The following is a 128843-nucleotide window of genomic DNA, read 5'->3' as shown; positions in this document are numbered from 1 at the left end:
GGTCTCCCAACAGTGTGAATGGCATCATTCTTATGCGAGATGGCACACCTCCACACGTTGCAAATCCAGTTAAGCAGCTGCTGAAGTGCCATTTTGGAAATGCTAGAATATCAGCTGCCATTTCCCTCCAGCCTGGCTGTCCTGATCACCTGATCTTAATCTCTATGACTTCTGGCGATGGAGCTATCTGAAAAATGTTGTGTTCTGAGTTCTGATTGCAAACTTAGCTGCATTGAAGGCACACATTGCGCAACACGTTCTGAACATGATCCCGGAAACATTTCAATCAGTTGTGAAACATGCTGTTTCTCGATTTCAACTTGTAGCAGAACATGGTGGACAGCATATTGAACATGTTTTGGGCCAGTCACACGGATTTGATTGTGACTGATGCTTTTTATGCAGTTTTTGGCCTCAGGACAGTTAAAAACAGATGTGGTTGATGCTTTTTATGTGGTTTTTGGCATCAGCACAATTAAAAACCGATTTTTCCCATCCGATGTGATATGACCTTGCCTTGGTTGATGGGCTTACGTAACTAACAGTATCACACCTGTACACCCATGCACACTGAGTAGTACAGCTTGTTTACTGTCAAACATACCCCTTAGACATTGTTGTATGATTCAGTCGACCACTATTAAATTGTGATGCTTACAGCGCCATCTATTGCTACATTTTGTAACTATTTATTTTCCTTCTGGCATATGTTTTCCCCCTTCTCTGTTAATATTCCATATATATATATATATGTCTGTATATGTGTGGATGGATGTGTGTGTGTGTGTGTGTGTGCGTGCGTGCGTGCGTGCGCGCGCGCGCGCGTGTGTATACCCGTCCTTTTTTCCCCCTAAGGTAAGTCTTTCCGCTCCCAGGATTGGAATGACTCCTTACCCTCTCCCTTAAAACCCACATCCTTTCGTCTTTCCCTCTCCTTCCCTCTTTCCTGATGAGGCAACAGTTTGCTGCGAAAGCTTGAATTTTGTGTGTATGTTTGTGTTTGTTTGTGTGTCTGTCGACCTGCCAGCACTTTCATTTGGTAAGTCACATCATCTTTGTTTTTAGATATATTTTTCCTACGTGGAATGATTCCCTCTATTATAACCATATATACATATATGATGTGACTTACCAAATGAAAGTGCTGGCAGGTCGACACACACACAAACATACACACAAAATTCAAGCTTTCGCAACAAACTGTTGCCTCATCAGGAAAGAGGGAAGAGAGGGAAGGAGAGGGAAAGACGAAAGGATGTGGGTTTTAAGGGAGAGGGTAAGGAGTCATTCCAATCCCGGGAGCGGAAAGACTTACCTTAGGGGGAAAAAAGGGACGGGTATACACTCGCGCGCACACACACATATCCATCCACACATATACAGACACAAGCAGACATATTTAAGGAAACATTTCACGTGGGAAAAAATTAGACTTACCAAACGAAAGCGCTGGCATTTTGACAAATGTCTGCTTGTGTCTGTGTATGTGTGGATGGATATGTGTGTGTGTGCGAGTGTATACCTGTCCTTTTTTCCCCCTAAGGTAAGTCTTTCCGCTCCCGGGATTGGAATGACTCCTTACCCTCTCCCTTAAAACCCATATCCTTTTGTCTTTCCTTCTCCTTCCCTCTTTCCTGACGAGGCAACCATTGGTTGCGAAAGCTAGAATTTTGTGTGTATGTTTGTGTTTGTTTGTGTGTCTATCGACCTGCCAGCGCTTTTGTTTGGTAAGTTTCATCATCTTTCTTTTTAGATATATTTTTCCCACGTGGAATGTTTCCCTCTATTATATTCATATATATATATATATATATATATATATATATCTCCAGATGCAAATTGAAAAATGTTTCAAGTAAATGTTCTTTAGCTTGAGGAGGACATGATTGCATTCACTGTAGCTTTGTTTTTTACAAAGATATGAACAGTGGTATGACTTTTTTAAATTATTCAGTAATTCATTTCCTCTTCTAAAGACCTATTCAGAAATGTATCACAGTGTACCATTCACTGAAACACAACGTTATTAATTACATAACACAACATTGACTCTGAGCCCGCGAGCACAAACTCGTCCACTTGCTGGAGTTTTCAGAAAACAGATGAAAACCAAGTAAAAACATAACACAAAATTGACTTTGACTCGCCTGTACCATTGCCCAGGAGTAGAACATTCAAAGGTGCTCAAAGTGGTGACCCTGGATACCAATATACTGGTGCACTCATTGAATGAAAGACTGATTTACAGCTTCCAGTGTTGCTTGCTGAAGAGGATTACAAGCAAGCACCGATACATTCCTGCATGCCCTCTGGAATTGTTGGAATATGGTGATAGACAATGTCTTTAATGCATCCTCAAAGAAAAAAATCCAGAGGATTTATATCAGGAGACCTAGCAGACCAAGTAACTGTTCCTTCTCAACCAATACATCTGGCAGGATACCTTCGGTTCAGAACATGACGTGCACGCAAGGCATTATGTGCTGGACATCCATCGTGTTACCACATAAGCATTCTGGTTCTTAGCGACACTTCATCCAGAAGAGGAGGAAGAATACGTCTCAGGAAGTTGGCATATGCTGTGCCATTTAGACTGCCATTGATGAAATAAGGGCCAATAATTGTAGTACCAAGCATCCCACACCAGACGTTAACTCTCCATTTATGCTGATGTTCCACCTGTCTAAGCCATCGTGGGTTGTCACTGGACCAATAATGCATGTTCCTTGTATTTACCTGTCCTTTGTTTGAGAAGGAACATTCATCAGTAAATAGAAATTGGAGAAGTAATTCGGGTTAGTGAGAATTTGCTGCTGTGCCCACTGACAGAACTGTACACAATTCGGGAAATCATTCCCATGTAACTCTTGAGGTAGTTGCACATGGTAAGGATGGAACCAGTGATGTGTAAGAATACAATGTACACTGGTTTTAGGAATGCCAATCTCATGTTCAAGCTGTTGTGTGCTCATATGTGGATTCATAGCAACGGAAGTGAGAACAACAACTTCATCAGCTTCGTCTGTGCGAGTGCTATGACGATTGCACTCTCGTGGGTTGAAACTTCCCGTTTCCTGAAGCGTCGCAACAAGACGAGGAAACATCCGTCGGGAAGGTGGGTTCTTGTCAGGATATTGCTCTGTGTACAGTTCCGAGTATTTTGCCTACTTTCAACAACAACAATAAAAGAAATGTTATATCAATGCAGTTTGTAGGAAGGACAGCCTTTACTGTATGACTACTCTACACAGCAGTATTTAAAAGGACTAAACTACTGTGCTAAATGTACCTGTACATAAGAAAACAGTATTGCAATTACTGTTCTGCTAACTTACATTCCCCATAATTGAGTAGCATGTCTTACCTTCTCTTCGTTGGTATACATTCTACTCACATAACTCTTCAACTGACGATGGTTAACAGAATGAGGGGTGTGCATTTTACCTGCGTTTCAGTGAATTGTACACTGTGATACATTTTTGAATAGGTCTTTAGGAGAGGAAATGAATTACCGAATAAAAAAATACAGGGTGCCATTTAAAAAGTCATACCGCTGTTCATATCTTTGTAAAAAACAAAGCTACAATGATGGCAATCATGCTGATTGATGTCCCCATGACGGCTAAAGAACATTTGCTTGAAACATTTTGTAATTTGCATCTGGACAAACAGTTATTTGGGGATGGTCAAGATCAATGGGACACACTGTGTGTGTGTGTGTGTGTGTGTGTGTAAAGAAAAAATAACAAAAGTAAATAAACACAATTAATTGCTGAGGTAGATAAACATATTTCCAATAGCATATGTAGAAAATCACCAACTCTTTCCCCAGAGTAGCATCTTTCTGTTCAGATACACAGGGTGTTACAAAAAGGTACGGCCAAACTTTTAGGAAACATTCCTCACACACAAAGAAAGAAAATATGTTATGTGGACATGTGACCGGAAATGCTTAATTTCCATGTTAGAGCTCATTTTAGTTTCGTTCTTCCACCTACACTCAATGGAGCACATTATCATGATTTCATACGGGATACTCCACCTGTGCTGCTAGAACATGTGCCTTTACAAGTACGACACAACATGTGGTTCATGCACGATGGAGCTCCTGAACATTTCAGTCGAAGTGTTCGTACGCTTCTCAACAACAGATTCGGTGACCGCTGGATTGGTAGAGGCGGACCAATTCCATGGTCTCCATGCTCCCCTGACCTCAACCCTCTTGACTTCCATTTATGGGGGCATTTGAAAGCTCTAGTCTACGCAACCCTGGTACCAAATGTAGAGACTCTTCGTGCTCGTATTGTGGACGGCTGTGATACAATACGCCATTCTCCAGGGCTGCATCAGGTATTCCATGTGATGGAGGGTTGGATGCACATATCCTTGCTAACGGAGGACATTTTGAACATTTCCTGTAACAAAGTATTTGAAGGCACGCTGGTATGTTCTGTTGCTGTGTGTTTCCATTCCATGATTAATGTGATTTGAAGAGAAGTAATAAAATGAGCTCTAATATGGAAAGTAAGCGTTTCCGGACACATGTCCACATAACATATTTTCTTTCTTTGTGTGTGAGGAATGTTTTCTGAAAGTTTGGCCGTACCTTTTTGTAACACCCTGTATATTTACAGTAGTACAAAAACGAAAACAACTAATGCCTCTGTCTTTGTTAATGCTGGAGGTGATAGGGATAAATTACAGGGAGCAATATTTTATCTACAACTTGTACAGAAACCAGATTGCAGTTATATGAGCTAAAGGACATGAAATGGGAACATTTGTTGAGAAATGGGTGAGTCAGATTTGCAGTCTATCCTTGATGTTATTCAGTCTGTACATTGAGTGAGCATTAAAGGAAACCAAGGAGAAATTTGGAAAAGGCATTAAAGTTCGGTGAGAAGAGTTAAAACTCTGTCATAATTTAAGAATTAAAAGCTTTGACATTTGCCAATGATATCGCAATTTTGTCAGAGATGGTAAAGGAGCAGCAGTTCAACAGAATGGATGGTATCTTGAAAAGAGATTATGTAAGTGTAGTCAAATGTTGAAAAAAAGAAAGCAAATTGTTCATTGTCTCAAAAGTAATCACCATAACTATTATTCCACTGTGAGACAAGATGGTCAATGGCTTCATGGAAAATATGTGCAGTTGCCTACATGATTGTACCCAGCTGTGTACCTCTTCATCTGAAGCTAATCAGCGGTTATGTGTGTATTTCTTTGGGGGCTCCATATACATGAAAATCACATGGGGAGAGATTGTGGCTGTTTGGAGGATGTGTAAGGGCTTTCCAGTGAAATTTATGCAGCATTATTGAAACAACCTTTGGCCTGCCCACATGTTGCCAAGGTTGTTTCCGGTACACTGCAGGAGTTTCGCTGGGAAGCCCTTACACATTCTTGATACAGTCCCAATCTCTCCCTGTGTGATTTCCATATTTTTGGAGCTCTGAAGAAAGATATTTGTAGGTGTTGAGTGCTTTAGACGAAGATGTGCATGCTTGGGTACAATCATGGTTCAATAGGCAAATAGCAAACATTTTTCCATGAAGGCACCGACTGTCTTGTCTCGTCTCACAGTTGAATAAATCTATTAACAGTTATGACAATTATTTTTGAAATAATAAACAATTTACTTACTGTTTTCTGTCTGTCCCGTTTTCATTTGACTGCCGCTCACAAGATGAATATCAGTTAAAGTAAAACAAGGCCAGTGGAATGTAGATGCTGAGAGAATTAGGTGAAGAAATGAGACATGAGAAGTAATAGATGAGTTTTGCTATAAGAGCAGAAAAATAACTTCATGTGGCCAAAATATAGATGAAACAAAGTGCAGAAAAGCTTTTCTGAAAAAGATGAATTAGCAATGAAATCAATTTTCTGAAATTATTTATCTGGGGTGTAACCTAGCAGGGAAATGAAACAAGGACAATAATCCGTTCAGATAAAAAGAAGATATAAGCTTTTAAAATGAGCTGCTACAGAAGAATTATAGGAAGGATGGATTGGATAACTGATGAGGTGGTACTGAATTGAGTTAGGGAGATAAAGAGGTATGTGTACAACTTGACTAAGAGAAGGGATCTGTCGATATGATAAATTCTGAGGCATGAAAAAATTTTCTATCTGGTAACTGATGAGAAGTGTGAAGGGTAAAAGTTGCTGGAAGAGACCAAGGCTTGACCACATTAAGCAGGTTCAAATGAATGAAGTTTGCAGTAGTTGTGCAGAGATGAAAAGGTTTGCACAAGATAGACTAACAGGGAGATCTGCATGAAACCAGTCTTTGGATTGATGACAACAACAATAGTGAATAAGATGTTGCAAACTTGAGTAAAATTTTGTGTTTGTCTCACCCAAATTATTTTCAAAGAACTCTATTAGTTATGTATTGCAGGAATGTCTCAGTGGTTTGTGTTCATTAATCTTAATTTTTAAAATCATTTTATTTAATGCGTTATTCACATTTATTGAGTGCAAAAGCTTCAGCCTGGAACCAAGATATTTTCTGAACTGACAATTATTAAATCAAAGTACTTACGTTCAGTATTACTTAAATGACATTACTTAAAACTTCATGCAGCATCACGACATGTTCGGTCATCCAATACTGCAGGCACATGTATCAACTGTCCACTCTTCTAAGACATGTACACTGTGCGATATTGACTGTTGTCCTTTAATACAACGGATATTGACAGTTCTTTGTTGAATTTGAAGGGATTGACCTAGATGACTAATTAATGAAACATGGGTGCAAAGAGAAGACCATCGCGGATGGAATAGTCTAACAGCAGCCTTAATCCAATAGTGGATCTCAGATGGCTGGTGGTTACAATGATGAGGAATCTTTAACATCACATAGATGTCTGATTATGGACACACTGTATGCATAACCCATCCACTGTATACCTACAGTCTGCTCTTTCATTTCATTTTCAAGGTTCTGTGCATTGAAATATTTGCTACAAAGCACTGCTCAACTGCGTGAATGATGCCACAGTATTTCACTTTTTTTTTTAATACATTTTCTTCTTGAGATGACAGTGTAATTAGAAAAGTGATCATGGTAGGTGGCAATCACAGCCATAGTATTGCTTCCTGGCTAAATGTGAAATAGGATCTGAGAGGATGTGGTTTTGTGAAACCTGGTGCTGTTTGTCTGAAGTAATGAATATGTTGAGTCCACTAAGGTGGAATTGTTAAATAACTGACATTTTCATAGTAACAGCTGGCGCAAATGATGTCTACAAAAGTGAGACAGAAAACGCTCTGTAGACCAGAAACTGTGTGTTAGTAAACTTACATGTACAAATGTTATATACACTAACATAGCTCATTGTTATTTATGACTTAGTGAATGAGTCTTGTGCAAGGCAACAGGTAAAAAGTGAAAATAATTAATTCTCAGAAATCTGCAAATTTTTCAGAAATGATTGTATTGTTGATTCAAATAACATTTGAGGAAGATTTCACTTCAGCTCAATGGCCTTGGCAATAATTACATGTGCAATGTTATTACGGCTCACGTACAAGGAAAATTAAGCAAGCTTAGAAAAGGTAATTTAATGCTAAGTTGGCCTTCACAATATACAGACATTGTTCATTATAAATAATACAGGAAAGTCCATCAAAATGCAGAGCAGTTCTCGTACGAAAAATGTTGTTTACATTGTTTTTCAAATTCATTTTTTTCTGCTCATAATACGCAATTTTAGGCACATTGATAATGTTGATAAAGTTCAAATTACAGCATTATTTCTTACAATATGCTACTATTAAATAACGCAAACAGTAGGACAATCATCGATTCCATAGTATATAATTGGTCTGATTGTTACTTAAATCATTATTCAGTCCAAGTTATAAGGGCATCTATGAATAACCCATCCTTAAGCAGATTTTTAAAGCTATCTCCTGTCAACATCTTATGATCATTTGGTAGCAAATTATGAAAAATTGCTTCTTTGACATCTGGGTTTTGTGCTGGCAAAGATGTGGCACGAAGATCAATAATAGGCACTCGACCAAGCGCACCTGTCATGAGACAGGCCAGAGAGAGACTTACAAGCTACGCACTGCCAACACCCTCTCCACAGCAAGTACTTAGGCCGCCGTCGCTGACCGGACTCGCTCACCAATTCACATTCCAGTTTGGCGTCTGTCAGTTAGTTGCAGTGCGAGCTCACTCACTGACTCGCTCAGGCTACGACCATGCATAATGACCAGATCAAGACTAGCAGTGAGGCTAAATTTTGTAATAGATCACCAATATTGTTTTATTGTTTGCAAGAGGGCTATTACTGATTATCTTGTACCACAGAACGTGGACTCTATTCCACTTAAGTAAAACTTACAGTTCATGTAAATAAAAAACAATACACATGTGCATTTGTGTTGTGGAAAGAGGATACCGGCCACCCATTATAACATCCTCTCACTTGCCTCCTATGGTACAAGACTCTACAGTTTTTTTTTTTTTTTTTATTATTAAATTTAACCTTATGTTGACCAATTAAGTTTGTTTTATGTATTGTATCATGGTTGCCAATTTTCATATTCCTATTTGTGACCTTAGTGTCTTCTTTCACTCACATAATGGTATCTAGCATATACATGGCATAAACTGCGAGAATGCTGAAGCCTGAATTGGCTTTTACTGAAGTGTTCCTTGTTTCAGTTTTACCGTGATCCTTAAGGCTGTCTTCTCATGTAATTATCACAAGTCACACCCCACAGTACTATTCCATTAGACAAGAAAGGATTATTTACACAAAATATGCAGTATTTAGGGTTTCAGATGTAAGGTGTGATGATAATCTCCTTAACTTGCTGCTTCCACGGAAGTCTATTATCTATCTATAAATCCAAAAATTTAATTCTGAACATGTTTTTGATGGAATCTCATCATTCATAATATTTTGTCTATTTGGATCACTCGGTTTGAAGTGAATAATATTTTGTTTTTTGTATGTTAACTTCTATACTGACTCTTTCAAAGTGACTTTTGCCTTTTCAATAAAATTTTGAAGCTCTCCAGTAAGGCTGGCTTCATTGTCTGCACAACAAACATTAGATGTGTCGTTGCCATACGTAGTGATCAGATGCGCATTATGTAGAGAACTTGGGGAAATCATTTACGTAACACGAATAGGAATAACCTAAAATGGAGCCCCGAGGAACATCAAAATGTATAATTTTTCTTTTTTTTTTATTCTTGACTATCACCTCTCCAGTACTTCTACATTATCATATATAAATTCTGTACATTGTTGTCTGCCTTTTAAATACGCTTCTTGCAATTGCATGAGTTTTCCAGTGATGCAACTCATTGCAATTTTTGATAAGAACACATCCTGATGTACTCTACTGAAAGCTTTTGAGAGGTCCAGAAATACTCTTCTGCTTGTGACTCTTCATTTATTTTTTCAAGTACATAGAGGCAAATTGTACTTTAACCTCACCTGAAACCATGCTCCACCTACCATATAAGTACTGTTATAATATTAGAAGATTCCTTTTAACATTCTTTTGTCAATCTATTCGCTTATTCTTGAGATTACAGCAATAAGTTTGTATTTCTGAGCTTATTTCCCCTTTTTGTGCAAGGGTTTAACTCAGTCAGTTTCTAATACACATTGTATTAGACAGTTTTTCATTTCTGAGGCTATCTATGTTATCAGTGCATACTGCTTATCTGTGTCATCAGTGCATACTGCAGGTAGTGTACTGCAGTTCTTCTCATTAATGAGTCAGGTGTATGAGGGGAGATGAAAAAAAAAGTCAAGAGTCAGTCACCCAGTTAACACATTAAGAACATCTCCCTCAATTTTTGGAAACAAGCTGGACAGATCACAAAACCTTAAAACTCTAACTGTAAAGACTTATTATCCTACATGGAGACTCGAGATATTCATTTCCAGTGCACTGACTCTAAATTGCACAGTCAACACACATTCATTCTACTTTTCAATTTTATGCCTATAATTTGTACATACTTTCTTCTTAACAGGAAAATTACCCTTTTTTTCACAGAGAAACATACAAAAACTTTCATATTGGCTGCCGTCTTATTAAAAACGTAACTACTCCAAAATTTACGTGCGTGACAAATGTCACAGCTCTCTGTGTTATCAGTCAGAAAGTACAATGCATGAGGAATAAGCTCTTGGAAATCTGATGTACTATTTAAATGAACTCAATAATCTAGATTTAATATATGGTAACTCACGGGACACTGGCTCAAGGGTGATAACAAACAGTAACCAATATTACAAATTATAATACTGTCTCATAGTATTGCAGAACTTCCAAAAGAGATGGTGGCTGTATGATGTTACGTAAAGAAGATACCCAATTCTGTGCACTGAAAACAAACAGCCTAAATGTTGAGAAACATTGTGAGCTTCTTGTTCTTGAGATTATACCACAAAAACAGGTGGTAACATTCAAGTATTTCAAAATAAATTGGGTCAAGTTATGGACCTTTACCTGACCAAATGCAATATAATTATATTGTGTGGTGACTTTAATATAAACTTTGCCATTGAATCACATGGATGAACTGATGTGAGTAATCTACTGAGCACATTCTTTGTCTCTGTCTCAACATAGGCAACATGCCTACAAGAGTAACACTCAAATCCTGCAGTTCAGTCAGTGCTATATTTATAAACACTGTTTCTACACTGGTACTCATTTTACAAAAGTTGCCCAATAGGGTTTTCCAGTACAAGGGTCTCTTACTTACAGAACTGTGTGTAAACAAATCCAAACTCATGTACAGAAGACATACCAACAGTTTAATGTTAAATAAGTACCTGCTGAATTATGAGATTTAGGAAAATGTTCATTGTGAGAATGACTGTGAGAAGTAAACAAAATTATTTGTTGATGTTTTGTCCCATTACTTTAAAATTGCTTTTCCTCTCAAAAGACATATGGAAAAGCTATTGAGGAGTAACAGCTACAACATATGGATCACATAGGGAGTAGTCGCATCCTGTGCAGCCAAAGTAATAGTTATCTAAATTTCCAAAGATGCTGTAAAAAGTATAAAAATATCCTCAAAAAGATAGTAGCCAATACAAAGCAGATCTCAAACCACTTGGCTCAAGGTTTTAACACTTGAGCTGCAAAATTTTAACTCCTTTTCCTATATCAATTCTTTAATGGTTTCTGGGCTCAAGGCTGAAAATCTCCTTAGTTACACACACTCATCTTGGCTTTCTGACTCGTTTAATTCATCTTCCCAATTCAGTGATGACTCACCATCACATAGGTCACTTGCATTCATGGCTTCGGAATCCAAAGAGTCATCTCATAGCTGTAGTTTTCTCCATTTTGAGGGCAGTAGGCCTATGAATGGGTTTCTCTTGTTTCTGTCTAGCAACTTTTTCTTTTATTTTCTCAAACTCTTCCATTTCAGAGGTGTCAGTTACTATTCTAGATTTTCCTCTCCTCCAGTCTTTGCTGTTCTCTTTTCTTGGGTCAGCTCCTAGGAAATGACAAATCATTTCTGGAGTGACAGGCTGGTTCTTGTAGTCCATGGATGATTGTGCTTCAATAAGTGGTTCTTTTGAGTTTTCATGAGTTGGACAGCTCAAGCTTGCATTATCAGTTGACCTCTCAGTGACGCCTGAGGCAGCAAAGTCATCATCCCCAAAAATATTTTCATTCGGGGGAACTGGTCCTGAAACACAAATCCATTCACTTCAAATGGAGAACTGATAGCCAGAGTTGACAACGATTTTGTAGGCATGGAGGAAACACATTTTCAAGATGAGTTCAAGGCAATGGTACATTGTTGGACCAAGTGCATTAATGCATTAATCTACAAGGAGGCAACATTGAAAAATAAAAAAAAGTTCCAATGATGTAAGTGCTTTTTTTTCTATTCTGTTTCGAGAAGTTTTCGAACTGCTCTCATATATTCAGGTATGCTTGGTTGTACAAGGTGATTATAATTAAAGTTAAACTGCTGTAGAAATAACGCCACTTGTCAGAATGACATCAAATTGCAACGGAATATTATTGGACAAGGGAGAAAACGTATGGCAGAAGAAAAATAAATAGTTAAAAAATGTAGCAATAGATGGCACTGTAAACATCATAATTTAATAGTGGTCGACTACAAATGACAAATGAACCATATAACAATGCCTAAGGTGTACGTTTGATGTCAAACAAACTGTACTACTCAAGTGTGCACGGGTGTACAAGTGTGATTTTTTAATTGTCCTGGGGCCAAAAACTGCATAAAAAGCATCACTCACATCAGTTTTTAATTGTCCTGATGCCAAAAACCACATAAAAAGCATCAACCACATCAGTTTTTAACTGTCCTGAGGCCAAAAACTGCATAAAAATCATCAATCAAAAGCAAATCGGATTATTAATTTCTGTGTGACTGGCACAAAACATGTTCAATATGCTGTCCCCCATGTTCTGCAATAAATTGAAATCAAGAAACAGCATGTTCCACAACTGATCGAAGTGTTTCCAGGGCCATGTTCAGACTGTGTTGTGCAATACGTGCCTTCAATGCAGCTAAGTTTGCAATTGGAACACTGAACACAACATCTCTCAGATAGCCCCACAGTCAGAAGTCACAGGGATTAAGATCAGGTGATCGGGACAGTCAGGCTGTAGGGAAATGGCGGCTGATATTCAAGCATTTCCGAAGTGGCACTTCAGCAGCTGCTTAACGGGATTTGCAATGTGCAGAGGTTTGTCATCTTGCATAAAAATGATCCCATCCACACAGTTGGAGAGCTGGAATAACATGGTTGCGCAAAAGACAGTCATAGGATTTACTAGTGATGGTACAGGCAACAGGATTGGAAGCACTTGTCTCTTCGAAAAAATGATGACATAAACCCGCATCACACTGTGACCTTTTCAGGATGAAGTGGTACTGGTTGATTTGCATGTGGATTTTCCATTGCCCATATTTGACAATTCTGTGTATTGACATATCCTGTCAGATGGACGTGGGCTTCGTCTGTCCACAAAATCTTCCACAGTCAATAGTTGTCCACTTCCATGCGAGCAAGAAATTCTAAAGCTAAGTTCTCTCATGCTGGTGGGTGAACAGGAAGTAACTCATGCACATGGGTAATTTTGAATGGATAGGAAAGAAGGATGTTCTGTAGAATTTTACGAACCGCACTCACGGGTATGCCGAATGGTCGGGCAATACTCCGTGCACTAGACGTTTGCACATTACCACTCACCTCCTCCTGCATTGCTGTGGCCACTGATTCCACTGCTGTTGAATCAATTCGTTTCCTCCCTCTACCAGGTTGCACACAAAAGAATGTGTTTTCTCGAATTTCCAAATCTTTTTCTCCAAACCCACAGCAGTCATCAGGCCAACGCTTTTTTTCAAACCCTTCAGTGTCCAGAACTTCTGCAGAGTGGCATGTGCACAGTCATCATTCTTGTACTACAGCTTTACAAGCAGAGCGCGATCCTGCATTGAGACAATCATGGCGAAGGTAGCAGATATGGAAGAAGGAAAAGCCGTATATCCTTCGTGTTTATACCAACTTCAATGGGTCGTGCGCATGACAGGTGTTTTCAGTTACATATTCTGACACATACAGGGCCATCTATTGATCAATTTTCACACTATTTTTTTCTGCCATACATTTTCCCCTTTCTCCAATAATATTCGTTTGCAATTTGACATCACTATGACCAGTGGTGTTATTTCTATAGTGTTTTGAAAATTTAACTTTAATTATAATTACTCTGTACATAGAAGTTACTTTGATTTGTAATTTAGTTTCCAGCACATGATTTTAGCACTATGGCTGAGCTACCATGATAGTCAAAAGAGTTACTACTTTTTAGTTCAAAAATGGTTCAAATGGGTCTGAGCACTATGGGACTTAACATCTACGGTCATCAGTCCCCTAGAACTTAGAACTACTTAAACCTAACTAACCTAAGGACATCACACAACACCCAGTCATGACTGCTGCCCAGTGGTGGAATTAGCATTGCCTGTCTAAGTAAGTTTCATTGGATATGCTTCCAAAGGACCATTTTTTGTTCCTCATGTTTTCAGCCACATTTAGAAATCATTTATTGAATTTAGTAGCCAGTAGTCAATGATTTGAATTTCATATCATCTGTCTCACTGCCACTATTCATCTGGAAATTCAGTACCATTTTTGTTGCTGAATTTGTTTATTTCTTGCTTAATAGTGCCCCAAACTGCCCTTGGAATTTTGAATCTTTTGTCCATAGCACATGCCTTTTTGGTGATAGAATTTTACAATATCGCTTGTAGTACATCTGAAAGTCTTGATAAGAGCTAGTTCTTTTTATTAAATTAAGTTCTCTCTTCCTAGCCCATGAGATTATGATCCCTAACGTTAGCCATCCATTTTCTCAGTTTCCACCCCTGGCCCCTTGTAAAGGAAAACTGGATTTGTAATGCTGTAAGAATATTTTTAGGAAAGAGTTTATCATCTAATGGGTCTTCTAGGTAAACTTCACCCAGTTTTCATCCAGTATATTCTCTCTTAATAATGTAACTGATTCAGCATTTACAATTCTGTGGAAATTTTCCTTTCTGAGCGAAACCTGACTGATGGAGATGCTTCATTGATGCTATTTGATCATCTCAGTCAGATAAACTATATATTATGGGGCTCACTTTTTTTTAAATTAGGGATAAAAACGTGAATAAGAACAAATTGCTATTCACCGCATAGAGTGTCTGTTAATCAGCAGACAAACAATTTAAAAGTAGACTAATCAATTGGACATAGTCATTCATCACATTTACACAAGCACAATGTGCACATATACATCACCACTGCCATCTCTGGGCACTGAAGCCCAACTGCAATGAGTGGCAATCTCAGCTAATGTGGGTAGTGGTGGGGCAGAAAAGGCATACGGGCAGCAGTGTGGGTGTGGGGTAAAACACTGTAGTGGTGCCTATGGGTGTGTACAAGGTTAGTGAGGCAGGATGGTGGGCTGCTAGGTGCAGCATTGGGAGGCTGTGCTGAGGGGGAGGGGGGGGGGGGGGAGGAGAGAGATAGAGAAGGGAAAAGAAAAGATCTATGCAGGTGTGCTGGGGGAAGGAGGGGAGGGGGGGGGGAGACAGAAGACATGATGAGGGAGGTTGGAGTGGGAACAGAGAAGAGTACAGAGGGCAGTTCAAAACATCCCAACTAAATGAGTCTAAGAGTGCCTTTGTAGCTAAGGCGTGTGAGGATTGGTGCTGTTATCCTACAAGAACACTCCTCTGGTCGGCATTCTTCTCCCTTTGTTTTAAATGCTCCTTTGAGTTTTTGGGTCTCTTGATATTGTCATGCATTGATAGTCTCCTCCTGAGGCAGAAATTTGACCAAAATGATGCCTCTTCTGTCCCAAAGCATTGAGACCATGATGTTTTTGCCCACAGTTGTGGCTTTGGATTTTTCGATACATGGGGAATTGGTGTGACATCACTGTGTTACCTGTCTTTTTGTCTCAGGTGTGTAATGAGCCACCCGTGTTTCATCTCCACCCACAATAGAGCTCTGAAAGTCCTCACTTTCCAATTCAAGTCACTCTAGAAAGTGACTTGGTTTGTCTTATGCTGCTCTGTCAGCTGTTTTGGGACCCATCTTGCACACAGTTTCCAGTATCCCAGAATTTCCATGAGTGTTTTGTATATGAGCATTCTGGAGAGTTGTGGAAACATTGCAGAAATTTCATCCACTGTCAACTGGCAGTCTTCACCAACAGTTTCCTAGATTTTTTTGCACCAACTCATCAGTTAAAATGGAAGGCCATTGGCTCCCCTGTTCATATGAACATTTGTTCTGTCTCCACTAAACTTCCTACAACACTTAAACACACTCATTCCATTCATAAAACCTTCATTGTAAATCATTTTGATTCCCGAAAAATTTTGATAGGTCTTATTCCTTCCTTGAGTAGGAGGCAGATCACAGCATGTGGCTCGCACTTGCCAGGATTTCTTACCGACATTTTGCGTGGAACTGGACACTACAAGGTGAGTTAGGTACTACATGTTTCTGCAATGCTCGCTCTGGTCAGGATATCCCCTCTCTACCACTCAGTGTAGCTAATTAACATTATGGTCACAGTATTTTCTGAACATGCCTCATAAAATGCTGCACAGTTGTTGCAGCTAAGTTGGTAGATTACATGGCTGCTTCTAGGGGTAGCCCTGCACTGTATGGGACAGTATGTGTCTGTGACAGGACTGGAGATGGTGATATTGGTAGCATGCATCAGACAGTTCTCATATTCAAGACAAAGATACATGGATACAAGTCATGGGGCAAAGGCTTTGGAGCAGGAGTGGAATAGAGCAGAAGAGGATTTTGTGTAGGTTGGCTGGATGGTGGAATATCCCTGTGGGAAATGTGTGGAGGACATTTCGCATTTCATGGCATGATGAGAGGCAGTTGAAACCCTGGCGAAGAACGTGATCCAGTTGCTCCAATTCTGGCTGTTACAGAGTCACAAGGGGCTGCTCCTTTATAACCATTCAGTTTGACAAGATGTGAAAAGTAATTTCCAGCTGTGAAGACCCCAGCACGACCCTCCGCATTTTTGGAGAGGGACTGCTCATCACAGCTAATGTGCCGACTGCAAGTGGCAATGCTTTATAGAAAGGACTTTTTGGTGTGGGATGGTTAGCAGTTGTCAGAATGGAAGTATTGTTGATGGCTGGTAGGTTTGATGTGAATGGGGTAGCTGATGGAGCCATCTGTGAAGTGGAATTTGACATTGAAGAATGACTTGTTGGGCTGAGGAGGACTCAGTGAAGCATATGGGTGGAAAGGTGGTGAGGTTCTGAAGGGACGTGGATAGTAACTTCGTCCTTAAAGATAGATTTAGAAATTATCAGTCACTGTTTCGTCTTTGCTGGGAATGTTACTTCAAAAGTCAAATGAATGTTGGATATCAGTAACTCTGAATGCCATATATCTGAAATATCCTAGATGAAATCTATATTAAAATCTCCATATACAATCACTTTTCAATTATTTCTAATTAGCACTATTAGTGCCCACTTCTAATTGCTTAATGACTTTTAAAACATTTCCTATTGGGGGCCTATAGACTGTCAGAACTGTTATCGTGTATCAAAGTAAAATTTAATCGAGAACTGAAATAGACCTACTATCTTGTATGTTTCGAAGCTTACTACTGAAATACAGCTCTCAAATAGCTGTTCAATTCAATATTCACAGTGGTCTATGGCTTGGGACTTTATATCGCTTTTTGTGTATGGAGACATTAGCCCTTTCTTCTTGTTACACCTACAGTAATGTGATACTAACTTGCATCCAGGTAGATGTGTGTGTTCAATCCCCGTGACTTCCAAATGATGTTTTATGCATAACATATCTGTGGAAATATGTTTAGATTTCTCCATGTCTGGTATGATATGAGAAGCTCATTTTCTTTCTGAACAAGCTTCCTATGTTTTGATAGAAATGTCAAAATTGTATTATGATAGTTAACATTTGCACTGTCTAAACTGCCATTTTTTTCTCCATTTACTGTTGTGTGTCCACAGTTATTCAGCAGCTCCGTCTTTTGGAGACGTTTATCCTAAAAACACCTCGTGAAAATGTTACATATCACAGGGATTGAACACTGAATGCTTCTGGAAATTAGTCACGCAAGTAACCTCTTACCAGAAACATTCATATGTAGACCATGCTAAGTTTAGTGTGACTATGCAAGAAGTGACAAATTAATCACAACCACATGTGATTGCCTCATTCTGCTGAGAGACTCTTGAAGCTCGCCATTAAACACATTCAGCAGATAGCTTCATCCAGAATTTGTCATATCACTCAAAGAGTGACACCATCTTCACATTTGTGTGAGGAGCATCCCAGCTATGTCCTTGATGTCAGCCTCAATTTTCTGGTTGTGGTTGTGGTTAAGGTTCAAAATGTTCCCAGCACCCTCCAATAACTGCTACGTGACCTTCTTTACCAATATCTTTCACCCAAGAATGTAAACCACAGATGATATCACTAAGACATGCACTTGGTTTGTAAATACTAGTTACTTGCATTTGCTAACCAGTGATGTTTGTACTAGTTCAAACATGCCCCTGCCAGAACTAATCCTTAGCAGAAGAACCTTTGTGGTTTTTTTTTTTTTTTTTAAAAAAAAAAAAATCTATGTGACTACTACCAATCTTTGACTGCACTTTTTCCCCTGTCTTGTCAGTGATCTTAAATTCCTTGGATTGTCTGCCCGCTTCTGTTTATGATTTCCAGAGCAATGTTGCTGTCGGAGACATCTAAACTAAATCTAGTAGACTAGCAGCATCTCTTAAACCTCTTGCCTGATCTGGCCTGCTTGACCACAATTTAGTCATCTTCCTATTCCTAACTTTATTGCTGCACTACAGCTCTCAACTATTTCAGTTCTTCCTGTGCTACTGCCAGATCAATCCCAAAAACTAACCACATCTCTATCCTTGCTGGTTGCTACACAGTACCCAACATGAAAAAAGTGTTGGCAGTCTTCACACTGTTAAAACATTTCTCGCTATTCTGTCACAGTTTCCACACATGTCCAGTGTGATGACATTTTATTTTATTTTATTTACTAGAAAAATTACTCAGCACCAGCTGCTTAATGAGAAATTGTGATTACACTATTTTTTATGGTTTTGTTGAATAAAAAATAAATGACCTACATAATTTATATAAACACCTAAATAAAATAGGATTCCAGTAGAGGACATCACAGCAAAGAGTGAAATGAACTGGAACTCTGCATAAATTTATTGTGCACGAGTACAAATGGAACAAAAATGAATCAGAATCATCTACTATCCTTCAAAATAGTCCCCCAGTACATCCCCACAGCATTGCTATCAATAGGGAGGGCACTAAACACCATTGGCATTGTCATCAATGTGTGTCACCTGTTGTCAAAATTCCATTAGGCTATCCACCCTGTGAGGAAGCCTGGAGATACTGGTAGGTCTCAGATAGATTATATAATCGTAAAACAGAGATTCAGGAACCAGGTTTTGAATTGCAAGACATTTCCAGGGGCAGATGTGGAGTCTGACCACAATGAACTAATGAGGAGGTATTGAATAGAATTGGAGAGAAGAGAAATCTGTAGCACAACTTGACTAGAAGGAGGGATCGGTTGGTAGGGCATATTCTGAGGCATAAAGTGATCACCAATTTAGTATTGGAGGGCAGTGTGGAGGGTAAAAATTGTAGAGGGAGACCAAGACATGAATACACTGAACAGATTCAGAAGTATGTAGGTTGCATTAGGTACTGGGAGATGAAGAAGCTTGCAAAGGATAGAATAGCATGGAGAGCTGCATCAAACCAGTCTCTGGACTGAAGACCACAACAACAGCATCCACCCTGTTTGCAAAGCACCTCCCACACAACAGTTTCTTCAGTTGTGGAATGAGGTCAAAGTCACATGGATTGAGGTCTGGTGAACAGAGTGCACCGCTACAAACAATTCTTGATAACGTCTGCAGAGGGGGCTATAGCATTACCATGGAGATCACTGCATTATCCACGAGTGCCAGATGTTTTCACCAAAGTGTACATCACAGAAGGTACAGCAGAAAGTTGCGGTATATTGTGGCTGACATACAGCAGACTGAGCATGACCTTAATGAGTGATGGATTCTGTTACACCTTGTGGCATTGTGATGAACCTACATAACACTATTCTGGTTTATACACTCGTGCCTACATTTCGTCAATCACAATAATGCGACTGTGCACGTCATTTCCTTTCAGCTCAAATCAATCCAGGTTGATATGGCCGGTCTCAAATTGTGTCAACTTCAACATCTTTGTTAAGCAATGTGGTACCCATTTTGAACACTTCTTGCACACCTTCAGGTCCTGCTATAAAATGTGGAACACTGTTGTCCTCAGCTTTCTCATTCATTTGTTAAGTCTTGCACAGACTAACATTGGTCATCTATTGAACACAGTCCACTAACAGCCACGGACAACTCAGTATGGGCAGACATGGGCTGCCAACTTTGTGGCAAGTCTGTTGATACTGCATGTCCATGTCGGTTAGCCTCCACTCAACATGCAGCTGTTCAATGGGGCAATGCTCTGTCACCCACAGTTGCTTGTAGTTCTGCACGACATGGAGTAGCATTTCTGCCAGCAAGAAAGGCAAATTTTCAGTTGCAGTGTGCTGATTTTTTCTGCTACTGGAGACACTTAACCCTTATCACCTTTATAAATTAGTACAGTAATATCATCTACATCATCTTTAATAAATAACCATATCTAATATTAGTGGATTCACATTGGAAAAAACTGTTCTCAAGCTTTTTGACAGAAATCTCGGCCATGGTTTAGGCCAAACTGTTCCCCATGGATAACCTGTCATGTTGATAAACTATTCTGTCATTAAGTTTGAATTAATCAAAGGATAGACCTAATTTTAAAATTTCTATGAGATTAACACACTCACCACAACTCACCTTTCTATGTGACAAGAGATTCTTCTTTATAATGTCTAGAATTTCACTGACAGCTAAGTTTACATTTTAAGTTTTCAATATTGAATGAAGTAAGTGCCACTCCTTTTGGAATCTTAATATCCTTAGTGAATACAAAACAATTATTCATATTACACAATCTGCTAAAACTATAAGATGCTTCAATTCCTTTATCACATTCTTTATTAATTTCATAATTAGGGTGGGACACGTTATTAAAAATAAGTTTAATCAGATGCTTGGCTTTATGCAGTTCAATTTTTGCACTTATCTCTGAAATGGGCAGATTCATCATGATCATTTTCTTCATTTATTTATTGTCATAAAAAATTTAAAGTTTCTGTTTACTGTCTTCTGAAATTCAGTGATTGGATGCTTTTTAACCTCTTTAATATTCTTGTAATTACAAAACTACATCATTTTTTTGTGCATAGCCATAATCCCGAATGATGACAATCCAGTTGCTCTTAACTGCCTTTGTGATTTTAGCTTTATTCTGTTCCAACTTATTATTTAGACTTTTAATTGTGAGCATATTTGTAAGTTCTTAATCTGGAAATTTTATACAAGCCACCGAGAAGCTACAATTTAAACATACTGGAAGAAATAGAAATCTTTGTTCATGTTAAGAGAAATCCATACTGTTTGCTTAATGAACAAAACTACTTCAGATTAAACTGATATTTTGATGTATCTGAAGACCGGCTGGTGTAGCAATTCAAAAAATGCTGGGTTATGTTGGAGCTGGTGCCTTCCTGTCCTCCCAACAGGTGCATGTTCAGGTGCAAGTTGTGGATTATCTGGTCACAACTCCAGTGTAAATATTCCAGGTACACACAATAGTCAAAGAGGGCAGTTATAGTAATGTCTAACATTTCTTTTTAATTTTAATTAACGACCTTGCTATATGTCTAACAATAAAATCATAATTATGTTATACCGTCACTATTTTATGAAAATTTAGCATTCATATACTTTCTTTATTTGATCTTATGCTTACATTTGTAATTTTGCATCTTCTGTTAAAGTGCTTCCACTGTAACATTAATCCATAGTACATTTAATTATGATTATAGATTTGAATAATTTTATGGAAAATGTATGTATGAATCCCATAAAAATTTTAGATGCTACATTCGATAGTGTGTCTACACTAGTTCCATCTAACACCATAGCTTGTTGTACTGGAGTAAAGTAGCATTAGTCCATGATACTCTTGTGCACTGAATTTTTTGAAGAGAGACTGTGTATTGATGTTGTTTTAGTACAGTATCTTTCGCTTTTACTTGTATGTATGTAATATTTTGTGTTTTAATAATGTACAGAAAGTTCTGGTTGAGAATTGTGTATTATTTAGGAAGAAAGGAGATGACTCACCAAAAGGCGGAAGTGCTGTTTCGTCGACAGGTACCCGAACAACAGGTACAGAGCTTAGCTAGCTTTCGGAGTGCACTTCCTTTTTCAAGCTTGTAGGAAAAACACACACACAAACACACACACTTTCACTCATATGCACATGCCTGTCTCCCTACATTGTGCTCAGTCAACTTCCAGCTCTTTCCTGGCCCACGGTGAGTACTGGGGTGAGGTGGGGGTGTGGGGTGAGGAATGGAGAGAGGCGGGAGGTAGGTAGGAGGGATCGGAACAAGCGTCTAGCGGCTTGTGGAAGAGTGGGCATGCGCGCACGTGCACACACACACACACACACACACACACACACACACACACTATTGGGTGGGGGTCTGAGGGCAGTGAGTTACCTTAGGTTTGGGCCAGAAAGGTTATGGGAGTGAAAGATGTGCTATAAGGATAGTCCCATATATGCATGTCAGAAAAGCTGGTGGTGGTGGGGAGGATCCATATGGCACACACTGTGAAGCAGCCATTGAAATCTCACATGTTGTGCTCTGCTGCATGTTGTGTCACTGGGTGGTCCATTTTATTTTTGGCAACAGTTTGATGGTGGTCATTCATTCTAGTTGACAGGTTGTCATACCAATCTAAAATGCTGTTTAGTGATTGCAGCAGACCTTGTTTGTAATGTGGCACGGCCTCTGATGGGGTACGATAAGCCTGTGACATCACTGGAGTAGGTAGTGTTGGGTGGATGGATTGGGCAGGCCTTGCATTTGGGCCTTCCACAGGCATAAGATTCCTGTGGCAGAGGACGGAGGTGGGAGTGGCATAGGGATGGTCTAGGATGTTGTGGAGGTTGGTTGGGCAGCGGAACACCACTTTGGGAGGGGTCGGAAGTATCTCGGGTAGTGTGTCCCTCATTTCAGAGTATGATGATAGGTAATCAAAGCCATGACGAAGGACATCGTTCAGTTGTTCGAGTCCAGGGTGGTACTGGGTGAAACGGGGGGAGGGGGTGCTTCTTTGTGGCTGGTTTTTCGGATGGCTGTGAGGATCAGGTGAGTGTGAGAATATGGCACAGGAGATCTGTTTGTGAATTATGTCTGGAGGGTAATGGCTGTCTGCAAAAGCCTTTGTGAGTCCTTCAGCATACTGGATGAGGGAGTTCTCATCACTGTACATGCATTTACCATGGGTGTCCAGGCTATATGGGAGGGATCTTTTGGTGTGGAAGGGGTGGCAGCTATCAACATGCAGGAACTGTTGGTGATTAATGGGTTTGATATGGACTGAAGTGTGGATGGAGCCATCTGAGAAGAGGAGATCGACATTTAGGAAGGTGACTTGATGAGGACCAATGAAGTGGATGGGAGAGAAGGTGTTGAGATTGTGGAGGAATGAGGGTAAGGTGCCCTGGCCTTGGGTCCAGGTTATAAAGATGTCATCAATAAACCTGAACCAGACCAGGGGTTTGTGATATTGGGGTGCTAAGAATGTTTCCCCTAGGTGGCTCATGAAGAGGTTGGCATAAGAGGGTGCCATGTGGGTGGCCATAGCTGTGCCATGAATTTGTTTGTATATATGCCCTCCAAAGATGAAAGAGTTATGGGTTAGGATGCAGTTGGTTAGCAGTGCAAGGAATGAAATGGTGGATCTGAAATCTGCTGGGCGGTGGGAGAGGTAGTGTTCAATCGCAGCCAGGTCATGGGCATGAGGGATGTTGGTATGTAAGCAGGTTGCATCAGAAGTGACTAGTAGGAATATGGTAGATAAGGGTATGGGGATGATGGAGAGCCAATGCAGGAAGTGGTTGGTATCTTTAACGTGAGAGGCTAGGTTCTGGACAATTGGTTGTAGATGTTGATCAACAAGAGCCAAGATTCTTTCATTAGGAGAACTGTAACCAGGCACAATGTTGCATCCGGGATTGTTAAGTTTGTGCATTTTTGGAAACATGTAGAAGGTGGGTATGCAGACTGTTGTTGGGGTGAGTAGAGAGATGGATTCAGGGGAGAAGTCGAGAAGGGCCTAAGCCCAAGGATTTCAGCAGGGAGTGGAGGTTATATTGGACTTCTGGGATGGGGTCATTTTGGCAGAGCTTGTAGGTGAAGGTTTCAGACAACTGGCAGAGGCCCTCTGCTAGTTGGTCACACTGGTTCATCACAACAATAAAGGAATCTTTGTCTGCAGGGAGGTGATCAAATCGGGATCTGTTTTTAGTTTGTTTAGGGCAGTCATTTCCTCTGCTGAAAGGTTGTTGTTCTTTATGGGAGGGACCTGGGAAAGGATAGTGAGGCCAGGTTGGAAGTTAGGAATTCTTGGAATGTGAACGGAGGACAGTTAGATGGGAGTGTCCTGGTTGGATGGTGGTATGAACTGGGGCAGACAGGGTTTGATGTTGGGAATGGATTAGCTTTGGTTGGAGGGGCTGGTGGCAAAGAATAATTTAATGGCACATACAATGTGGTAGTTTTTCATGCATCTTGGTGTTCACATCATATATCCTGAACTATATGTGGTAGTATGATATACTTTTCTAGGCGCATTTAGCACACATATGGATACTGCTTGTGAAACTTATTTGAATACGGTTAGTAGCAAAGAATTAACACACTTAAACATCGTGCACCTCATTGTTTATGATGTCATATCCTCTTAACTATGATAGGTAGGTGATTCTTACCCCCCACAGCAACAGTTGCCTGACAGTAAGGGATGTGTGTACTAAGTTTGGTTGAAATTGGACCTGGTGTTTAGGAGGAGATGTGGAAAACACACATACAAATACACACTTCTATAATATGTATGGATTAAGGAACAGTGTGAGTAAACAGCTGTTACTCCAGTCCCATCTTGTTTTCTTTCTTTCCAATCTGCAATATGGACTTTTGCTCTGGAACAATTTCCCAGGAGCTAAATGTATTTTCAGATGGCATAAAAATATAATCAAATGTTCAGTAGGATTATGGCACAGGGAGTCCTGCAGAATCTACTTTAATCTGGAAAATTTCAACATGAGATGTAATGTAGCATGTACACAATGCCATAAACGGTCACTTGGATTTGTGTTCCTCGATATGTGCTGTAGTTCCTAATAATTATAACCACATGAGCATAAAATTTTTCAGTAAGTTACCATACCGAACTCATACAACACCACTAAATAAATATAAGAGCGTATTACAAACATGGCTAAAATAAGTGGATTCAATTGAGGAATTCCCAGAAACTAATAAATATATGTCTTTTAAGTGATACAGAAAATTTTTTAGTTCTTAAATAAGCTAGTTGTTTCCTATGTTTTTGACTGGTTACTGAATAAATCTTGACTCCGCCACAAGTTTGACAAAGCTTGTTGTATGAAAAAATATTAAAAAACGAATAAAATATTGTACTCTTTTCTTCTCTATCATACATACTCCACAAGCCACCAAACGGTGAGTGGTGGACTGTAGGCCTGTTGCCCTCAATTGGTAATTCACAGTAACTCATTTGAGAAAAGGGCAAGCTGAGTTTTGCATGAGCGATGCTTTCTAAAACCTTGCTGATTCGTGGACATAAGCTTTTCAGTCTCTAGGAAATTTGTGATATTCGAATTCAGAATATCTTCAAGAATTTTGCAGGAAACTAATGTTAATGATACTGATCTGTAATTTTGTGGGTCTGTTCTTTCACTTTTCTTATATACAGAAGTTACCTGTCCTTTTCTCCAGTTGCTTATGACTTTGCACTGGGTGAGAGAATTGTGATAACTGGAAACTAAGTAAGGGGCTAGCTCTGATCACTACGGGACTTAACATCTGAGGTCATCAGTCCCCTAGAACTTAGAACTACTTAAACCTAACTAATCTAAGGACATCACACACATCCACGCCTGAGGCAGGATTCGAACCCGCGACCGTAGCAGTCGGGCGCTTCCGGCCTGAAAGGCTTAGAACCGCTTGGCCACCGCGGCTGGCAAGTAAGGGGCCAATGCCGTAGAATACTCTTTGTAAAATAGAATTGGGATTCCATCCAGACCTGGCAACTTATTTGTTTTCAACTCTTTCAGTTGTTTCGCTACACCTGGGATGCTTATTACTATGTTCTCCATATATGACTCTTTGCAATACTCAAATGACAGTATGTTTGTATGATACTTCTGTGTAAACAATTTCTTAAACACAAAATTTAAAATTTTGTGTTCCATTTTGCCATCTTCTACTGCCAACAAACTGGTCAATGAGTGACTGCATGGAATCCTTGGTATATATTATCAGAATTTTCATTGGTTCTTGACCAGATCTTTTTCTAAGGTATGCATAAGTATCTTTTCAAATACACACAAATGTCTTCTAACCTTTGCCTATCGTCATATGTGCATTCTCTTTGAACTGAGAGTGCAACAGCCTTTGGTTTCTCAGCGTTTTCTGAATGTTGTTGTTAAACCATGGTGGGTCTTTTCCACCCTTAATCCACTTACCAGGCATATACTTGTCCAGGGCATGATTTACAGTCTGTTTAAACTTTGTCCATATTTCCTCTATGTCATTATACTGGCACTAAATGATGTCAGTTCACTGGCTCAGTGAGATGCTAACAACTGCTCATCTGCTCTTTCTAGCACAAACACTATCCTGGTCGACTGATTATTAACTTCTGTAACCATAGTCACCCCCCTATAAACCATGGCCCTTGCCGTTGGTGGGGAGGCTTGCGTGCCTCAACGATACAGATAGCCGTACCGTAGGTGCAACCACAATGGAGGGGTATCTGTTGAGAGGCCAGACAAACGTGTGGTTCCTGAAGAGGGGCAGCAGCCTTTTCAGTAGTTGCAGGGGCAACAGTCTGGATGATTGACTGATCTGGTCTTGTAACACTAACCAAAATGGCCTTGCTGTTCTGGTACTGCAAACAGCTGAAAGCAAGGGGAAACTACAGCCGTAATTTTTTCCGAGGGCATGCAGCTTTACTGTATGATTAAATGATTTTGGCGTCCTCTTGGGTAAAATATTCCGGAGGTAAAATAGTCCCCCATTCGGATCTCTGGGCGGGGACTACTCAGGAGGATGTCGTTATCAGGAGAAAGAATACTGGCGTTCTATGGATCAGAGCGTGGAATGTCAGCTCCCTTAATCGAGCAGGTGGGTTAGAAAATTTAAAAAGGGAAATGGATAGGTTAAAGTTAGATATAGTGGGAATTAGTGAAGTTCGATGGCAGGAGGAACAAGACTTTTGGTCAGGTGAATACAGGGTTATAAATACAAAATCAAATACGGGTAATGCAGGAGTAGGTTTAATAATGAATTTAAAAAAATAGGAGTTTGGGTAAGCTACTACAAACAGCATAGTGAACGCATTATTGTGGCCAAGATAGACACGAAGCCCATGTCTACTGCAGTAGTACAAATTTATATGCCAACTAGATCTGCAGATGATGAAGAAATTGATGAAATGTATGATGAGATAAAAGAAATTATTCAGGTAGTGAAGGGAGACGAAAATTTAATAGTCATGGGTGACTGGAATTCGAGAGTAGGAAAAGGCAGAGAAGGAAACATAATGGGTGAATATGGATCGGGGGAGAGAAATGAAAGAGGAAGCCGTCTGGTAGAATTTTGCACAGAGCATAACTTAATCATAGCTAACACTTGGGTCAAGAATCATAAAAGAAGGTTGTATACATGGAAGAATCCTGGAGATACTAGAAGGTATCAGATAGATTATATAATGGTAAGACACAGATTTAGGAACCAGGTTTTAAATTGTAAGACATTTCCAGGGGCAGATGTCGACTCTGACCACAATCTACTGGTTATGAACTGTGGATTAAAACTGAAGACATTGCAAAAAGGTGGGAATTTGAAGAGATTTGACCTGGATAAACTGATAGAACCAGAAGTTGTAGAGAGATTCAGGGAGAGCATTAGGGAACGATTGACAAGAATAGGGGAAAGAAATACTGTAGAAGAAGAAGGGATGAAGTAGTGAAGGCAGCAGAGGATCAAGTAGGTAAAAAGACGAGGGCTAGTAGAAATCCTTGGGTAACTGAAGAAATATTGATTTTAATTGATGAAAGGAGAAAATATAAAAATGCAGTAAATGAAGCAGGCAAAAAGGAATACAAACGACTCAAAAATGAGATCAACAGGAAGTGCAAAATGGCTAAGCAGGGATGGCTAGAGGACAAATGTAAGGATGTAGAGGCTTATCTCACTAGGGGTAAGATAGATACTGCCTACAGGAAAATTAAAGAGACCTTTGGAGAAAAGAGAGCCACTTGAATGAATATCAAGAACTCAGATGGAAACCCAGTTCTAAGCAAAGAAAGGAAAGCAGAAAGGTGGAAGGAGTATGTAGAGGATCTATACAAGGGCGATGTACTTGAGGACAATATTATGGAAATGGAAGAGGATGTAGATGAAGATGAAATGGGATATATGATACTGCGTGAAGAGTTTGACAGGGCACTGAAAGACCTAAGTCGAAATAAGGCCCCGGGAGTAGACAACATTCCATTAGAATTACTGACAGCCTTGGGAGAGCCAGTCCTGACAAAACTCTACCATCTGGTGAGCAAGATGTATGAGACAGGCGAAATTCCCTGACTTCAAGAAGAATATAATAATTCCAATCCCAAAGGTGTTGATAGATGCGAAAATTACCCAACTATCAGTTTAATAAGTCACAGCTGCAGAATACTAACGCGAATTCTTTACAGACGAATGGAAAAACTGGTAGAAGCCGACCTCGGCGAAGATCAGTTTGGATTCCGTAGAAATGTTGGAACACGTGAGCCAATACTGACCCTATGACTTACCTTAGAAAATAGATTAAGGAAAGGCAAACCTACGTTTCTAGCATTTGTAGACTTAGAGAAAGCTTTTGACAATGTTGACTGGAATACTCTCTTTCACATTCTGAAGGTGGCAGGGGTCAAATACAGGGAGCGAAAGGCTATTTACAATTTGTACAGAAAGCAGATGGCAGTTATAAGAGTCGAGGGGTATGAAAGGGAAGCAGTGGTTGGGAAGGGAGTGAGACAGGGTTGTAGCCTATCCCCGATGTTATTCAATCTGTATATTGACCAAGCAATAAAGGAAACAAAAGAAAAGTTCGGAGTAGGTATTAAAATCCATGGAGAAGAAATAAAAACTTTGAAGTTCGCCGATGACATTGTAATTCAGTCAGAGAGAGCAAAGGACTTGGAAGAGCAGCTGAACTGAATGGACAGTGTCTTGAAAGGAGGGTATAAGATGAATATCAACAAAAGCAAAACGAGGATAATGGAATGTAGTCGAATTAAGTCGGGTGATGCTGAGGGAATTAGATTAGGAAATGAGACACTTAAAGTAGTGAAGAAGTTTTGCTATTTGGGGAGCAAAATAACTGATGATGGTTGAAGTAGAGAGGATATAAAATGTAGAATGGCAATGAAAGCGTTTCTGAAGAAGAAAAATTTGTTAACATCGAGTATAGATTTAAATGTCAGGAAGTCGTTTCTGAAAGTATTTGTATGGAGTGTAGCCATGTACGGAAGTGAAACGTGGACGATAAATAGTTTAGACAGGAAGAGAATAGAAGCTTTCAAAATGTGGTGCTACAGAAGAATACTGAAGATTAGATGGGTAGATCACATAACTAATGAGGAGGTATCCAATAGAATTGGGGAGAAGAGGAGCTTGTGGTACAACTTGACTAGAAGAAGGAATCGGTTGGTAGGACATGTTCTGAGACATCGAGGGATCAGTAATTTAGTATTGGAGGGCAGCGTGGAGGGTAAAAATCGTAGCGGGAGACCAAGAGATGAATACACTAAGCAGATTCAGAAGGATGTAGGCTGCAGTAGGTACTGGGAGATGAAGAAGCTTGCACAGGATATAGTAGCATGGAGAGCTGCATCAAACCAGTCTCAGGACTGAAGACCACAACAACAACAACAACCACAGTCGCTACGATAAGATCGTGATCACTAATCTGTCTCCCTATACTGACACCATCATTAAGGTCTGGCCTATTTGTAGCTACAAGGTCTAAGATATTTCCATTGGGTGTGGGCAACTGAACTGCTCAAGACGGTTTTTGGAAAAACATGTTTTCAAAAGTACTTCATAAGACTATGTCTTTACCCCTGCAGTGAGTCTATAGATGTCTCAGTCTATATTTGATAGGTTACAGTCGCCTCCAACTAGAATTGCATGATCTGCATATTTACATGTTACTTACCATAGACTTTCTTTGAATGATTCTAGAACTGTCACAGTGGAATCAGGTGGATGGTAATAATCCAACAATTCACTTTGTTTCAGCTACACCTTTTATACGTGGCCAGATAACTTCACTGTCGCACTCAGCTTTGACCTCAATAGAGACAATATTTTTGTCAGTTGCAATGAACACTCCCCCTCCTATGGCCTCAAACTTGTCTTTCTAATATATGTTCCACGATTCACTAAACATCTCGGAGCTTTCCACTTTCGGTTTCAGCCAGCTCTTGGTCCCAAGAGTAATTTGAGCATGAGAACTTTCCTGGATGGCAGTAAATTTGGAAACTTTGTTACGAATAATTTGGCCATTTACTGATAAAATTTTAACAGTCAAAGCACCTTTACTCCAAATGCAGTCTGATTTCAGTATCTGCGTATCGACTAGTGAGTGTTGATCAGGTACCTCAGACAGGGTGTATACATGGACAAGGAAAAGAAATTCCCGGATTTTTCCCGGTTGAAAATACGCTTTCTCCCGCATGAAAATACACTTTTTCCGTGTTAAATGACAGTATACTTTTCCTCGGCACTGTAAAACTTATCAATCCTTAGAATGTTTATCGTTTTCTACACAGACGTAGAATTTGCCGGCTCTTTAGAAAACGAAACCCAGGAGGAAAAAACATGTTTTGGAAAGATCTTTGATGTGCAGCAACATGTACGCTGCATTTCTTCGTTTTACGGAGGTATAAATTCGAATTCCACCAAACACTGCATGTTACTTTCTTAAGCATTGAAATCGAGATTGCGACGCCCTTTTGTAAGCCAGTCATAGCTAAAAGGCATAATTCGGCTTAAAGTGCACAACCGTATGTTCAGATTCGGATGTAAATTTTCTTGACTACCAGTACTGTATTATCTCATGTCTGGTTCTTTATTATGGCATAATGCCATACGAGCTAGAAGATGGAAAACGTGCACTTGAAATGCAGCGAACAGTTGAAACTAGCCAACAGTGTGAAATTAAACACTTCGTTTCAAATAAATTGACTGCCTCAGCGCAAAATATTAATAAAAGCCAAATCTCTTTAGCAAACCGACAAAAATATCTTCATTGTTCTGCAAGGTGATTAATGCTCGACTGTCAGAAAAGTGGAAATAAAACCTGAAACTAACAACATATTTTAGCCTTCCGTTATTATGGGAACGTACTTTAATTCATTTGGTAGCTCCCGGCTACAGAAATCTGTTTTGTTTTTATTAAATGTAAGAGCAATAAACGAAGAGGAAACGGCAAAATCACTAAACGTAAACACAGGTTACGTGGAGACTACCCACCTCCCCACTACAACTCAGACTGCTCTGGGCATCAGCCCTGGATGTACGATATTTCCGAACCGGAGCAATTTAGATAGAGGCGCCCAGCCACACATCTGTAGCCAGAAGCGGGAGAAGGTACTACTCATAGGCAACTAAACTGCGCATGCGCAAGAGCCCGCCCACAACTGCTCACATGAATCAAATGTAAACAGGCAACAGCTGTCATGTCACGCTCATCGGAGGCAATTTATTGTTAGGAAGCACTGCATATTCTTCCTAAGGCCTTTGACACACTTTAGTTGCCAGACGCTTGTATGAGCACTGTGTTTTGTTGTTGTATATGGCGCATTTCCTTTGCGACTTAAGTTTTATTTCCGTTTTTCTTTTTTTTTTCCTCGTTCATGTTTTTTTGGCTGCAGAATTATTCTGCTGAAGCAGGATACAGTAATATCCTTCGTTAGATTATTGGTTCTTACCAGTCAAAATCACAAAAATTTAACTGGTAACTAAAACAAGGAAAAGTTCCCGGAATTCTAAAAATTTCCCGGGTTTTTCCCGGTTTTCTCCCGGACGAAAAAATTCCCGGGTTTTTCCCGAATCTCCCGGGTCGTATACACCCTGCTCAGACTACTGCCTTGCCTAAAAAACACCCATGTGTACTCCACAAGTACTCTACTACCCAAGAAGCTGCTTCCTTTGTGTAATGCACCCCTGACCTATCATGGACAGTCCTACAATACTCCACCCGATAATGCATGTCCAAGAATATGCACCCAAGACCGTCATAGAGTCAACGAAGCTTTTGGTTGAGCCCCTCCACTCGGCTCCAAACCAAAGGACCCCGATCAACAGTGCTGCAAATTGTGAGCTATGCTTGCACTCCAAGCATGAGGATAACAGTTTTCACCACCTCCTCCAGGTGCCTGTACATACTGAGGATGGCCTCAGAACCCATGTGCCGCTGTGAGCCACAATTTGCAGATGACTGGCCCCTTTACTCGATAGCAGCTGGAAAGACGATCTCCATATCTTGGATGAGGCAAGTCAGCAGATGTACTGAGTGCACACTGGCTATCTTGCCAGCCCTGAACAGTGTCTTCCGAAGACTGTCATAAAGTGCCAAACATTGGAGCTCCCAATAACAAGCAAACCCTCCCCATGTGTGCCTGCTTGGACATTCCCTGTACACTCACAGGGTGAACAGGCGAGGCCTAGCAGCCAGCCTCCAAATTGCCCCTCCATCTCGAGCGACAACAAATGCGTTACCACCCACCACTCACGCTGGTCTGAGGGCAGATCCAACATGTCAGGTGCACTAGGAGGTGTCTCAGTAGCAGAGCCTGTGGGTGAGACCAGCAACATCTGTGGTGTGCAATGCAACACACCAGATTCTCCGCTACGGCTACACCCTGCGGCAGGAGCCTGAAGGCATTCTGATCATAGCAACTATTTGTGAACTGCAACCAGTTCTTCCTACATCTGCACACAGCCTGCACACATCCTAGCAAGACAAACTGAAGAAGGAAATTATAAAAGCAGACAGAAACCTAAATACGCAACTTGCTACTCTCTTGATAGGTCACTAACGGATGCTGATGCCATAATGAACTGTGTAGCTGGCTGTTCAAAAGACATGGAAACTGCGCTACAGACTATCTGAATTTACACTTACAGTCAAAAGTGTGAGATGAAACCTTTTAAACAGAAAAAGACACACAAAATTTACGAAATATGGTCCTAGGAAAACACAAGAAAAGCTAAAGATGTAACTTGCTGCTGTGGAGACGTTTAGCAGGCAATGGAGCAACTTTCTCAAACACTTTTGAAAAGATTAGAAGGAGCGATTAGTCTGTAAATACAAATGGTTTGCTTATCTCCAGTTTTGTAGATGTGTGTTACTGCAGCATATTTACTTCTGCCAGGAAAAATGCACTGAGTCATGGACTGACTACAAAGATAGCTCATGGATAATCCTCTTAAATCGGCACAAGATTTTAATATTCTGCTAGAAACACCAACATAGCCATCAGAATTACTACTCTTTAGTGGCCTGATGAATTTTGTAACCTTTTAAGCGTTTATATTTTTGAAACCAATGTCTGTTGGTGATACATGCAGTACCTGCACAAGTAAAACTAATGCATACGTATTTGGTTGTTTATTTAGGCACAGTGTTTGCAGCCATTGTGAGGAAGTAATCATTGAATCTGGTGGTCAATTATTTGAAAATGTTGCCATTCCTGTGAGAACTATTTGGTGGGGGCTCAGTTTTAATTGAGGGACTAGTTTAATTTGTTTCATATTTTTGAAAAGTTCTGCATAGTTTTTGACTCATTCTTGGAGTGTATGGTGTAATACATCACTTCTGTACTATGGTGTGTTGCTCAATGGCTACCTAGTTGATGAATGATGATTGTGATTCTTGAAATTATTAAATAGTTACACAGTTTGGAATCAAAATTTTTTGGAGATTTTATCATTGTTTATGCTGGTGAACTGATATGGATGGACCCTGCACATCTTCAAGTTGGGACGGCAAATTGCAAGATTATCACAACTTGTTGTACCTGTTGGATTCTGAATTTATTTCTTGCTTCAACATCCTGACTTGGAGAGGTGGGGCATGCCACTGAGAAAAGAGAGTGCCATGACAATGTGGGCAACACCACGGTGAGCAGATAACAATGAGTTATGTGTCAAATCGTTCTGTTCATTCATATCGGCGCTCGCTCATTTAATGTCAAGTTGAAAGTATGAACACTAAATGTACAAGCAATGTTCTAAATTAAATAACTGAATCAGAAGACCTAACATAAGTGTGCAAGAAGACGATTTATAATATTTAGTACAAAGTTGAAAACATGTTACATTTTACACGTTTTCAGCACAAGATTCAACTCCTATGGTGGCAAAGTTGATAAAATAACACCAACATGGTCAATGTAGAAATATATTTTATTGGTACAAATGTTCTGAGTTGAAGATAACAGCACTCAGTCTAAATAAACTTATACACATTTCTAAAAGATAGAACATTGCAAGTATTTTATTTTTTTTTAGCACAGTACACAAATTTTGCTTTTTGAATGACAAAGTGGACAATTATATCATACTGATGGTAATGGGAGTTTCAAACTTAATTATTGCTTGTGTTCTGAAGTAGAAAGAGTTCTCTCTTCCTAGAACAAGATACTTTAATCCCGGGAGTTATCCACCCTTTATCCTTTGTTTTGTTCAATTTTGCACTTACTTGTTTTAGGGGGAAACAAGACTCAAAAGTGCTGTAGGAATATGTTTGAGAAAGAGTTCAATTTTCAGTTAATGCTGTCTTCCTATAATTTCTATTCAAACACTACAATCAAATCACAGTTTATGATTCAGCAATACAATGCTTTTCTTCTATGATCTGTACCTAACTGGTCAGAATATTTTATTAAAATTTGACCACTGTCTATTAGTTTTACAGCTAAATAACTACAGGTTGGTGGGTCTAAAAGCAGATTTGACACTTGCACTTTGTCCTTCAATCCTCATGGAGAATTTTACAATGGAAAATGCCCCAAGCTGAGCAACAACAACAATTCTAGATGATCTCAGTCAATACTATCTGGCCAAAAATCAGCTTTTAATTCTCCACAAACATTGGCTTACCAGTTAAGTCTGCATAACCTTATCAAAAGCAATGGTAAGTTCTGTTTGGAACAATAACAATATGGAAAGGATAGAGGAGGCGTTGAGTCACAAACAGGCATGATGAAAAAAGACTGCTAAAATATTCAGTTTTCAGGCAAAGTCCTCCTTCCAAAATAGAAATCACACACACACACACACACACACACACACACACATTCACACACGCACAACTCATGTGCACATAGCCACTGTCTCCGGTAGCTTCAGCTTAATATTTTAGCAGTCTTTTTCAGTGTGCCTATCTGCGATGCAATGCCTTCTATATATGGTCAGTAGTAATATATCCTTTTCCTTTTGTTGTTTTTCTGACCTTATTAAAACTGTTTCTAGCTGCAGCATGAATCTTAAGATACTTCCTGCTAGTGGTCTGTACACTGCCAGCATTGCAAGATTGTGTGTTTCCTGCATGCAACAACACAATATACATTTACTTGAAAGGTGTGGGACTTTCTCCTTATTGGTTCTAACTTATGTATGACATTAGCTTGTATCTTTCAAGATGAATCTGTTCACTATCTGAATCTCAATTACTGTAAACTCGCATATGTTAACACAACAGCTACAGATGCACAAAATTAAACTTATAATTAACTGTCACTTCTACAGCAGCTTTTTAATCACTAACATCAAAAATTAGCAGCCCTCAAAAGTTTTACGGATGTTTACAGTATCAGTGTTGCCAACATATTCTTGCTGGCATTTCTTTCAACTCTGTTCTCATTTGCTTGAGTTTACAATAACTTTCTTGAATAACCTTATAATAATGCTACTTACTCTAGCCCTTTCCAGGTGCCTTGGCTTCACCCTACCCTTTTTCAGGTGGCTTGGCTTAAGGCAACCTCTACACTTCCAGGTAACTTTACTGTTGTCATCTGTGTGTTGTCAGTTTATTATCACTTGATAACAGGAAGTCTTTTCCGTCTTTATTTTCCCCCAGTTTCATCCTGACGATCACACAGGCTCAGTTGTGGGTAATGCAGATGGTAGACTTCAGTTTATTGGTAGAATACTGGGGAAATGCAATCAGTCTACAAAGGGGATTGTTTAAATATCACTAATGTCACTGCTTCTAGAATATAGCTCAAGTGGGTGGGGCCCAAGCCAAATAAGACTAAATGGAGATATTGAACATATATAGAGAAGAGCACCACGAATGGTCCCAAGTTAAGAAAGTCTATTACCAAAGTTTCAAGAACGGACTTTAAATGATGACTCTAGCAATATACTACAAGCCCCTATGTATCACTCATGCACAGAAGGATTCAAACATTCATTCTTCCCCTGCTCCATATGTGAATGGAACGGGAAGAAACCCTAACAACTGGTACAATGGACATATCCTCTGCCATACATCTCACAGTGGTTTGCAGAGTATAGATGTAGATATAGATGAAGAACCTTTCTTACATACTTCAATAAAATGTAATCAAAGGCAGTGCTGCCCTTGTACAATTCTGTGGGGATGCTTGGATTAGGTGTGTACCTCAGATAGGTATCATACCATTAATTATGAATTCTCACATCATTTTTGTATATGACTGGATATTACACAAAAAATAATTTCTTTGGTTGATAATCATGTAATACTTTCCAGAATTGTGGAAGAAACACCTCATTAGATGATGTGTCTCACAGAAATGTCAACTACAATAGATGTGAGCATTTTCCTACAAGGGAAATCAGAGCTCACACGGAAAGATATAGGTGTTCGTTCTTTCCGTGTGCTATACGAAATTGGAATAACAGAGAATTGTAAAGGCGGGTCATTGAACCCTCTGCCAGGCACTTAAATGTGATTTGCAGAGTATCCATGTAGATGTAGAAGTACTACAAGAGTTAGCTACTGACTAGAAGTCTCATTTCTTGTAAAATACAAAGACAAAGTAGAAAATAAATATAGTGTGGAAAATTCTGGCACACTGTAAATAATTTAGGAGTGAGGGAAACAACTCACCAAATAACAGTTCAGAATCATGTACAGGCATGGTCGGTTGTTTCCTTTACTCCTAAATTATTTACAAAGAAGGAAACAAGTTAAACCATGAGGAATAGTGGAAATTAAGTTGATTCTTCTTTGCAGTTGTAACCATACAATACAGTAAAAGGAAAATAAATGTGGTTATTGACAAATTGGAAGTCAAGCAAAAAAAATTACTTCAAATTTGAGATGGAAAATAAGACAATACAGCATAAAGGATGGAAAAGAAAAACAATGTTTTTATTTTATTTTATTTATCAAAGAAATCACCCCATTTGAATGTTTAATCCTCCTAAAGCCCTGTTTCCATGTTGTTAATGAGATGCACATGAGTGCTTGTTATCATTTATTACTTCTTTCAATACAACAGGGCACTCACAAAGAACAAGATATTCTAAATAATGAAGAATTTATTGAACAAGATATAACAATCTGAATAGAACTTTCTTTTACAAAAACTAGTAATACACTACATGGAAGTCAAATGGTTTTCCTTGTCCACTTCAAAGCACAATAATTGTAATTTCTAAGTCATTATTTTTTCACAACAACCACTCTTTGTGTACAATAATAATATATACACACACAGTTTCAGACTAGAACAGATGGTTCAGTTTTCTGTAAAATTAATTCATATATAAGTTCATCAACAAGCTAACCTGCTAGAAATTTATAAGTGAATGAAAGTTTGTTTAGTTACTGTTACTTACTGAAATGCTAGATAGGCAATATCTTATAAAACATACTTTCAATCAGAATGTGTGTCTTTCTTCATTAAAAAGAACTAAAAGCATACAACAATTGCCTACATTATTAAAATATTCTGAAGAGAGCACCACTGCTTGCAGAAAAGCGGGACTTAAGTTACAGTTAATACACTTTCACAGTATCTTGGATTATTGCAATTCATTATCTGATAACGGTCATTCACAGTTATTAACATAAAAAGGTATGTCACATAAAAGTGACAAGATATAACACCATACACTAGCCCTGTTATAAATATAAAATAACATATAATGATCATTTTAAAAAATGTTAAGAAAACTTATTAATAGTGAAATAGCTGTACCAGTACAATTGTACAGGATAATCAGACCATCACAAAATATTTTCAGTTCTTCATACTGTGAATTATTTAAATAACTGACATCTGAATTAGGCTGCTGAAGGTGTTAGAACGCTACAATTCACAACCAAACACCCTAATCAGTCATTTGTAATACTAACAGTTACTTAAAAGACATTTAACGTGGTTCTAACACATTAAGAAGAGATCTATACTAATAAAAAATTCTTTACAAAAAAACGTTTTTCACTTAATTAGATAATACTTCAGCAAATGGAATCCCATGTTACTTAGTGTTTATGTCACAAGATGGTGAACATTTAAAAATAAACACTACAAATCCTCAAAATAATAACAGTGAAGTCTATGTAGCAATAAAACTTGTAACCTATAAATACTCCACCAAACCTGTACCTACAAGTTGGAGGGCACCTGGAGGATGTTGCCATATTAACTATAAATTATAAAAGAATGCCACAAAATGGAGATACACGTTCAGCTTACAAAAGCCAGCAGCTTTACTTCCCGAAATATGAACTGTTGCTTAATTAATTTCTCTCTCTGTCACTAGTTCAAAAAAAGTAAATAAACATTTAGGAACATGTTTGTTATGTGTTTAAAGCAATACAGAAATTATACTTTACCCTGTCATTGAATTATTTTAAAAATAGCCATATGTTAATAATAAGTATGGTTAATACTATTACATTACTGTTAAAGAGTGTATGTAACACAAACCTGTCCTTCAACAGATTTTCCTCAAATTTTATTTCACAATAATTGCTTTTTTATAGAATAAATTCTGATCTGAATTACGCTAATATTAAACAGTTATTAAAATTACTTTATGTTACTAACATATCTCACAATTACATTTTGTATTTAAGCTACACATGACATAAAAAGTTTGTCATTAGGAAATTACTGCATCTGACAATTTATATTTACATAAATAAATCACATACAGGCTCAACGCATGTTACCACAATCAACAGTGTTCTTTCTTCATTCTGTGTATGCTGTTAAGACATCAACTAACTCAAATGAATTTGAGTGAACAAAACTATGACAATGCACAGTATGACCAGGTAAGTATCTCAAATGTGAAGAAATATTTACAGCAAACTGAATGAATTTTTTACTCACAACAGAAAACACAGCTGTTAAGTCTGAAATTATTACAAGCTACATACAAAAACTAATTGGAAAGTTTTTGCTAGGCGAAAACAATATAACAGACTGAAACAAAAGTCAGAAAATAGCACTGTTCCTTCACAATCTTATTTCGATGTGGCTGACCAACTTCAATACCACAGTGAAAGCAATGTATAAAAACAAACCAATTTATATATATTTTTACCTGAACATAGAAAAAGAGTTTCACATGCCAAAAGTCTGCCAGTGAGCTTTTTAAGTACAGTACAATGATGTTGGAAGTGTTTCATAGTGCAACAATCCACATAATGTTGAAACAGTTAATGACACTACGAGAAAGAGCTTGAATGAAATGTTGAATATCTATCAAATAAAATAAATAAAACATACTTTTAATCTAGCAATACAAAGTGTAATTTCAGTTACGATATCACCTCAGAAAGACTTGAGTTTGATGTAAAAGATGACATGGCAGTGGTTCAAGTATAGCTTAGAAAATAAATTTCAGAAGAAATATGAAAATATAAAAGTTATTCATACTGATATCAAATGAACTACACTGAAATAAGAGCTGAAAAGTGACATCATTTTGCTATAACTAAACTTTCACCACCAAAAATTTGAAAAAGCTAAGTGGATGAAATTAAAATATTATATAAAACTTAGTACATTCTTCTGTACAAGTATGTCTTTTGTATTATATGTACATACAACACCAAAACATTGCAATTCTGGTGTATCTATCAGTTCACAGTAGTCACTTCCTTCACCATTTTAATAATACTTATCACACAGTCACATATGGCTACTCTGTAATAGACTGTACACATAAAATTGAATGATCTTTGCAATCATTTTCTCTCTAGGTTGCTTAATACTGAATTCTACCACTGACCTAGTTTTCATACAACTATGGGAGCTGCAAGAGAAAAACAACAGAGTCATGAGGATGGATGGAACTTGTAACCAATTTCACTTGTACTTTTCTCTGAGCCTGCTGGTACAATTGCTCTTTTATATTTGGTAACTCTATATTAATTGCCCAAAATTATCCCTAAATAAGATGACAATAATAATAATAATAATAATAATAATAATAATAATAATAACAATAATAGTAATCTGTACTGCTTCTGTCACAAATTGGAACAAAATGCACTACATTTTATAACAGTTTGCAACAAATGCTCTTAGAATTATTATGTAGTTCTATAAAAAGCTATTGTGGAAGTAAATCACTAGACAGAACAGAATGATCTGAATTAGACAGTAATTTTTATTGACAATCTACCCATCTCTATTAGACAGTAGTTTCTTTTGTGGATGAAACTTAAAAGTTGCTACCAACATATGCAATATGACAAAGATACATGGTGAAGATATATATCCTGTCTTAACATTAAAGTTCAACATATTGTATTCATAATAAGAAACTGTTAAGCCAAATGGAGTCTAAAAACAATTAAAAAAACTATACAGATCCACTGCATTTGTTAAAATAATAAAATCTTGAGCTTTAGGGTAGAAAGCATCTTCTGCAAAATGTAAGAAAACATAATTGTTATAAAAGCCAAGGAGTTAGGACATGCAATGGGGAAGCAATTTCTGGAAGTCTTTGGCACAGTAGTCTGAGTGACACAATCTATTTCACACACTCCCAATGTTGCTCCTCCTCCAGAAAAAGTCTAAAGATTTTTCAGGAAGACACCTCCAGTTCTCAAGCTCAAGATTCACTGATTGCTTTTGTGTGTGTTTGTGTGTGTGTGTGTGTGTGTGTGTGTCACTTTTGATATTGCAGCCAGATCATTGTTTCACCTGTTCATAGATATACTCTTCCCATTTATTTTTATTGCTGTTGTAGCATTGGTAATTCTCTATTCCCATACAACTGACAATGTATATATGTAGCCTTTCATACAATTTTGGAAGCCCACTGCTAATTCATAGTAAGTCATTTTGAAGACAATAATCAGACGTCTCATATTACTTTCACTGAAACATTTCCTGAAAAAACAGGAGCAAGAAATAATGAAAGATAAAAAAGAGAACATTAATTAACATGTTCAGTAATCAAATAGTTACAAGAGCTGACAACTATTCTTGTACATGAAAAAGAAATCCTTATTGTCATTCTTGAATTGAAACAGAAGTTGGTCCATTTATACCAGATCTAAAACAGACTTGCCTACAGAAATACTTTCTATTAGCATTTGCTTATACAATTAATTACATCTTTACTAGGCACTGCAAGTTTTATTCCAGTGATATCAGTGACAAACAATTTGCCATGGCTTTTTTCATTCTTTGTTTATGGCGAGAATGGAACTTTTTCATAACTTAAAATTAGGTAAGGACAATTTCCTTTAATAACAATAATGGACCTAAAAATAAGTTTACACACCACTGATCAGTAAAAGGCACTTTCGATAAGTTAGTGCACTTTAATTAGTCCTTTATGTTACCCTTTGTGACTGGGATGTATTTTTCTGCAGTACGATAAGTGGTAAAATTATCAAATGAAGAATTTGAAAACTAAAACTGAGGTCAGTAAACAGGAAGCACAAAACTCTCTCCTACTGAACAGTTGGACACTGCAAAATCTCATAAAAATTCTCAAAGATTATTTGTTACGAGAATTTCAGAAAATATTATATCACTGTGCACTACTGTTACAAGATGACATCAACCATTGTGATAATTAATATGTTTCACTTCTAACAAATAAATTTGAGAATTTACTTACTAGCACAAACAAAAACAGCATTAATGAATTCAGACTTAGTCATCTTTCTACAAATTATAAAATAAAGTATACTAAGAATACGTACACTCTTTTAAAGTAAAAAGTACAGAATATCATTCAGCACTAAGATAAAAGGCCAGCAGCTAGTTTCAAATATATATTAATGTACTGAGTTCAATCTGCATTAGTTGGTATTGTTTTAGTGTGATAAAAATGCACATACTGATTCTTACACTGAATGTTACCATTTTAAATTTGCTTCTATATATAAAATTACAAAATATATTCAGGCTTGGTGTCAACAATTTGTATTAGTGCCAGCCAAATGTAACCACATACCCTCATATAAAAATTCCACCAATACATATGGAGATACCTGTATCCTGATAAAAAAAAATGTAACAAATATCTTACAACAACATTTCTGGACAGTTTATACTATTTTAAAGCTTCCTTCAAATGTACATGTGTAATTGGCAGTTTTGTTTTGGTAATATTACAGAGAAACGCTGGCTGCAAAACTTGTGATTCAACATATTTGGTTAGTATTTCCATTACCTGTATGGCTTGGAGGATCTATATCCATATCTGGTACAGGAAGTGCTGGATTGTGTTTCACTGGAAACAAGTCAGAAATGAACAGCACCTGAAACAAACATGTACTTTAAATAATCATGTTGCTGACAGAATTTAGCGTGAACAGAAAACGTCTACATGGAACATATGTGGAAAAGGGGAGGGGAGGGGACAAGAGAGGAATTTAAAACAGAAATCACAACTAAATAAAAATAGATAATACTTCCCCTTACCAAGCAATATATATTGCATTTCATAGGCAGTTCAGTGGAGAATATGATACCTACTTTGTTCTTTTACTGGAAGATACTATACCGTATTTACTCAATCTAAGCCGCACTCGAATCTAAGCCGCACCTGAAAAATGAGACTAGAAATAAAGGGGTGGGGCAAAAAAAAAAAAAAAAAAAATCCTGAATCTAAGCCGCACATGAAATTTGCGACTCGAAATTCAAGGGGAGAGAAAAGTTTTAGGCTGCACCTCCAAATCGAAACAAAGTTGGTCCATTGTGATATGAGACACAATTTAGGTCGAATGAATGACGATACAGCTACAGTAGTTTGGTTCAAGTCGTCAGGCTCTCCGTCCATATTTATACGGGTACCCTTCCTTTTTCAGGTGCTTCGTCTAGTTTGAATAGTTTGCTTATTTTGCTTTGATCCCATAACTGCCGTTTTCTTTGTTATAGGTGTTTACGTCACTCTAAGCTGAAAATGCATTACTGTACAATGTCATGCATTGTTTGTCGCATTCTGATAGTGCGTGTTTACGGCCTGTCGCCGCTCGCGGCATGGCTTGCTTTTTTAAAAAAAGAGAGGAATCGTCTCATTAGCGAAACAATGGCAAGAGACTGCTATTTGTTGTTACTTACACTGCTGCTTTCTTTGATAATGATCAACAAGAACCAAATAACAGACTGCGTATGATAGAACATGTTCTAAACGAGAGTTAGGCGAAAATTTTTCTCCGTTTGAAAATCTTTGCATCCGCTTCTTTAGTACATCAAATTCTGCACAGAAATTAGTCATCTTAGATTTAAAAATCTAGTCAGTTGCCGTGCTTCATTTCTGACTGTATCACTATTAGGCACAAGAATAAACATGACACGATACGTATATTCTTCCGCGTTTGCTATTGTCTCACTCCAGTATCGTAGTTTATTAGGCAGATAGGATTTAAATGAGATAGCAGCAAACACGAAAGAATACATGGCAAAATGTTTATATTCGTATTATTCTTATGGTGAAGAGAATACTGCATGTGATTCACATTTCATCAGGTTCCTGTTAGCAACCATCTATTCTCACAGGTGGGAAAAAATTCAGAACGTAGAGTTGGCCATATTGACAAACATCCCAAACAATCTTGCCAGTTGGATTTTAGTAGTACATTGAAATTGTGCTACATTCGAAGATGAACAATACGGAATTTGTATTTACTTCGTTGGATAAAGTATGAAAATGCAGTGGTCGAAACACTGGGCGGAGAAAAAAAGCTCGTCTTCCACCTTTTTTTTTTAAAAATTTATTTACTTACGCAGAGGTTTTGGGGCCAGTATTTATCTTTGTGCCTACAAAGCATGCCTGTGTAGCGCTACATATATTTGACAGCAAAAGTTAGTTGTGGCGGCACCTACCAACATTTTTCAGAACTTCCGCTTGCTTTGCACTCGATTCTAAGCCGCAGGCGGTTTTTTGGATTACAAAAACCGGAAAAAAAGTGCGGCTTAGATTCGAGTAAATACGGTATCTATGGAAATTTGTAAAGATATGTCAGTATCATGTTTATTGTTCATTTACAGGATCTCACAATGTGAGAAGCATCTCTGACCATGTTTCTATACTGTATTGTTCATATATGGGCCAAAATTTCTTATGTACTGGTGTCCCAAATAATATACTGCTCCTAATCACTCCCAAATTTGATCTTGCTGGACTTACTGAAGACCTTCTCTCCTTCTGCTGGTCTGTACAGCTGAAACAGTTTTTCGCCACCTACCCTACCAATCAGACTCGGCCCAAAACCAATACTGAACCCAGCCTGATTCAGTTCATTCCTCCATCCAACCATGATCCACCCCTATATCATCTAGTGGTAACATTCCAGTATTTATTAACCACAAACCTAGCCCCACCCATCATTCCCCAAATCCCTTGACTTGGAAACCAACCTTACATCAACAGAAAGAACCACAATACACCTCTCCCCTGAGACTCTCTCCATCTCACTCTCTCCTCACCCCTGTCACTTCCCACACTCCTACCTTCTATATACTTCCTAAAGTAATAAACCCAACCACCCAGGATACCCCACTATGCCCTGCTACACTGTGGCCTGCTACTGTGTCCCCACTGAGAGATTCTCTGCTCTTGTGATCAACACCTTCAGCCTATTACCTTATTACTCCTATAAAAAAAGGTGCAAACCATATATTCAACCAACACTCCACAGTTCCTGTTCCATTACCAAATGGCACACTGATCATCACTGTTGATGCTGCATCCCTCTGCAATAGTATCCCCAATGGTCATGGCCTTCCCACTACTGAATACTACCTTCCCCAATGCCCGACTGACTCCAAACCTACAACCTCCTTCCTGGTCACCGTGACCAACTATGTCCTCACTTATCACTACTTTTCCTTTCAAGGCATCATCAAAATCGACAAGTCCATGGTACAGTAATGGATGCTCGCATAATACCGTCCTATGCCAAACCATTCATGGGCCATCCAGAAGAATCCTTGCTAATCGTCTAAAATACCAGCCATTTATCTGGTTTAGATTCTTTGATAACATCTTTGTATATGGACCGAGTGTGAGGATGCCCTATTCACATTCCTCCAGAACCTCAACATCTTTTCTCCCACTCACTTCACTTTGTCCTCCTCAACATAACAAGCCACCTTCTTTGATGTTGGACTCTATCTCAAGGAAAACTATATCAGTATCTACATCCATATTAAACCTCCCAACCTCCAGCAACACTTCCACTTTGATAGCTGCTACCCATTCCACACCAAGTAGTTCCTTCCATGCAGCCTAGTCACATATGGCCATCACAACTGTAGTGATGAGCAGTCCCTCTTGAATTATACCAGAAGTCCCAGTGAGGCCTTCTGAGACCGAAATTACCCTCCCAACCTTGTACAGAAACAGATCTCCCATGCCCCTCTCTCTCTCTCTTTCCAGCCACCTATCATCACCCACATAACCACTGTTTGGCCACAAAGGAGCACTCCCCTTGTGACTCAATACTACCCAGGACCAGAGCAACTGAATCACATTCTCCTCGAGGGTTTTGACTTCCTCTTGTAATGCCCTCCCACAGTGGTATTCTGCTGTCCACCAAACCTACGCAATGTACAGGGTGTTTATAAATGAATATTGGGGTTTTAGCACTTTATAATATTTATTACATTAAACTTACAGTTATAAATGATATGTCAAATGAAAGAGCAACTCAAAACAGTTTTACAAAGAACCTTATAAATGTTCAATGCGAGCATCATTTGTCATACGGCACACATCAAGTCTATAGCTGAGCACTGGATAGGATGCAAGAGGCCCAATAACAGGGCTTGCTTCGCATGGCTTTCACATTCACGTGACCTAACGTCATGCGATTTTTTCCTTTGGGGCTTCATCAAGGATCGCATGTACATGCCTCCGCTACCAGCAGACCTCCCTTAATTAAGAAACCGGATTGAAGCAGCTGTTGCTACAATCACTGAAGACACACTTATCAACATCTGGGAAGAACTCAGCTATAGACTTGATGTGTGCCATGTGACAAATGGTGCTCACATTGAACATTTATAAAGTTCTTGGTAAAACTGTTTGAGCTGCTCTTTAATTTGACATATCATTTATAACTGTAAGTTTAATATAATAAATATCATAGAGCATTAAAACCCCCGATATTCATTTATAAACGCCCTGTACTTTTCCATCCCTACTCCAACCCCTGCTCCCAAACTTCTGCCTTATGGCTCATATCCCTGCAATAGATCCAGAAGTGAGATCTACACCATACATCTTCCCACCACCACCTACTCCAGTCCAGTCACAGGCATCACCTACACCATCAAAGGCAGGGCTACCTGTGAAAGCAGCCATGTGATCTATAAACTAATCTGCAATCACTGTGCTGTTTTCTATGTGGGCATGACAACCAACAAGTTGTCTGTCCACATGAATGGCCACTGACAAACTGGCCCAACTAGTTGCTTAACACGCTATACAACACAATGTGCTTCACTTCAATAATTGTTTCATAGCCTGCACCTCCTGGACCCTTCCTATAAACACCAGCTTTTCTGAATTGCGCAGGTGGGGACCCTCCCTGCAAAAAATTCCCATATCACCCTGGCCTCAAACATTGCTAGACCCTGTCCTCCACTTACCTGCTCCCTCTCCAACACTACAAAGTTTTCTGTTCTGCCAATGCATCCGCTAACATTTTTCTCCTTCTCCACTTCTCTCTTTTTCTGGCACATTGCAGTCCAAAACCTGGCCGTAGTGAACAGAGACAGTGACCATGGTGTGAGTTGTGCTTTTATGAATGTCTGTGTGTTTTCTACTGTGAAAGAAGGTCTTTTGGACAAAAGTTTAAATGCATAGCTGTCTTTTTGTTGTCTCTGTCTGCAACTCAGTGTCTCCTCTATATGGGATTAGGAATATACCCTTTTCACAATATTGTTATTATTCCATCCTGGACTTCCCATTGCTTGATTTTAACATACAACCAATTTACTCAATCATGAACCACATATTAACTCTGCATAAGAATGCCCAAGGCTGCCTTGTGCGGTCTTCAGTTCAAAGACTAATTCATCTCCATATAACTACTGCAGTTGAACAAGATGGTGGTGAGTGTAGGTGTGCAAGAATTTACTGTTAAAATATTGCAAAGGTAGTGTACGAGAAGGGTAAAAGTGAATTCTCAAAGTTAAGCGAATGCATTTAAAGTTTCAGTGTATAGTCAAACGTCTAAGTAGAGAAAGTAACAGAGAAAGTAGGCATCTGAAGTTGGAAAAAAAAAAAGCCCATGAACTAGATGCTGAGGTATGTAGTATCGTAAAACCTGGTGCTTAAGTTCAAGAAGTTGCAGTAGGCTACAATCCTCAAAATGTAAAAGACCGTTATTTGATTATAATAGGTGACGTTAGCAACGTAGTCTGCAATGAAATTTATGATGTTATTCAAATGTTCAAGAAGAAATTTCTGGCACTTCATCACTGCAAGGTACTTTTTGTTAACATTCCAAAGAGACATGACTTCATACCCCAGTTCTGTGTAAATGAGGCTATTTCACAAATGAACTATGAATTAACAAAGACTTGGAAGTATTTTAGTAATACATGTATTATAGGTGTAAGTTATTTTAATATTGTATACTAACTACGGCATGTACTTGAACAAATCAGGGAAAAAAGCGTTATGTACCCTTCTAATGCACCAGTTATGGAAGAAGTAAACAAAATAATCATACACTTGGAACCTACTCCCTTTAAATGGCTCCAGTAATCTCATCTCTTATTTACAAGCTCAAAATACCCCAAGTGAAACAGCTATGGACAAGAGAGTGACCAGTAACAAAAAATAATACAGAAAATCCAATACTACTGGTGATGTGAATTTACACAAAAGATATGTAATGCTGTCAATATGACACACAACAACCAAAAGATCAATGAACCCGATCTAAAAATTTATCACCATAATGTACAATCCTCATGTAACAAGAGTGACAAAATTAATGTATTACTAAAAAATGAGCTAAGGGATATCTCAGTAATAGCATTAACGAGCACTGGCTCAATCTTGAATTAATTCAACATACAAAAATAAAAACTCCCAGGCAGTTCCTGTTGGAGTAATGTTGTTGTGCTTCCTACTCGCCATGACACAGCCCACGTCAGACAATGGGGAATCTCCTGTGAATTGTGCTCAAGCACCAACAATATCACAACTGTGTCAACAAGTGTCTCCGAATTTGTGTTTTCTAACGACTGTAGTGAAGTCACAGTACAGCCATTCTGAACTTGTATCCTTTCACCACTCAGTAACTGTGGCTCATTTGTTGTGTTCTGAACTGCAAGTCCATGTGTGCAGTTTCACAGAGACAGGGGAGCCTGGCAAGCAAAGAAATGTTCTGACGTGATTAATAAAGTATTACTGACTCAGAGTGTTCTAATTGGCTGTATTATTACTAGCCAATTTCGTGTCCAAGAAGTCAGACACAACACTAAACATGAGGCATAAGAAACAGGAACCAACTGGAGTATTTATTAACTTAAGAAAAGCTTCTGACACGGTGGAACATAAGATGCTGCTGTCAAAGCTTGAAAAGTACACTATTCAAGGTCTGCCCAACAGTTGGATTAGTTCCTTCCATAGCAATCTTATGGAAGCAGTGAACATCAAGAATACTAATGTCAACCTTAAAACAATGTCTGAACGTTTGTCAATGCATAATGTAATTAAATTTGATGTGCCCCAAGGATCAATAATGCACCACTTTTGTTCCTTCTGTGCATCTAAGCTTAAACATGAACAATTATGGAAAATATAGATTGATACCCATTGTAAGATGACAGACTGAACTGCAGACAGGCACAACAGACAGACACATTTAGCTTTCGACCAAAGCCTTCATCAGCAAAGAAAAACAGAAATTCATTCACATGAAGTATGCACACCTCACACACACACACGATCACTATCTCTTACTACTCAGGCCACCATGGATGCACATAAAATTATCATACTTAGAGATGACACCACAATTCTAGTGAAAGGGGAAAGTAAAGAAGAATTACAGCAATCAGTAAATTTTGTCACAAAACAACTTAGCAGCAGGGCACAGAATAATCACCTTTTAACCAATAATAAAATAAAACTATTGTAAAATTTCACAATGCTCTGAACAAGGATAGGTACACCCCATTTCTCTCTATCAACAATTAGCCAAAGATGCACTGAGAAGTAGCTTTTTTTTTAATTTATTGATGGTTACTAGTTCTGGACACCTGCATCCATTCTCAAATGATCCACATTGTAAGTGTAACAATACAGGCGACAGCTTATGTAAAAAACTGCCCTGCAGTGACGATCGAAGTGACACATTTTCTAATGTCAGTCCTATGTGGTCTATTTACCATTGTCGAGTCAGCCATAGTGCCACTTTGATCATCACTGCAAGGGCAGTTTTTGTACATACGCTATCACCTGTGCTGTCACACTTACTATATGGGTGGTTTGAAAATGAACACAGGTATCCAAAACTAACCATCATCAAGATATAAAAAGAGAGACTTCTGAATGCAACTTTTGATGGAGCTACAACTATTTATTTCAATTATGAAACAATTGTAAACCTATTTTCCATCTGCAGCGTGCCACAAGTTTGTAAATTAACCAGCTGATAACAGTACAGAAACCAAATTCTTACAATTAGATCAGCAAAGCAAAGAAAAATGGAATAAGCCTATCAAATATCTTAAAGCAAAACTGAGAAAGATCTACTATAGACTAAAATTACTTTGTGATTGATGTCTCAGCAACTCGAGTGGTAGTGCCCAGCTGCCAGCTTTCTCGAGCACCTTGTGCTCACTGTGTTACTAGTTTTGCAGTTACATGCAGAGCCTCACTTAGCACGGCTGGCTGCATGCCAGAAACACTACCTCCACCACTGTAATCTGTTATTTTAATCAAAGTATACTTTCTTTGCTCACTAAAATCCTGCTGCAGTGAGAAGACAGCAAATAGTGCAATGTGGTCACATTTTGGGGAAATTCTAAAACAGTTATTAGCTCATTCAAACAGAAAAAAGGGACATTAGAATCATGTACGGATAGAAACCTAGAGATTCATGTTAAGATCATGGGTATGAAATCTTATCTACATTGTGGAACCTTCACATATTTAGGAATCTTTCTGTTGTGTCTGTTTGGACTCAACATCTCCGGTACAAGGTGGGTGGCAATTTATCATTTTCAAATATTGTCATTATTTATTGTGGAAACCATCATATCCTTGAAAATAAATGCAACAGGTACAACAATATGAAAGTGATAGTTGCTAGTCACTATATAATGGAGCTGCTGAGTCGCAGAGAGGCACAACAAAACGACTGTCAGAAAGTGAGCTTTTGGCCAACAAAGCCTTCATCGGAAATAGACAATATACACATATATACTAACAAAAATGCCAGTCTCTGGTTGTTGAGGCCAGGCAGCAGACCTCAGCAGCCGGAGACGTGATCATGCGTGTATGAGTTGCATTTCCGTTAGTGTGGGTGCATGTTGTTTCTTTCTGATGAAGGCCATGTTGGCCGAAAGCTCACTTTCTGACAGTCTTTTTGTTGTGTCTATCTGCAACTCAGCATCTCCGCTATATGGCGAATAGCAACTATCCTGGATTTTCCATTGTTAATGTAATAGCTAAGGACAATTGAGTGCAAAAAAATGTGATAATTATGATCACTTTACCAACCAGAAGAAAAACTTGCAAATGACTCAAATAAACATGTCCTGTGCCAAATCAGTACTTTCCACATGGGAATAAAACCTTATAACAAACTTCCCACAAACATCAAAGTCAAAACAATTGGAAAATCTTAAAAGTCATATTTACAGCATCACTGCTTTTATTCCACAAAAGAAATTTTAACAGTACAAACTATGTTATAAAAATATTTAAATATGTATGCACAAAAAACTATTTCACCTCTATGCTTATAAACTGATGTGTCCAATGCCAATGTCTTATGTATAAGCTTCTTTGGAAGACTTTAGGACCAAAAAAATTTAAATACAGTACAGTCTGCATCCATTTGAACCTACTTACTATACTCAAGCCTTGGCCTCACTTCATAATTTTATCTCCCCTCAACTACCCGCATTTCTGTTCATTACCTAAATCGATGATTCCTTGATGCCTCAGGATGAATACTATCAACAGATCCCTTCTCTTAGTCAGGTTGTGCCATAAATTTCTTTTTTCCCCAATTTGATTCAGTACCTTCCTATCAGATATTTGATCCATACATTCTTTTGTAACACCACATTTCAAAGGCTTCTATTCTCATCTTGCCTGAAGAGTGTATCATCCATGTTTCATTTCTGTATAAGGCTACACTCCAGACAAATACTTCACCAAAGACTTCCTAGTATTTAAATTTATAACAACAGTTTCCCTTTTTCAGAGATGCAGTTTTTGGTATGCAATTTCATCAAGGGGACCCTCTCACACTGGGGCCTTTCCTTTTTAACATTCCCCACTCTACTCCTCTCCTCCCCCAGAGAGAGAAACTAATAGTTTTGAAAGCTAAGATAATGTCATCATTTTTACTTTTATGTGTGACTATTGACAACACTAAATGTATTGCCTACTGAAGGTAAGTCCTGGATAGCAATTCCATCTCATAGTTACTCCCACAAGTCCAACCACTCGTCCTAAGTTGGAGATGGGCACCAGCATGAAGTAGGGGATTGCCTGTAGGAGTGAGGTACAGTGGGGACTGTGTGTGCCCCGGACCACTACGGTGGCTGTGAAGGTCCTACAGGAACTCTGAAAAGTGATGGCTAACGAGGCTCTGGTGAAGCTACGATAGGCCCAGCAAGCCAGTAGTGGATTATGATTTCTGCTTTCAAAAATAGAATGGGCCTCGGAAAGGACAGATTTAATCGACTACGAACTGGCTATAAACTAGGACAAAGATTTGGAACATTAAATGTACAAACATTGACTGGAAAGGCGGAGGAGATGGTAGACATGATGGAAAGAAGGAAGTTGGACTATTGGGGTTAGCTGAAATGAGATGGAAAGGAGAAGGAAGGAGAGAGCTGAAGAAAGACTGTACTGGAGAGGAAATGAGGAGGGAAGGAGAAATGGAGTCAGAATAGTAGTAAGACATGAATTAAAAGAGGAAGTGAAGAGAATAAGTGATAGGATGATGAAGACCAAAATATCACTCAAGGGGATGACCACAGAGGTTACACAAGTGTATGCGCCGCAGGTGGGTTGCACTTCTGAGGAGAAGCAAGAGTTTGAAGAGGAAATGCAGAAGCAGATGAGAAGGAAGAATATGATAGTAATGGGGGATTTAAACACACATGTTGGAAGAGAAATACAAGGCTGCGAAAGTGTGCTTGGACCATAGGGTTGGGGCCACCAAAATGAGGAAAGTGAAAGACTATTGGAGTTCTGTCAAAGGAATGGCTTGATGGTTGGGAACTCTTGGTTCGGGAAAAGAGAGAGCTACAGGATTACCTGGTACAGTCAAGACTTAATGAGAAAGTCGATAGTTGACTACTTCCTGTACGATAGCGAGATAAATAGGAACATAATTGACATTAAGGTAATACCAGCACAGCCCTTGGATAGTGACCACCGTTTGCTGGTAATGAACCTGAGAGGGACTAAGGATAATAAAGGGACAGAAAACCAGGAAAGACATATAAGGGTACGGAAGTTGAAGGAGAAAGAAAGCAGGCTACAGTACGCAGTACGTACAAGTAGTAAAGGAAAGCATCCCAAACGATGAACCAAAAGCAGTAGAAGAGGAATGGGGTAGATTCAAGGGAACATTAGTAAGTGCGGCGGAAACAATATGTGGGAGGACAAGCAACAAAAAGAGATGGAAAGAAACACCCTGGTGGGATGATAAAACAAAGAATATAGTACAGAAGAAGAATAGAGCCTTTATGGTATGGTTCCAGAAGAGAACAGTAGAGACAAGAGAAAAGTATCAGGCAAGAAAGAAAGAACCAAAAAGAGTGGTGGTGGAGGAAAGAAGGAAGTGGATGGAACAGTGGACCAGAATGATGGAGGAGTATAGTGACGATTCAAAAAAGGTGTTATATGGGATGATTAAAAGTAAGAGGAAGAACGGTACAACAGATTATGCTCAAATGTTGAATACAAGTGGACAACATGTAGAAAATAAGGAGGAACTCAAGAATATGTGGAAAGAGTATTTTGAAGAACTCCTGAGTCCGTAGGAGACCTGGATGAGGAGGAACAAGCCAAGGAGAAAAAAAGAGGAGGAACAGCAAATAGAAAAAGACCTTACATGGGGAGAAGTGGAAGAGGCATTGGGCAAGATGAAGGGAGGGAAGTCACCAGGTCTGGATGAGCTAAGTGTAGAGACGGTGAGAGAAGCAGCAGAGGTGGGGATACAATGACTATATCGAGTAACGAAAATTGTGTGAAGACAGAAGATGATCCCAGAAGACTGGAAGTAGAGAGTAATTGTCCTGATCTTTAAGAAGGGAAATAGAAAAGAGTGCAAGAACTATCAGGGTATAACACTGATGAGTCATTGTGCAAAGAGTTTTGAAAAAATTTTGGAAGCACGAATTGGATCTAATTTTTGCTGTAAGACAGCATTATGAATATGGAATAGATCTACTAATGACCTTCCCGGACATTGAAAAAGCGTATGACAGCATACATAGAAGCAAAGTGTGGGAAGCCCTGGAGAACAGAGGAGTAGTAAAACAGATTATTTGGGGAATAAGGGATATGTACCATGGAAGTGTGAGCTGTGTGAAAGTGGGAGGAGAGAGATCAGCTTGGAATGAACAGAAGAATGGCTTGAGGCAGGGAAGTGAGGAAAGCAGAAGCATTTCGGAAGAGTGTCAGAAGTCTCGTGTGGAGCAAGGATGTACCCCAAATCAGTAAAAAGTTTATATATCAGTCATACTATGTTCCAATCTTGACATATGCCTCAGAAAACTGGGGTATGAAAGGAAGAGGTAAAAGCAAAGTACAAGGTAGTGAGATGAAGTTCTTGAAAAATAGTATTGGAGTGACAGAGATAGACAGGTTAAGAAATGAGAGGATCAGAGAGTTAATGAAGGTGGAACCATTACAGGAGGAGATAGAGAAATCAAGGCTGAGATGGTATGGACACGTTAAGAGAATGGAGGAGAAGAGAATACCCAGGAGGATACACAAAATTAAACTGGAAGGAAAGAGACCAAGAGGAAGACCAAGAGACAGATGGCTGAAAGGAGTAGAAGTATGTGGATAGAAGAAAGGAGAAGACTGGAATGAGGTGAAGACGGAGAGATGGAGGCAAGACAGAAGACAATGGAGAGGCCTATGATCCATACAGACCCGGCCAGAGGCTAGAAACTGTCCAAGAGGATGACTCATTAGTTACTAGTTATCTTGACTGACTTTTCCTTTAAAAAAAGTAATATTTGTGAATTTCACACAGGTGTATCATTACATAGTGTCGAGAAACATACCACAGACACTGCAAAAACAGCTCCCTGAAGAAACCCAGCGAGTACATCACTCCAGTGATGTTTATAGTCAGAAACGCGAGACAAGGCTGTGCCCACAGCTATTAATAAACAAATGTACTGACAGAAGTGTTTCAACAGTTTGGAGCCTTTCCATGTCATCCGGGCTTGCAGGTACAACTGGAACAAAAAAAGCATGAGATATAGTGATATCAAACAATGGAAAACCCAGGATGGAATGTAACAGTATAAGGATAGTTGCTACTCACCATATAATGGAGATGCTGAGTCGCACAAAGCCACAACAGAAAGACTGTTGGAACAGTAGATTTCAGCCTACAAGGCCAGACTCCAGCTGCCCCAGAAACTGTGGTCATGTATGTGAAAGTTCCATTTGCTTGTGTGTGTGTCTGTATGTGTATGTTGTCTGTTTTTCACAAAGGCCTTGTTGGCCAAAAGCTAACGTTCTGAAAGTCTTTTTCTTGTGCTTTTCTGCAACTCAGCATCTCCACTATATGGTGAGTAGCAACTATCGTTTTCATTATATTGTTAAATATAGTGATATAATACCCAAGAGACAGCAGATTAATATTCCAGAACATTAACTATACATTGTAGGTGAAATATGCACTGTAATCACTAAGGAATTCAGAGAAAATGAGCAAAAGAAAAAACTTAACTACAGAAAACCAATAAGTATGTCCATTGAGTGAATGCTCCAAAAGCAGAATACTTCAATGCAACAACAACAACAACAAAGTAATACATACTCATTGCTTATGAGTCTCCTTAATGTCAATAAATTACTCTTAATATTTCCAATAATATGGAATTACAGTTGTGAAATATGATAAGTCAGTCTGTCTGGAATACACAAACCATTTTTAAGGGGAAAAGCCCACAGTACACACTACAACCAAGCTGATAAACAGAAACACTTTTTTATTTATCAAGTCACAATGGATACATGCACAAAGAGGAACAAGAGGTGATACTAATACCTTTTTTTTTTTTTGGAGAGGGTTGGAGAAAATGAAATTATTTGGTACTAAGTATTTTACAAAGTAGAAATTTAGTGTTTGGTTAACTGATAACATTTATGGTGAAAAAAGAGAGAATCATATTGCCAGAAACTAGATTTTAACATTACACAGTTCATGTTCAGAATAAATTGCACATTGACAACATGAAAGAACGACCACTGTAACTGATAAAATAAGCACAATCCATAACTTCAACAAATCATAAATACAGAAGATAAAATATACTCTGCATGCTTAAATAAATACAATAAAATTTTACATACAGTACGCCACTGATGAAGTGAAATTTTTGAGAATTAAATTGTACATCTGCAATGAGATGAAATGACAGACAGACTGATGTGTGCACAGAAACTAGGGCAACACACATATTCCCCCTCGATATTTTACCATTTCATTTCATGGCGGAGAAAGTTATGCAACGTCCCCTGTCGACAGTAAAAATTTACTGCTGATACGTTGCATTCATACACATTGTGTTTCCAAAGACGTAAAATAACTGTTCACAATACTTTGGTTACAACTGGAAGACAGTTACTATTTTAATTTGTTGATGGCACAAAACTTAAAAATATGCCCGATACGAAACTTTCTGGCATCTTAAAACTGTTTGACAGACCATGGCTCGAACATGAGAGCTTTGCCTTTCACAGGCAAGCCTTGAGCTATCTAAGCATGACTCACTAGTTACCCTAACAGCTTTACTTTTGCCACCTCTCTCTCTCTCTCTCTCTCTCTCTCTCTCTCTCTCTCTCTCTCTCTCTCTCTCTCTCCCCCCCCCCCCCCCCCCTCCCACTTCCCAAACTTCACAGAAGTTCTCCTATGTCCCACGTGGGACTAGCACACCTGGAAGCCTAGTATGTATGCACATAGTTGTTTGCGCCAGAATGTAATCAATGACTTGCTCAACAGGTCCTGAAGTGTACCTGACTGGCTTTTGCCTTATTGCACCATCTTGCGTATCACTTAGTTCATTGATGCAGCCTGATCAAAATGAACGGTAATCTTCTTTCTTCATCCAACAATGCGTGTAGGTTCTGAGAATGTTCTTTTCTGTTGACCACTTCCTTGTTGCTTTTGCTGGTGAGTGAAGCTGTGATGCATTTAAGCATTCAGTGACTCCATTACTGTTGTCATAGTTCTTGGTCTTCCACTACATGGTGCATCTGTCAGAGACCCAGTTGAAAAGGCCTTTCTTTCCAGTTTCCGAAGATTGGCCTCCTTTGGGGCCTCTTTCTTGAATAAATCGCATGATTCATGCAAACAGTTACTTGCAGCTTTTCTAACATTATCAGCTCGCCATAAGGTTACGATGCAAGATGAAAAAGTGCAGTGCATCTTCGCTTCTGGTCTCAAAATGTTTATATCTGAGTGAAAGACAACCTTGAGAATGAGCGTTCCCAAAATGCTTCACTTCCAAAATGCTGCACTGGGTAAGCAGACACACAGGGCAGTAAATCCAACTCTGCACCGAGAATGATGGTCAACTTACAGAGAGAGTTTGAAATATGCAGGAAGTACGCAAGAACATTTATTTCTGTGTTATTCCATTCTTGCATGTGTCTTCTGGTTCCACAGATAGACACAAACTTCGTAAATACTGCTCAAGGGTCATAATCTGACATCAGTGCTGCACAGTCTGACATCATACGCCATGTTTCTTGAAGCTTTTTATTTTCATTCCACACATGTCTTTCCCAGGGTTATAGAGGTCCATTTTCTGTTGAAGAGGCAACGGTTGAGATTGTTTTGACTCTTGAACAAAATGAAAAGCTATGTCTTACTGAATCCAACAAGTGTGCTGGATGTCCAGATGATGACAGTTTTATTGTATGTGTAAATTAGTAGTTGTACAGTGTACATAAATCTCCTAACACTACTTGCCTGGATCTGTTGAGGAGCATAATTTATTCCAAACTGAACTACATTCCACAGACTGGACCATGATGAGGAGCTTTTAGCTATGTGGAATAAGTCGAGACATACAATAAAAAAAAAAAAAAACTAACCATCAGAAAATATCTTTGTAAAATATACTAACAATTAACTAGCATTAAAAATAATTTACTATAATCTACTGGCACTTAAACAGGCTATAAAGGAACTTATCAAACTACCAAAAAAGCTACTACTTTTGAACTCACTAAGCAAATTTTCTAAGATCAAAAGCTAATGACGGCTCGAACAAGGAAGATCGTACTGCCTTACAAGCTTTTTTTTATGTTGCATGGGAATTTCATTCGTTACTTTCAATGTCTTTACCATTTTTCTCTGAACCCACAGAGTAACTCCTCAATGAGCAACTTTGCTGTGTTTATGGACCATCACCTTTCACTTGCATACCACTATCACAAGACAACTAACAACATTTAATATGCGGCATTGGATTCACCTTTAATAATATGGTTCAATTACCTTAAGATGGATCAGCTCGAAATTCCATGGTTTTAAAATTGTAAACTCAGTGCCTCTATCATGAGATACTCATTTCTTAATGAATGTGTTTTTTATCACATAGCGGCAATTCACTGAAGTGCCTTTAGATGATAAAGAGCGAATTCTCCTCAAAATGTTCTTATGTTTTCTAAAATAAAAGAACTTCTAACAAGCTGTTTGTGACTTTTTACTAATTGTAAATTTGGTTTGATTGCCACATCAGAATACACCTATGAGCAGCTAGTGAAGTGGTTTTCTGCTCAAGAGGAGAATTCACACATATCTGATATAACTAGAATGTGGCATGTGTGCTGGAGATTTCACTTTGCTGGTTATTTTGCCTAGCATCCACTCGTCCACTCAGTATGTTACCATTAATAAGATAAGGTGATGTTCTCCCTGAACTTGGTGGCAAAGACGCAGTCCACCTACTCTCTACAACACATTTTGTTCCAACTTATAAACAGAGGTTATGGGTACTAGACGAGGGCTAGTGGCACTGGCCAGCCCCATTCAAGTATCCCGTGTTCACGAAACCTGGATCTAAGTGAAACTGGCTAAGCTCCCTGGGGTGAAAAAGTTTAGTATTCCATGTAACATGAAACTAGAAGACAGGTGAGTATACAATCAAATGTTTCGGTATTTTTCAGTTTTAATGCATTTGTTACCAGCAAAAAATACAATGTGCCAAACTTTTTAAATCATCTAATGTTGCACCACAAAAATCAATCTGCTTGTTGTACACAAATTTGAAATTCTTACTGGGGAAATAAAATACTGAAGTAGTTCACTGCTATAATTATGTTTCTACTGCTAGGACTCTACCAATGAGGTCCTTGAATTTTACATGCTTCTTCAAAACAATTCACATTTTTGCACTACTGGCCAATTAAATATTTTTGCAACACTCTCATTTGATCCCAACAATTTTGTTCACAAGTAGCACTTCATCTGTTTATAATTTAGTAAGGTTTCTATCACAGCTGCATATAATTCTTTTCACTGCTGACTAGTTTCGAACACTTGTGTTCATTTTCAAACCATTACCTGCCTCTCTACATCTACATATACACAGATACTCCACAACCCAACATACACTGCATGGCAGAGAGCACCTGTACCACTACTCGTCATTTCCTTTCCTGTTCCACTTGAAAATAGAGTGAGGGAAAAACGACTGTCTATAACCCTCCATCTTAGCCCTAATTTCTTGTAGCTAATCTTCATGGTCTTTACATGCAATGTATGCTGGAGGAAGTAGAGCATCTCTGTAGCACTTGGGTGTTGTTCAAACCTACCAAGTAACAAATCTAGCAGCCCACCTCTGAACTGGTTCAATGTCTTCCTTTAATCCCACCTGGCATGGGTCCCAGACACTCAAGCAGCATTCAAGAACACGTTTCACTTGCATCCTATATGCGGTCTCCTTTACAGATGAACCACACTTTCGTAGAATTCCCCCAATAGACCAAAGTCAACTATTCACCTTCCCTACTAAAATTGTCATATGCTCGATTCATTTCATATCCCTTTGTAGTGTTACACCCAGATATTTAAATGATGTGAATGTGTCAAGCAAGACACTACTAATGTTGTATCTGAACATTAGGGGCTTGTTTTTCCTACTCATCTGCATTAACTTACATCTTTCTACATTTAGAGCTAGCTGTCATCCATCACACCAACTACAAATTCTGTCTAGGTCAACTTGTATCTTCCTACAGTCACTCAACTTCGACACCTTACCGTATACCATATCATCCATCAGCAAATAACCGCAGATTGCTTCCTACTAAATCTGCTGTATCATTTATGTGTACAGAGAATAATAATAGTCCTATCATACTTCCCTCGGCCACTCACATATCCACATATCCATGAACCTATTCCATATGCTCATACCTTCTTTAACAGCCTGCAATGGGGCACCATGTGAAATGCTTTCTGAAGTCTAGAAATATGGAATCTGCCTTTTGTCCTTCATCTATAGTTTGCAGTATATCATGTGTGAAAAGGGTAAGCCAAGTTTCACATGGGCAACACTTTCTAAAACCAAGCTGATTCATCAACATAAGCTTCTTGGTCTCTAGAAAACTTATTATATTTGAAATGAGAATATGTTCGAGGATACTGAAGCAAACCAGTGTTCGGGATATTAGTCTGTAATTTTGTCATTCATTTGCCATTATTATATACAGGGTTCACCTACACTGTTTTCCAGTCGCTTGGGACTTTGCATTGGGCAAGAGATACACAATAAATGCAAGCTAGGTAACGGGCCAATACTGTAGAATACTCTTCGAAAAACTGAATTGGGATTCTATCCGGACCTGGTGACTATTTGTTTTCAGCTCTTTCAGTTGCTTCTCTATGCCAGGGATGCTTATTACTGTCATTCATACGGAAGTTTGTTCAATGATCAAATGATAGTTTGTACAATTCTCCTGCGTGAACAATTTCTTGAATGTGAAATTTAAATCTTCAGCTTTTGTTTTGCTATCATCAACTGCCAATCAGACTGTTCAACAAGTGACTGGATGGAAGCCTTAGACCCACTTAGCGATTTTACATAGGAACAAAATTTTCTCAGGTTCTCTGCCACATTTTTCGCCAACGTATAATGCTGGTAGTAGTTGTATGCTTCATGCATACATCTTTTCACACACATGTGAATTTCTATTAACCTCTGCTTTGCTTTGCTTGTCTAATATTTCTCTGTACACAATTTCAATGACCATTCACAATATTTGTTCATACTATGGATTAATATAACAAATATGGTCCGATTGTAAGACAATTCCAATTGCACATTCAAAACTCGACAGGTGTCTTGAGTTGCTGTAAATGGATGCTAAAAATGGATGCTAAACCAAGCAATCATTGTCATTTCTTCATATCTTAACATTATTCACATATATTCATCACAGGCCTAACATCTGCCAGTTATAGCTGGACTTTGGAGGAGAAGTGAGACAGCAGCAGCCGGCTGAGACACACGCAGCAACAGGGAAGTAACCAATTTTGTGATATTTTACGAGTTCCTAACCAGGAGAGAATTTTATAATATCACCTGTGTGCTTTAATAGTTTAGTTTCTTGAGTTTCTGTGTGTTAATTTAATATCTAATGTCCACAGTTCTTATGTTTTTGTTTGTGTTGGAAAGAAAACCGATTTTGTTACAAGTTCCTAATCAGGGGCGAATTATTTAGTTTCACCTAAGTGCTTCTGTAGTTGGGTTTTTGAATCTCTGCGTATTAATATAATTTATTAGACATAGTTCCTACATTTTTGTCAGTGCCTACAGTAGTGTTCCGCAGCACGTGCTGATAGTCCATTTAGCTGAATAGTTTAGTTTTCCACGGTCTTCAGTATGACAGGGACTGCGATTGTTGTGTGCGGATGTGAGCCAAGTTGGTGACACTTCGTTCTCAGCTCCAGGCTAGCATGGCTTCAGTTATACAGCTTGAGTTGGCTACAGTGGATGGGCACCACTGTTACACGCTGGCTGTGGGGATCCAATGGACGTCCAGCACGTCTGAATCCTGTGATCGGTTCTCACCGATGGCCAGCCCAGTTACAGCTCGCACTGAGGTTGACCCCACACCTGTGGTTGAGAGGGAGGTTGCCTCTGGGCGTAGCAGGTTGTGAAAGACTTCCCAGATGACCGCATGTAAGACCTCCCCAGTTAGTCTGACAAACAGGCTCCAGGTGCTGTCTGTGGCTGACACTGTTGCTGAGCCATATGCCATCGCCTGTCCTGTTTAGGAGGAAACCTCTCGGCCTGCAAGATCTGGACAATCACAGAGGGTGGGATTTTCGATAGATGGGAGCTCCAACATTAGGTGTGTTATGGGGCCCCTTAGGGACATGGCTGCCAAGAAGGGGAAGAAAACCAGTGTGCACTCCATGTGCATACCGGGTGGAGGCATTCCAGATGTGGAACAGGTCCTCCCAGATGCCATAAGGAGCAGAGGGTGCAGCCAACTGCAGGTGGTGGCTCACGTTGGTACCAATGATGTGTGTCACTTTGGATCAGAAGAGATTCTGGCTGACAGAAGTGATAAAGGCTGCCAGTCTTGATTGCGAGATGAAAGCAGAGCTGACCATTTACATCATAGTTGACAAGACCGATTGCGGACCTCTGGTACAGAGCCAAGTGGAGGGTCTGAATCAGTAGCTCAGACGGTTCTGCGACCATGTAAGCTGCAGATTCCTCAACTTGCGCCAAAGGATGGTTGGGCTTCAGTTTCTGCCAAATAGGTCAGGAGTCCACTATACGCAGGAGGTGTCTACGCAGGTAGCAGTGGCTGTGTGAACTGGGCGGTTTTTTAGGTTAGAGGGTCTCAAGACACACAAAAAGGGCTTAAGTCACAAACGGTGTAAGCCGTATACAGGAAGAATGTAGATAAGGGAACCATGGGTATAACAGTCGTAAATTGTTGTAACTGTGTTGGTAAAGTACCAGAGTTCCAAGTGCTAATAGAAAGCACTGATGCTCAAAATGTTATAGGCACTGAATGCTGGCTAAATCCAGAGATAATCTCAGCTGATATTTTTGTGAAGAACCTAATGGTGTTTCGAAAGGATAGGCTAAACGCAGTTGGCGGTGGTGTGTTTGTAGCTGTTAGAAGTAGATTATCTTGTCGCGAAAATGAAGTAGGTAATTTCTGTGAGTTACTGTGGGCAGAGGTCATTGTTGGCAACCGGAATAAAATAATAATTGGATTCTTTTAGCAACCTCCCAACTCATATCATACAACTGCTGAAAGGTTCAAAGAAAACTTGAGTTTGATTTCAAACACGTACTCGATTCATATGATTATAGTTGGTGGTGTCTTTAATTTACCCTCAATATGTTGGTGAAAATATATGTTTAATTTTGGAGGTATGCATAAAACATCATCTGAAATTGTGCTAAATGGATTCTCTGAAAATTATTTCGAGCAGTTAGTTCATGAGCCCACATGAATAGTAAACGGTTGTGAAAACACACTTGATCTCTTAGCAACAAATAATCCTGAGTTACTAATCATCATGAAAACGGAAATAGGGACTAGTGAACACAGGGTTGTCTTAGCAAGATTGAATATTGTAATCCCCAAATCTGCCAAACATAAACGAAAATATACCTATTCAAAAAAGCAGATAAAAATTAACTTGAAGCCTTCCTGAGAGACAATCTTCACTCATTCCAAGTTAACAATGTATGTGTAGACCAGATGCAGCTTGAATTTGAAGAAATAGTATCAGCAGCAATTGAGAGATTTATACCACATAAATTAACAAATGACGGAGATGACCCTCCTTGGTACACAAAATGGGTTAGAACACTGTTGCAGAAACAACAAAACAAACATGCCAAATTTAAACAGACGCAAAATCCCCATATTGGAAACCTTTACCGAAGCTTGAAATTTAGCGTGGACTTCAATGCGAGATGCTTATAATAGTTCCTAAGATGAAACTTTGTCTCAAAACCTGGCAGAAAATCCAAAAAAGATTCTGGTCGTATGTGAAATATGTTAGCAGAAAGACACAATCAATGCCTTTTCTCTGCGATAGCAATGGAGACACTATCAAAGACAGTATTGTCAAAGCAGAGTTACTAAACACAGCCTTCCAAAATGCCTTCACAAAAGAAGACGAAGTAAATATTCCAGAATTCGAATCAAGAACAGCTGCCAACATGAGTAACGAAGAAATAAATATCCACGGAATAGTAAAGCAACTTCAATCAATTAATAACAGCCAGTCTTCTGGTCCAGACTGTATGCCAATTAGGTTCCTTTCAGAGTATGCTGATGCAATAGCTCCATACTTAACAATCATATACAACTGTTTGCTCAATGAAAGATCCGTACCCAAGGACTGGAAAGTTGCACAGGTCACACCAATATTCAGGAAAGGTAGTAGGAGTAATCCATGAAATTACAGGGCCGTATCATTAACATCGATATGCAGCAGGATTTTGGAACAGATATTGTGTTTGAACATTATGAACTACCTTGAAGAAAACGGTCTATTGACACACAGTCTACAAAGATTCAGAAAACATCATTCTTGTGAAACGCAACTAGCTCTTTATTCACATGAAGTGTTGAGTGCTACTGACAAGGGATTTCAGATTGATTCCATATTTCTGGATTTCCGGAAGGCTTTTGACACTGTACCACACAGGCAGCTTGTAATGAAATTGCGTGCTTATGGCATATTGTTTCAGTTATGTGACTGGATTCATGATTTCCTGTCAGAGGAGTCACAGTTCGTAGTAACCGACAGAAAATCATCAAGTAAAACAGAAGTGATTTCTGGCATTCCCCAAGGTAGTGTTATAGGCCCTTTGCTGTTCCTTATCTATATAAATGATTTGGGAGACAATCTGAGCAGCCGTCTTCAGTTGTTTGCTGATGACGCTGTTGTTTATCGACTAATAAAGTTATCAGAAGATCAAAACCAGCTGCAAAACGATTTTGAAAAAAACATCTGAACGGTGCGAAAAGTGGCAGTTCACCCTGAATAACGAAAGGTGTGAGGTCATCCACATGAGTGCTGAAAGGAACTCGTTAAATTTTGGTTACACGATAAATCAGTCTAATCTAAAAGCCATAAATTCAACTAAATACATAGATATTACAATTACAAACAACTTAAATTGGAAGTAACACATAGAAAATGTTGTGGGGAAGGCTAACCAAAGATTGCATTTTATTGGCAGGACACTTAGAAAATGTAACAGACCTACTAAGGAGATTGCCTACACTATGCTTGTCCGTCCTCTTTTAGAATACTGCTGTGCAGTGTGGGATCCTTACCAGATAGGACTGACGGAGTACATCGAAAAAGTTCAAAGAAGGGCAGCATGTTTTGTATTATCGCGAAATAGGGGAGAGAGTGTCACAGAAATGATACAGGATTTGGGCTGGATATCGTTAAAAGAAAGGCGTTTTTCGCTGCGACGGAATCTTCTCACAGAATTCCAATCACCAACTTTCTCCTCCAAATGCGAAAATATTTTGTTGACACCGACCTACATAGGGAGGAACGATCACGACGATAAAATAAGGGAAATCAGAGCTCGTATGGAAAGATATAGTGTTCATTCTTTCCGCGTGCTATAAGAGATTGGAATAATACAGAATTGTGAAAGTGGTTCGATGAATCCTCTGCCAGGCACTTAAATGTGATTTGCAGAGTATCCATGTAGCAGTAGATGTAGTAATAATGGTCAAAGCTATGGAAATTAGTCACAGCAGCTTTCATTTACTTTCACCTGCTGACAACGCATACAGTTCTTTTAGAATATTTAAATATACTATACAATTTCTGTGCACATGCTCTTCCCACTGCACAAAGCATTCGGAACTGCCACCAACGTAATATCAAGAATAAAGTAAGACAAAAATCAGTTACTATGACAGGAAAGTGACATTATACTGCAGTGATGAGTATGCTGTGTGTGTTCAGATGTATTTAAGTTTTTCCCATACAATAAGCCATAAGCAATGAAATAACGGATCAGCCGATAATTGGTGCACTTTAAGAGTGAAAGTATTATTCCCTGCTCTTAGTTTAAGGTATATATGCAAGGCTAATCCCAGAAAGAAAACAAGGACTATGGCAAATTACACTTTAATGCTAGATATCCAATCAATATTAAAAGCTTGCAGAAGAGGGGGAAAAACAAAGGTTTTACAAAAATTAATCAAGAATTGAAGATTTTCCTCTCTATAAGGTTATGCTTGTTGTCACACCTTACATTTAACTTACACTAATGTTATGTGTAACTTTGACAGAGATTATACTTTCACAGTGGATAATCTACTAATTAAAGCATACAAAAACAGAAAACCCTGATGGCACAATGATGAAAATACGGAGAGTAAGAAACAACAATGATGCATTACAATGCTCTCTGTTTTGAGATTTCATGTGGAATGGACAGAGCAGAATGTCCTCAACACCAAAAGGGGTATCACTGGCATATTTAGAAAGGAAGACAGCAAAACAAGCAGTGTGTTTCACAGTGGACTGAATTTTAAATTCCGTCTTCTATTTGAACACTACGGGAACACTCCATCACCAGGCGCATGCTCTATATTTGCATTCCCTTGTTATTTAGAACATATGTATCTGGTACTTACTACTAAATATATCATTGTATATGCTGAAAATGAAGAATGTCCTGATGGAAAAGACAACCTGAAAGTTAGCAAAAAATAGTCTGTTATTCACACATCTAAAAACAAGAACTCCACAACATTATGTTTAAGTCAAAATTGCAAAACAAAATGTGAAGATTTAAAACAGCAAAATAGCTGCGAAGAAATCAATATGAACAATAAAGTGAATGCAATACATCACTGATTCAGAGTTTCATACCAAATATTGAGATACTTGAGGAAACAAGAGTCATTGTAAATGTTTCATCAATTAAAGGTGAGATGCTTCAAGTTAAGAAGTAAATGTAGTGAGCTTAAAAAAATGTGCAGCTGGAAAGGACTTAATGTTTGATGAAAAACAGTGATCCATACAAAAAGCTTGGGGATTATGAATGTCAAATAAATATGGAGCAATTAGAACATTGTTCAGCCAAGTGTATAAAATTTATGCACAGGTAACTTCCATCAAATTTCATCATAGTATCATTTTTTGCATTTGGTATAGTTATGCATTAATCTGACAACTGATGTAAAACCAGTATAACAGGTTAATATAATGCACTTGACAGTAACTCAAATGTTTGGTGTTATGCCATTTAATTTATCTGAAGTATCTGAGCAAAGCTTTGCTCAACCACTTTTTCTCTCTTAGATATAAATTAACTAAACAGTATTTGAACTACTGAAGCAGCACAGGGAAGAGCAGAAAGACAAGTCAAAATAGGAATAAAGAAGTAGATGTTTCAGATACTGAAGTGGCAATCTCAGAATTTAACTATGTTTCTTCTTCACGTGGAAAGATTGCTTCAGTAGTTTATCAGAAACTTTTACACAATCCTTTGCAATAACTAACATAAACACATATGTTGAAAACGTAAAAGCTTTTTCTACAAACGTAACACATAAATGCAAAATTGGAAAGTTTTCATATTACTTTCGGCGCTTTGCAAAGAATTTTTTGTTTAATTTGAGAAAAATTGAGTTCCTCTCTGCAATTGTCATATGAAGAAAATACATGAAAAACCTGAGGAAGGGGGAATGAGGTCCCTTCACTGTGTAATGCCAAATGGCCACCATAAAAAACAGACAATTATGAAAGAAAAGCATACAAGAAAATAGAATAGGCACACCAGGGACAGAGTGAAGAAAATAGAATGGCAATTCAGGAATAAATGCAGAAGCCGATGCTGCAAACAAGAAAAATTAAAATGATAATCAGTCAAACTGGAAAAAAATAAATACAGGAGATACAGGAGAAACTGTGCAAGCAGAGCTTTCAAATACTGAAGTCACACAGTCTGCATTGATCTATCTTTTGTTCCTTTCTTCACATGGAAAGGTTACAGGAGTCACTTATCATAAACTTGTACATAATGACTTGCTATAATTAACATATATACAGATACTGAAAATGTCAAAATTCTTTTCTACAAGCATTACACATGTACATACAATTGGCAAGTCTTGACATTATCTCTGAAACTGCCCAAAACATGGTCCATGAAATGATTTCACAAGTCCAGTACCTTATTTCAAGGACAGTAGATTTTCAACATGCTGATTATGATGCAATTAAGAAAATAGTAACATTGTTTGACTCATCCAAATTGCAAAAAGCCAAAATAACTGACATAATAAATTTTTCAATTCAGCATCCATAGCTTTAAATATAGTGGACCTTTTTGTCTCTCAGGCAATAAAATGGCACAATTAATACTGTGAAGTATGAGCATTACTTAAAAGTGAAGCAGCATTTAATTGAAAATTTAATAATTATACATTTTTTCCAGAATAAGACTTTTATGAAAACATTTACAAATACATATGCTAACATTAATTTAATTTTTATGATTTGAGCATACACTGAAAATTTCTTTAGGACCTTAGTTTGCTCATCATACATTTAAAAAATTAATTCTGATGCAAGTAGTTTCCTACTAATTAAATGAACTTAAAGAATGTGCAATGAACATCATCATGAAATCCAAACATCATCATTCATCATTCAAGTGGAAAAATGTTTTAAAAAGATGATCCTCAAAGAAGTTGACAGAATAGTGTGACAAATACAGTTTCTATCAAACAATAATAAGGGGATTTCTTTACACTGAAAAGAATGCTGATCTCTCAATGATACTGCACACTCCTAAAAAGGTTATCAACAATTGCCTTCTATTGGTAATGGTGTACAATGTTTACAGACTTCACAATTGGTGCAGTAGTTGTGAGAAGTGAAGGTAAAGTTCACGAGAGTGACATATTACAATTGCTTCCTATGAATGAGATTTCAAGTACTGTCAGACTTGGTGTACTCTGTCTGTAAGGGACTTATTGTCTCAGTGAATAACTTCTCCTTTAGTCTTATTTAATTCATCTACAAGGTGTCAATAACGAAAGTTCAATTTTCAAAATGCTGTAGGAAGAGCAGCACTGCTCAGAATGAGATTCTAATTTGAACAGCACATTACTGATGCATGGGGAAATGTCATGGGGGAAAAAGCCTGACAAAAATTTGATCATTAGATGGTGCTGTAAGCATCAGAATATGCACACCAACAACAACACAGCTGTTCTTCATTTTGCCTCTGAGACAACCAACATGACTGTCCCTATGAAGGATCATGTGCTGCTGGTAAAGCTCTTTTACAAGAATGGTGACACTGTGCCAGTAGCCATGCAAAAGCTCCAAATATTCAAGAGTATGAAAAAAGGCACTGGTCCGATGTCTGGTAAGGGTCTGGAGAAAATGATTGCAAAATCCAAAAGGAAAGGTTCTTTTGAAGTGTGATGTGGCAGAGGGAGGAAAGTAGTTGATCCAACATCTGTTGAAGATGTGGCCGCAGCATTGCAGGAGGGTTTGAAAGGTGTTGTGCAAATATGCAGTGCACGGGGAGTTACCTGAATACTGGACATGCCTTTGAGCATGGAGCATAAAATCCTACAAAACATCCTGCATTGCTATCCATACAAAATCATCCATGCTCAAGAGTTGCTTCCTGCTGGCTTGCCAGAATTGCAGAATATGAGCAATGGAAAATCAACGCAAACATCAATTGGTATCACTTCATTTTGCAAGGTGACTGTATGGTGAGGGTTGACAGCATTGTTTATCGAAGGTCCGTATTTTTTCAAAGAAATGAGACTTGCGTGTCCTGTTACCTACAATGTCACCAGTAAACAACATGAGAGCCTTTCATGCACCAAGTCATTCCAACTCTTAAACAGCATGAATGTGTGGGTAGGATAAATTTTATGCTAGGTGGAGCTCCTCCACACATTGCACAGACAGTGAAGCAGCTGTTGCAGAAATATTTTGAAAATGCCAGAATTATCAGCTGTCATTTCCTACAGCCTGGCTGTCCAGATCACCTAATCTTAATCTGTGTGACTTCTGGCTGTGGGTTATCTGAAAGCCGTTGTGTTCAGTGCCCCAGTTAGGAACTTAGCTGAACTGAAGGCATACATTGCACAACACATTTTGTATGTGGCCCTCAAAATACTCTGATCTGTGGTAGAACACACTGTTTTTTGATTTAAACTTGTGGCAGAAAACAGTGGTCAGCATACTGAACATGTCTTCTGCAAGTCTCACAAAACTTAGAAGCCAATGACATTTTGCGTTTTATGCAGTTTTTGGTCCCAGAACAATGAAAAACTGATGCTATTTTGCTTTTCATGTGGTTTTTGGCCTCAGACCAATTAAAACCTGATTTTTCTCATCTGATGTAGTACAACTTTGCCATGGTGGATGAGTCTACCTAACTAACAGAGCCACAACTTTTGACTGTTGACCTTGTGCAGTCATGCGTGTGAAACAGTACAGATGGTGTAATGTGCAACTCTAAACCACAGCCGTAGTATTGCAATTCATCTGTTATTTGTAGCTGACCCCATTCACATTAAGATGCTTAAAGCACCATCTATTGGTAAAATTTTCAATCAGGTGCTGGAAGGTTTCTTGGGGAATGGCAGGCCATTCTTCACGAAGTGCTGCACTGAGGAGAGGTATCGATGTCGGTCAGTGGGGTCTGGCACAAAGTTGGCGTTCCAAAACATCCCAAAGGTGTTCTATAGGATTCAGGTCAGGACTCTGAGCAGGCCAGTCCTTTACAGGGATGTTATTGTCATGTAACCACTCCACCACAGGCCATGCATTATGAACAGGTGCTTGATTGTGTTGAAAGATGCAATCGCCATCCTCAAATTGTTCTGTCTGCCTATTAGACATTACGACCCTCTTCAACTGTCGGCAATTTCTGTCAGTCAACAGACAAGGTCGGCCTGCACGCTTTTGTGCTGTATATGTCCCTTCACATTTCCACTTCACTATCACATCAGAAACAGTGGGCCTAGAGATGTTTAGAAGTGTGGAAATCTCGAATACAGACCTGTAACACAAGTGACACCTAACCACCTGACCATGTTCAAAGTCCGTGAGTTCCACGGAACACCCCATTCTGCTCTCTCACAATGTCTAATGACTACTGAGGTCCCTGATACGGAGTACCTGGCAGTACAATGCACCTAATATGAAAAACGTATGTTTTTGGGGGTTTCCGGATACTTTTGATCACATAGCATATGTGCAAACTATATTTTAATATATGTGTTGACCCCCATCTGTCATCATATGTTCAGGCAATTTCTTTGATATGATATGGTTGACTTTTCTAGCACCCAAATAATTGTATCACTCATCAAAGGTCAGCACCATTTTGCAACTCTTGAGGCATTTTGCATTATCTAGACCTTCTCCCACAACATAAAGGCTATCAGATACTACTGATCAGAAGCTCTGATAGTCCTATAAAAAGAGTGGGAGAACCAATGTCAAAATCGCTATATCATGGCCTTCATGGCACTACAAATCAATTACAAATGCTGCTAACCACACTATTTGCACGTTGTAACAAGCCCATTCCTGCTGTGAAATTTATGAAATATCAAATGCTGCTCTGTTTATCCTGAATATTTTGGTTTCCTCTAAATGTTTGATTGGGTGGTTCTCTAGCTTTTTGGATTATTTTTGTGCTCATGGTTGAATTTAGAAACTTTAGAATTAAACAAGAATCGCTGACTTAGTGAATATAATGTTAAAATCATGGGCACTCTGGCACCCAATCACACACACACACATGTGTGCGCACAGATCTCAAGTTACGCAATAAAACCACAGGTACTGCCCATATCAAAATAAATTTAACACATCAGACATTGATACAAATGTTTTTCTTTTGAGCAATGTATTTAAAAAAATACAAACAGTGTAAAGCCTGTTCAGCAGTTATTCAAAATAAGCCTAGGAAAAAAAGCTCAGACTTCACTATGAATTTACATCAAAGCTTTTTTTTAAAAAACTTTCCTGACTCTACGATTCCGTGAAATATAGGTGTGAGAATATCGGCATTTGATATGACACTAGTGTTGAATTAGTGTATTTCTCCTTCTGTTAAGGAATTCAGCAGAAGCAATCTTTAACAGTTTCATTCTAGCAACAAATCATAAAATTACAATGGAAGATGCCAGTTGTTTATTACAGCTACGTATTCAGCTACATGTGCATAGAATGAAATAAGGACTTACAAAAATTTTATTCAGATTTTTGGAATCAAAAATACCAGATACTGACAGGATAGGTTTTTACATTTCAGACTTCATAAAAAAGGCCTTTCTTCAAATATTCTGTACATAAATGCAGTAGTTATCACCCTTGCATAAATAATGTGACAACAGATGAAGCCACGTGATTACTTCATGTTATGGTTGGTTATAGGACGTACAAAAAGAATATGTTGTTGTGGTCTTCAGTACAAAGACTGGTTTGATGCAGCTCTCCAGGCTACTCTATCCTGTGCAAGCCTCTTCATCTACGAGTAACTACTGCAACCAACATCCTTCTGAATCTGCTTAGCGTATTCATCTCTTGGTCTCCCTCTACGATTTTTACCCTCCACGCTGCCCTCCAATACTAAATTGGTGATCCCTTGATGCCTCAGAACATGTCCTACCAAGCGATCCCTTCTTCTAGTCAAGTTGTGCCACAAACTTCTCTCCAATTCTATTCAATACCCCCTCATTAGTTATGTGATCTACCCATCTAATCTTCAGCATTCTTCTGTAGCACCACATTTCGAAAGCTTCTATTCTCTTCTTGTATGAACTATTTATCGTCCATGTTTCACTTCCATACATGGCTACACTCCATACAAATACTTTCAGAAACAACTTCCTGACACTTAAATCTATACTCGATGTTAACAAATTTCTCTTCTTCAGAAATGCTTTCCTTCCCATTGCCAGTCTACATTTTATATCCTCTCTACTTCGACTATCATCAGTTATTTTGCTCCCCAAATAGCAAAACTCCTTTACTACTTTAAGTGTCTGATTTCCTAATCTAATTCCCTCAGCATCACCTGATTTAATTTGACTACATTGCATTATCCTCGTTTTGCTTTTGTTGATGTTCACCTTATAGTCTCCTTTCAAGACACTGTTCATTCCATTCAACTGTTCTTCCAAGTCCTTTGCTGTCTCTGACAGAATAAGAATGTCATCGACAAACCTCGCGGTTTTATTTCTTCTCAATGGATTTTAATTCCTACTCCAATTTTTTCTTTTGTTTCCTTTATACTTGTTAAATACACAGACAGAATAACTTCAGGGATAAGCTACAACCCTGTCTCACTCCTTTCTCAATCAATGCTTCCCTTTTGTGCCCCTCGACTCATAACAGCCACCTCGTTTCTGTACAAGTTGCAAATAGCCTTCCGCTCCCTGTATTTTACCCCTGCCACCTGCAGAATTTGAAAGATAGTATTCCAGTCAGTATTGTCAAAAGCTTTCTCAAGTTTACAAATGCAATAAATGTAGGTTTGCCTTTCCTTAACCTATCTTCTAAGATAAGTCATATGGTCAGTACTGCTTCATGTGTTCCTATATTTCTACAGAATCCAAACTGATCTTCCCCAAAGTCAGCTTCTACCAGTTTTTTACTTGTTGTTATTGTTGTGGTCTTCAGTCCTGAGACTGGTTTGATGCAGCTCTCCATGCTACTCTATCCTGTGCAAGCTTCTTCATCTCCCAGTACCTACTGCAACCTACATCCTTCTGAATCTGCTTAGTGTATTCATCTCTTGGTCTCCCTCTACGATTTTTACCCTCCACGGTGCCCTCCAATGCTAAATTTGTGATCCCTTGATGCCTCAAAACATGTCCTACCAACCGATCCCTTCTTCTAGTCAAGTTGTGCCACAAACTTCTCTTCTCACCAATCCTATTCAATACCTCCTCATTAGTTACATGATCTACCCACCTTATCTTCAGCATTCTTCTGTAGCACCACATTTCGAAAGCTTCTATTCTCTTCTTGTCCAAACTAGTTATCGTCCATGTTTCACTTCCATACATGGCTACTTATACTTTACTTATGAAACTGATAGTTCAGTAGTTTTCACAACTGTCAGGACCCGCTTTCTTTGGAATTGGAATTATTATATTCTTCTTGAAGTCTGAGGGTATTTTGCCTGTCTCATATATACTGCTCACCAGATGGAAGAGCTTTGTCATGGCTGGCTTCCCAAGGCTATCAGTAGTTCTAATGGAAAGCTGTCTACTCCTGGGGCCTTGTTTCGACTTAGGTCTTTCAGTGCTCAGTCAAATTCTTCATGCAGTAGCGTATCTCCTATCTAATCTTCATTTCCTTCCTCTTCCATTTCCATGATATTGCCCTCAAATACACTGTGCTCGTACAGATCCTCTATATACTCCTCCCACTCTTCTGCTTTCCCTTTTTTGCTTAGGACTTATTTTCCATCTGTGCTCTTGATATTTATACAGATGGTTCTCTTTTCTCCAAAGGTCTCTTTAATTTTCCTGTAGGCGGCATATATCTTCCCCCAGTGATATATGCTTCTACATCCTTACATTTGTTCTCTTGCAATTCCTGCTTAGCTATTTTGCATTTCCTGTCGATCTCATTTTTTAGATGTTTGTATTCCTGTCCACATGCTTCATTTACTGCATTTTTATATTTTTGTCTACCCACGAATAAGCCAATTAAATGTGCATTAAAACTATGTTCATTGTAATTCACCTACAGACTAAACTTTGAAGTGAACAGAGGGGTTGTAGATAATGTTGATAATACCCAGGGACTTGTATAAAGACTGTGTGTTTCAAATATTGTGGGGAAGCACAATGTTAAATGGACATAAACTTCATCCCTGGATATGATGGGGGAAAATACAGCTCTGGAAGTGGGAACTGTAATGAAAAACAGCAAAGGTCTGCCTTCTTCACTCAAAAACCACGTAGTAAGGGAGATCAAGTCTTACACAAATACATGCACCCTTTCATGGTCATCTGCAAAATCACACAGCCTATCATTCTTTATGTTACTGTAAAAATGGACTGATGTTTTAGAACTGATAATTAAAACAGAAGTAACATATGGGGAAAGCTAAAAATAATTACACAGGGAAATGTGACTGGCTGATCACTTACAAAACACATAGATGAATCAGTCACCCCAATAACACATTACAAATCTCTCCCTAAAATTTTAGGGAACAAGTCAGATATTTCCCAAAACCTTAGAAGTCATACCACTTTAGTTTGATTGCCAGTTAAAACAGAGGGCAGACCTGTTGGCAAATGAGTTATTACCCTCTGGTCTGAAAGTAAAACACAGTGTACTAAAATGCGAACAACATGATCTGTATGCCACGAGCATCACACATTGGAGTGTCCTCTCACCTGATCAAGAAGTCAAGCACCACAGGGCTGTGTGCTATTCCAGTGGAAATCGTACCAAAGCCCTATAAAACTGGAGCATACACACCCTGTCAGCTCCCGAAGACCTGAGGCTAAGCCACTTTACAAAAATCAGCACTTCCTGGGTCCTTTCCTTCAGGTATTATAGCTGTGGTTACGATGGCAGTTTTAAATAACGAATGAGACCCAGAAACCTCACTGAGTCTGTAAAATGTAGAATGGTGTCCCTAACATGCAAAGCAGGTAAATTAAAAACATGATGAGAAAGATTAAAATTAACTAACACATGCACGCACACACACACGCACACACACGCACGCAAGCACACACACACACACACACACACACACACACACACACACGTGTGTGTGCACACGCTCTTATCTATAAAAAACCAAAAACCCATCTTTGCAAGCCACTCCAACTTCTTCATTGCAACTTGTAATTGATGAGATACTGTTGCAGCAATGGATTGGGAAGAAAAAACTGCAAAAACATCCATGAATAAGAAGCATTGCATAGGACTCCTTACTGTGGACATTATACTGCTAATGTCTGTGGCAAAGAGGATGACATTCAAAACACTTCCCAGGGGATCACCATTCTCCTACTAAAAACTATCTGACAACACATCAACAACTCAGTATATAAAAAAAGTGTTCAGATAAGAAGGGCCAAATGAAGATGGGGAAGTGGTCACAAAAGCCCCATTGGTGGAGCTGCCAAAAGAATATTGTGCCTCCAAGTAGTGCAATACACCTTACTGATGTCAAAGACTATCCCTATACAATGCTGTTTACATAGCAAAGCTTGCAGGATAGCCACCCCTGGCAGAATCAAGTTGTTGACAGAGGATCAACATCTCCTGAATCTGCAGTGAGAGTGACTAAGGAGGTGCCTGTTCTCTAATATCCAGACCAGATAATGGTTGACAATTCGCTCCAAAGTCTTTTCTACAAAGTTCCTTATGGCAATACTCCAATAACAACTGGGATCCATTGAGTCTTTTTCCAGTTTCAGAAAAGGTATCAAAATCACCTCCCTCCACGTGTTAGAAAATTGTCCTGTCTGCTATATCAAATTAAAACATTCTAAGAGGACTTCCTTTAATGCCATCTGCAAGTTTCACAGCACACTGCATCACATTTGGTCAGGACCAGATGAAGTATGACAAGCCTCAGATAGTGTTGAATACAGCTCCCACACAGAGAAAGGGCAGTTTTATAATTCAGAATTGTTGCAAAATAAGATGTGGAAATCCAAATGAGGCAGCTATTATCTTTTCACAAAACATGATGCCACTAAATATTTCAATTTTAGTAATGGCAAAAAGAGGAACAACAGAATTCGTGGAACCTGTTACTGATAATATCGTCAAAACTGAAATTGACTGAACAGATCAGCCGTACACATATTATCGATTTACCCAAAAAACTGTGTAGTGCTGGAAGGATTTTTCTTTCATTTATTTATTACATCAACAGATAACAAATTTATTTTACACAAGAAAAGGGTGGCAGAAATATATTCCCTGCTGACTTGGTAAAGAAAAGGGCAGAGAAACTGGGTAAAACATGAAGATTACATACCTAGCATCAATCTACTTCATTCGTAAGAGTGGCAGATTTTTTGCACATCATTTCCTAGAAAAAGTTCCACCTATAGCTAACAAAATAAATGCAACTCATTACTGATACTGCAAAGTTTTTTTCAGATCGTGGGAAGAAAGACTCTGGTAAATGTATAAGAAGAGAAAGCAGGTAGAAGTGTAAAGAATGAAATATCAGCCTTTGTTAATGTCATGTTTTCAAGACCACTGTACAAAAATAAATAATGTTTAACAGATGAGAATCATTCTATAATGTATAATACTTATTTCTGGGCTTATTTTTTATTTTTATGGCCAGAAACCAAATACTGCCACATTTAGTCACCATATACATAAAGTCATTAAAGCAATACGCTGAATTCTGCAACTGTTGTCAAATTTTCTTTTAATTGTGCACATAGCTGTAGTCAGTTATGAAAACTCCCAATTATAATGAAGATACGCAAGCTTTTAGATTTATTGTTTGTGTATGTATCAACTTGTGAGATAAATGTCTCCCCTTTACTTGCTCTTGCAAGTCTGATATATATAATATTACTGCTACTGTTGTTCTTCCTACGTAGTAATACTTAGGCTTGATAATAGCTGTTGCAAGAGAAGCTACAAACGGCATACAGCACTGATTGTAGGGTACAGTTCAGAATGCAAAGTCAAACAGGACTGTTTAACATCTGATTTGTATTTAGTTGCACATTAACTCTTATTGTTGTGTGTATACTAAAGGTACTTCAAAAATAAGTTGCAATGTCGTCTCAATCTAAGACCACTGTATAAGAGTGGTGCATTGCCAGAAGAGAGCAAAAGTTCTGGGTTTCCTGCAGACAGTTCTGCTAAAGTACGGATAACAGTGTGGGAGTGAAATTGTGCAGCAAAGGAAACATACTCCGAAGTTGAAGTATACGCAACAGTACCATTCTTTTGAGCAAAACATCTGAACTGCAAAAACATTCACTGTGAGATTCTGAGAGTATGAACCAAATGCAATATTGTATACAGCTGTAGTGAAATGGTGCCAACAAGTTGATGAATGGTGCACAGACATGGGTGATGCTGGTCAGAAAGGACAGTGACTGACATTAACCAAAGATGACAATGTCCAGGCAATTGGGGAACTGATTCGCGGCAGTCACAGATTTTTGCAATGGTTAGGATGTTCACACAGCAATTCTCAAATGGCTTTGTGACCAAGGATTTGATTTCTACCACTGTGGTATTGACCAACTGGTACAGTGCTCTGAAAAATGTTTACCAGGATTTGGTAATTGTGTTGAGAAACAGTGGTGTATATCTTTGTAGTTTTGAAGTGTAGTGCAGCATAAAGTAAAAGTTATGTGGCCTGCCGTAACAACGAAATAATGAGCAACTTACTTTTTGAAGTTACCTTGTAGATTATGAGCACAGTATTCCAAGAACTCAGAAGATTGACGGTTACCATGAACCTCGAAAAATCAGAGTTTGGAAAGCTTTTATGGTTTTTACAGGAAACATATGCACCAGTTATACAAACTGAAAGAAAAAAAATGAAAGTTATCCACTGATAGTTTGGGAACAGACACAGCACTATCCTTTTTAATGTATTTTAAGTTAATACCTGGCCAAAAGATGTCTTCTAGTATCAAACATAGGCCTTAATTTGAGGAGTACATCTCGAGCATAGCACTGCATAGAAGTGAATCGTGGACTGTGGGAAGACTGTACAAGAAAAGAATCAAAGTGGTTGAGAGGAGGTGCTATAGAAGGATGTTGAAAATTTGGTACAATGATATGATAATGAGGTGTGTCTCTGCAGAATCGGTGAAGGAAGAAACTTACAGAAAACACAGACAAGAAGAAGGGACAGGTTGGTAGGACATGTGTCAAGACATTAACAAACAATTTTCATGGAACTGGAGGAAGCTGTAGAGGGTAAAAATTGTTGGAGAAGGTAGAGATTAGAAAATATCCAACAAATAATGAAGAATTCAGGGTGCAAGTGCTATTCTGAGATGAAGTAGTTGGCAAAAGACAGGAATTCACGGTGAGTCACATCAAATCAGCCAGAAAATTGATGAGAAGCAAAAAGTTAATGAATAACAGACTAAACAGATGCTTGTTAATTTCTACATTCAGTATGTGTCAACAAAGAACAATATCATACCATGTGCTTTCATGTGACTATCAACAGGATTAAAAATTCAAACATGAAAGAAATCCTTAGTTAAAGGCAGTCAGATATTTTACTTGCAAGAAACAGAGGAAAAGAAATATGTTTATAAGCTGCTTCATAATACGAGGAACAAGAAAGATGAAGATTCTCTCATAAAGATATCAAGCAAAAATAGAATCATGTCAATGAAATGAACATCCATACTTATTACTTAAAAACAAAAATTTGTGCTGCAAAGAGCGGTGGGCTGATAGCTAGATCACTGGAAGCAGACAGAGGAAGAACTTATCAAATACATATATGTTAGTTATCCTCATTTTGGATCAAGGTTATAAGAACAACGCATTTTTGTATATTCCTTCCTCAGGCAAGAAAGACAGATTCCTCTTTCTTAGAGGAAGGAACATCTAAGTTCTAAAGTTAATATTTTCTCCTTTTAGTATTTCTGTCAGCACTACAAGGAAATTTATCTCTCAAAGTACCATCTAGCCACTTTTTCTCCCCGTAATTTGTCAGTTTTCCCACTGGCACATCAACAATTTATGTAAGACAATGCCAGACCCATACACCACTATAGTATGACCACCCTTTCATAGTAGAGTACTAGTATTCTTGAGAGCAGCCAACTGAAGTCCACAGCCCTATACACGGTATCTTGTTTACTATTTACTTGTATCTTAAATGAGTATCTCTAAGTTACTTTCACACTTGGAAATTTGCCTAAAGTTTCCTTAGATAATTATCTGGACGTAACCCATACAGGGACTGACATTGCTTTTTAAATTTGTTCTTGAGATCAGACTATGGTTAACAACAAAAGCAGAACATTTTGGAAACTTCCAATGAATGGTTCTCTAAAACTAATACTGAAAATAGGTGACAGGGAAGTCATATAAATTCAAACAAATGTGTAGTGATGCAGCATTTTCATGCAAAGAGGGTTTTTCAAAGGGTGCAAATAAACAAGTTTAGCAATGGAGGAACTTTTATGCTTCCAAATCTACATCTGCATCTATACGGATACTCTGCAAATCACATTTAAGTGCCTGGCAGAGGCTGCATCGAACCACCTTCACAATGCTCTATTATTCCAATCTCGTATAGTGCGCGGAAAGAATGAAAACCTATATCTTCCCATACGAGCTCTGATTTCCCTTATTTTATCATTGTGATCGTTCCTCCCTATGTAGGTCGGTGTCAACAAAATATTTTCGCATTCGGAGGTGAAAGTTGGTGATTGGAATTTTGTGAGAAGATTCCGTCGCAACGAAAAACGCCTTTCTTTTAATGATTTCCAGCCCAAATCCTGTATCATTTCTGTGACACTCTCTCCCCTATTTCGCGATAATACAAAACATGCTGCCCTTCTTTGAACTTTTTCGATATACTCCATCAGTCCTATCTGGTAAGGATCCCACACTGCACAGCAGTATTCTAAAAAGAGGATGAACAAGCGTAGTGTACGCAATCTCCTTAGTAGGTCTGTTACATTTTCTAAGTGTCCTGCCAATAAACTGTAATCTTTGGTTAGCCTTCCCCACAACATTTTCTATGTGTTACTTCCAATTTAAGTTGTTTGTAATTGTAATAACTAGGTATTCAGTCCCCCCCATGAACCATGGACCTTGCCGTTGGTGGGGAGGCTTGCATGCCCCAGCGATACAGATACCCGTACCATAGGTGCAACCACAACGGAGGGTATCTGTTGAGAGGCCAGACAAACGCGTGATTCCTGAAGAGGGGCAGCAGCCTTTTCAGTAGTTGCAGGGGCAACAGTCTGGATGATTGACTGATCTGGCCTTGTAACACTAACCAAAACGGCCTTGCTGTGCTGGTACTGTGAACGGTTGAAAGCAAGGGGAAACTACAGCCACAATTTTTCCCGAGGGCATGCAGCTTTACTGTATGGTTAATGATGATGGCGTCCTCTTGGGTAAAATATTCCGGAGGTAAAATAGTCCCCCATTCGGATCTCCGGGCGGGGACTACTCAAGAGGACATCGTTATCAGGAGAAAGAAAACTGGCGTTCTACGGATTGGAGCGTGGAATGTCAGATCCCTTAATTGGGCAGGTAGGTTAGAAAATTTAAAAAGGGAAATGGATAGGTTTCAGGAGGAAAAAGACTTTTGGTCAGGCGAATACAGGGTTATAAATACGAAGTCAAATAGGGGTAATGCAGGAGTAGGTTTAATAATGAATAAACAAATAGGAATGCGGGTAAGCTACTACAAACAGCATAGTGAACGCATTATTGTGGCCAAGACAGACACGAAGCCCACGCCTACTACAGTAGTACAAGTTTATATGCCAACTAGCTCTGCAGATGACAAAGAAATTGAGGAAATGTATGATGAAATAAAATAAATTATTCAGATAGTGAAGGGAGACGAAAATTTAATAGTCATGGGTGACTGGAATTCGGTAGGAGGAAAAGGGAGAGAAGGAAACGTAGTAGGTGAATATGGATTGGGGCTAAGAAATGAAAGAGAAAGCCATCTGGTAGAATTTTGCACAGAGCACAACTTAATCATAGCTAACACTTGGTCCAAGAATCATAAAAGAAGGTTGTATACATGGAAGAAGCCTGGAGATACTGACAGATTTCAGATAGATTCTATAATGGTAAGACAGAGATTTAGGACCAAGGTTTTAAATTGTAAGGCATTTCCAAGGGCAGATGTGGACTCTGACCACAATCTACTGGTTATGAACTGTAGATTAAAACTGAAGAAATTGCAAAAAGGTGGGAATGTAAAGAGATGGGACCTGGATAAACTGACTAAACCAGAGGTTGTATAGAGTTTCAGGGAGAGTGTAAGGGAAGAAATGGCAGGAATGGGGGAAAGAAATACACTAGAAGAAGAATGGGTAGCTTTGAGGGATGAAGTAGTGAAGGCAGCAGAGGATCAAGTACGTAAAAAGACGAGGGCTAGTAGAAATCCTTGGGTAACAGAAGAAATACTAAATCTAATTGATGAAAGGAGAAAATATAAAAATGCAGTAAATGAAGCAGGCAAAACGGAATACCAATGTCTCAAAAATGAGATCGACAGGAAGTGCAAAATGGCTAAGCAGGGATGGCTAGAGGATAAATGTAAGGATGTAGAGGCTTATCTCACTAGGGGTAAGATACATACTGCCTACAGGAAAAATAAAGAGACCTTTGGAGAAAGGAGAATCACTTGTATGAATATCAAGAGCTCAGATGGAAATCCAGTTCTAAGCAAAGAAGCGAAAGCAGAAAGATGGAAGGAGTATACAGAGGGTCTATACAAGGGCGATGTCTTTGAGGACAATATTATGGAAATGGAAGAGGATGTAGGTGAAGATGAAATGGGAGATATGATACTGCGTGAAGAGTTTAACAGAGCACTGAAAGACTTGAGTCGAAACAAGGCCCCGGGAGTAGACAACATTCCATTAGAACTACTGACGGCCTTGGGAGAGCCAGTCCTGACAAAACTCTACCATCTGGTGAGCAAGATGTATGATAGAGGTGAAATACCCTCAGACTTCAAGAAGAATATAATAATTCCAACCCCAAGAAAGCAGGTGTTGACAGATGTGAAAATTACCGAACTATCAGTTTAATAAGTCACGGCTGCAAAATACTAATGTGAATTCTTTACAGACGAATTGAAAAACTAGTAGAAGCCGACCTTGGGGATGATCAGTTTGGATTCCGTAGAAATATTGGAACACGTGAGGCAATACTGATCCTACGACCTATCTTAGAAGCTAGATTAAGGAAAGGCAAACCTACATTTCTAGCATTTGTAGACTTCGAGAAAGCTTTTGACAATGTTGACTGGAATACTCTCTTTCAAATTCTGAAGGTGGCAGGGGTAAAATATAGGGAGCGAAAGGCTATTTACAATTTGTATAGAAACCAAATGGCAGTTATAAGAGTTGAGGGGCATGAAAGGGAAGCAGTGTTTGGGAAGGGAGTGAGACAGAGTTGTAGCCTCTCCCCGATGTTATTCAATCTGTATATTGAGCAAGCAGTGAAGGAAACAAAAGAAAAATTCGGAGTAGGTATTAAATTTCTTGGAGAAGAAATAAAAACTTTGAGGTTCGCCAATGACATTGTAATTCTGTCAGAGACAGCAAAGGCCTTGGAAGAACAGTTGAACGGAATGGATAGTGTCTTGAAAGGAGGATATAAGATGAACATCAACAAAAGCAAAACAAGGATAATGGAACGTAGTCGAATTAAGTCGGGTGATGCGGAGGGTATTAGATTAGGAAATGAGACACTTAAAGTAGTAAAGGAGTTTTGCTATTTGGGGAGCAAAATAACTGATGATGGTCGACGTAGAGAGGATATAAAATGTAGACTGGCAATGGGAAGGAAAGCATTTCTGAAGAAGAGAAATTTGTTAACATCGAGTATAGATTTAAGTGTCAGGAAGTTGTTTCTGAAAGTATTTGTATGGAGTGTAGCCATGTATGGAAGTGAAACATGGACGATAAATAGTTCATACAAGAAGAGAATAGAAGCTTTCGAAATGTGGTGCTACAGAAGAATGCTGAAGATTAGATGGGTAGATCACATAACTAATGAGGAGGTATTGAATAGAATTGGAGAGAAGTTTGTGGCACAACTTGACTAGAAGAAGGGATCGTTTGGTAGGACATGTTCTGAGGCATCAAGGGATCACCAATTTAGTATTGGAGGGCAGCATGGAGGGTAAAAATCGTAGAGGGAGACCAAGAGATGAATAAACCAAGCAGATTCAGAAGGATGTAGGAAGCAGTAGGTACTGGGAGATGAAGAAGCTGCACAGGATAGAGTAGCATGGAGAGCTGCATCAAACCAGTCTCAGGACTGAAGACCACAACAACAACAACAACAACAACAACAACAACAACAACAACAGGTATTTAGTTGAATTTATGGCTTTTAGATTAGACTGATTTATCATGTAACCAAAGTTTAACGAGTTCCTTTTAGCACTCATCTGAATGACCTCACACCTTTCATTATTCAGGGTCAACTGCCACTTTTCGCACCATTCAGATGTTTTTTCTAAATCGTTTTGCAGCTGGTTTTGATCTTCTGATAACTTTATTAGTCGATAAACAACAGCGTCATCAGCAAACAACTGAAGACGGCTGCTCAGATTGTCTCCCAAATCATTTATATAGATAAGGAACAGCAAAGGGCCTATAACACTACCTTGGGGAATGCCAGAAATCATTTCTGTTTTACTTGATGATTTTCTGTCAGTTACTAAGAACTGCGACTCCTCTGACAGGAAATCATGAATCCAGTCACATAACTGAAACAATATGCCATAAGCACGCAATTTCATTACAAGCTGCCTGTGTGGTACAGTGTCAAAAGCCTTCCGGAAATCCAGAAATATGGAATCAATCTGAAATCCCTTGTCAGTAGCACTCAACACTTCATGTGAATAAAGAGCTAGTTGCGTTTCACAAGAATGATGTTTTCTGAATCTTTGTAGACTGTGTGTCAATAGACCGTTTTCTTCAAGGTAGTTCATAATGTTCAAAAACAATATCTGTTCCAAAATCCTGCTGCATGTCGATGTTAATGATATGGGCCTGTAATTTAGTGGATTACTCCTACTACCTTTCCTGAATATTGGTGTGACCTGTGCAACTTTCCAGTCCTTGGGTACGGATCTTTCATTGAGCAAACAGTTGTATATCATTGTTAAGTATGGAGCTATTGCATCAGCATACTCTGAAAGGAACCTAATTGGTACACAGTCTGGACCAGAAGAATGGCTTTTATTAAGTGATTTAAGTTGCTTTACTATTCCGAGGATATTTACTTCTTCGTTACTCATGTTGGCAGCTGTTCTTGATTCGAATTCTGGAATATTTACTTCGTCTTCTTTTGTGAAGGCATTTTGGAAGGCTGTGTTTAGTAACTCTGCTTTGGCAATACTGTCTTTGATAGTGTCTCCATTGTTATCGCAGAGAGAAGGCATTGATTGTGTCTTTCCGCTAACATATTTCACATATGACCAGAATCTTTTTTGGATTTTCTGCCACGTTTCGAGATAAAGTTTCATCTTAGGAACTATTATAAGCATCTCGCATTGAAGTCCACGCTAAATTTCAAGCTTCGGTAAAGGTTTCCAATATGGGGATTTTGCGCCTGTTTAAATTTGGCATGTTTGTTTTGTTGTTTCTGCAACAGTGTTCTAACCCATTTTGTGTATCAAGGAGGGTCAGCTCCATCATTTGTTAATTTATTTGGTATAAATCTCTCAATTGCTGCTGATACTATTTCTTCAAATTCAAGCCACATCTGGTCTACACATATATTGTTAACTTGGGGATTGTCTCTCAGGAAGGCTTCAAGTTAATTGTTATCTGCTTTTTTGAATAGGTATATTTTCGTTTATGTTTGGCGGATTTGGGGATTACAATATTCAATCTTGGTATGACAACCCTGTGTTCACTAGTCCCTGTATCCGCTTAGATGCTCATTATTAACTCAGGATTATTTCTTGCTAAGAGGACAAGTGTGTTTTCACAACTGTTTACTATTCGCATGGACTCATGAACTAACTGCTCAAAATAATTTTCAGAGAATGCGTTTAGCACAATTTCAGGTGATATTTTATGCATACCTCCGGAATTAAACATGTATTTCCGCCAACATATAGAGGGTAAATTAATGTCACCACCAACTATTATTGTATGAGTCAGGTACGTGTTTGAAATCAAACTCAAGTTTTCTTTGAACCTTTCAGCAACTGTATCATCTGAATTGGGAGGTCGGTAAAAGGATACAATTATTATTTTATCCCGGTTGCCAACAACGACCTCTGCCCATACTAACTCACAGGAAGTACCTACTTCAATTTCGCGACAAGATAAACTACTTCTGACAGCAACAAACACGCCACCGCCAACCGCGTTTAGCCTATCCTTTCAGAACACTGTTAGGTTCTTCACAAAAATTTCGGCTGAGTTTATATCCGGCTTTAGCCAGCTTTCAGCACCTATAACAATTTGAGCATCAGTGCTTCCTATTAGCGCTTGGAGCTCTGGTACTTTCCCAACACAGCTATAACAGTTTGCAACTGTTATACCAATGGTTCCTGTGTCTACGTTCTTCCTGTGTTCAGCCTGCTCCCTTTGTGACTTAAGCCGTTCTTGGGTTTTCCAGAGACCCTCTAACCTTAAAAACTGCCCAGTCAATGCCACACAGCCCCTACTACCCATGTGGCCGCCTCCTGCGCATAGTTGACACCTGACCTATTCAGTGGAACCCGAAACCCAACCACCCTTCGGCGCAAGTCGAGGAATCTACAGCCTACACGGTCGCAGAACCATCTGACCCTCTGATTCAGACCCTCGACTTGGCACAATACATATGCTATTATCTAACAATGATCAATCAATCAAGAAGCATTTAATGCAGTTTAGGAGAATAAAATAAGCCACACTCAAAGAAACTGCTGAAATTGCTGTTCAGACTCCCTCCTGCATCTCAAAATATCAACATTTCTCCCAAAAAATAAAATTAACATAGCTCACAATAAAATATTGGTCTAAAATAATTCTTCTGTTATAAGCGGCTAGGTGATTACTAGTAAAGAAATGGAAAGAGCCAGTTGTTCACTGCACATTCAAACATCCCCTTAAAATGAGGAGATATGGCACCCATTTCTCCTTTAAAAACAATAATAATAACTTCTGCTTAGCATTTAAAAACACCACCAGATTAAAGATATGTTGCACCTAAAGAAATATACAGCATCATAAGTTCTTGTGCCATTAGCCTTCTCAAATATGAAGGAAGCAGTGACAACTGTTAACATCCAATTCATAGTATTTTACAGTCAACTTCCTTCCACTGAAACAAATATCCATTCTGACATTTAGATGGAGTCTATACAATTAATGCTGAAAACCTGTGACAGAAAGTATAATAATTTGATTAAAAATAAGCAATTACCTGACTTCTTTGAATAACTCTGGGTGGTCACCAGTGCAAGTAAATTCCTCAATGTATTTGTGCATATATTTCGGCTCTGTACAGTTAATATTTGGCACACATACGGCAAAGAAATGCGGCCGCAGACGTCCTATAACATATTTTGCGATGTCTGTTGTCAAGTGGGAACATGCAACTCCAAATCCAAACACTCCTATCGTTTTATATGATGACCAAATCCAGGGTGGAATTGCTCTGCCATAGAATGTTCTTGCCACTTGTCCATTTGACTGTCTATAGTGTATGAATTCAGTAACAACAAACTGAAATTATAGACCAGAAAATGTAAGCAAAAAAAAATACATGTTAGACTAAATAAATATACAATATACAAGTTATAAGGAAAAAAGTTTATGTATCAACTCAGAAAGCTGCCTGTTTGTCTGAAACATGATTCTTTGACTTTGGAGCAGAGTTTACTTTCAGTAAATTTTTGGGAACATTTCAGCTGTTCCAGTTTGAAATACAGTTCTCATCTCTCACGAAATTTCCCATGAAAAATATTGTTGGCAAAAATATTGGAATATCCTAATGTAATTATCAACAAATCACCAAAACATGCACTTCACACAACTAATTAGTAATAAATAACATACCTACTAAATAATAACTAAATACTAAATACTAAATAATAACATACCTACTAAAAACGGAAAATCCAGGATACTAAATAATAACATACCTACTAAAAAGTGGAAAATCCAGGATGGAATAATGACAGTATTATGAAAAGGAAAGATGTTACCATGTAGCGGAGGCACCAAGTTACAGACATGCATAACAAAAAGACTATCAAACAAAGTTTTTGGCCAAACAGCCCTTCATCAGAATTAGACAACATGCACTTGCACATTCACACAAATGCAACTAACACACACGTGAAAAAAGTCTCTGGCTGCCAATGTCAGACTGTGAGTAGCAGCACGTAATGGGAGAAGCAAGCTGGGCGTTGCGGATAAGAAGGACACTGGTTGGGGAAGGGGAGGGATAGCAGAGTAGGGGTGAGGGACAGTGAATTGGTGCTTGTGGGAGCATACATGGACAGGGTGGGGATGGAGTAGGGTGGTTAGGTGCAGTCGGGGGGAGGGGGGTCAGTGGAAAAGGGGAGAAGGAAAAACTCTGTGGGTGCTTTGGTGGAACAGAGAACTGTGCAGCGCTGGAATGGGAACAGGGGAGAGGATAGGTGGCTAAAAAACACTGATTAATGAAGATGAGGGTTGGGTTGGGTTGGGTTGTTTTGGGGGAAGAGACCAGACAGCGAGGTCATCAGTCTCATCGGATTAGGGAAGGAAGTCGGCCACGCCCTTTGAAAGGAACCATCCCAGCATTTGCCTGGAGCGATTTAGGGAAATCACGGAAAACGTAAATCAGGATGGCCGGACGCAGGAGAAGATGAAGCCGGGAGGGTTAGGAGAATGTAGATATATTGTAGGGGGGGGGGGGGGGGGTCCCATCTGCACGATCCTGAAAAGCTGGTGTTGGAGGAAAGGATCCAGATGGCAAAGGCTGTGATGCAGTCACTGAAATGAAGAATGTTGTTTGGGCAGTGTGCTCAGCAACTGGGTAGTCCAGCCATTTCTTGGCCACAGTTTGTCGATGGCGATGTACGAAGACAGACAGCTTGTCGATTATCATACCCATATAGAATGCAACAAAGTGGTTGCAGCTTAGCTTGTAGATCACATGACTGTTTTCATTGGTAGCCCTGCCCTTGGTGGGATAGGTGATGATTGTGACCAGACGGGAGTAGGTGTTAGTGGGTGGATGTATGGGACAGGTATCGCGTCTAAGTCTGTTACAGGGATATGAGCAATGATGCAAAGGGTTGGGAGCAGAGGTTGTGTAGGGATGGACAAGGATATTGTGTAGGTTTGGTGGATGATAGAATACCACTGTGGGAGGTCGTGAGAAGGACAATGAGCAGGACATTCCTTATTTCAGGGCACGGCGAGAGGAAGCCGAAACTCTAGCAGAGGATGTGGTTCAGTTGCTCCAGTCCTGGGTGGTACTCGGTCATGAGGGAAAGATCCTCTGTGCTGGACAGTGAGACTATGGGAGGTACTGGGTAACTGGAGAGACAAAGCACAGGAAATCTGTTTCTGTACACGGTTGAGAGGGTAATTACGTTCTGCAAAGGCCTCAGTGAGATCCTTGTATATTTTGAGAGGGGCTGCTCATCACTACAGATGCGATGCCCATGGGTAGCTAGGCCTTATGGAAGGGATTTCTTGATCTGGAATTGGGGGCAGCTGCTGGAGGAGAGGTATTGCTGGTGGTTGGTAGGTTTGATATGGATGGAGGTACTGATGTAGCCATCTCTGAGGTGGAGGTCAACATCGAAGAAGGTGGCTTGTTGGCTTGAGGAGGACTAGGTGAAGCGAATGAAGCAGAAGGTGTCGAGGCTCTGGAGGAATGTGGATAGAACGACCTCACCCTCAATCCTGGTCACAAAGATTCCTCTAGATGGTACGTGAAAAGGTTTGTGTAGGATGGTGCCATGTGGGTAAGTGTATTAATACACATAACCTCAAGCACCACTCACACACCAAGAAATTTCACCACATGGAAGTATGTACACAAAGATGGTGATATTGCAACCATTCTTGGCGTGTGAGTGGTGCTTCGGATTACGTGTATAAATATACTTAAAAAAAGTGCATCATACAGTCTTTGCTGCTGCATGATCACAGGCAGTCAGCACTGGAACATAATGGCCTGGTTTTTTTGATACCATCACCCCATGGAAATTTCATTACCTGGGAATACAAGAAGTGAAAGCTAAAGTAAAATGTAACTTAACATGAACTAGCCATCTGGAGATGAACCTTTTGGTTCGAAACAGGTAATGGCACTATTTAAATATATAAATAGCATTGTAAAAAGTTGCTGTTGTCTTCTCTGTAAGAGTCAATCTAAATTTCTATGAACTGTTCAACAACTGTATCATCTGGGTCAACGGTCAATAAAAGGTACTAACAACTAAGTTATTCAAGTTGTTAAGTATAACCTCTACCCATACCCATACTCACAGAAAATATTTACTTCAATTACACTACAATGTAAACTACTTCTGACAGAAATAAACAGCCGGCCGAAGTGGCCGTGCGGTTAAAGGCGCTGCAGTCTGGAACCGCAAGACCGCTACGGTCGCAGGTTCGAATGCTGCCTCGGGCATGGATGTTTATGATGTCCTTAGGTTAGTTAGGTTTAACTAGTTCTAAGTTCTAGGGGACTAATGACCTCAGCAGTTGAGTCCCATAGTGCTCAGAGCCATTTGAACCATTTTGAACAGAAATAAACACTCCAGCACCAACCGTATTTAATCTGAGCTTTCTGAACACAGTTAGGTCCTTCGTAAAAATTTCGGCTGAACTTATTTACGGCTTTAGCCAGCTTTCCATTCATATAACAATTTGAACTTCAGTGCTATCTATTAGCACCTGGGGCTCTGGTTCTGTCCCAAAACAGCTACGACAATTTGCAACTACGTTACCAATTGCTGCTAGGTCTACCTTTGTCCTGTGTCTACCATGCACAATTGTAGCCTGGTGTCCTTTCTGTTGAACTCTGAGACCTCTAATGTAAAAAGTAGCTCACTCTCCTCCACACATCCCCAACTACCCATGTGTAGTGGACCCCTGAACTATACACATCAAAAAAAGTTTTGCATCACCTTAGTTCTGAGAGTACCAGTACCTATACAGAAAATTGGAATAGAGATCAACATAAACATCATTTCCATCCTTTTTATTGCTCATGAAAACCACACATTGCATATTGTACCACAATACAGCGAGACCTTCAGAGGTGATGGTCCAGACCGCTGTACACACTAGTACCTCTAGTACCTACATCCTCTTGCACTGAGGCATGCCTGTATTCGTTGTGGCATACTGTCCACAAGTTCATCAAGGCACTATTGGTCCAGACTGCCCCACTACTCAATGGCAATTTGGCGTAGATCCTTCAGAGTGGTTGGTGGTTCACATCGTCCATAAACAGCCCTTTTCAATCTATCCCAGGCATGTCCGATAGAGTTCAAGTCTGGAGAGCATGCTGGCCACTCTAGTTGAGCGATTTCATCATCCTGAAGGAAGTCATTCACAAGATGTGCATGATGGTGGCACGAATAGTCATCAATGAGGACGAATACCTTGCCAATATGCTGCCAATATGGTTGCACTATCAGCTGGAGGATGGCATTCACATATCGTACAGCTGTTATGGCGCCAGCGGTGTATGTCGGCCCCACATAATGCCACCACAAAACAGAGGGGAACCTCCACCTTGCTGCACTCGCTGGACAGTGTGTCTGAGGCGTTCAGCCTGACCAGGTTGCCTCAAAACACATCTCTGACAATTGTCTGATTGAAGGCATATGCGACACTCATCGGTGAAGAGAACATGATGCCAATCCTGAGCCAACCATTCGGCATGTTGTTCGGCCTATCTGTACCGCGCTGTATGGTGTCGTGGTCGCAAAGATGGACCTCGTCATGGACTTCAGGAGTGAAGTTGCGCATCATGCAGCCTACTGTGCACAGTTTAAGTTGTAACATGACGTCCTGTGGCTGCACAAAAAGCATTGTTCAACATGGTGGCGTTACTGTCAGGGTTGCTCTGGTCCATAATCCATAGGTAGCAGTCATCCACTGCTGTAGTAGCTGTTGGGCAGCCTGAACGAGGCACATTATCAAGATTTCCTGTCTCTCTGTATCTCCTCCATGTCTGAACAACATTGTTTTAGTTCACTCTGAGACGCCTGGACATTTCTCTTGTTGAGACCCTTTCCTGGCACAAAGTAACAGTGCAGATGTGATCGAACTGTGGTATTGACCGTCTAGGCATGGGTGAAATACAGACAACACGAGCTGTGTACCTCCTTCCTAGTGGAATGACTAGAACTGATTCCCTGATGGACCCTCTCCGTCTAATAGGTGCTGCTCATGCATGGTTGTTTACATCTTTGGCCAGGTTTAGTGACATCTTTGAACAGTCAAAGGGACTGCGTCTGTTATACAATATTCACAATCAACGTCTATATTAAGGAGTTCTGGGAACTGGGGCGATGCAAAACTTTGTTTGATGTGCCTATTAAGCGGAACCCACAAACCCAGCACCCTATGGCGCAAGTCAAGGAATCCTTAGCCTACAAAGTTGCAGGAACCATCTGAGCCTCTGATTCAAATCCTCAACTCAGCTCTGTGCCAAAGGACCACAGTTGGTTCTGTGGCGATGCTACACATGGGGGACTCTGCCTTCATATCGTAAGAAAAACTGGCAGTCTATATCACTTCAGTAGCTGCCAGAAACCAGAGAGAATTACTTCCAATCCACATCGACACAAGTCGTTAGTACTGATATGGGCCACCACTTGGAGTTGGCTGCATCCTGTACTCTTCGTGGCATTCGGAAGGAATCGTTCCACATCTGGAAAGACTCCTCCCAGTATTCATACACTGGATTCCTTCCCCTCCTTGGCAACCATATCCCTATGTGGCCCCATTATGTGCCCAATGTTGGGCTTCACAACTACCAGTAATCCCACTGACTGTGAATACCCAGACCTGGTGGGCCAACAGGGAGAGTGAGTGCATCAGCCCAGGTTCTTTGTCAGCCACAGACAGCACCCAAACCCTGTTTGTCAGACAAACTGGAGACGCCTCCCAATCAGCTCCCTTGGAAAGTCTTTTGCTGCTTGCGACATATTGGAACACCCTCCCACTCAAACACGGATGAGGGGTCAACCTTAGTGCCGGCAGTACCAGGGTGGCCACAGTAGTGGACTGTTTGAGGGTCACACAGGACATGCTCGACATCCCTCGGATCCCCATGTCTAGCACCCTACAGTGATGCCCATTAGCAACAACCACAAGCTGTGTGACAGAAGCCAGCAGTAGCTGTAGCTGTAGGTAAAGTGTCTCCAACTCAATTCGCATCTGAACACAGCAGTCATAGTTTCTATCCATACTAAATATGGGAGAAATACACTCTGGACAGTTAATGAAACGTGAACTGTGCTTGAAAATACACAAACGCGTGCGAAATACAGGATTTTAAACTAAAGAGCACAGAGGGAATCTAAAATAAGTCACTTCTTATGAGAAGCTGTGTGAACTCACAGATGAAAATATTGTAGCATGATGCGCTGCTGCAGTAATGAAAGCTATAACTCGACTGTATTATTCACCACACTCCCTTGATCCAAAGGGGCAATTCAATGGCATTGATTTCTGCAGGAAATAGATGTAGGTTGGTCACATTTGAATGATATTTAGAGGTCTTTTCTAAATAATGGAAAGCAAGGAGTCACACTGACCAACTGTGCCAGAGGAATAAACCTAATCACACAATCGGGGAACATAATAAGTGGTCTCCCACATGCTTCAAAACTGAGTACACTCTTGTCCTTAACCTATATAAATTACCAACGAACTGCATATGACCACTATCTGGTCGCCCACAATTTCAAATAAGAATGCCACATTTCCTGCAGTTGCCACTGTGGCACGAGAGTACAGCCATGAACGATTATGCTGCTGCCAATGACATGCAAGCATCCCCTCTTCAAAGCTCCAGCAGCAGATGTACTTCAGTTTGAACATTCATATAATGAGCCTTTTTTTGTGTTTGCCAGTTGAACAATATTTAGTAATTTTCATAGTGTCCAGGGCTCAACAGCTTCTGAATAGGCACTGTACTGAACAGTGGCAGATTTGTATGTCTTTTGTATCTGTGAATATTTCTACATCCAAATCTACTATTAAACAATGGAAAATCCAGGATTGAATGTAACATTATTATGAAAAGGAAATTTGCTACTCACTGTATAGTGGAGGTGCTGAGTCGCAGATAGGTGCAACAAAAAGACTCTCACAATTAAAGCTTTCAGCCATTAAGGCCTTCATCAACAATAGATGACACACACACAAACACACACACACACACACACACGCGCTGCTCGCACACACGACTGCAGTCTCAAGCAACTGAAACTGTGGATTATATCTGAATTCTCTGTTAATGAACAGTATATTTTCCTTGCTCCAGTATTCACTAAAGAAGCACACAATTTGCAAGGAAGTTATAACAGACTGGCGACGAGAAAAAGGAAGTGGAACAGGGAGCTTTGGACACCAGAGTAAAACAATTTTTTTCTTTCCACTGAATTATTTTTGTGTACCTGCAAGTTGAAGTATATAAGCTGAAATATTTAAGTCGAGAATTTAAGGAATCATGGCAAACCAGGGATAGCAACATGGCATAACAGGGAGAGCAACATCTAAGTGCCAAGCAGTGTCTAACATATCTTGTTCAGCTTCAGAGTCAACAAATAACAGAACTGCTGTCAGCAGTTTCTTGCCTTATACAAGGACAAGCAGCCCAGCAGCAAAAGGCACCAGAAGTTGAAGAAGGAATTCAGCTGCCGCTTCCACCACTCCGACAGATTGATGAGAAGAAAGAAACGTGGAAAGATCAAAATTGCAAGTTTAGATGAATTTTTTAAGAGTCAAATACAGATTGCTGCTGCACAGTATAAATTTTTCTGCATACAATGCAGAGTGATCAATCGTATAAAGAATGGATTGGAGAATTGCAGGACATGACTAGAGACCATAAATTCAATTGTGTCTGTGGCGCATTCATCAGACAGTATTCATGATGCTAGTCTCCAGAATCTATCAGATCAGAGATTGAGGGCCAAAATTCTAAAGCATCACAACCTTAGCCTCAGTGAAGTGCTTCAAGTTACTGATGAATGCGAAGTTCAAGATTATGCTGAGCAAGATTTCTGTCTACCAGTTATTACTCCACTTGAGACAAACAACCCGTGCCCCAACCACAGCCCTGACCCCAGCACTCATAAGTCAGCACTGCGTGAACAGGGTTGGACGCACTACATACAGTGTTTTCCACACTGGCGAAACACTAATTACACTGCCCCAGCTCTGTGCAAAGCAAAGTCATGTGTGAAATGCTATGTCACACATGATCGAAAATACTGCTTCTTCAGACAAGCTGAATGCAATTTCTGTCATCGTATGAGGCATACAACACCACTCTGCCTGCAAACGACTAGAAAGGCCTCCTCTGTTTCATGCAGGAATAATGCAGAGCAGGAACGGATGGAAATCAATATCATTTCATCTTCAGATTTTGCACATCCCCCGATCAAAAATCAGGCAAGCGAAAATGCAGAAAACACACACACACATACGTTTAATGTAAATACCACATATTTCAAAAAGGCTCTCCCAATCTCAAAATTCATTTAAGTGACCCAGTGCACAGGTGGAAACAGAGAACAGTTTTTCACAACATGGAATGGCAAATTTTATTCACCAAATACACCACAAACTGTGGATTACATTGCAAATTTGTAACCAGTCAGCACCTTTTCAACGAGGTACCGGAGCTTCCGTCACTATGCTTAATATAGATACCTACAAAAATACTGGCCAACCACCTTTGCAAACATCAAGTGTGCATCTCACTGCCTGTAATGGCTATAGCACTTCAGTGATTGGAAGATGCCACTTACCTACAAAATACAAAAACACGACTAGGGAAGTTCATTTCACTGTGGTCTGCTCAAGCATGAGCCCAAATATTTTTGGCATGGATGGGTTTGACTCATTGGGTTTAGATATGCAGTACAATGTACATACCATTGACACAAAAGTTTCACACACAGCAATTCAACAACTCTGCAACAAGTGCCAACGTTTGATCAACAGTATTCTAGAATGTGCAAAAGTTTTTCAAGCTCACATTACACTGAAAGCTAAAGTGCAAAACAAATTTGCTGAGCACACCCTGAGCTTCATATAGTACACAATGACGTGGCTACAGAAATTCAGAGACTGGAATCTGTTGGTGTCTTAAAACCTATTTCAGCAAGTCAGTGGGCATCATCCTTAATCATCATTTGTATGCCAAATGGGAAAATTCATCTTGTGCAGATTTCAAATGCATGATAAATTCACATACAGTCATTGATTCCTACCCACTTCCACGTACAGAGGAAATTTTGGATTACCTAGTGGGAGGAAAGTCAAAAATTGATCTTACAGAAACCTATCTTCAATTACCATTGGATAAAGAGATGGAGAAAATATTTGTTGTGAATACTCACGTTGTCTTGATTGAATATAAACACCTACCTTTTGGAAGTGCTTCCGCACAGGTGTTGTTTCAAAAATTTCTCAAACAACTTAACATTCAAGGTGCATTCTTGTTTTAATTGTTTTGACAACATAATCATCTGCAGACAAACACCGGAACAACAACTTAAAAATGTGGTCTGTCTTCTTCAAGGCAGGCCTCAATTGTAACTTGCAGATTTTTGACAAGGATTGAGTACTAAGGACATGTCATTGATGCCGGTGGTGCTCATCTTTCGACGAAACATTTGCAAACAATTCAGCATTTGCCATCTTCTAATAGTTTATTAGAATTGCAAGCTGTTCTTGGAAAATTGACTTACTACATAAAATTCATTCCTAATGTGCCACAAATTGCTGGGCCTCTGGTACATCTCAAATGTAAAAATGTTCCATTCCATTGGACCAAGAACTGTGACCAAGCTGTTCAAAGACTGAAAAATGCAATGCTTCATCAACCTTGCCTTATGAACAACAATCTGCTCGATCCACTTGTGCTTGCAGTCCCATGGCATTGCTCCACGCCAGGAATTTTTCTCGTGGTCACATTCTGATACTCCATGGCAACACCCCCATATAGACTTTGCTGGCCCCTTTTGGCAAACATGTGGGTTGATTACCATCGATAGCTACAACAAAAACTCCTTTCTTATTCCAATGCATTCAATGAATGCCACCAGCACTATCGTGGTGCTCACTTCTGAATTTTCTTTTGAAGGCTTGCCACAAACAATTGTTACTGGCAATGGACCACCTTTTTCTTCCAAGTTCATACTGTACTCTGCCCACTCCTGACATTTCGCTGGTAGAATGTTTGCGTGGGAGACACCATCGGACCTTGCTGCATTTGCTTCGCCCTTACCGTTCTCCTCCAGCTTCAGACTTCACCAAGAAGTTTCACCTGAATATGAAGGGTACAATATCAAGTATGTAACAAGCCACATTTATGGGAATCTGGTGTTGTTCTCAGATCAGCTGGCAGAGCACAGTATATTATTTGCGCCAGTGCAGGCACATATCTGCACCACCAAAATCAGCTATGGCTCTGTGAATTCAGTGATCCTGCTGTAGATCAAAGTGTTTCAGATTTCTTCACTGCACGATGTCCAGCTGCCATGATGCAGCCACATCTGTACACCCCAATGCATTCTCCTATGTAGCTTATCAAGCGGGTTCCTTCACCTGCAGCCGGCTCACCTTTGGAAGTTTTCACCTGCCTACCTGTGACATCGTTGCTGTCAACCCCACATCTTGCCTCTCCCATGGACACCGATGTCATCACTGTCAGCTAGTTGCCAGCATGCTTCGCGGCACTCTACGTGCTCCTGTCTATGTTGTTGGATGAGTCCAGCACCTGGTGTTCCTGGTCAGTTTCCTTGGCACTCGCAAGATGCAATGTTGAGATGTTGGTTGGTCTGCTCTGTTCCCATCCAAGTAACCAGTTTCATCACTAACGAAGGGACAAGCCTCCCCTTCCCTTGTACCTTCCAAGCTGGGGGGGGGGGGGGGGGAATCAGGTATTAGCCGCTATCCAGTCGGCTGCACTTTCAAAACGCACACTGCCAGTCATGCTGCTGAGATTTCTATAAGGCGTACAACTTTATTTCCATCGTTTTTTCCCCAACATTTGAGGTTTTAATGAAACAAATTGGTTACACATGTATCATTCAAAGTATTTTCCATCGCTGGCCACTACTTTCTCCGCTCTTTTGGCAGTGTATGAACCCCATGTTGAAAAAATTGTTCATCCTTTGAAGCGATCCACGAATTGATCCAATTTGTGACTTCTTCATGAGATCAATACCTCATAGTACATGATGCCGAGCCGGTCCCACCAAATGTAGAGCATGATCTTGGAGCCACTAATATTCGGTTTGACTGTCGACATGGAAGCATGGCCAGGATTTCCCCATGATTTTTAACATTTAGGGTTATGGAAATGAAACCATTTTTCGTCCTTGGTCACAATGCGATGCAGAAATTCCTTCCGTTTTTGCCTCTGAAGCAACTGTTCACAAATACACAAACGCCGTTTAACATCTATCGGTTTCAGCTCACACAGCACCCAAGTCACTTCTTTCTGAATCATGCCCACAGCCTTGAGATGTTTTGAAATGGCTTGCTGTGTCACTCCCACTAATCGTGCCTATTCTTCTCAAGTTTGACGCGAGTCTTCACTCGGCAATGTCTCCAATTCTCATCTTCGAAAACATTCTCTCTTCCAACACTATGCCGGTCTACGACTTTCAAATAACTGTTCTTGAAGCGTTGAAACCACTCACGAGACGTTCCTTCACTAATAGCGCCCTTACCGTATGTACTCGAGAGCATTCAATGAGATTCAGCCACTGTTTTCTTCATATTGAAACAAAACTGTAACACTTCCCGCAAATGATGAGAATTAGGCTCGTAAACTGACATTTTCAATCAAGAACAACTTTATGATGCAGACACAAATCGACTAATGTTTGAATGAGGTTATGGTGATCGAGGTCCAAGCTAACTGCCTGACATCTGCGATCTGTTTCTTTCGACCGCTACTCACCGCTGTCGCCACCTATCGGCAAACAGCGGAAGCAAAGTTGTACACCTTGTACAGCCACCACCGCAGCACGAGGGTGCTGCCACTGATGATTACACCACTGCCAATGACATGAAAGCATCCCCTATACAGAACTCCAGCAGTGGGTGTACTTTAGTTCAAACATTCAAGCACTGAGTCCATTTTGTGTGTTTTGTCAGTTGAATAACATTTACAGACCTAGATAGTGGCCAGGACTCAACATCTTCTGAATAGACATTGTATTGAAAACTGACAGCTTTATACGTCTTTTGTATCTGTATATAGTTCTGCATTCAAACTGCCGTTAGCGACACAAGCTGCAACAACAGCGACAAAGTTACCTATTATTTTTACTATTTCATATTAGATATAGAGTAAATTAATATCTAAATTCTCTGTTTGTGTACAGCACCTGTTCCTAGCTGCTGTATCCACTAAGGAACCGCACAGCACGCAAGGAAATTACGATACGAACAACAATCAACAATTGTCAAAACTCAACCACATCAGACACTACAGGTCTACAATCGATTCACAGTAAAAATTTTAAGACTTACTTTAATCAGTTAATAAGCTAAAATGGAGAAAACATGTTAACTAATGGAGACTTTCAGTTTGGAATGAACCCAAAAGTCCGTTAACATTTGAAAATGCACTAATTCGTGGAGTAATGTAGGTTGAGAGGTAAAAATTGACACACATGTCTGAAATGACATGAAGTTTTATTGACACTAAAAACGAACACAAAAACTGGCCAACACATGGTGCTGGACAGCAACACATCAGTCACACCGCATCAGAATCATGTATAAAATGAGCTGCAGTGAAAGGGGAAGTCAGAAGTGCCAGCAATTGCAGTATGTTGACTTTACCAGAAAAGGCACCATTGGTGAAGCTTTACAATCAGAATGCAGAATTCGCTACTGCAGCTTTACGATCCTATATTCATAAGAAGTGTATTCCAATGGGTAACTGTCCTGTGACAAGTGCCACTGTGAAGAAAATGTTCATGAATTCGACACCAATAGTTATTTAGGCAGCTCCATAGTGCACAACCAGTCGAAGTGCTACTGCTGCTCAGACAGTTCATCTACATCTACATCTACATCTACATCCATACTCCACAAGCCACCTGACGGTGTGTGGCGGAGGGTACCCTGAGTACCTCTATCGGTTCTCCCTTCTATTCCAGTCTCGTATTGTTCGTGGAAAGAAGGATTGTCGGTATGCTTCTGTGTGGGCTCTAATCTCTCTGATTTTATCCTCATGGTCTCTTCGCGAGATATACGTAGGAGGGAGCAATATACTGCTTGACTCTTCGGTGAAGGTATGTTCTCGAAACTTTAACAAAAGCCTGTACCGAGCTACTGAGCGTTTCTCCTGCAGAGTCTTCCACTGGAGTTTATCCATCATCTCCGTAACACTTTCGCGATTACTAAATGATCCTGTAACGAAGCGCGCTGCTCTCCGTTGGATCTTCTCTATCTCTTCTATCAACCCTATCTGGTATGGATCCCACACTGCTGAGCAGTATTCAAGCAGTGGGCGAACAAGCGTACTGTAACCTACTTCCTTTGTTTTCGTATTGCATTTCCTTAGGATTCTTCCAATGAATCTCAGTCTGGCATCTGCTTTACCGACGATCAACTTTGTATGATCATTCCATTTTAAATCACTCTTAATGTGTACTCCCAGATAATTTATGGAATTAACTGCTTCCAGTTGCTGACCTGCTATTTCGTAGCTAAATGATAAGGGATCTATCTTTCTATGTATTCGCAGCACATTGCACTTGTCTACATTGAGATTGCCATTCCCTGCACCATGCGTCAATTCGCTGCAGATCCTCCTGCATTTCAGTACGATTTTCCATTGTTACAACCTCTCGATACACCACAGCATCATCTGCAAAAAGCCTCAGTGAACTTCCGATGTCATCCACCAGGTCATTTATGTATATTGTGAATAGCAACGGTCCTATGACACTCCCCTGCGGCACACCTGAAATCACTCTTACTTCGGAAGACTTCTCTCCATTGAGAATGACATGCTGCGTTCTGTTATCTAGGAGCTCCTAAATCCAATCACACAATTGGTCTGATAGTCCATATGCTCTTACTGCTCACGACTGTGGGGAACTGTATCGAACGCCTTGCGGAAGCCAAGAAACACGGCATCTACCTGTGAGCCCGTGTCTATGGCCCTCTGAGTCTTGTGGACGAATAGCGCGAGCTGGGTTTCACACGACCGTCTTTTTCGAAACCCATGCTGATTCCTACAGAGTAGATTTCTAGTCTCCAGAAAAGTCATTATACTCGAACATAATACGTGTTCCAAAATTCTACAACTGATCGACATTAGAGATATAGGCCTATAGTTCTGCACATCTCTTCGACATCCCTTCTTGAAAACGGGGATGACCTGTGCCCTTTTCCAATACTTTGGAACGCTACGCTCTTCTAGAGACCTACGGTACACTGCTGCAAGAAGGGGGGCAAGTTCCTTCACATACTCTGTGTAAAATCGAACTGGTATCCCATCAGTTCCAGCGGCCTTTCCTCTTTTGAGTGATTTTAATTGTTTCTCTATCCCTCTGTCGTCTATTTCGATATCTACCATTCTGCCATCTGTGTGACAATCTAGAGAAGGAACTACAGTGCAGTCTTCCTCTGTGAAACAGCTTTGGAAAAAAGACATTTAGTATTTCGGCCTTTAGTCTGTCATCCTGTGTTTCAGTACCATTTTGGTCACAGAGTGTCTGGACATTTTGTTTTGATCCACCTACCGCTTTGACATAAGACCAAAATTTCTTAGGATTTTCTGCCAAGTCAGTACATGGAAGTTTACTTTCGAATTCGTTGAACGCCTCTCGCATAACCCTCCTCACACTACATTTCACTTCGCGTAATTTTTGTTTGTCTGCAAGGCTTTGGCTATGTTTATGTTTGCTGTGAAGCTCCCTTTGCTTCCGCAGCAGTTTTCTAACTCCGTTGTTGTACCACCGTGGCTCTTTTCCATCTCTTACGATCTTGCTTGGCACATACTCATCTAACACATATTGTACGATGGTTTTGAACTTTGTCCACTGATCCTCAACACTATCTGTACTTGAGACAAAACTTTTGTGTTGAGCCGTCAGGTACTCTGTAATCTGCTTTTTGTCACTTTTGCTAAACAGAAAAATCTTCCTACCTTTTTTAATATTTCTATTTACGGCTGAAATCATCGATGCCGTAACCACTTTATGATCGCTGATTCCCTGTTCTGCGTTAACTGTTTCAAATAGTTCGGGTCTGTTTGTCACCAGAAGGTCTAATATGTTATCGCCACGAGTCGGTTCTCTGTTTAACTGCTCAAGATAGTTTTCAGATAAAGCACTTAACAAAATTTCACTGGATTCTATGTCCCTGCCACCCGTTATGAACATTTGAGTCTCCCAGTCTATATCCGGCAAATTAAAATCTCCACCCAGAACTATAACATGGTGGGGAAATCTACTCAAAATATTTTCCAAATTATCCTTGAGGTGCTCAGCCACAACAGCTGCTGAGCCAGGGGGCCTATAGAGACATCCAATTATCATGTCTGAGCCTGCTTTAACCGTGACCTTCACCCAAATCATTTCACATTTCGGATCTCCGTCAATTTCCATCGATACTATTGCACTTCTTATCGCTATAAACACGCCTCCCACTTCACTGTCCAGCCTGTCTCTGCGGTATACATTCCAATCTGAGTTTAGGATTTCATTGCTGTTTACGTCTGGTTTCAGCCAACTTTCTGTCCCTAGTACTATATGGGCGTTGTGACCGTTTATTAATGAGAGCCGTTCTGGGACCTTTCTATAGACGCTCCTGCAGTTTACTATTAGCACATTAATATTGTTATTCCCTGTTGCATTTTGCCTACTCCTACCTTGCCGTGTCTGAGGAGGCGTCTTGTCGGCCTAGGGAGGGAATTCTCTAACCTAAAACACTCACATGTGCACTCCACACGTACTCCGCTACCCTTGTAGCCGCTTCCGGCGTGTAGTGCACACCTGACCTATTCAGGGGGACCCTACATTTCTCCACCCAATAGCGGAGGTCGAAAAATTTGCACCTCAGATCTCCGCAGAATCGTCTGAGCCTCTGGTTTAAGCCTTCCACTCGGCTCCAAACCAGAGGACCGCGATCGGTTCTGGGAACGATACTACAAATAGTTAGCTCTGATTCCACCCCGCGAGCGAGGCTTTCAGCCTTCACCAATTCCGCCAACCGCCTGTACGAACTGAGGATGACCTCTGAACCCAGACGGCAGGAGTCATTGGTGCCGACATGAGCAAGAATTTGCAGTCGGGTGCACCCAGTGCTCTCTATCACCGCCGGTAGGGCCTCCTCCACATCTCGGATGAGACCCCCCGGCAAGCAGACAGAGTGAACACTGGCCTTCTTACCCGACCTTTCCGCTATTTCCCTAAGGGGCTCCATCATCCGCCTAACGTTGGAGCTCCCAATAACTAATAAACCCCTCCCCCCATGTGCCTGCTTGGACCTTGCTGAAGGAGCAGCCACATGTCCACTCACAGGCAGAGCGGACGATGCCACACGGCCAGCCTCCACATTTACCCTCCGCTTCGTGCGCCGCGAATGCCGCTGAACCCGCCACTCCCCTTGGGGAGAGGGTGGCCCAACCGCACCCGGTACCCGCGAAGATGTCTCGACAGCAGGGACAGTGGGTGAAGCATGTAACACCTGGGGTGTACCTTGCGACGCACCAGACTCCCCACTGCCGCTACACTCCGAGGCAGCAGCCTGAAGATGGCTGACCGCGGCCATCAACACGTTCAGCTGTTCGCGAACAGTGGCCAGATCCTCCTGTGTCCGTACACAGCAGTCACACAGACTATCCATCCTAAGGAATCAATTTACTGAAGAGAGTTAATCAACTTTTAACTAGACTGCTAATTCACTAAAGGCGGCTGATTATTGACTAACTGTGATTGCTAGCCACTTCTTGTAGAAAACAATGAAAATAGCACTACCTGTCTCTGGACTGCATTGAAACCAAACACTAGCACTACTGGCACTATGGTTGACTAAAGGGACTCTCTCTGACTGTATTCAAAACGAACACGAAATCTATGGAACACTATTAATAGCACTCGACAATTAAAGCTTCCTAAAAGCAAAAACACACGGAAGAAGAAGTGACAAGTAAGAAAAATACAGTTAATATTTAAATTAAGGTAGCTCGCTGCACAGCAGACATGAAGCAGACGGCGGTTAGGACGACAGTTCAGGAAGAAATGGAGACCTTAATGGGTTCATGTCCTCCTGGTGAAGTCAGTATTGGAGGAGGAGGATATTAGTGTTTAACGTCCCGTCGACAACGAGGTCATTAGAGACGGAGCGCAAGCTCGTGTTAGGGAAGGATGGGGAAGGAAATCGGCCGTGCCCTTTCAAAGGAACCATCCCGGCATTTGCCTGAAGCGATTTAGGGAAATCACGGAAAACCTAAATCAGGATGGCCGGAGACGGGATTGAACCGTCGTCCTCCCGAATGCGAGTCCAGTGTGCTAACCACTGCGCCACCTCGCTCGGTGAAGTCAGTATTCTTGAAAGCCAAATGTTGCACCAACATTCCATGCAGTACTGTTTGGATAACACTAATGTGTACCCTCCAATGCTATCCATATAAAATCGAGTGTCCTCATGAACTGTTAGCCATTGATTATGTGACGCAGAGAGCATTTGCGGTGTGGGCATTTCAAAAAATGGGGGAAAAAGACAACTGGTTGCCCAGTGTGTTGTGGACCAACGAAACCCATTTTACACTCCCAGGGTCTGTGTATACTCCCAACTGCAGGATTTGGGCTACCGAAAATTCTAGAACTGTCATGGAAATCCCACTGTGTGATGAGAAAGTCGCAGTGTGGTATGGGTTTACCATATCAATCAAGATCAGACCCTTTTTCTTCTCAAGAAAATGTGGGGTGCTGCTTTTCAAACTGTCAGAGTGACGGGTGTGAGGTATGCCCCGATATATTACAGAACTGCATCATCCCTAGCCTAGCTGATAAACATCTGCTGGAAGGTACGACTTTTATGAAGGACAATGCTCCACTCCATACTGCTACGTGTCTGAAAGATCTCTTGCATGCATTTTTTAGTTAGGATCATGTGCTGAGGTGCCACTTCCATCATGCTTGGCCTTCCAGGTCCTCAGACCTCAATTCATGTCATTTTTGGTTGTGGGTTTACCTGAAGTCACAAGTCTACCATTATTATCCGACCTCATGAGGGATGCTAAAAGACAAAAGCATACATCAGCTTTTTCTCACCACACCTACTGACATGCTATACAGTGCTGTTCACAACATTTTTCCTCAACTAAAGGTATTGCCAATGAAGGACAGCCAACATGATGAGCAATTAAAGAACATCGCCCTCTCTAAAAATCAACTGTTATGCTAATTTTTCCTTTTGTATCATACAAAGCTCCATTTGTTGGTCATTTTGTGCACTTTTTTTGGTTTCAATGAAACCTCATGTCATTTCAAGCACATGCGTGAATTTTTACCTCTCTACTTACATAATTTTGTGGAGTATTGAATTTTCAAATGTTATTGGACGCCTCCAGCATTGGGCTCTTTACTTGTCTCGTTTCAATTATGAGATTCATTTCCGGCCGACGGCTCAACATGCGAATGCTGATGCACTGTCTCGCCTTCCCATGGGTCCTGATCTGGCATTCGATAGGGACGAACTTTTATGTTTCCACCTGGATGTTGCTGAGCAGCGGGTTGTGGGTGGGTTCCCCATCACCAGGGACCGGCTGGCGGCTGCTACAGTTTCTGACCCTACCCTCTCCTGGGTTTTACGCTGTATTCAGATGGGTTGGCCAGATCGTCCATCCGCTAAGACTTCTGATCCGTTGCGGAACTACTACGCTTTGCGTTACTGCCTCACGGCTAGGGACGGTGTTATCCTCCTTTCCACCGAAAATGCTTTGCCGCATGTTGTGGTACCTGCGTCTTTGCGTGCTTCGGTCTTGCGCCTCCTTCACCAAGGGCACTGGGGTGTCTCTCGCACAACATCTCTGGCGCGCCGTCATGTGTACTGGCCCGGCATCGACTCTGAAATCGTCTGCAGCCCTTGTGCGTCACAGGCCACTGCCCCGAACTCATCTTTGTCACCGTGGCCTTCGCCTAAGAAGCCCTGGGAGCGTATTCATGCTGACTTCGCGGGACCTTTTTTAGATACTTATTGGCTTCTCGTTATTGACGCCTACTCTAACTTCCCTTTCATTGACCGTTGCACGTCGCCTACCACCACGGCAACTACCAATGCTCTAGCTCACATTTTCTCTTTGGAAGGCCTTCCCTCTACTCTTGTTACTGATAATGGTCCGCAATTTGTCTCTTCCGATTTTGCGGATTTTTGTGCCCATCACAGCGTCATGCATGTCAAGGCCCCTCCGTCCCATCCACAGCCAAACAGTGAGGCTGAATGACTGGTCCGCACATTTAAGGCTCAGATGACGAAACCACTGACTTCTTCTGCTGATGACGCGCTTCTCCAATTTCTGGCTTCTTACCGTTTCACCCCCATGGGCGACCACAGCCCGGCTGACTCTTACATGGCCAACAGCCCCACACGCTACTTCATCTTCTGCGGCCTTCCACCTCACGGCCGCAGGTGCCTTCGGTTGGCCGGTTCACCGCCGCCGACCTTGTATGGGTACGGGGATATGGCAGGTGGCCAAAATGGTGTCCTGGCCACATCTTACGACACCGTGGCCATTGCCTGTATGAAATACAGACGGACATGGGTGTTGCAGTGCGTCATTCGGACCAGCTTCGGCCTTGTGTGCCGGCAACGCCTTTTCCGGATGCCGCTACACCACCTTCGGCTCTACCTGACGCTCAAGATACTGGACTCTCTCATTACTCACAATGCAGTCCTCTCACCAACATATCAGTCCCAGCATAAGGACTGACGCCACCAGGAGACATGCCCATGCAGGAACCAGATGACCATCATCTGTCGGAGCAACACTACTCGCCTCCTTCTCCTACGGACGTGGACACATCGCCCATGTCTCCTGTTATAACAGCCAGACTTGCCACAACAGGCAGATTGATGCACGGGGCCCCAGTAGATTTGACCCCCATGTCTCCTGTCATCTTGACCCGTTATCATTAGGGACACTTCCGTCTGTACGGGAAGCCTCCTCCTCGAGACTTTACGGCCAGTCAAACAACACCTATGGACATTAGCAATCTACACATCGAGACCTGTGCAAAAAATTCAAAGGGGGGAAAAGTGTTGTGACTCGACGATCTTTCAAAGTGCCACCGCGCAGTTATGCGCGTCCTCTAAATGCAGCGCTGACTGCCAAACATGCAGCAGCAGCAGCGCCACCTAAGCAGCCAGCAGCCACTAGACTTGGACTCAGTTATGATTTTACTGTTAAAGTGTACACACGTCTCACTCTGTTTACTTGATCTCTGACTTTCATGTATTGTGTCTTCCTTGAAATATATTTGTTCAACTTGGCAAGTTATTACACATATGTACTCCACCAGAAAAAAGTAAGAAACTGGAAATTCCTACAAATTAAAATGAACATTAAAAACAATTTTATCAGCCAGTTTTTTTACAAATTATTTGATAATCTGCATTAAAGAACATAAATTTTCTATTAACTGCATGGTGGGTAGCAATACTAGTAGTAAACGAGCCTGTATTGTTACACATTAAGATAACAGTTGTTCTACTATAAATACAAATGTGATTGAGGAGATGATAAGCTAGAAGCAAGAGACAGCTGTTTAATGTAACCAAGTAAGCAGCAGCTGTCCTACTGATTCTACGGTGTTAAACTTGGCTTGTGCAGATGCAAATAACCAACACAAATTTAATAACAGTTACTTGTTAATGCAGTTTCTAACAGCGGATTCTCTTTATTAATATGTAGCTTGCCTCATTCTACATTCCTCAAAATTATTTTTTATACAGAATCCAAGGAACACAATAAAAGAAAGAAAGAAAGAATGAATGAATGAACAAATCTAATAGCCAAGCCATGTAAGAAACGCTATTCGCTATGCAATTTAGAATCACAGGAACATTATGTGCTACAATTCTGTCATGCTGAAATGTTGACCTTAAACACTGCTGAAGAAAGGGTATTGCTTTGCACACTTCAACTTCAAAGAGGCAGCAATTGTGTTTGGGCACACAAGGAATTCATGTTAAATAAATAAATTTATCCTTTACTGATTAAATACTAGTACAGCTCTCAAGTTTACTTGCAGAGTATGTAGAGCAAACTTCCATTTTTTTTTAGGCCCTCAACAGTGTTTCAACACTGATGTCCCAAAACACAGTAGTGGACAGTCCTTTGTTATTACATTGCTCACAGACTTATTTTGATATGATAAATTCACAATCTGATTTTTGCACAAGGAATCCCTTGAGTGCAATGTCACAAGTTCAATCTTTAGTAAGGCTCATTTGAAAGTCTTGTGTTAAAAGTTCTGATAGGAAAAATATTAGCTGCTAATGACACGTTATGTCCATCAGGAGGGCAATACAAATGAATGTCTGGGTGGTGCAGAGATCAACCTCCTACGAGATATATGTATTACAATTCACAAAATGGACAACATCAACATTCAAAACAAAGCATTAACCTGCACCATGAACACTGAATGAAAAATGGCATGCCAGAGTGATCACAAAGATTTGCATCATCAGGATTGAAGGTGAAGTCCTTGTGAGTTACAATGCATGCACGATGTTCAGCTATGTATCACTCTTAAAGAACACATATAGAATCATATTGGTGTAATGAGGTGACGAGAATTCATGGAATGTGACGGCATGTAGTCAAATGCAAAACAGTCCATCATGGAGCTTATCATAAAAATGGCTATCCTTTAAGATGTAGCTCTAAATAGCGCGATAATATGTTTTATAGGCATGGAAAAAACAAACATCCAGAGGCTGAATTTGTCCAGTGGTTCCAAGTGGTATGAACTGCAATGTCACACATTTTTCAGGAGGGACAGTTTGCTATAAAGGAGTATGACTTTTACACACAGACAAGGAATCAAGCAAAAGCAAGTTATTTTGACCAGCTATTGGCCAAAAGCAGTGCTCATACCATAGTTGTAGTTCCCTTATGCCACTTTCTCAACTCTTGTTTGCTGTGACTTAAATATTCCCCACTGATTTTGCAAGATCATGCACACAAGAAAGAATTTCAGGTAGCACAGCACCTCCAACTTCACGCTGCATAATAAATAACTTTCCAGTCAATTTAACACCGAAATTAATGGTTGGCATAATTTTATACAAATGTGTTAAGGAGTTGATGTTAGTTTACCTTGATACAACTCTCATGGTACCTCTAATTTCCTGGATTCCTTTCATATTCATTTACCCTTCAAATCCCAATTTCCTCACTGAATGATGGGATAAGTTTTTTATTGTGATTGAATGGTAGAAAATATATGGGGCATTGAATGCTGTAAGCACTATTGACCTTTAGCAGCTGCACACTCAGGGGATCTTGAGAGATTTTTCATCAGCAACTGGATCCATCGAGCAACTCTAAATTAGAGCCTGTGGTACTTCTCTTAAATGGCACAGCAATACTCGGCAATATTTAAAACTGTGGTGGACATTACCTTGTGTAATACATCCACCCTCAGTATCTATGGATTACTCTGTGTGTGTGTGTGTGTGTGTGTGTGTGTGTGTGTGTGTGTGTGTGTGTGTGTGTGTGTGTTTTTTTTTTTTTTTTTTTTTTTTTTTTTTTTTTGGGGGGGGGGGGATTTACAGGTGCTGAATGGCAAGGTTACCAGTGCCCTTACAAACATTGAAAGAAATTAATGTGGGTAAAAGGCCTAAAAATGCAAGTCACTCACTTGCCTGCTCCAACCTCACTCAATATTGACCCACACACAATAAAACACACACCATAAAGCAAAGGAAAAATTATGAAAGGTGCCACAACTGGGATGGAAACATAATTAAAATGACACAGCACAAAAAAAAATTAATTCAAATGAGCCAGTTACCCTGTTAACACATTAACAACATCTCCCTAAATTTTTGGAAACAAGCTGGACAGATCACAAAACCTTAAAACTCTAACCACATTCATTTCAATGTCATTTAAAACGGAGGGCAAATCTGCCACTGACCTCTGGTCGACATATAAAACAGAGACCAGTAAAATGTGGTGCAGAGTGATCTGTATGCTACAAGCACTACACATCTGGAGGCTCCTCTCACTGGATCTAGAAGCCATGTGTCTGAGGGCTGTGGCCTATGCAAAGACAAGTAAGGACGACCTCATCTCGTCTTCGTGGCTGAGCAGAGGTACGCCACTGACGCACCACCACCTACTGGGCTTTATTAGATGCGGATTATTATCTGTCACTTCCAGCTACTCGTCTTCCCACTGATGCATCACTCTGTACCTCAACAATGACAAGATAGCAAGATAGCATAACTGAGAACTGCGACACACCTCCCCGGCTGCTACATCCATCTTTTTATTCCCCACAATAGCCATGTGCCCTGGTACCCAGTGGAAAGACACCACATTCCCCAGCCATTGTAGTTAGAGGAGGGCATCCTGGATATTCTGGATTACTTTATTTGCTGTGTACGAGCGTTGTAGAGAGTGAACGGCATTCAGCGAATTGGAACAGACAAGAAATTTAGTATTCAAAGCACGTCTCATCTGCTCCAGTGCCCGCAAGATCACATATAATTCTACATCAAAGACAGGAAAGCCACAAGGCAATGCAACTTGACAGAACAGTCATGGAACACAACAGAGCTACCAACAGAGTCACCCTGTTTCGACCCAACCATAAATACAGCTGTGGAGTTGTGGCGCTCAGTTAAACTGTGCATTGAAAACATATCTAGGAGTGCAATCTCTCATCTACTGCACTAAATATAAAATTACTCTGGGCCTCTACAGTAAACATGGTGGCAGGCAGTTAAAACCATGGATTTGTGGTTCTACTTGCTCCACACCAAGCAACTACAGTACAAACTGCACACGGATCACACACAGCATTGTTGCATGTGGAAAATTGGAGAAAAGGCATTCCAGAAGCAGATGAGCAACTGTGTGGTATGCAGGTGATGTCTGGGCTCCAAGGAATTTACGTGCCTGATTCACTATGAGGAGTTGCCACCAGGTGGTGGGTGTCAGTATCCCAACATCAGCACAGGGACTGAGTATGGGGATGGCCCTGTAAGCACATGTGGCCCGGGTAATCAGCTCTGAGAGGGTAGTGTCAATGATCTCCACGTAAGAAGGCCTCGCCGACCCATACACTGTGCACCCACAGTCAAGCCGCAAATGCACAAAAGCTCTACAAAACTTCAGCAGACATGTCCCATATGCTCCGCAAGACCTATGGCTAAGGTACTTTATGATATTCAGTGTTTCCTGGGATCTGGCTTTCAGGTCTCTCATGTGGGATAACCACGATGATTTGGAGTCAAAAATGAGGCCCAGAAACCTCACTGCCTCTTCAAAATATAGAAAGGTATCCCTCAAATACAATGCAGGTAAATTAAAATTAAAACGAACACACCAACACTTATCTGCAGAAAACTGAAAACCCATCTTTGCACCCCCACTCCTCTAACCTCTGAACAGCAACTGACAAGTCGCTGTAACAACACTGGAGGAGGAATAGAAAACAGCAAAATCATACACAAATAAGCATCATTGTACAGGACCCCATACTGTAGATGATATTGTTTATGGCTATGGCACAGAGGGTAACACTTAAAACACTTCCCTGAGAGCACCATCCTCCTGCTCAAAACTATCCAACAATGTGTCATCAATGCAGGACCTAAAAAATCGCTAAGACATGAAAGACTGTATGGAGATGGGGAGATAGCCATAAAAGCCGCATTGAAGGAGCTGTACGAGAATATTGTGTCTTCAAATTGTATTGTACATTTTCCTGATGTCAAAGAATATATCAAAACGGTGATGTTAATGTAGCAAAGCCTGCAGAATAGTTGCCTCTGGTAGGGACAGGTTGCAGACTGTGGATCAAAATCTGCCAGAATTCACACTGAGAGCAGCTAAGAAATTGCCTGGTCTCTAAAAACCAGACCAGACAACGATCTTTCCTACACAGCTCATTAAGGCAACAATCCGGTAACTACTCAGACAAGTGCAGTCCTTTTCTGTCTTGAGGAGAGATACCAAAATTGCCTTGCCTAGGGGCAAGATGGTTTCCCTGGGCAAACTTCACATTTCAAACTTTTTAAAGGCAGAAGCAAATGCTACAGTGGACGTGGGAGGGTGCATGGCCTTATTGATTCTTTTTTTATTTATTTATTTACATGTCTAGTTCCATAGGACCAAATAGAGGAGCAAATCACGAAGGTCATGGAACGTGCCAGTACATGAAATTACAACATAAAAGTAATAGCAGATAAAATAAAATGTTTATGAACCCAAAAAATGTCAAGCCATAAGTTTGAGTAAACACAATCAACAATGTAACATAAGAATCAGCTTAATTTTTCAAGGAACTCCTCAACAGACTAGAAGGAGTGACCCAAGAGGAAACTCGACATTTCAATTTACAAGCGTGTGGATTACTGCTAAGATTTTTGAATTCTTGTGGTAGCTTACTGAAAATGGATGCAGCAGTATACTGCACATCTTTCTGCACAAGAGTTCAGGAAGTGAGATCCAAATGCAGCTCTGATTTCGCCGAGTATTAATTGAGTGAAAGAATTAGCAGCTTTCACTCAATTAATACTCGGCGAAATCAGAGCTGCATTTGGATCTCACTTCCTGAACTCTTGTACAAAAATATCCTTTTAGAATGGGAAGAGTTACCCCAAAATATAGTACCTTACAGCATCAATGAATGACCATACAACATAAGAGAATGAAAATAAGCAAAATAGATTAATTTTTGTGTTGAACAATCACTTACTTCAGATACTGCTTGAACAGTAAAAATTGCAGCATTAAGTTTCTGAATAAGATCCTGAACGTGGACTTTCCATTTCAGTTTACTATCTATCTGAACACCTAGGAATTTGGACTATTCAGTTTCACAAATCATATGACCATTCTGTGAAATTAAAATGTAATGTTTTTTTGAATTGCATGTTAGAAACTGTAAAAACTGAGTCTTATTGTGATTATCATTAGTTTATTTTCTATAGGCCATGAACTTATATCATGAAATGCACTATTTGAAACAGAGCCAGCGTTGCACACAACATCCTTTACTACCAAGCTAGTTCCATCAGCAAACAGAAATATTTTAGAACTACCCGTAATACTAGAGGGCATATCATTAATATAATTAAGGAACAAGAGTGGCCACAACACTGATCATTGGGGCACCCCCTATTTGACTGTACCTCACAGCCAATCTCAACACTGTGAATGAACTTTGCTGTCTATTGTTGAAGTATGATGTGAACCAATTGTGAGCGACTCCCTGTATTCTGTAATGGTCCAACTTCTGGAGAAATATTTTGGGATCAACACAATCAAACGCCTTAGTTAAATCAAAAAATATGCCTAGTGTTTGAAACCTCTTTTAATCCATCCAGTACCTCACAGAGAAAAGAGAAGACAGCATTTTCAGTTGCCAAACCACTTCTAAAGCCAAACTGTACATTTGATAGCAAATTATATGATATAAAATGATCAATTATTCTTATATACATAGCCTTTTCAACAACTTTAGCAAACACTGATGGCATAGAAATAGGTCTAAAATTGTCTACATTACTCCTTTCTCCATTTTTATAAAGTGGCTTTACTGCCGAGAACTTTAATCATACAGGAAACTGACCATTCTTAAACGAAAAATTAAAAATATGGCTAAGTACAAGGGTAACATGTGCAGCACAGTACTTTAATATTCTGCTAGGCACTCCGTTATATCCATGAGAGTCCTTAATCTTCAGTGATTTGATTATTAACTCAATCTCCCTCTTGTCAGTATCACAGAGGAGTATTTCAGACATCTGTCTCGGAAAGGCATTTTCCAACAGTGTTATGTGATTCCATGTAGAAACTATGTTTTTATTTAATTCACCAGTAATTCTAAGAAAGTGACTGTTACATATGATACATATATCTGACTTATCAGTAACAGAAATATTTTTTTAATATGAACTGACTTTACATCATCGACCTTGTGCTGACCAGACACTTCCTTCACAACTGACCACTTGGTATTAATTTTATCCTATGCCTTCCTAATCACATTTTTTAAGAACCTTGTGACTGCTTCTAACATTTTGATATAATTCCCACTTTGTTCTACATTATACCCTTATCCCACTAGTCAGCCACTCAGGCTGCCTTTTACTGCTAGTACCCCATTTAGAATCTTTTAAGGGAAAGCAACTCTCAAAGTGCATGTGAAATACGTTAAGGAAAGTATCATCTATGTTATCAGCACTAAAAACATCCTGCCACTCCTGTTCCTTAACAAAGTTTAAAAAACTCTCTATTGCCATTGGATTAGCTTTCCTACAGTTTTTAATTATATCTGACATTTGTTTGACTACAAAAGCCTTTTAGTGTTCAAATTTGTGCATCATGGTCTGAAAGTCCATTCACCCTTTTACTAACAGAATGCCCATCTAGTAATGAAGAATAAACAAAATTATTGTCTATGGCTGTGCTATTGTTCCCCTGCACCATAGTACGAAAAAACACAGTCTGCATCAGACCATAAGAGTTTAGGAGATCTACCAACATCCTTTTTCTTGCACAATCATACACAAAATTAATATTGAAGTCACCACATATAACTAATTTTTGGTACTTCCTATAAAGTGAGCTAAGAACCCTCTCTAGCTTGAGCAGAAATGCTCTGAAGTCAAGAGTTAGGAGACCTATAAACACCAACAATTAGAAGTTAAGTTGCACTAAATTCAACTGCTCCTGCACAACATTCAAATATCAATTATGTCAGAGTCCACATCTATAAGCAGTTGTTGTTGTTGTTGTTGTATTTATTGGTCCTGTTGTCTACAAAGCAGCTTATGCATACGACACTGGACAATTCCAGTTATAAATACAAAGCTGAACGTCATTTCTAGGCATAGGTATTTAACGTTACAATAATACACTTTATACATAAGTATTTATACAACACACTTCATAAATTTCAATATTCTTCAATGGAGTAAAAGCCTTGATGCTGTAAATATGACTTTAGAGATTTTCCAAAGGTATTGACCTCAGCAACAGCTTTTATGTTTTCAGGGAGTTTGTTATAAAGCTTAACTCCCATGTGAAAAGTACTTTTTTGGCACAGAGCTGTGCTGATTTGAGTTACATGTAAGTCACTGTTTTGTTTGTCAAGTTATCATGTATATCAAAGTTTCCTTGCAGTCTGCAGTCCTTACCTATTACATTTATTTTAAAGAATAAAAGGGTTTCCATAACGTATACATGTGGTAATAGAAGAATACCAGATTTCTTAAACAAAGGTTTACAAGAGTCTCTAGGCTTGCATCCAAACAAGATTCTAATGGCCTTTTCTTGTAGTTTAAAAGTGCTATTAGCTGTTTTAGAGCATTGAAGTTCAGCTTCTTCTTCAAGATGGTGTTGATTCTCCTGGCATCTCGTGTACTGGAGCATGTATTGCACATACCGCTGGAGGGATTGGCACTTCTGGTTTTTGAAGCTTCGGTAAACCATACATCTGTGGTGCCCCAGGGTTCATTTGCAGCATGCTCTTAAAGGCATATTCAGAATAAGATATCGGAGCACTTATTTACTACCTGCTTAACCTGATCATTGTAACTACCTGTCGGGTCTCTCTGTAGTTTTTTTAGCTGCACTGATTGGAAAAAATCCTCTACTTTGCTTGTATAATCTGTTTTATTTAACAGCACTACAGTCCCTCCTTTATCTGCCCTAGTCACAATCACATTACTGTTTTCAATCCTAGTTTTAAGTTCCTTCATGATTATGAAATTGTTGTTCTTGCGATATTGTGCTACATTGGACAGACAGGGAGGTCAATCTGTACCAGGCTTAAGGAACACCACAGAAGCTGGAGATGAAGAAGCAGCCTGATTCAGCCTTTACAGAATATTGCCTGAACAATAATCACAAATACACAACGGATGTACAAGTCCTACACCCAGAGGAAAAGGGGCCCAAACTCGACCAATTAGAAATTTTAGAAATTTAAAAACAGATGTGTATATCCCCACACCTATTAATAAATGAGCAAACTCAGTTCAATTATTAACCTATTTTAGACGAGATCACAACCCCAGGATAGAAGCAACACTTCGGACCCCAGTCCATTGTAGTTAAAAATATCTTAGTTGATGCATAACTTAGTCTGGTCATTATAGTGTAATTGGTGTAATGGATGTAATTTATTAAAAAATGGTCATAGATGTAAGGGTACATTAAGCTATGGATCAATACCTAAGAAATTGAGATTATCTTTGCCTTGTCATCATCTTTATCTGTGTATTATCATCTTTGGGAATCAGTAATGTAACTGAAAATGGGTTTATAACCAGAAACCTAGATTGTGCAATAACATTAATAATAAATTGTGAAATAAGGCTAAAACACTGTTTGTTTATTTAATTTACAATGTTTCGCCAAGAACCCACAGTTTATTCAATTAAAATATGTTATATTCATTTGCCTGGGTGCTCTTAAAGTTTGACTGTAACGTAATATCAGCAACACCTGTGAAAAAGTTGTTAAATGTGTGGGCTTCTTCTATGGGGTTTGTTACTTTTTTATTTTTATGTGATAGTGTTATATTTTTTTAAAATTGTTTCTATTCTCCAGATTCTTTTTTTATAACACTCCACATAGCCTTTGATTTATTATCTGAATTATAAATGTATTCATCATTGTGTATTATTTTTGCTGCTTTTATTATTTTTCTTAATATTTTGGAGTATTTATTATAGTATGCATGTACTTCCGGTGAGGAATTTTTGAGTTACATATTTAGTGTAGCAGTCTTTTCCCCTGGCATTAAAACCCTTATTCCCCTTGTGATCCACCTGTTTGTTCTAGAGTTCCCCCCTATGGTTAATGTTTTCAGTGGGAATGCAATTTCAAGGAAATGGGTTAATGTATCAATGAAAGTGTTGAATTTTTCATTTATATCATTCATTTTGTACACTTTTGACCATTGTTCTTTCTGTGATAAGTTGTTGAAGTAGTCTACATTATCCGCTTTATAACTTCTACATGCGGTTCTGAAAGACATGTTGTTAATAATACTGCCTTTTACTTTTATGCTTAATATTTGAGCAATATGGTCACTAAAACCTGCATTGAAAATTTTTAGTGAAGTGTTGTGTAAACTCTTCTTGAGTAGAAACTGATCTGGAGCTGTTTGACAAGTTTCTGTTACTCAGGTAGTGGCTTTTATTTCAACTTTTAAATTATAGCATGTTGCAAGCTTCAAAAGTGTCTCCCTATTTCCACTATTTGCGAGGAAATCAATATTGAAGCCACCACAGATTATCAACTCACAATCCATTTTATTTAGCTACTTTATTTAGCAATGACTACATTTTGTTCAAGAAAAGTTCAAAGTTTCCAGATGGTGACTGGTAAACTGTAGCAATATCCAGGTTGAACTGAGCAATTTTTATAGCTGCAGTTTCATAATCCTTTTCGACATTTGTTCAAGCTGAGTCATGTAGAGTAATAAAATCTACATTTTCCTTTTTGTAGATTGCTAACCCACACTGATTGCTGTTTTTCCTGCAGTAGTAAGCAGACAAAATGAATCTGTTTATTTTCGTATTCTGGATTAATTCTGTGTTAAGCCAGTGCTCAGAAATGCATAACACTGAGATATCTTTAAGTTCATCTGTTAACAGTACGTTAATTTCATCGATCTTATTACAGGGATTGCTCACTATGGTGATAGATCGGGCGTATTCACTTTATCTCTAATACCTCTTATATTTTGAAGAAATATGCTAATTCCCTCATTACTTGGATACCTGACCTCCTCTGCAGGCAATTCCTTAATTAGAGATACTTTCTTTAAACAGGTATACCTATCAGCGAACTTCAATCTAAGAAAGTTTGTGTTCTAACATCAACTCCTACAGGAATTCTGCCATGAGTGATCCCACCACCACCCACTGCACTGTCACCTATAAGCTTTACCAGTCTCCCCTTCCCATATCTATTGAGGCGCAAGCCAAACCTAGTGAAACCTGATCTACTGATATACTAAACTGACACCACTGCAATGTGACCCATGCCCTTTGCCATCAGTGCCTTCTCCAGCCCCATGTTAACATGCCTAACAGTCGCATTAAGATGATGGCGACCATGATGTTGAAACAGTCGCATGAAATGCACATTAGTGCCACCAGTTTGAGTAGCTATCTTTACCAGGTCACCATCTACATCATATTCCCCATCTCACAATCACTATCTGATCCTCTTTCGTAAAATTCTTATTTAACTCCCCTGAGCCAACCCTGCACTTGGCTTCACAATGTTGGTGACCTGGTACTCACTCCCCAACACTTCCTGCAACTGCAGGCCGACCATGTGAACTATCTAGTACCAGAACCTTCTTCTTTCTGTAAGACTTAGGCCTCCAAGCTGCTGAGGACAGCTGCATATTTCCTACACCTACACCTGCAGCTACAACTGTGACAGTTGGTCTAATCTATTGCATATAGGCAAAGTACAACTGTCTGAATACCTCCTCCTTCTAGCTGCCTTCTTATCAACTGCCAGTTCCCATTCCCCAGCACCCTTCACCCTCCTCAACCTATCTAGTTCCTCCTTTGCATATTGTAACTGCACCTGAATGGCACAGATCTTACGCTTCTGCTCATCTATCAACTTATTTCTACTACAGATTCTGCACTGCCAGGAGAGGATCTCAGTAGAATGCCCACTGGCTTCCCCACTGCATCCCTCCTCACCCCCCCCCCCCCCCGCCAATGAAAATACTTTGAACAAATCCCACACCTTAACCCACTACTCGCAAACCTACAGCAAAGCCCACAGTTCTCACACATGGAAAAATTTTAGTTATTGAAAAAAAAAAAACTAAACATCTACATTACCTAAGTTCAATTACACAGTGGAACTATTTATAGAACTAACAATAGTTGTCTCAAAACTCTCTCTCTACTAAGAAAGCAACAACTTTTATTAATACTACTAAACCACAACTAATACCAATAACAACAAAACTTCACACAATTTATTAGCTAAAACCAAAAATTAAAGCGCCCACTGGAACACTCAATGACATTAAAACAGTGAATGATAACTTCACTGAAATATTTCACTAGAAACAATAAGAAATGTCAGCTGTAAACCACCACACGAAATTTACTAAACGACTTCAACACACAGAAAACTCTAACAAACACAGTGACCAAACATTTCCAAAAGTATATAAAAGACCTTCTTGATCTCCCCATATGGGATGTAGTCTTTTCTTCAAGGCAGACCCTGCAGTCCCTCCTTCAGACAGGGTGATCCCAGAACAATTTACACACTTCAGAGGAGGAGCAGCCAACTCCAACGTGGGCAGCATTACCACATTTATCACAAGTGGCTTCATCCTAAGGTGGTCTACCCAAAGTGCTGGCATTTAAAACAATGCATCAGGTTGGGGACACAGGGCCATCAGTTAGGCAAAGAAAACCTGCCTTTATATGCCCTGAGAGGGCCGTACTATTGAGGATAAGGAAGGAGGAGTCAGATTTTAGCAGAGCACCGTTCACCCTTTTCAACATATTCTGCACGTCAACGATCCATTTCAGTTCCTTCTTGGAATAATGACCAGATCTCTACATGATCAACACCTTTGCTGTAGTTCATGATGTTGTGGAGCTCCATTTCTATAGCATACTCCCAAAGGCATTTAGCCTTCTGGAGCCTTGGGAACTAGCAGTTTCAATTAACAGTCTTCCTTTGACAATCAATTCACTTATTTTAATGTACAGGCAATGCCCTCTAAACCTTTTTGAATCTAAAGGGGTGAATCCTTCTCAAAGATGTCCTTGTCCCGTTTCATAATCAAAAGCACATCTGAGCAGCAGAAAGCGTTCTGTTGCTATCCTATGAAGAACTCTGTGTAATTCCTGAGTCTTGAGGGCTGCCTACATGAGCCCTCTTGAGTGACAGGGTAGGTTTACCTACCAGTTTTCCACTGGGAGGAAAAAACGAGAATTTCAAGGATTCTATATCAGTCCCAAGAGCAGGTAGGGAAATAAAAGACTACCTAGACAGAGCCCCGAAAGCCTAGGTAAACCTTATACAACTGGGGTGCAGCAGGTTCCCCAGAGGTTACCCATTAACGACTTTTCCAACTCAACAGCCATTCATCTCACCAGTGTTCAGCACACCTTGAGATTCAGGGGTTTTTTATAGAGGATTTTATCAACCCCACGATCCTGGTGGTAAAGCCATGTTCCCCGTTCCCTATAACACACAATGTTCCACTCCCGCACCATACAGTGGTTGCTGAGAGCTTACGGTGACAGAGGACTGGTGGTGCTTACCAGTCCCCATCCCATGAACCCTGGGGTTGCCAAGCCCATAGCCAACAAATGAATACTGGGCCCCTGACGTCTCTGGATTATTATGTTGCCACTTAAGAAGATTACAATTTGCCCTGTTATAGCTTCTATGGTATCCACATTCTTGTGGAAAAACAATACATAGGATTAAAAATTTAGGAGCCTGTCATGTTGTAATCACCTACAGTCATGTTTATAACTCTCCCACCAAAATACATAACTGCTGAAAAGAGTCAGATCTATGTTTGTTTTAACACTTTTCCTATTACAGAATGTTGGAAGCTGCCCTGGAATATGTATTACATTTGCAATTCTGCAATCAAATACTGCAGTATTATAATTGCCTCATTCTGTGTGTTGCTGTTCCACAAGGAAGACTTGACACTTGCTCCCACATTGGTTATTACACTGCTGGGCATTAGTAGTCCAATACCAGGACATATAGAAAATAATGAAATTTTACTTACTATGTGTACACAGTGCCAGAGTTTATCAAACATAGTGGCTGGTAAGTCTTCACAAGTGGGTTCCTCTCATCCTGGGGTCTGGGAGATTTGCCCTTTTTTAAATAAATAAATTAAAAAAAAAAACTTCTGCAATCTGTCCCTCTCTCCTCACTGAGAAAGACCCAATTAATTCTAAAATCAAGGTTAATGTATGTATATATTGTCTGTACTGACAATTCTCATGAAGTTAAGTCCTGGTCAGAATCTCTGTTTCACAGTTTTATAAAACATTCAATATGGAACTCATGGAAACATGTTAGATCAAAATAAATGAAGGTATCTCTTGGGATTATCTTCAGAATCACTGGAATCAAAGCCAGAATTACATGAATATTTTACTGAAGATTGACTAGATCACACCACTACTTGTAAGGCTGTTTTCTCTAATCTGTCCTCCTCCTTAGCCGAGTGGTTAGTATATTACTGTTATGGAGTTTTCCTTTGTGTAAGGACTGGAACACGGCACACCCAGCCTCTTGTTGGCAATTGAGAAGTTGTTTGAGCGAGAAGTAGTGGTTCCAAAGTCTGGAAAGCTGACAGTGGCCAGGAGAGTGGTGTGCTGACCCCATGCTCCTCCAGACTGCATGTGCATGATGCCTCATGCCATATGCTCACACAGTAGCCAGTCGACATCACATGATCTTTGGGACCTGATTACGGAGTTTACTTTTCAGTTTTTCTCTAATATCAGATTTTTCTAGATTTTGGCTAACCCTGTAACCCACCACAAATGAATATCAGTGAGGGAGAACATGGTTGAACTAAAAAGAAAGTTTTCCAAAATTTTTTCCAGTTAAGCCTTCTTGGCATGTTGGGAAAGCTGTTTCTATGTAGAAATCACTTACTTCACGAATATTCATGACACAATGGCAAAACCTAATTTTTCTTAAGTTCAATTATTTCCCAACACAACTCAAGTTTGAAATGTTATGTAACGCACTTATTATCAATGACAACAGATTGTTCTTAAAAGGTGAGAAAAATAAAACTAGTCTACTTTGAATTCATTAAAAGGTGCAAAATTAGGAAATAATTCTAGAAACAATGTAAAGCAAAACAAAGCACACTTACCGAAGTAATAGGCAAAAACATTCCCACCAAGTATAGCATCGGACTAGTAACGGTTGATGGCTTAAATGGATATTTGAGAGACTCATCGTCACAGTAGAAGCCCCTCTCGAAGGGTTTTCCAAAATAGTAGAACAGAAGAATTGGGAAACCAACTACAAAAAGACAACACATTAATATTTCCAATGTTCTATCACCACGGGGATTATAAAATGTGAAAGTAAGATTAAACAGTGGATAACATAGGGCTCTGCAATAACCAGCACAGCAATAATTGACAAGAATATTTAGAAATAAACTGTTACTGTACTATCAAAACTCCAATGGTGGCTCTAAAATGACACAGCCAGATGAAAAAAGTGAAGCACCCACAACACACAGCAGATGTAGATGTAACTTCATACAGATACAAACCATTGGTGTGTATGTAAACAATTAGACAGGCAGAACAGCCACCTGAGTGCATTAGTGTTTTTTTTTATGTTTAATGCTGTTATCATGCCTGGTAGGGTATACAAGGGGCTCAAACAGTGTCATATGTTGACTGATCACTGCGAAGGACATGGAGATGCTGCATACTCACGTGAGACGATGACATAAGCACCTGACAGAGTTTAAAAGAGGCCTCACTGTGGGTCTCTATTTGGCCAGCTAGTGAAATCATGCCATATCCATATCTGTGGGCATTTGAAGTGACAGTGGCCCCTTGTTGGGATGCATGGAAACATGAGGACAGGCATACTTGTTACCAAGGTTCCATCCAACCACGTGTAACTACCACAAGAAGGTAACGCACTGTGCAACAAGCACGTCGTAACCCATTCACATCTACTACTGCCATCCGAGAACAAGTAATGGACTCCCTGCAACGTTCTTTGTCATCCAGCACCATTGTGGTGTCCACAGACTAGCAGCAGCAGAACTAAAGAATTGCCATTCCATGTGTACTCTGCTGTTAACACCCCAACACAAATAGTTGTGTTTGAAATGGTGGCCTGACAAGGGAGCACGGACTGCTAATGGAGGGTGTTGTATTCTGCAATGAATCACAGTTCTGCACTAACCCAGATGACCATCATCAAGAAGTACACTAGTGACCTAGGGAGAGGTTTCATTCTCCCAAGGCCTGGGAGAGGTACAGAGGCATTACTCCTGGTGCCATGGTGCCATCGGGTATTACTTCACGTCATGCCTGGTAGTGATTGAGAAAATTCTGAAGGCACAACAATATGTCACAGATGTCCTGTATCCTCACGTGTTACCTCTTGTGCGATGGTACTGTGGTGTCAAAAGGAACAGGATAATGTTCATACACACATGGTACTTGTCTGTATGAATTGTCTGTGTGATGTTGAGGTATGCTCATAGCCAGAAAGATTCCCAGATCTGTCCCCAGTACATGATGTGGGACTAGCTCATGCATACCCTCTGTCCCAGAGCCAGTATTGAGGATATCAAGAACAGTTACAATAGTTGTTGGCCACCTTGCCTCAGGAGAGGATACACCCTCCTAAATTGAATCAGTGCATGCATCCACATCAGTGAGGGTGCAATACTGATAAGTGGGCTCACACTGCCAAGTCCTTTGTAAATAAGACTCAACTGTGTAATCACTGCTATATCCGTTGTGGATCAGCTCACCACAGGAGAGGGTACACCCTCCTCAATTGAATCGGTGCATGCATCCATGGTACAGGGGATGCAGTACTGGTAAGTGGACTCATACTGTTAAGTTCTTTATAAATATGACTCAGTTTTGTAATCACTGCAATAACATTACATATCCTCTCAACCCATGAAGTTTCATTTTGTTTCCTCCTTCCCTTCTGGGTGCTTCACTTTTTTTGTCAGGCAGTGTATTTAATGCACTACCTAAAGTGTGTGTTTTTTTTTTTTTTTTTTTTAAGAGCAACCTTTGTACAGCACTGAAGAATTTGTCTCTTGTGATAGGACAATGTCTACTTGAATCACAACTCAGTGCCATGACAACACCAACTCTTCTATTTAACTACACTATGGGTAAGTATTGATTTTATAGTTTTCTTATTATTGTAAAGTATATTGTAATGTAGCCCTTAACTTTAATATGCTTTATAGTATATATTTCAGTATCACTGTTCAAATTTCAATACTGTATTGTGGTAATATTACTAAATTATTGGTGCACTCTGTACACCCATTGCTGGTTAACAACATAGAATTTGTAATATAATAATAAAAATGAGATTATAAGGAGAAATACAACTTTAAAAAGTGGCACAGCTATGTGTGTAGCAACAACCCTTTAGAAAATTGCTTTGAGAAAAAGAGAATGGGAAGAACGCTGCTAAAAGCACAAAGAAAGAAAGAAAGAAAGAAACAATAAATCATTAATAGAAAGAGAAAAATGCAAAGCTGAGGAGGAAAATCGTACAAGTATATCTTTCACAACTCAGGCTTACATCCTCCACCTAGACAAATACCTCTTTTTGAGTCCTGATATGAAAAGCGACCTCACATGGTCCTCCATATGCATTTTAGAGCAATAATCCTGCACCCATACAACCTATGTAATCCCTGCCTTTTTTCCCCTAATGTGGAACTTACACAATCCATCACACCACTATCTCCCACTTCGATCCAGTCACAGACCTACTATGACCTATCAGACTTACTCTCTCCCAACAGGGACTGTACACTTTCTCAACTGCATTACATGATCATACTCACTTCCTATGAACTGTGTATGTGCAGAAAATTTCTTGAGTACGTCCTGTTGTTTTGCAATATTTTAGCCCTGAATATCCACCCCTCTCCAAGATCCTGAAACCCCCAATCCTCCAAATTTCATTTTTCTGTTCTATTATTACATTGCTCTTCTTTCCTACTTAGCCTGTAATCAGCTTTACATTTTATTTTCATTCAACAATGTTATTCTTCTGGTTATCTCATACTTTTCTGCTACACTTATTATGCACTACAGAATTTAAGTTCTCTGACATTACATTTAACTTCTATCACATGAACCAACATTGTCAAAGCTTTTGACTTGCTGTTTTTATCATCTGCTTCTTCAATCAAGCCTATACTAGTCAACATTTATTTTTAAATTTTGATAGTCAACACAGGAAAACTTCTGTAAGTAATATATGCATGTTACTTCTGTTTAGAAATTTATTTATGACTCTGCCCTTATTACTTTGCTAACAAGACGCTGTACTTACTTTTACCTTCAGTCACTTCAAAATTTTTTATTTCGGTTTGCAAGTGAAATATTTTTATCTACTATTTTTCTTGACAACTTCCTTCATTGAAGCATTTTGAGTTACGTTAATGTGGTCGTAGCAAATAAACTATACGTAATACATGAAAAAATTATTATCTGTTCTACTTTTCATTAATTAATGGAATACAGAGACTATTCTATAAATGAGATTAGTCAGCCATAGATTTTGCAATGGGCACGAAAATATAGCGCTACACATTTAACTGTTATCCATTGGAATAATTTTGCATCACTGTCAATGAATTACTTAAGGGTAACCTTTTATCCCTGGTTTTACAGTAGTAACATGAGAAATAATTTATTTCGCCTGAGAAAAGAAAACAAGAATTACACAGTGCCAGTTGTACTAAACCGAAGGCATTTTCCTGAAATATATAAAAGAAACAGGATAAAGTGTAGAAATTCGCAGAATGTTACATACAACTTGTCTACTTTTACTTCCCCTTCTCATCTTGTCTCTTCCTTTTGCCTCAGGGTTCTAAGACACTGAAATTTTCTTAATTGCTTTTGCTAGTAATCAGTCTACCAGTTTTTCTTCTTTCTTGTTTATGACCTTCAGCGAAGGAACCCCATGTATGGGAAGTTTATTTTAACTCTGTGGCACTGTATAGTCTACTTCCAAATAATGTTTTTATGTACAATTCCACAGTACAAAGTTGCATTTTCATTTCCTGATAATGTTAAAAAAATTCTCTATGCACATTTGATCCAGTTGTTTGGCTGAGAGGAACACTTTATCCATAACACAATATTGTTCAGCACTGAAAACTATTTCAAAGTATTTTTTGTTCTTCCACAAGAATTCCCATTATATCTTGTTCTACGTGTAAACAGGCTACCTAAAATCAGTAACATCACAGCCAATCACTTTCTCCCTCAAATCTTTACAGGAATATGTTGCTGGCAGTAGCTTTAACATTGGACAGAAAATATTTTGATATCGTACAATTCCTATGCAATCACCTAATTCCACTATAATTGGCACATATATCAAGACAGCATAAAAGCACACATGAAAGTTGGCAAAACAATAACAGCAGCAAAAAATGTCAGATGAATTACATCAAAGAAAATAAGAAGTCTTCTAAAAATCTTTATTTTGCATTATTTCTCAGTAACGTAAAAATAATTCTTTTGTCTTCCAATGCAACATCCGTTTTCCAGTCATCAAACACGACACGTTGCCTCCCATATTGTATTAATTAAGGGTTGATTTGGGAAACACGGTTACAAATAATACTAATAAAAATCTGTGAAATGGCAGAATAGGATCTGCCACACACGCATGTAAGGTTCTCGGCTAAAATAACGTATGACACAACCCTAGGTGCGCGTTACTCAAAAAATGTCACACCTACTTACGGACTTTTAAGTAGGGCAAGTGCAAATGAATGCTACAAAAACTGATAGTTAATTGGGGAATGAAGAGCAATATAAGCAATATCAGATGGCCGTTTTTCCACAGTTTTAATACCCAAACACACCCTTAACTCAATTACATCCTAAAGGATGTATTATAACGGCACCTTTCACTGTCAACGCCCACAAGTTATTTTTACTTTTCTTTCACTCTCACACACACACCTGTAAATAAGCACAGAACGTCAATTACAATCTTTCGTAATAAATATTTCGTATCTCTATCCATTTCTGTCGGCGCAATCCAGTTCTTAACTGGATTCAGTCAGCGTTATGGTGTAACTTCATCACTTGACATTTATATAGCCCAAGTCCACAATTATCAACAAACGAGTCACTTGTTCCCTTGCATTCACTTTATTTTACTGCGCCTGCAGGCTAGCCAACATAAGGCAAGCGATAAAACACTGAAACTCTTCAACAATACAAGATTGGCTTCTAAAAATGTCCACTATGAGGCTCCCTCGCCTCGCTGCTGTTACGAATATTATTTTTTGCACACTTCGATAAATTTGAAATGTGTATGATACAGAAGAAACATTCCAATCACTACTTGCTTTTACCGCTGTTTTGGTTTCCTGAGGACTCAGATTTATTTGTTGGTTCGGTTTCTCGATGGCTCAAATTTAATACATTCGTCCGATTTTCCGAGGATTGTTTTGGAGTCTGGCTTTCCTAAACTTCATCATCGCCCCTCTCAGAAACCTCCATGCCCACACTGCCATGAGAGCAGCTGCTCCAGACTACTTTGAAGGTACAGCGGACGCTTCTGAATTCATGAAACTACAGAATCGAAAGTTGGTTTACAGATTTCAGCAACACAACTGATCCCAGCACCTTGAATTACAGCCCGCATCTCGTGGTCGTGCGGTAGCGTTCTCGCTTCCCACGCCCGGGTTCCCGGGTTCGACACAAACGACGAAAACGGTAAACAAACCCGCAAAGAAAAACAAGAAAAGACGCAGCTCCAACTCGTCACAGGACCGAAGAGAAAACAGCCAGAGAGATGTCCGCATGGACACAGACTACAGCACCGACTGATAAACTAAATGAGCAGGCAGGCAAATACAATCTATAAAGTTGTCACAGTTAACATAAATAAAATGAGCACATCTTTAAAAATTCGAGCCCTCGCAGATTTCCTACGCCATAGAAGAACAGACGTTGCACTATTGCAAGAAGTGGTTACGACTAAAATAAACCAGATACCAGGATATGCGGCAATCACAAATATAGACCCAGAATCCCAATGCGGTACGGCAATAATGGTACGGAACGGGATCGACTTCGGCGGGACTAAAATGTTGTCAAGCGGCCGAGGGATAGCGCTAAGCATAGAAAAAACGCTCTTTATCAACATATACGCACCTTCTGGCACACACAACAAGCGAGCAAGAAGCACCTTCTATAATGAAGAAGTAGCCGAACTGCTGATGCAGAACAATAACAACATCATCATTGGAGGAGATTTTAACTGTGTCGCCGCAGCTGAAGACCAAATACCTGTAGCAAACATGTGCCGAGAACTGCAAGAACTGATTCGACGACTGAAAATAGAAGATTCGTCGCGCCTTCTCCATCCAACACACACTGAATTTACATACCACCACAAAAATGGTAAAAGCAGACTGGACCGTATATATATCAGCAGAGCAGCAACTAAAAAGGTTGCGCACGTCGAAGTATATCCTGTCATCTTTTCGGACCACTGCAGCTACGAATGCAGCCTGCATCTCCAAAAAGGAAAGAACGTCAGCAAAAGAAGCACGTGGAAGCTAAATACGGAACACCTGCAGGACGCGGAACTGCGCAAGCAAATAGTGGAAATGTGGCAAGAATGCCTGGCACAGCGCGCACGCTACAGCAGCACGACCGAGTGGTGGCTGGCACGAGCGAAGCCGACAATGCGCAGCCTGTTGATAAGATACAGCGCGGAAAAGTCATTCTGGAGGCGAACCACGGCCGAGTTCTACCAGCAGTGCCTGAAAGACGCACTCGACGCACCAGCAGACGACCAACAATACCTGCCGCGAGTGAGGAGAATCAAGGCAAAACTCCTTCAAATAAAGAAACAGCAAATAAGAGGCGTCCTCACAAGAAGTAAAACATATGGCGATGTGGATGAAGAGCCACTCACCATGCACCACCTAAATAGGGAAAGGGAGAGAGGCGCAGGAAAGTGTGTAAATGAGCTTCAGGACAAGCAAGGAAAGATGCTCACGACGAAAACGGAGTTAACAAAACACATCGAGGACTATTTCCGAGACATGTTC

General features: G+C 39.7%; 1 protein-coding gene across 2 annotated transcripts; it reads right to left on the bottom strand.

The window, feature by feature from the left end:
* Window positions 1–11155: 11155 nt before the first annotated feature.
* On the bottom strand, window positions 11156–126920 carry LOC126484084 (putative phosphatidate phosphatase). 2 transcript variants are annotated; one of them, XM_050107456.1, is made up of 7 exons: window positions 126736–126920; window positions 121890–122041; window positions 86963–87264; window positions 66472–66529; window positions 54855–55031; window positions 42574–42661; window positions 11156–11695 (listed from the first exon to the last, which is right to left on the bottom strand). In XM_050107456.1, the coding sequence occupies exons 1-7, from the start codon at window positions 126797–126799 to the stop codon at window positions 11319–11321; spliced, it is 1218 nt and encodes a 405-aa protein (XP_049963413.1). In that variant the 5' UTR covers window positions 126800–126920; the 3' UTR covers window positions 11156–11318. The 2 variants fall into 2 exon arrangements, with proteins under 2 accessions (XP_049963413.1, XP_049963414.1); XM_050107457.1 differs by lacking the exon at window positions 11156–11695 and adding an exon at window positions 34427–41276.
* Window positions 126921–128843: the final 1923 nt, after the last annotated feature.

The sequence above is a fragment of the Schistocerca serialis genome, chromosome 6 (genome assembly GCF_023864345.2).
Source record: "Schistocerca serialis cubense isolate TAMUIC-IGC-003099 chromosome 6, iqSchSeri2.2, whole genome shotgun sequence".
Taxonomy (NCBI): domain Eukaryota; kingdom Metazoa; phylum Arthropoda; class Insecta; order Orthoptera; family Acrididae; genus Schistocerca; species Schistocerca serialis.
Note: the sequence above shows the minus strand (reverse complement) of the source record. Positions and strands in the feature narration are given on the sequence as shown.

What these genes read in the sequence shown, in the direction of transcription:
- LOC126484084 (XM_050107456.1), bottom strand. Translation starts at nt 126,799, where the DNA reads ATGGATAGAGATACGAAATATTTATTACGAAAGATTGTAATTGACGTT. An exon ending in TGTTTTTGCCTATTACTTCG is followed by an intron (nt 87,265 to 121,889) that starts GTAAGTGTGCTT and finishes CTATAATTTCAG; the next exon opens with TTTGTTGTTACTGAATTCAT. An exon ending in AGATCCTCCAAGCCATACAG is followed by an intron (nt 11,696 to 42,573) that starts GTAATGGAAATA and finishes TTTGTGTTTCAG; the next exon opens with GACCAGTTCCCCCGAATGAA.